The following is a 144179-nucleotide window of genomic DNA, read 5'->3' on the forward strand; positions in this document are numbered from 1 at the left end:
CTTAGTGAATCTCGAATCTCTGGCCTCCAAAGGAATCAATCTACAGCCCCTGTTTGATAGTCTCAAATGGTCATCATTGCTCCTTATTCACAAAATGGTTTACCCAGGATTGGTGAGACAATTTTATGCGAATCTGAGATTTATTGATGGAAGCCTTCACTCCTACGTGAAACGTGTGCACATTACTCTGAATTATGAGACCATTGCTTCTGCCCTTGGATACATTGATGAAGGGCCGAAGGTTTACATGAGTGATAAATGGGATCCACACGATGGGGTAACATACAAGCAAGTTCTTCATCAAATCTGTGAAAATCTGTCTAGCCTGGACGGAACTGTTCCTACTCACAAGGCTTTGGGTCCAACCAACTCCTGCTGCACCGCATCATAACTCACATTCTCACTCCTCAAAGTGGTTCTTATAACAGGGTAACCGTATCTGACTGCCTCATAATATTTGCTCTTGTTACTTCATCTTCCATTTTATTTAGTTATCTTATGATTAGACATATGTGAGAGTCTGTAAAGAGTACAAAAAAGGCTAATTTACCTTATGGAATGTTTCTCACATGCATTTTTGAGTACTTTAAGGTAGATTTAACAAATGAGGATGTAGAGAACAAGGTTTCGATGATCAAAGGAGGCGGGGCTGTTAAAAGGGGAAAGAAATCTATGGCATCTGATGATGACTTTGAGAGCTGGCCAGAATCCTCAAAGGCGACCGATTCCCTAAGAAACATTCTCACAGAATTCTCCAACATGTCTGATCTCATGGTTCAATTTCACAAGTCTGCTTACAAACTTGCATATGAAAATGAGTCGGCTTGGAAGAAATGCCAAGAAAGGATCGGTCTAATGCTTGAAAGCCTTGATGATGAAGTTGGTAGTGAAGCAGGGGTTGAGGGATCTGACTTTAATCTTTCTGATGATTAAACTTATGTTTACTGTTTGATATTGGCACCTAGGCTCAATTCGGTACTTTGTTTTGGCTTGTTTCTGTTGGAACAATAACTCTGTGATACTTTGTAGACACCTTTTATATTTTGCATATTATGCTTCCATGTTAAAACCTTCTTGTAGGTGCCCCTTTGATGACAAAAGGGGGAGAAAGTGCTGAAAATTGAAATGAAAAACAGGGATGAACATGGAACAGGGGATGAAATTTTTGTTTGAAAATTCATGATCACCCTTGTTAAAAGGATACATTTGATATTGCATTTTGATATTGCTTTTGGTTCACTATGATTACTGCTGCTGAAAATACATTTGGCATTTAGTTTGTGATGTTTTATCTTGATTACATGGATGACTGGTTAAAATGCATGTTTATATTGAATACTCTGTTTCATCTTGGATTAACATGCTTAATATTTTTGGCAGTTCCTTTAAACTATGTAAAATATAACAACTGCCATGTTTTGAACATATGTGCTTCAAAATATCTTTTTTTCCATAATTTTGCTCTGATATCCTTTCTGGAAATATATTTGAATAATCTTTGAACAACAATTTTTTGATGTGTAAAAATTTGAGCAGAAAATTAATTTATTGATAACAAATGAGTTTTGATTATCATCCAATTCTGCTCATAAATCAAGCATTTAGCATCATGTAATGAATATGCTAAACAACATTGATACTTGAAGCTTGGTTAAAATGTTACAGGTTAGTGCTTCCCTTGGTAAAAATGATATATATTAAGGGGGAGCTATGTGACAACTTGAAAGGGGGAGAAATTCAAATCTTCAAAGGGAGTACTCTATGCTCCAATTCTTAAATTTCTTTCCATTTCAATTTTAATAATGTTTTTCATCAAGGGGGAGATTGATGAGTTTGGAAAACTCCAAATTAATATTTGTGATGACTAAACATTATTAAATAATTAATTACAAAATTATTAATTTGAATTTCATTGAACATGTGTTAATCAATAATTTTGTGATGCAGTTTTCGATTGGGCCAAAAATAAAAATTCTGGTGCAAGCCCAATCAAGATTGCATTCAGCCTTGATTAATGTTTCTTTGGTTATGAGGCAGAATTGATTGTTATATTAGTTGGGCCAGAATGAGTTTTAATGCTACAAGCCCATGATTGTTTCTCATGCTTGATCCGAAAAAATTCATCAGAAAAGCAAATGTTATCATTTGCCTTATGTCCTTCATCGGATCTCATAGATAAAATATTTTTGGGCCAGTTGTGATTATTAATGTTACAAGCCCAAAATATAATTGCTTGAAGGCAAGCATGTTTGGTCCGAAACCATGAAGCAAAGAAAACAAAGCCTCATTTGTTTCCAACGGATCCAAGAATTTTACCATGCAATGGACTTCAAATTCACTCAATTATCATTAATAGCATGGAAACTATGAGAGAGAAAAGGAGTGACATGATTGATGTGCTCAAAGCTACACGCCACTCTAAGGGAAGTAAAAGCACTTTTTTCACTTGAATTAATTAACTCATTTGATTACTTTCCTTCCAAGTTTATTCTCTCTCATCTCTTTCCTTCTCTCTTTCGATCATTAACCAGGAAACCATGAAAGCAAAATGGAGCTACCAAAGTGAAGGAAGAACAAGCTACAAGACCATCACAATGATGGCAAGAAAACATAACAAAATAAAAGTATGCTGTGGCTGAGATATTCACCACTTATGGTAAGATATAGTGATGATATCTTAGCTTCTCCATACCAAAAATGGATGAAGAAGATTCGGCTAGCAAGGAAGAGATTCTTGGAGGCATGGCTTGTCTTTGATTCTGCTCAACCACCACAGGAAGTAGCTAGAGTGGCGAAGTGATGGTAGAGGCAGAGATTGGAGCAGATGAAGTCATCATCATCATGAAGCATCAAGGGCCAGAAATTCATCTTGGAGAGCAAGCCAAGGATGGAGAGTTTGGATTGATGAAGAGTGGTGACCAAGGAAGGACTAGAGGTAATTGCATGTTGGGTTTTGCATGGTTATCTCTTTTCTCTCTATGTGGCCGAACCGGTTCTGTTTCTTGAAGAAGAAGAAGTTGGCTTGGGTTTTGGCTTCAAAAGTGGAGGCATCCCTCTTCTATAAAAAGAGAGAACAGCCACTGTTTGGAGTAAGGAGAAAGTGTGAGAGTGCAAGGCACAGAGTTCTCAGAGCTACCTGAACTAACAGATTTCTCTTCTCCTTCAATGTATTCTGTTTTGTATTTTTCTGTTTAATTTTGTCATGTCTTGAGTCTCATGGAAAAAAGGCAAACAGTGAGGTTTGTATGAAAAAGCCATAGAACGGAAAAAGGCAGAGAGTGCAAAATTAAAAGAAAAAGTCATAGATGTCTTAGAGTTTCCTTTGTTCATCTATGTTGTGTTTTATGATTCTGTGGGAATCCCCTTGTAAGTTGGGTTAGCACTTTACAGTCTGTAATCAAGAAGATTATAGTGAAATTCCATCATGGTTGTGATGGAGACTGGATGTAGGCTGCACTGCACTTAGCAGCTGAACCAGGATATATCTGAGTGTAATTTTCTCTCTTCTCTACTCCAATTCTGTTTCTATTGCACATGAGCTCAAACTGAAAAATATCTCGTGCCAAGTGACGAGACAAAAAGAAAAGTCTCGTGCCAAGTGACGAGATAAAAATAAAAGTCTCGTCGCTAGGGACGAGACAAAAATCAAAAAGTCTCCTGAAGTTATCTCAAAGGCCAGCAAGTGTTACTAAGCAAAAAAGGGGGCTAAGATTCAACCCCCCTTCTCTTAGCCACTGAAACCATCATTTATAACTCCAATAATTAATTTGTTAATTTCTATAAATAACTCATTAAATATAATAAACATTCATATTACAAATGTAATAATAATATTAATAATCATAATAAATTTTACGTTACAAATATTCAAATTCCATACTATTTGAATTACTTATATAAGTTTATAATCACTATTCCTTCAAATGACATCAAATTTAGCACGAAAAATTTATTTTCGAACTACACAACATCTCAAACTTACTCAATGGAGCATCATTCTTTGGACTATATCACCAAACAAAAAAACAATTGGTTTATCAAAGTTCGCGTAGTTCATCTATGGGAAACATTAACACCCACAAATGAAAAAGAGTCTCTTTGCTTAGAAATGATTATATTAGATGAAAATGTACAAAACAAACATATTTATTATACTTTAATTATTTTGCTTTTTATACTTTTTAAATTATTTTATAATACTTTATATATAATTGTATTTTAATATTGTTAAAATTATACTTCTTTTAATATGCTATTCATTGTTCCTTCTTAACTAATTATTAACTATGATTTACTAACACTGCAGGGAACACATCTTCATATAATTGTGAAGAAAAATACGATGAACAAATTCAAGCATTTTTTATAAGAAAAAAAAGTCTATATTATAAAAAATTTGAAAATAGAAGATGCAAATGATCTGTATAGGCCAATTAAAGATACAATGAAAGTAAACTTTTTACTCACAATTATGAAAGAAATTAAAGATTCAATTTTAAACATTTTTTAAGACTATTTTAAATTTGCATCACTTGAGACATTGTCTGACAGAGTAGGTCAAAGTAAAATACTAACAGGTAATTTCATTTTATACTATTTTAATTATTCTTATTAAAAATAATTTATTCAAAAAAAATCTACACATTTTTGTTCTTTTTATTGTAGATGTCATTGGAAAACTACATCATGAGATTAAGAAGAAAGAAAACCATACAAATTCAAGACACATCTTTGGAAGAAAAACATACATGCAAAGATGGAACAAACAACATAATAGAAAGTGCATATAACTCAACAATTCATAAATAACATGCCTTCACAAGAACCTACGACAAAAAGAAGAAAACAACAAATCTAACAATAACCAATAAAGAAAAAGGAGGACGAGCGTCACATAAGAAGACTAAGTCCATCAACTAAAACAAATGCAAAAATTAAATCACCAAATAAAAATGTCACTTTGTACAACTCCAATATCCAAATCTTTTATACTACAAATTATTTTAAACAAAGCAACTTTTAAATTTAACTTTAATTTACACATATTTAATTTAATTCTACAAAATATAACCATTTTTAATATTTATTATATACTATTATTAATTTACCGTCCGCACATTGTGAAAGTCTCATTCTAGTTGAGAACAAAAAGTACAGTCCAGTGAATAAGAATGAAAAATACACCAGTGTCACTGAAACTCAACAATCATATATATCATACAGGATATGCTTCTGTAAATACACTTTAATAACCACCCTATTTTGGCTAACATGAACCTGAATATTGCTACGCTCTCCAATGACTTGTTCTCTAAGACATTACCACTGTGCTTCAATATTACCTTGGCACATGGTTCCTCAAATTAGCCCCTTCAACTGTCAGGATTTTTCCACTGTCAAACACTTCTCTTTTTCTCTTTAGCAACTGTGTCTCTGCTGTGAAAACCTGCAATCTCAGCTTTTATGGCGCGAATTTGCTCTTTAAGTTCTCTTTTCTTTTCCTCCAAAGATTCTAACTGAGCGGAGAAACACTTCTCAGCCATATCGACTTCCCTGTTTCCATTTGGCACTTCTTTTTTACCATTATCAATTCTTTCTGGGAAATGAGTATGACAAATGTCTGCTTGATTTTCATTACATCCTATGACTTCTGTATTTGATTCCGCTTGAATAAGAGAAGCCTGTTTGCTCCTTTCAAGACTAATATCTTCAGAAACTAGAGGTTCTAACAAACCATTGACTTGATCACCGGAGGTGCTTTTTTCACCCAGTTGTTCTCTGTTGTCCTTTCCAGGGGATGCTTTGATATTTGACTCCTGAGAGGAGAAAATGAGATGGTAAGTTAAAAGATTAAAAGTTACAAATGCCTAATTTGCAGGAAAAAAGGGTTAAAGTTCTAAGTATATTTTAAATTCCTTCATTGTGGATCATTTTATACTGATCCAAGGAAGATTGCCACTTTTATATACTTCTACCAAGCAAGTTGATCAGTTTGAACATCATACTAAGTAATTCAGAATATTTACCGAATTTGAATTCTCCATCTCATAGATTCTTTCAATCCCATGGCTCTCTAGTAAACATTTGTCCCGTGTGGTAACAATGACTCTTGTTCCAAGGCCAAACCAATCAGGTTTTCCAGCAACAGCTTGTAATTGCTCTGGTTTGTCAACATCATCTAGAATCAAAAGGATCCTCTTTTGTTGGAGCCTGTGCTTTATTGTTGAAATTCCTTGATCAAAACTTGTTGATTTGAGATTCTTCCTTTCGAATACATTAGAAAGAAGCATATTTTGAAGATACACTAAACCATGCTTATATGAATTTTCTCTCACATTTTCAAGAAAACATATACTTTCAAAACCGTTAGAAATCAAATGATAGATTGCATGAGCTACTGTTGTTTTGCCTGATCCACCATTTCCATGAATCCCTACCATGTGGACTCCACCATAGCCATCAGAAAATAGAAGCGATTTTACTTCTAAAACTTGAGACTCTAGTCCAGCCGGATAGTCAGCAACAGGCAAAGCAACACGTTTAATCTCCCTTGACACCACTTCAACGATCTTTCCAATAAACTCGTGTTCATATTGTTTCCTGCTCAAGACAATTATATGTGCTAAGTCATACCTATTTGGAATTTTATTTAAAAAATAAAAGAACAGTAAACAAAATATGATAAGGTACCCCTCGAAAACAAAGCCAGTAAAATTAGCTGCTTGAAACAAAGCCTGTTTCCATTTTTCGACTCTGGATAAGTCGTCCTTGAACTTCTCCTCATGTTTAGCCATCGCTTTCCCATAACTTCCTGTGTGATATCGGACGTGATCGTGATAAATATCATAGAAAACCGGCAATACGAACTGACCATCAGACTCATGGCACTCCAAGATCTTGACAAGTTCATCTAAGCAGTAAGAAGAATCAGCATAGTTCTGGGAGAACACAATGATGGCAATCCTGGAGCCTTTAATTGCCTGAATAAGTGTTCTTGATATATCATTCCCTCTGTGAAGACCTACATCATCCATGAAGGTGTGGATTTTGTTGTCCTGGAGAGCTTTGTAAAGACTGCCAGTGAAACGATAGCGAGTATCACATCCTCTGAAGTTGAGGAACACATGGTGTTGGTATTGCCTTGGATTTGAAAACGACGACGACGATTTCACCTGGGACTCTGCTCTGACTGGATAATCAGCAACAACAGGTAGCGTGTCCTCTTTAAGAAATGCCAACACCTGTTTACTAGTCCTCTCAATAAATTCGTATTCAAATTCATCCCTGCACAATGTAAGGTGTTCAATAATGATGTTAACGTCCCAATGAGTAATAGCTCAAATGGCATAATCTCCCCATACTCAATTAAGAGGTTGCGGGTTCGAGTCTCCTATCTTTGGTAAAAAAAAAAAAAAATAACGATGTTAACGTGAGGAGTAAGTTAAGGCAAGTATGAAATTGACTCATACCCTTTGTAATGCAAGCCGGATAAGTTGGCTGCGTCACGCAGAGCGGCTCTCCATATTGGGACTTCATCCTTGAACCGCTCCTCATGCACCGCCATTGCTTTCTCATAGCTACCTCTCTGATGCCGCACGTCTCCGGGATCCATGTAATAGAAAATCGGCAAAATAAACTGGCCTTTACGTCGAGAGCACTCCAATAGCTTCACAAGTTCCCTCAACAAGAAATCGGTGTCAGCATAATGCGCCGAGAACACAATGATGCCAATCCTAGAGGTTTCAATTGCCCGATCAAATGTTTCCAGGATCTTATTCCCACTAATAAGATCCTCAGCATCCATGAAGGTGCGGATTCCCTTTTCACAAAAAGCTTTGTGGAGATAGCCAGTGAAACCGTAGCGGGTTTCAGGGCCTCTGAAGTTGATGAACACATCGAATTCCCACTCCCTTAAGGAAGGAAAAGAACAAGAGTTGGAAGCTTGCTGAGTAGCCATGCGAGCTAGCTGTTTGCATCACGATTGAAAACCGTATAAGTACTTAAATAAGAAGATCATGATCAATCAGTATAATAGAAATGCTTAGTAAAATGTTAAATAAGAGTGTTTATTTGTAACTGATGAGAATTTAATGTTATGCTTTAATATCAATACCTATTTGTTTTATTTTAAAGGTAGTTCTGATTAGTCGCCATCTTTTGAAACAAATATCTGTCATAATAAATTTTTGAGATCCTTCTTTTAAATTGTAATAATTTAACTTGACTTTAAATATAAGTGATCTGTCGTCAACTCTTTTTCTCTTAGCAACTATCTCTCTAACTGTAAAATGAAATCTGAAATCTCATCTTTTACTGCACGAATTTGCTGTTCAAATTCTCCTTTCTTTTCCTCCACATAAACACAAGTCTTTCACTTCAACTTCCTCCTTCACTTTCAAAGTGATGTTGGCACTTTCTGTTCTTTCTAGAGAACGTGTATGACAAAACTCTGCTTGATTTTCATCAAACTGACATATGATTTGTGCATTTGGTTGAGCTTGAATAACCGATACTTGTTTGCTTCTATCAACATTAGTATCTTTTGAAACGGAAATGTTTGGTAACCAAAAAAAATCAGCAAAAACAGCCATAACTTGCCTTATTTAGCATTTATTAATTGTTACGACAATTAATGAATGCTAAATAAGGTAAGTTCTGACTGTTTTTTTGTCTCCCTAGCATTACCCTTCTTGCTGATATAGTGTTATTTGACTCATGCAAGGAGAAAAAAGAGATGGTAAATAATATGATTAACTTAACTCTACAAGCACTATTTACTACTAAAAGGCACTTTGTTGAAATATATTATAGATTATATCAAATGGCATATATACAGCAAATATACATATATGCTTTTCACTAATCTCTTCTCTACCGTGTAAACTAACTAGTGGTAGCTATTGTAACAATTCTTAGATTTTTAAGTATTTGTGTATTACACGCTTATGTTATTTCATGGATCACTTTTTGAAAAGGAGTGAAGGACGATGATAGATGAGGGTGCAAAATTTGTACTATTCTCACAGCTTCCGCGTTGTAAATAGCGATAGACACGTGATTGAATAGAATGATGTCATTTTTTTATTTAATTAAATAAATGATTTTGGGTTTAAGCTGCTAAATATCTAATTAACTAGAGTCAGACTCGCACAATATGCAGAGAGGTAGATTATTTATATTATATAGTATATTTTAATAAATGTTATATTAAAAATATTTTAGAGAATATATTATAAATAGATTTTTATTTTATTTCTTTTTAAAAAAGACATAGGTTATTTATATTAGAGTTATATAAAATTATATTTTTATTTTTTTTATTTTTCGATTTGCATTAATGGCTATACTTTGTCTTTTCTTGCGGTTTTTTTGTTTGTAAATAATTAAAAAAATAAATGAATGAAAATGAAAAACATATAAAAATGTTATATTAAATTTAAGAAATTTTTTATAATTGTACGAGAGATTAAGAAATGAAGAGTAGTAAGAGTCTTAATATGTATAAGTTGTAGAATTTGAATATTTGTAACTAAAATTTTTTATAATTATTATTATTATGACACTTTAATGTATATTTATTGCATTTAATTAGTACTTGATGTTTCAATTGAATAATAATAGATAAGAGTTTTTTGTTTTAATTTTTTTAAAACATTTTACTAAATAGTGATCGATTGATTTTCATCTTTTACCAAGTCATTAGAATTACTGATATGACATTATTAGTAAAGAAAAGATGGCTTAAATTCATTGTGGAGAGAGATGGTATCAGCTTTTATACAATGATTAATTAATTTTTATCTTTTACCAAGTCATTAGAATTGCTGATATAACATTATTAGTAAAAAAAAATGGCTTAAACTCGTGGAGAGAGTTAGTATCAGCTTTTATATATTATATAAATAGATGCTGTAACAACTTTACTTTACATACTACCCAGCTTGACTTGGGGTTGACTTGACTTAACTTGAATGGGGGATGCTAGGTAAAGATGCTATTTTCATCTTTACGTAAAGACGTTTTTATTTTGTGGTTGTTATTGATTTAAAAGCGTATCACTAAAAGTGTTGCTTAAAGAGAAAGTGTTACCCTTAATCGTTAACTTGGCTCTGATACCAATTTTTGGTTTGTAACCATTTCTACTATATGATACCAATTTTTTTTACTAGTCCTTGATGTATATTCTGATTTTATTTTTATAGTTTTCAATCTTGTTTTAGTTTATAATATTCTTTTTTGCATGGATTATTGTATATAAAATCTTTTATCTGTTTGTCTTTTTCTTTAATATAATTTCTCAAATTCTCAAAAACTTCTTTTATTTCTACACTTTCTGTTGTTTCTAAATACCTTCTTAATTTTTCAACTTCATTCTCCATTTTTTCTTTCAACAGCTTTAATTCTTTTAAGTCATAATATGGTTTTCCAGGCATTTATAAATTTTTTAAGTTTAATTCCAACTTATTTATATTTATTCTTATTTCTATCCTTTTTATTATAAGGTCGTCAATTTCGATCTGAAGGCTATTTAATTCCCTTTTATACTCTTTTATTTTACTTTTTAATTTTTCCGCCCTTTTTCTTTTTATTTTATTTTCTGGTTTTTCAATCTTTTTATGCTTCATTATTTATTTTAGAATTTCTGCAAACTCTATCATCGATTCATCACTATTTTCTAAAGATTCTATTAATTTTTCTAGCTCTTCAACTTCTCTTTTTAACTTGTCATAGATTATTTTTAGAGCTTCAAATGCTCTTTGATTTATTTCAGAAAACTGTAAATAATTCAAACGATTTTCTCTTTCAAAGAGCTCTTGTTTCTTGTCTTGATAAGTTACATATATTTCTTCTTTATTTATTGTCATAATTTAGTGTTTAGAGTTTCATTTAATTTTTCGACCTTTTTTGTTAATTCTTTTATTTCAGAATTTTCTTCTTTAATCTTTAACTTAGATAAACTTAATTTTAGATTCTCTTATTTGAAAATTCGATGAAACTAATTTTTCTGATGGTTCTTTTAATAATAGAACTGGGTTTTCAATAGCTTTATATTTTGGTATTTCTGTTTTTACAATTTTTTGAAATAATTCATCGACATAAATTCTTTCTCTATTTTTAAATATTATACTATGATGGCTATTTGTTAAAGCATAATTTATTGCATATGTAATTGAAAATGGTTCATCATCTTGTTCCATTAGATTCTTTCTGTGAAATTTATAAGCCAAACTTATAGATCTTCCAAGATTTTCAGTTGATAAAGGTATAGCATATCCAAGATGGGCATTGAATTTAACATTTACGTTTGCCAAGTTTCCATGAACAATTCTAATTATTTGATCTATTGGATCATCAGTAATTCTTTTGTCACAAATTGCTAAGCTTATTGGTGAATTAATTCCTTTCATATATGTAGATTTGATTAAGACTTGTATAGTACTAATATGAATCCATCCAATTTTAGATCTTTTTTGTTGATCCTTAATTTTCTCAATCTGTTTACCCAATTCTTCATCATTTATCAAAGCTATTTCAAGTTCTCCATTGGCGGATTTTATCTTTATAGGGGCTTCAAGTTGAATTTTTTCATAGTATATTATATTTTTTCTATTAAAAACTTCTTTTAAAAGATTTTGTTTATTAAAATTTTCATTTGATTTGAGATTTAATTCTGTTTTTAGAACAGCCTATTTTTCATTATCTAATAAAGCAGTTAATCTATAGTAATCAGATTCTTCTGTTAATTCTAAACTTTCTAAATAATTCATAATTGAAAGACTAGGATGAATATGTACCTTTCTGGAGGAAAACTTCCTTTATTTAGTATATTTTACATAAGGTGTTCTTATCTCCAGAGGGGAGATTGTAGATACTAACTCCAGAGGGGAGTTTAGAATTATTTTTTCCTAAGGGAATTCTTCGTCAGACTACAGAATCGCCTCGGCTGCTTCCTCCTTGCTCTCCTAGCATATGAGTACTCTTAGCCTCCTGCTTTCTATTGTCTGATGCCTCTACAATTGCCTGAGCAACCTATTTATAATAGTTGGGTTTGATGGACAATTCCCATCCTTACCCTTCTTATGACGTCAATGCTTACGTCATTGTTTGTTATCTTGCACCAGCTACATTGTTAGTGCTTTATGACCTAAGTGCTTACGTCACTATGCAATAATGTTGAGAGATGCTTCAGATGCACTGTCCTCCTCTTTTATCATGTGACTCTCAGATGCGTTGTCTTCTTCCTTCATCATGTGGGTTGATTCCGTTTCATTATTGCTTTCTTCAGATATCTCTGAGGCACATAGCTGGCACTTGTGGTCTTCTCTGTCTTTTATCAAATAGTAGAGATTCCTCTTTATCCCTTCAGGGAGCTTTTCTAAAAGTCCAGATAAGTTGTAGAATGCTGATTCAAATTCTACCAAGAGTCTCATCTCTCTTTCTTCAATTTCATTTCTTTTACTGGACACAAGCAGAGTATTTCTACTTTTATAATTAATCCTTGTGTGAGATTCCTTCGTTATTTTTTGAGTTCTTTCAAAGACCCTTGCTAATGTGCTGGCTAGCCTTCCTTCATGACTGTAGATTGTTAAATCTTGAATCTGATCAATTGGTTGAACATGATGGTTTCAGTGGCTAAGAGAAGGGGGGGTTGAATCTTAGCCCCTTTTTTGCTTCCTAACACTTGCTGGATTCAGAGGAGACTTTTATGTTTTTAGCTCGTCCCTAGCCACGAGACATTTTCATTTTGTCTCGTCACTTAGCACGAGACATTTTTGGTTTTTGCTCCTGTGCAGTAGAAAACAGAAATGGAGTAGGAGAGGAAGAAAATTACACCAAGATATATCCTGGTTCGGCTGCTAAGTGCAGTGCAGCCTACATCCAGTCTCCATCACAACAATGATAGAATTTCACTATAATCAAACAGATTACAACTTGTAAAGTGCTAACCCAACTTACAAGGGGATTCCCACAGAATCATGAAACACAACATAGATGAACAAAGGAACTCTAAGACATCTATGGCTTTTTCTTTTAATTTTGCACTCTCTGCCTTTTTCCGCTCTATGGCTTTTTCATTACAAACCTCACTGTTTGCCTTTTACCATGAGACTCAAGACATGACAAAATTAAACAGAAAAATACAAAACAGAATACATTGAAGGAGAAGAGAAAACTGTTAGCTCAGGTAGCTCTGAGAACTCTGTGCCTTGCACTCTCAAATTTTTCTCCTTGCTTCAAACAATGGCTGTCCACCCTTAATATAGAAGAGGGGAGCCTCCACTTATTGAAGCCAAAACCGAACCAACTTCTTCCTCCTTCAACAAAACCGGTTCGGCCACATAGAGAGAGAAGAGATAACCATGCAATAACCAACATGCAATTACCTCTAGTCCTTTCTTGATCATCACCCTTCATCAATCCGAGCTCTCCATCCTTGGCTTGCTCTCCAAGATGAAATTCTGGCCCTTGATGCTTCATGATGATGATGACTTCATCTGCTTCAATCTCTGCCTTCAACCATCACTTCGCCACTCTAGCTACTTCCTGTGGTGGTTGAGCAGAATCGAAGACAAGCCATGCTTCAAGAATCTCCTCCAGCTGGCCGAATCTTCTTCTTCCATTTTGAGCATGAAAGACTCAAGATAACCTCACCAAATCTAACCACATTTGGTGAATATCTTAGCCACAGCTCATTTTTATTTTAGTATGTTTTCTTGCCATCATTGTGATGGTCTTTAGGCTTGCTTTCTCTTCATCTCGGTAGCTTACTTTTGCTTCCATGGCTGCCAATATTTCCTGAGTAATGACCGAAGAGAGAAAGAGTTGTGAGAGAGAAGAAAGAGAATATGGACATTAACTAAAGTGGTTTGATACAACAAAGTAAATGTTTACTTCCCTTTACTGAGTAACGTGTAGCTTCAATAATGTCCATCAAATCAAAGTCACTCATGTTCTCTCTCATAGTTCCCATGCAATACATTGCAATTAAATGAATTTTGGAATCCATCTAATGTTTGAATCTTTGGATCCGTTGAAAGCAATTTTGCTTTCTTCCTTCTTTGGTTTCGGATCATGCATGAGGAACTCTTATAACATATGGGCTTGATTGCAACAATATTTGATCTTGGCCCATTAATAACATTTGCTTTCCTGATAAAACTTGGAGCATGCATAAAACAAATGGAAAGCATGTAACACACTTGGGCTTGGAGCAATCAAAATTATTTGGCCCAAGTAACATTAAATCAGCCACATTCATTTTTTGTTATTAAAACCAAGGCTGAGTGTAATTTTGGGCTAGCACAATAAATTTGTTTTCGGCCCAATATTAATCCTGCACAACAAAATTATTTTAATTAACACATTAACCAAGATTAGCTTAATAATTTTGCTGTTAATAATGTTTGATCATCATCAATTTAGTTTAGAGTTTTCCAAACTCATCAATCTCCCCCTTGATGACAAACATTATTAAAATTGAAATGGAAAGAAATTTAAAGATAGAGTAAAGAATACTCCCTTTGAAGATTGAATTTCTTCCCCTTTCAAATTGTCACATGGCTCCCCCTTAATATGTGCTGTTTTTATCAAGGGAAGCACTTAACCTGTAACAATTGGATCAAGCTTCAAGTAACAATGTTATTCAACATATTTTATTTTGAAATGTTGAATGCTTGATTTATGAGCAGAATGTGATGATAATCAAAACTCATTTGTTATCAATAAATTGATTATCTGCTCAAACTTACATATATCAACAGAACACAAAACAGTGTTGTTTCAGAAAATTTCCAAATATTTTTCAGTCCAGATATCAGAGCAATGTCATTCAAAATAAGGAAAATATTTTGAAACATATATTAGCACATCAATAACATGGCAGATGTTTAGATATCACAGTTTTAAAAGAACTGCCAAAAATAAATTTTCAATTCAGCAGGTTTATCAAAAATGAACCAATCAGCCAGAATCAGCCAGTTATCACAACAATATCAAACATCATAATAACCCAATGCCAAATGCAGTTCATACAGCAAGGATCATAATAGAACAAAAATCAGCCAGGCATCACAATATATCAAACATTATAATAAGCCAAATGCCTTCTTTGAACAAGGATAATCATGAATTTTCAATTTGAAAATTTCAACCCTTGTCCCCTGTTTTTCCAGCCCCTGTTTCATTCCAATTTCAATTTTGGAATTTAAATTTCCTCCCCCTTTTGGCATCAAGGGGCATAAAAGACCTGCAACAAGAGACATGAGCAATACATAATATTTATAACAAAGCAGTAATTGTTCAGAGTATCATACGGCAGGGAGTATCAAGTCATGCCTTTACAAAAAACAAAAGAAGGATTGAGCCTATTGTTGCCAATATCAAATAAAAGTAGAGGAATAGTCACTAATCATCAGAAACATTGAACTCAGAACCAGAATCATCTTCAGAATCTCCTGTTCCCATTTCATCATCAAAGGTTTGAATCATGAAACCGACCCTTTCATAGCACTTCTTCCAGGCTTTCTCATTTGCATATGCCAATTTCCGGGCAGCCTTGCTTGACTTTAGCATCAATTTGGACATATTGCGGAATTCACTGAGAGCCTCCCTGATGGATGCCGTGACCTTTGAGGGTTCAGGGTGGCTTTCCAAATCGCTTAGAGAGGGTTCGGAGGCAACAGACTGCTTGCTTTTCTTGTTCGAAACTCCTCCTCCTTTAATCTGTGACACTTTGTTCTCAACAGATTCATTAGACAAATCAACCTTAAAATATTCAAATATACATGTAAGAAACATGCCATAAGGAAGATTAGCCTTTTTTGTGCTTCTTACTGCTTCCCACATGTGTCGTGTCATAATATAAGCAAAAGAAATTGGAGTGGAAGTAATAAGAGCAAAGAGGATGATAGAGTCAGAAACTGTTACTCTATGATGAGAACCACTTTGAGGAGTGATGATATGAGTGATGATACGGTGTAACAGAGAGTTCTCTGGGCCGAGGGATTTGTGAGTTGGGATTAATCCATCAAGCCCGGACAGGTTGGCACAGATGTGTTGCATGACAGTTTGTTGAGTAACTCCCACTTGATCATCCCATTTATCAACCATATAAACCTTTGGTCCCTCATCTTCATACCCAAGATCAGCACCAATGGTTTGAGGGGTGAGGGTTATGTAAACACGCTTGACGTAAGAGTGGATTGACCCACCAATCAAACGCATGTTTGCATAAAATTCCCGGACCAGCCCAGGGTATACCAATTTCTGAATGTGAGTCAGAGGAGTCCATTTCAGAGCATCAAACAGAGACGAAAAGTTCATTCCTTTGGTGGCAAGATTTGGAAGGTTCACCAAGTAAGAGGGGCAGAGATTGCGCTGCAGAAGAACGTCTTTGTGAAATTCATAGAAGGCACATGAGTGGAAGCGAGAAGGATCAAAATGTGAATGAGTTTTGTGGAATTTGTTTTTGAACTCTAGAGATTCCAGATTGGGGGGTTCGCTTGTGTCATGCAGAGCAAAGGTTTTCTGTTTCTTGTGAGAGCTTTTTGCATGAGGGGTAGATCTTTTTGGTGGTGATGGAGGTGGAGTAGTCTGTGATTCTTCTTCATCTTCTTCAACATTTGGTTGCTTGTTCTTCCCCGTCTTGCCTCTCCCTGAGGTTTTCTGAGCAATAACCTTTCGGCGCATGGTTTCGGTTTTCTTGGAGGGAGGTGACTGAGTAGAGGATGAGGTAGAATGGAGATGGATATGTGTATGGGTTGGAGGTGATGAGAAAGGTGGGTTTTTTGGAATGGGGGTTCGGCTACTTCGCCTAACAGCGGTTTTCTTTTTCATGGTGGATGAATGATGGGTTGAATATGAAGGGGTGAGGACCGAATGAGAGGAGGACGAAAGGAGGTTAGAGGTGCAATAAATGAGGATTGGAGAGAGATGATGGGAGGTTAATGACCATAATGGCACGGTTATTATCCAAATGGGAGTTTCAAAAAGTGATAAAGAGGGAGTTTTTCCTTGAATCAAGGGATTTAGTTGGAAGGAAAAGATATGATTTGACAACATGTATCTTCCAACTAGATTTGAAAAGACAATCTAAAAGATTTTGTGATTTTATTTTTCAAGGAAGGAATAACTAACTAAACTGCCATGGTGGGGTCAGAATTTATTAGGTGGGGCCCAGGAGAATTTAAATCTGTGTTGCCTCCCCCTGAACAGAGCTCCTCCATCAAGCTTGCGTTTTTATCTCGTCCAAACAGAATCTGTCTTCACAGAGTGGTTTTGTAAAAATATCAGCAATTTGGTCTTCAGATTTTACAAATTGAATATCAATAGTTCCCTTTTGCACATGTTCTCTTATGAAATGATATTTAATTTCAATGTGCTTTGTTCTAGAGTGCAGAACAGGATTTTTTGAGATGTTTATAGCACTCATATTGTCATAAAATAAGGGTATACTATTGATTTTTAATTTGTAATCTTCTAATTGTGTTTTTAACCAAATTAGTTGAGTGCAACATGCAGATGCGGAAATGTATTCCGCTTCAGCTGTGGATAAAGCCACTGTGGCTTGTTTCTTGCTTGACCACATATTGAGTGAGCTTCCAAGGAAGCAACACATGCCGGACGTGCTTCTTCTATCCACTCTATCTCCCGCATAATCTGCATCACAAAACCCTACTGCACAAAATTCATCAGATTTAGGATACCACAAGCCATAATCACAAGTTCCCTTAATGTATCTAATGATGCGTTTAACAGCCGTAAGATGGGATTCTTTTGGGTGAGATTGAAATCTTGAACATACACCCACACTTTGAACAATATCCGGTCTAGAGGAGGTAAGGTACATGAGTGAACCTATCATTCCCCTATACCTTGTTTCATCCACATCTTGACCATCATCATCCTTTTCAAGTTTTGTGTTGGGATGCATTGGTGTACCCATTGCTTTGGAATTTTCTAGGCCAAACTTTTTGATAAGTTCTTTTTTAGTGTATTCTGTTATATTCTTTAAAAATCCTTGATCAGAAATATAATTTATACACCCTAAAAATCTTTGTAACTGTTTTCTATCTTCTATTTTATTAGGAAATAAATTTATCTTTTCTAAAACATTTGGTTGAAGTTTTATCTTTCCTTGAGTGGATAGAATTAATCCAAGAAACTCTATTTCTTGTTTTGCTATTCTTGCTTTCTTTTTGCTAAGAACTAATCATTTTTCTTTACATCTTTCTAAAACTATTAGTAATTTTTGAAGATGATCTTCTTTATCCTGTTTTGTAAAAATTAGTATATCATCAATGTATACTAAAACAAATTTATTTAATTCTTTTAGATTTTCTTCCATAAATCTTTGATAAATACCTGGGGCTTGTTTTAATCCGAATGGTAATACATTCCATTCATAGAGTAACACACTTGTTGATTCTTTTGTTGGGCAAGTAAAAGCAGTTAATTTCTTTATTTCTTCGTCTAAACGAAGTTGCCAATATCCTGATTTTGCATCAAGAGATGAAAACCAAGTTGCTCCTTTGATCTTTTCTAAAATAGAATCTTTTCTTGGAAGTTTATGAGCATCACCAATGGTTGCTTCATTCATTTTCTTATAATTAATTATCATTCTTCGTTTTTCCCTTTTAATTTCATTATTGTTTTCGACATAAAAGGCTGGAGCCGCATGAGGACTTTTACTTATTCTTATAATTCCTTTTTCTAAAAGATCTTTACATTCTAATGAGAACCCTTCTCGATCTCTTGCAGAATAAGGAATTTTATTTGGAACATTTATCTCTTTTGTAGGATCTTTTAATTTAATACTTACTAATTCTTTATTTGTATTTTTAATATCTAAAGGATTTTCAGCACAAATTTTATCTAAAAGTTCTTCTATCTTTATTTCAAGATTATTTTTTGGAATATTTATCTGAAAGTATAAATTTAAATAACATATTTCTAAAATAGAAAATATTTTAAATTTTAAGATCTTATCTATAGTAGTAGTTGGTATTTTTATACGTTTTGATTTTTGATTTATTGAAGAATCGTGTGGAGCTTTTAAAACTATATATGTTAATTCTTGAATGAATGGATGATATAGCTTTAAAAAGTTATTTCCTATGATAAAATCCATTCCAGAATCTAACATATATATAGATGGAACAATGAACCTATAATTTTGAATAAAAATTTCAGCCATCTCTGCTTTTTGGTCAATTTTATGTATTGATTTTTAGCTATTCTAACTCTTAATGGTTTCTTTAATTTTTTTCCAATCAAGTTTTATATTTGTACTAGCAAAGCATTGTGTTGCTCCAGTATCTATGAAAGCATTTATAAACTTTTCTGTTATTTTTATAGTAATAAATGTGGCATTATTACTCAGTCTCTGAGTCTGTTTCTGAGACATATTCAAAAATATAGTCTAAGTTATCATCGGATTCTTCTAATGGTTCCATGAAACAAGACTTAGCAATTTCTATTTGTTTGGTAAGATCCTTTTTATCCTTCTTTTTTGGACATTCATTTGCATAGTGTCTTTCTTCTTGGCAATACCAACACTTACAATTTTCTTTTTTATTTGGGTAATAGTCATTTTTTTGTCTTTTATTTTTATTGTTATCTCTTTTTCTAAAATACCTCTTTTTTCTTCAGTTTGGATAGTATTTTCTTTTTCTAAATTGATATTTTCTTTTTCTTTGAAAATTTTTATTAAGACCATATTTTTGAGGTATCTCTTCATTATCCTGACAGCAAATTCTAATTATATTTGCAAATCTTTTTTGAGTCACTTCTTGCATACAACGTTCTTTTATTTCCTCTCTTATTGCAGAGGTTGCTCCACCAAAATTATTTTCAATTGTCCCTCTATTTATTTCTCTTATAAATCTTCCCATTATAAATTCATTAGCAGGATATGAAAGTTTTGTTATATACATACTAAGATAATGATTTTTATCTTCTTCTTTTAATTTGTAATAATGTATTCTATATTCACATATATATGACTCCACATTACATAAATCATATATCTGAATATTAGCTAAATGATTTTTTGCTTCTTGATATTCTTTATTATAGACTTCTTGTCTATGATCTATAATATTTTTTCTAAAAAATTCTTTATATAGAATCATCATTATATGTAATATCTTATCATAAGCTGTTGTTTTTGTTGCTAATTCTTCTATTATTTGGTTTTCTATTGATGTCATATAATCTCTTATAGTTCCTTTAGTATGAAACCCTATGTAATTCCAAATATCTCTTCCAGACAATTCACTAAGTTTTGGATTAGTAAAGGCTTCTAATAAGAAGGAATTTAACCAGTTTTCAAAAAAAAAAATTTCATTCTTTTTACAGTCTAAATCGAGCATTCTTTCTCCTTCCATTTCCTGGATTTTAGGAACATATTTTGATGGTATTTTTGTATATTTTGAATCTTTATTTATAAACTCCTTTTTAAAAGCATAATTATCAAAACCTGTTTCCCATTTAAATTGAGATTGATTATCCTTAGATGTTCCAGCTTTATTTTTTACTTGTATTGGAATTGCTGGTTCTTCGTCACTTGAATAATCTAGGATGTGTTCTTTATTTTCTATGTTTTCAGAATTTACTAATTCTTCTTCTATTTGAAATTTCTGTTCCATAATATTATTTTCTTGAGCCATTTTTAATTGTTTAAAAAGCATTGTAACTTCTTCTAATTTGTCTTCAATATTCATAATTTCAATGGTGGTTTTACTTTTAAATCTGTTATGTTGATTATATTTTGAAATTTTTCTTCTTTGGGATTCTCTTTTTCCTTATTTCTTTGAAATTTTATGGATACTAATATTTCTTCAAGCATATCTACTATAGAATTTAATTGTGGGTTAAAAGTATGATAAAGATGTGGGGAATCATTTCCATGGTAACATTTTTTAGAAATTTCGTGTGAAAAATAAGTTTTTTCAGGTTTTTGAAGTCCTTCAATAAAACTTATAGTAAAATAGAGATTTTGAGAAAAATCATTTTGTATTGATTTTAAGAATTCGATGTCATTACAGTTAACATTAGTTAAAATCATTAATTTTTGATCTATTAATTTTGATAATTTAATTATTTCTTCTTTTAAATCTTCTAATTTACTTTTTTCCATTAGGTGACGCTTTTCTTTGTAAAGAATTACGATTTTAAGTGAAAAGTGTGGCTTTAGAATGTGTGGATCAAAACTTGCCACGTAGGCATCTTTATCGTAAAGTTATTTTTGGAAACTTTATGTAAGTGGTGCCCAACTTGAATATATATGTTCACTTCACCGCTAGCTAGAATCATCCTCATCAATAATATCTTCTATATAAGTGTCTTGCTCAAACTTAGCTTCATTGTAACACACATCATCACCACCTTCACCTACTTACAATCTAATTAATTACCTTAGCTTTCAATTTGCAATTGTTTGACAAAAAAAAAATTTACTTAGCTCTCACAAATTTCATCAACAATGAAGGTGAGAATTATTAGACTCTTGGCTGGTTAATATAATAAAGGTCAAGTATATTTTTTTGTCTTGAAATTTGTTAAAAATTTTAAAAATATTTTTAAATTTTATTTTGTCCCAAAATTTGTTAAAAGTTTTTGTTTCTCATTGCTTAACTTGCCAACAGGTTAAAACTGAACATTAAAAATCTGCTGAGTTATTGTAAAAAATTGAGATATTTGAATAGAAGTGGGAAAAGATTACAATAAATTTAGTAATAAGTTTACCTCGTAATTTTAAAGGTTTTGATTCAAGTTAGGTAATTGTGGATAGAATGACGAACTCAACCCACTTTCTTCCAGTGAAAACAACTTTTAGTGCAGCTCGATATACTCAATTTTATGTTGATGAGATAGTTAAATTATATGGAATCCCAGTGTCCATTATTTCAGATCGCCGACCTCAGTTCACCTCTCAATTTTGGAAATCTTTTCAGAAAGCATTAGGAACTCGTCTGGATCTTAGCACAGCTTTTCACCCTCAAACCGATGGACAATCGAAAAGGACGATTCAAACATTGGAAGAGATGTTAAGATGTTGTGTTCTAGATTTTGGTAGAAATTGGGACAGCTATCTACCTTTGATCGAGTTCTCTTATAATAATAGTTATCAAGCCAGCATTCAAGTGACACCTTTTGAGGCTCTTTATGGGAGAAGATGCAGGTCACCTATTGGGTAGTTTGAGGTTGGTGAGATTAAACTTTTGGGGCCAAATTTGGTACAAGATGCAGTTGAGAAGGTTCGCGTAATAAGAGAACGTTTATTAGCAGCTCAGAGTAGGTAGAAGGCTTATGTTGATAACAGAAGGCGTAACTTAGAGTTTTCAGTGGGTGATCAGGTATTTCTTAGAGTGTCGCCTATGAAAGGAGTGATGAGGTTTGAAAAAAGAAGCAAGCTTAGTCCTCGCTACATTGGTCCATTTGAGATATTGGACAGAATAGGTGCAGTTGCTTAATGCTTGGCATTGCCGCCTAAGTTGTCTATGATTCATCCAATCTTTCACGTATCAATGTTGCGCAAATACCTTCCTGACCCATCTCATGTGCTCGCACCACAAGCCATAGAGCTAAAGGAGGATTTATCTTTTGAAGAGGAACCAGTGGCTATAGTTGATCGCCAAGTAAAGAAACTATATTCTAAAGAAATAGCATCTGTGAAAGTTGTTTGGAAGAATTATTCGGTAGAACAAGCAACTTGGGAAGTGGAAAATGCCATGCGTGATAAATATCCGTATTTGTTTGAGTCTGAAGGTAACTATCACACTTATCACCATATGTGAGTTCGAAATTTGGAGACCGAATTTCTTAAGGGAGAGAGAATGTTATAACCGAAAAAAAAAAGGAGGGACTTAGTGAGTCACGTGACTCACCCCCCTCCCCAACCCCAGTTATTTCTTTCTTCCGAAATCCTTCATTCTCTTCTCAATTTCATTTCTTCTCTCTTCCTCTTCTCTCATTCTTTTTCATCCTTTCCATCTTCTCATCTCTTCTTCTTGCAATCACACATTATCATCATTAAACCCACTTTTTTCATTTTACTTCCTTCCCCTTCTCTACTCTATTTTATGCATTCAAATTTCATTTATCACAACTCTAAAATCATGGAGTTTCAACTTAATGAGTGAGAAAGGTATTCAAATTTTGAGTTTCGGTTATTATTAAGACTTTAAGGTAACTCTTTGACTCAATAATTAGTTATATCTCAAATTTTTATCATTCCTATACTTGTGGGTATAGCAAAATCCGAAATTAGGGTTATTAAGTTAGAAAATTTGAGACTTTTGTCAAAGTGAGTAAGATTATGTTAATTGACAATATTAGTAGCTCACAAATATCATTATTGTCATATTTTTAGAATTGTAGAGTTATTGGACATCATTTGGTAGCTCGTTAACGTGCTCAGAGTTGCTTCCGGTTCTTTGGAATCAAGTTGTGAGTGGATATTATGTCTATAATTATTTTTAAGTGTATTATTATCAATATGTAAATTGAATCATTATTTTTAGAATTTAAAAATATTTGATTATTGTGATTTTTGAATTTTTGGAATAAATATTGATTTGTGAAATTTTTAATTTTATAAAAATATACACGAGACGATATTTATATATTTTGTAAAGCATACATGTTTTTTTATTTGACTTTATTGAATTTTAATTAAATTTTAATATGAATTCTTATATATATTTGATTTACTATGGAATTTAGAAATATGTTATAAGCATTAGAGATTTTTATAAGTAATTTAGTTTGGATTTGTTTGGAAGACTCTGACTAGAAAACCGTAATTAATGGCGATTATGATGTTAACTTAAATGCATCTGCCTCAGACCTCAGCTAGCAGGGGCGTTGGTAGCCTAATGTGTAGGCCACACGTTGGATTTGTTATACCGTACGGGCACACTAGAGGAAAAGGCTACCCTTAGAGGTAGAATCGCCCTAAGTGTGTAATATTCGATTTGATTTGACTTTTGGAATGAGAATTCCTATTTCAGTTCATTCCGCTTAATTATTTATCTATTTATTTGTATAATTAATTAATATAAATTCCTCATCTTTAGAAAGAAATATAATTTTCATGGTAAAACTTGTATTGTCTCGTGTGAGTTATAGATGTAATGTTTGCTCACTGAGTTACAAAACTCACCCTATTATATTCTCATATTTTTCTGATATAGGAGTCATTTCAGGTTCCATTCCACCAGCCCCTCAGTAGATTTTAGTCATTTCGGTGAGTCCTTCTTCTTTCCAAGGGTTAAGTAATTATGTAATGGAACATTTGCTCAAAATCTAGATTATGTCAATGGTCCATATGTCACAGGCAGGATTCTTATGTGGGTTATGTTATTTTGAATCCCGAACTGTTTAGATAGTAATTATGATTTGGTTATGTAAGTCTTATAGATTTAACTATGTACTTTAGTTATCAACTTAATATATATGATGCGTATTTTGACATGTTTGGTTGTGGATATGATTGGACTATGTTGTTATTGTCTTTGGAAATGAATGTTTATTGTTGATACAGGAAGGTAATATTTATGTTAGTAAAATTCTAGGAATAGAAGAGATTCTGTCCGTTTTTCTAAAAATTTAGTCGTTTGGCTTGTTGAGGGACTTGTCCTTTGAGTGCCACTCATGGTTTGATTTGGGCCATGACAGTTATATTAACAAATAAGTTAGTAAATAATTAAATAATTAATTCTAAAATTATTTTTTATAATTATAAAAATATAACTTACATGAATATATACACATTAGAGGTGATATTTAAATTCATAATAATGATAACAAATGTTAAAGAATATTAGAATCTCACAGGGTGGTGATAGAAAAAATGAATTATAACTCAACAATATAAATCATTGCATGTTATAAGATGCTTAAAATAAGGAAATGAAAATTAAAATTACTAGGAAAGATATTTAAAAAATTAATTCATATTTAAAAAATTATTAGAAGTAGTAATTGCTAGCTTAAAAAGCTAACGTTTGAACTAATTCAAGTAGTTCTTCAATGTTATTTTATTTTATTTTAATATTTTTATATTAGTTTTATCCAATAAAAATATAATTTATTTGTACTTATTAAAATAATTGATAATATAGATATAAAAAACTTTAATTTTGGAATAAAAATTAATAAAGATATAATTATGTTATGTGCATGCAAAAAAAAAGTTACTCGCATAAAATACCTATTAAAATACAAAATAAATATTGAGAACGAAACAACATAAGTATTTATACGAAAATATATAGTGGTTGGATTTTTAATTTTTTATGTATATATAATATTTTTAATAAAAAAATATTAGGCATTGTATAAATAAAATAATTACATGTTTTAAAATTTTCATAGATTTATTACAATGTATATTTTTATGTGATTAAATTTTTATTATTTAAAAAAATAATTTTCTATTTATATTCATAATTATTTTATATATTTATTAATCACTGTTGCACAGTTCTCGCTAGTTAATAATAGTGTTGGAAAACATTTTGGCTTGTTTCATCATAAATTTCCAAATTTAAGAAAGTGTATGTTTTGCTCCTTTTGTATCCGTGTCTCTCAGAACAAACAGTTCATTGTCCAATGAAAAAAGAAATGAAAAATACACCAGTGTCACTAAAAAACTTGTATAGTACATGATATGCTTCTATAAATAGTTAAATACACTACAGTATAATTACATTACAGTACTGGTAAAACTCTTTGGTAACCACCCTATTTTGGTGAAAATGAACCTGAAAAATGCTAAGACTCTCCAAAGAATTGTTCTCCAAGTCATTACCACTATGCTTCAATATTAGCTTAGCATTCGGTTCTTCAAATCATCCCTTTCAACTGTCAAACACTTCTTTTTATCTATTAGGCTCTTGGGACTTCTTGTTTACCACTATCTATTCTTTCTGGAAAACTAGTATGACAAAGGCTGGATTTTCATTGAAACCTATGACTTCTGTATTTGATTCAGCTTGAATAACAGAAGCTTGTTTGCTCCTTCAAAGACTAATATCTTCAGAACCTAGAGGCTTTAAGGGATCATTGACTTGTTCTTGGAAAATGATTTTTTTCACCCAGTTGATCTCCGTTGTCTTTTCCATCTGATGCAGTAGAGATATTTGATTCCTGAGAAGAGAAAATGGGATGATAAGATAAAAGATTAATAATTTCAAATGTCTTGTTTGCTAAAAAGTTCAAATTCTAAGTATCTTTTAAATTTCTATATTGTGGATCCTTTATAATGATCCAATGAAAATTTCCACTCTTATATACTTCTACCAAACAACACAATTCCAAAATCAATGGAAGTCTACAAGCAGAAGTTACTTTACAATTTAAGATAATCAAGTTACTTTGATTAAAATGGTCAGTTTAAAAATCATACTTAGCAATTCAAGGGTATTTACCGAATTTGAGTTCTCCATCTCATAGATTCTTTCAATCCCATGGCTCTCTAGTAAATATTTGTCCCTTGTCGTAACAATGACTCTAGTTCCACGGCCAAACCAATCAGGTTTTCCAGCAAGAGCTTGTAATTGCTCTGGTTTGTCAACATCATCTAGAATCAAAAGGATCCTCTTTTGTTGGAGCCAGTGCTTTATTGTTGAAATTCCTTGATCAAAACTTGTTGATTTGAGATTCTTCCTTTCGAATACATTAGAAAGAAGCATATTTTGAAGATACACTAAGCCATGCTTATATGAATTTTCTCTCACATTTTCAAGAAAACATATACTTTCAAAACCGTTAGCAATCAAATTATAAATTGCATGAGCTATTGTTGTTTTGCCTGATCCACCATTTCCATGAATCCCTACCATGTGGACTCCATCATAGCCATCAGAGAATATAAGCGATTTTACTTCTGAAACTTGAGACTCTAGTCCAATTGGATAGTCAGCAACGTGTAAAGCAACTCGTTTAATCTCCCTTGACACCACTTCAACAATCTTCCCAATTAACTCGTGTTCATATTTTTTCCTGCTCAATATACAAGACAACAGTGAAATTTTATTCTTGGACTAATAAAATAACAGTGAAACAAGACATGGAAAGGTACCCATCGAAAACAAAGCCAGTAAAATTAGCTGCTCGATGCAAAGCCCGCTTCCATTTTTCGACTTTCGACAGGTCGTCCTTGAACTTCTCCTCATGTTTAGCTATTGCTGCCCCAAAACTACCTGTCTGTCGTCGGACGTCACTATGATATACATCATAGAAAACGGGCAAAATGAACTGGCCATCAGACTCTTGGCACTCTAAGATCTTGACAAGTTCATCTAAGCAGTAAGTAGAATCAGCATAGTTCTCAGAGAACACAATGATGGCAATCCTGGAGCCTTGAATTGCCTGAATAAGTGTTCTTGATATATCATTCCCTCTGTGAAGGCCTACATCATCCATGAAGGTGTGGATTTTGTTGTCGCGGAGAGCTTTGAAGAGACTGCCAGTGAAACAATAGCGAGTATCACAGCCTCTGAAGCTGAGAAACACATGGTATTGGTATTGCCTTGGGAAAGAAAACGATGACAACGCTTTCACATGAGACTCTGCTCTGACTGGATAATCAGCAACAACAGGTACGCTGTCCTCTTTAATGATCGCCAACACCTGTTTAGCGATCCTCTCAATAAATTCGTATTCAAATTCATCCCTGCACAGTATAAGAGCGCCTCGTCTTTCAATCATGCCAATGCACAAAAGGCCTGTTATATAATTGAAACTTTATGTAAAGTTGATAATCGAAAGCCGTGAGATAAAAATTTAGTCAAATCATTTAAATTATTTAACGGCTCTTAAGTATCACCTTCACGTGAAGATGACTGTTTGAGTTTTCACCTAAATTGATTCATACCCTTTGTAATGCAAGCCGGAGAAGTTGGCTGCGTCACGCAGAGCGGCTCTCCAAATTGGCGCTTTATCCTTGAACCGCTCCTCGTGCACCGCCATTGCTTTCTCATAACTACCTCTCTGATGCCGCACGTCGCCGGGATCCACCAAATAGAAAATCGGCAAAATAAACTGGCCACAGCGTTGAGAGCACTCCAAGAGCTTGACAAGTTCCCTCAACAAGAAATCGGTGTCAGCATAATGCTCCGAGAACACAATAATGGCAATCCTGGAGCTTTCAATTGCTCTAGCAAATGTTTGTTGGATTTTATTGCCACTGATAAGATCCTCAAGATCCATGAAGGTACGGATTCCCTTCTCACAAAATGCTTTGTGGAGATAGCCAGTGAAACCGTAGCGAGTTTCAGGGCCTCTGAAGCTGAGGAACACATCGAATTCCCACTCGCTGTCCCTGAAGGAAGGAAAAGAAGAAGAGTGGAAAGCTTGCGGAGTAGCCATGGAAGCTAGCTAGCTGTTAGTGTGAGAACCATGGTCGATCATACAAATATTTAAAAAAGAAGACCATGGTCGATCATTACAAGAGAAATGATTTAAAACAGAATTAAATAAGTATTTATGGAAACTACTTTCACATTTCCCATTAACCATGGGTCAATCCTCACCTCATGTCTATCAAAATTCGAAAATATTTGATAAAAAAAAAAATATTAATAAAAAAACAGACAAATAATTAATAAATATTAAATAAGATAAATTTTAACTATTTTTTTTTGTCTTTAATATTATTGGTCAAATTTAATCATCATGTCGCAATAAAAAAAACTTTACAAATCATTAATTAATGATAATGCTGCTTCTTGGAATTTCTTGGTCCAACTTACCTGGATGACGGCTGTAGAAAGAATGAGTCAATGAGATGGTTTTACAGTTTCTCAGCTACTTCACACTCATCATCAGTCCTCAGTCTCAACTTCGTGGTGTTTTCCAAGTCTCCATGCTGTATTTTTATATTCAAAAGATCAGCAGGAGTTTTGTTAAATGTACCGAGCACAACATGGTGATTTTATACGTTCTGCTCCATGATTCGCTTATTACCTCCAACTATCTGCATGGAGTTTTGTCTTTTCAGGTCATTTTGTTTTCTTAAACAATTAGCTACTATTTAATTGTTAGGTAAACTACTCAAATAAGAATAATGCTACATTTACAAGTCTTTTTGTTAATTAAGTTCAACTAAATTGGTCTAATATCAATAAAAATCATTTTTATCACTCTCATTGGTTTAATCATCCAAATTTTATTGTTTAACTTGATTGAATTTAATTCATAAAAATATTTCTCCTCAAATAATATTCAAAATTTTAAATTGCTAACAAAAATAAGCATATATATATATATATATATATATATATATATATATATATATATATATATATATATATATATATATTTAAAAAATATTTTAGAGATTAAATTTTAAAATAATTTTTTATAAATATTATTAAAAAAGAAAAATATTTTTATCTTTTAATTTTGATAATTTTATTTCAAATAAATTTCTTTTAAATGAATGGTCCAAATTTTTTTAAAAAAATAAAAAGTCTAGAAATTAATTTTTTGTTATTATTTTGATATACTTTTTAAATAATTATCTGAACAATTTTACAAAAATTCAAATCAAATATACTAAATATTTGTTAAATGCAAATGTGATTTTTTTTATTAACATCAGGGATAAAGTCCAAAAAAAGAAAAACTAACTAGAAATTATTTTGGAATGAACCGTCCCTACAGCATAAGCAAAGATCTATGCCATTTGAGCTATAACTCATTGGCAAAATTTGGAAAGATATATGATTCGAACCCGCGACCTCTTAATTGAATATGGGGAGTCTATGCCATTTGAGCTATAATTCATTTGAACTGACACAAGTGATTTGACACTTATGAAAACAATAATTTTTATTATTTTTATCATATTTTAAAATTATTCAAAATTTATTTATTATTTTTATCTTTAGATATTATTTTGTCAATAATATAAACTTTTCAATACCATAATTTACCCATAATTGTTACTATTTTATTGTAAAACCTCATGCATATACATACATTACTTAAATTTCTAATCTTTAAATTCTAACCCTAAAGCTTAGTAAGAGAAGTAAAGCTAAATTATACTAACAAATATAGTTAGTATAAAATAATCAACACCGTATTTATTTAAATATTTTAAGAGTTTAATTTTGGTCTTCTATGAACGTAAATTTTATATAATTATTCAATTAAATTAATGTATTTAACTAATTTTTTTAGTGTAAATTTGAAAATTATTAACTTCTAATGATATCATAATTTACTATTGAATGCCTATATAAAATTCTATGCATATAGAAATTAAATTCATATTTGAAATGGAAAAAAAAATAAAATCAAACATGCTAGAATATATTTCCTAGTGCCATTCTATTTGTTCTGTTTACACATAAGACTGGTATATTATAAATCTCTTATTACACCCACTCTTCATGCTTCAAAAGTAGTGATTCCAATGACTTGTTCTGCAAGCAATGACCACTCTGCTTCAATATTAGCCTGTGTTACTTTTGCCCATTCTTTCTCAGCTTTCAACCTTGGCACTTGGTTCCTCAAACCATCCCTTTCACTTCTCAGCATCTTTGCATTCTCAAATACTTCTCTCTTTCTCTTAGCAGCTATGTCACTCTCTGCTGATAAATCTGCAATCTCGGTTTTTATGGCATTGATTTGCACTTCAAGCTCCCTCTTCTTTTCCTCCAAAGATTCCAACTGATCCCGCAGAGTATCTTCGACCATCTTAACTCCCTTGTATTCTTCCTTGTTCCCTTTAAGTTCCTCTTTCACTTTCTCAGCTCTCAATAGTTCTTTGTCTGCTGATTCAAGTTTCACACTCGCAATGTTGTAATCCACACTCCATTGTGCAAAACTTGTTGAAAGCTGTGATAACAATGACTTTGTTATCAGAGAAACTCCTTCTTCTGGAGGCAAAGTGAGGAGATACTTTAGCTTATCTTTCAACAATCCAGAACGCCCAGGGTGTAACAAAAGAGAGAACTTTTTCGTGACCAAGTCTCGCAGAAACTGCAATTCTTTCTTTGTTTCTTCGCTAGGCCTTGTTATCACAGATACAATGTTGGCTTGGTTTCCATAGGGATAAGACTCAGAATCTGTCTCTGCTTCAAGGGAGGCATAAAATGCTTCCATGTTGTCCTCATTAACAGAAGATTCAACAATACTTGTGTATGCTTCTGCATTAGGCACTGATTGTTGACCATTATCGATTCTTGCTGGAAAATGAGTATGAGTATGACAAATGTCTACTTGGTTTTCATTTATATGATCAATAGCTTCTGCATTCGCTTCAACTAGGATAATTGATTTTTGTTTGCTCTTGTGGAGACCAATATTTTCAGAAACATGAGGATTTGATGAACTGTTGATTTCTTTACCAGAATTGATTTTATCTCCCACTTGTGTTTCATTGTTTATTCTTCTTGATGCAGTCATACTTGACTCCTGAAATCATGAAAAGAATAATAGTAAGAATAAAAGAATTTTCCCATATAGCAGAACTAAGAAAACTGTATTTTAATTATTTTAGGCTTACTGGGGCAATTCCATCCTTGTTAAATTTTCCTTTCTTATGATGCTTTAGCTCTTCCTCATTGATACTAACAAAGGCTTCTTGTGTTCCTCTTGAAGGATCCATAAGTATTTTGTGGGAATTGGCATCTACAAGATCAACAAAGAAAATGCAATTAGATTAGTAACAATACTTACTCCAATATCATGATATTTTTCAATGTTGTATGGATCTTATTTACCATACCTGTTTCTTTCTCATGATTTGAGATTTTGCATATTTCTGGGATTTGAAGATTGATGGAAGCTGAATGTTGCTCCTCTTCAACTTCCATGTACTGGTTGTCAGTCTCACTGTCTAGTTCCAACTCCTCATCATAATCAGACAAATCATCACCTGTTCTTTTTCCGGAATGAAGATTTCCCAAGAGCTCAGCTATATTCTTGGGAAAGAATTTAGCTAATACTGTAGGGAAAACAACATCTTGGCTTGTTTCATCATAAATATCCAAATCATCATTTATGTTATCATAGGCACTATTTGAGCCATGTAGATCAGGACTAATAAAGGAGACATCATGGATGTTCATTCTTTCCTTGTAAAGATGGATTCCACAGCCTTTAACAATTACATCTTTTGGCTCATTCATGACTGAACATGAAATCTTCACATGATTCCAGTCAGACTTTATTTGTTCCCTGATGTTGTGTCGTTCGCTTTCTGTGAGGTAAATTTGCAGATCAAACAACCATACATGATCCACTGGCCATCCTCTTTTTTCTTGAAATACTAGGAGGTCATTGATGAACAAGTGGAATTCGCACATATGATCGGTTCTCTGTTCGTCTTGGCCTCCTAACAGAAAAAATAGAGCAATGTTGGGGAACTTTCTACGAACCCAGAAATCTGCAGACCCTCCTTTGCAGCAATGGTCAAACCATTTTGGAATTTGTCTCCTTAGCACAACAATGTCTAAGTACTCAACTTCATGAAATGCCTGTTACAGGTTAACAAAATTGATCATTCTTAGCAGCTAAAACAAACATGCCAATGATAAAGTTCAAGAAAGAGAAAGGACAAAGGAGAAATATGAACCTGACTCAATATTACATCTGATGACCGCGAAGTCAATGACATGCAATTCCTTGCATTTATGTATTGTAAGTCTGGTGGAAGCACTGAAATATCTCTAAGCTGATTGCAGTTATCAACATGTAGCAGCAAGAGGCTTGAAAGATCTTCAATACAATCAGGAATTGTTGTGAAGCTATTATTTGATAGGATCAACCATTTCAATTGGAGAAAACAGCTGAGAATTAACTCAAGATCCTCATCTGATAGATCACAACTTTTGAGAGTTAGTCTACTTAACTTTGGGAGCGAATCAATTCTGTCCTTTAATAACTTCCACAAGAGTTTTGGAAGTTGAGGACATTCTTCCACATTCAGCTCTTCAATATTTTGAAACATGGTAGGATTGCTAGGTAGAACCTCAAAACTTTTGCAGGATCTCAAAATTAACTCTTCAATACTACTAAAGTTTTCAACTGAGTTTGGAAAGTCTTTTATGGCAGTCCCTCCTATATCAATATTTTTCATACTTCCCACTTTTTCCAAAACATTTGGGAAACTCTGAATGCTAGAACATTCCCTAAGGTTAAGGTATTCAAGAGATTTTGACCTCAGGCCACTCGGAAATCCCTCGAGTTTGGGACATCGTTCGGTGCTCAGTGTGACTAGTTTGTTGAGATGTCCAACAGAATCATGAATCTCAACCAAGTTTGGACAATCATTAGCAAGAATTCTTGTTAAATTTGGTGTTCCAGACACATCAGGTAATGTAGTTAGAGAGTCACAACCACTGAAGTTCATATATGTCAAATGGTCAAATTTCTGCATGATGCTCTCCCCGGTTCACAATAGCTATTGTCTTAACCTTTCTTATACATTCATAAACCAATATATCCAAACGTGATTTACATCTAAATACATTGATTTGTGAATGTACCAAAAAGGTTTAAAACAACAGTTATTGTGAACCGGATGTAGTAAATAGGAAGAAATAGTTAGTTCACAGAATATATGTATATGACATAAAGGATAGAAATAAGAATGATCATGAACATGCCTTGAATGGCTCATCCATTGTGAGAATACTATGGGGCAAGTTGAGTACAACAAGTGTCTCTGGATGAAAATCAGCTGGCAAAGAAGGTAAAGGATATTCATCCCAATCAAGCAATCTCAAATTATTTGGCAGATGATTGGGGGCTCCAGAAACTTGTGCATTCCGAACTATGAGAATCCTAAGTCTTTTCATATTCTCAAAGGTGTTGGAATTTAATGGAACCTTTTGTTTTAGGTTGGTCATGTCCAGCATTATGCCTTCAATTGCATCAGTTCCCTTTGTAATTACAAGCACCATTAATGAAATATCACATATACTGTCTAATGAGTATTTCTAGAAAAAGAAAAGAAAGTATTGCTTTGAAAGTAAATAAAGCTATGCACTTACTGTGTTTTTTGTCAGGACCTCAAGAACATCATCACAGTGCCATAGTCTTCTACGTTTCCCCGGATCGAATGGCGAATCCTTTCTAGCAATGTCTCTTCCAAGGTCTTGTATAAGATCATGCATCTTAATTGTGTTGGCATCACTAATAGTTACTAGAGATTTGTCAATAAGTACTCCAATGCCATATTCTGGAAAGAAACGTGAGGCCACTAGTGTCTTTTCCACATCCTGTCTAAAGTTTCCCTTGAAGAAACATGCAATGTCAAGGAAAATTTCCTTCTCATTATCATCCAAATTATCATAGCTTACTCTGAGCACATCTAAGATCTCTCTGCTTGGAATTCTTTCATATTTCTTCAATGCACTTTCCCATTCTTCAATTGTTTTGCCAAACAGATCAGAACCAATCACATTCAAAGCCAGTGGAAGGCCTTTGGCATATTGAACCATGCGGTTCGCAATGTTGACATAATTTTCCTTTGGTTGCTTTCTTCTAAAAGCATTTAAACTAAATAGCTCAAGAGATTCATGATCATTCAACTGTTTCATTTCATATATGTTTCCATTTTCAACCCCATGAGCAGTTAGCAAATGTTTGTCCCTTGTTGTTATGATGATCCTACTTCCGGAACCAAACCAATCATGGCTGCCAGCCAATGACCTCAGTTGTCGCAGGTTGTCGACGTCATCAAGAATCAGAAGAACCTTCTTGGTGCAAAGCCTTCTCTTTATTATGGGAATTCCTCTGTTCACATCACCCAACTTGATGTTTTCTCCAAGAAAATTATGGAGAAGAGTCTCTTGTAGTTGGACCAAACCATGTTTCACTGTATTTTCTCTCACATCAGCAAGAAAGCTTGACCCTTCAAACCTGCTAGAAATTGAGTTGTACACAGCTCTAGCAATGGTTGTTTTGCCAATTCCACCAATACCATAGATTCCAACCATTTTGATATCATTAGAATTTGGTGCTAGGAGCCTCAACACTTTTGACACTCTATAGTTTAATCCAACTGGGTGATCAGCAATGTGTAAGGAGGTAATGTTTAGTATGCTTGATATTTTCTCAGTAATCTCTTGAATAAACTTATACTCATACCTGTGACAATAATGATAAAAATCCATCTCCTTTAAAATTGAATTCATTGGGTTGCTCAGGTTTGCAAAGTGAGAAAGTTAGAGAAAACTAATCATTCTTAGTATTTAATGAGATGCACTTATGCTCAATGAAAGTTATCAATTATTTGCAAGTGATTAATTTTTAGTACTTTTTCATTTTGCAACCCTACACACTTTAGAGGGGCCAAATTAAAAAAATATATTAAGACTATCCAAAAATAAAATATTATGACTTAAAATGAGAATTTATAAGTGTACAGTGTAGGCATTCTTAAAAGACAGATGCATAAGTATCTTGCATTAATATAGAGTATGAGAAAGAACTGTATCCAAAGAGTATATATAATATAAATAGCCTAACCTGATAATTAGAGTGTAATGTAATTATTAAGACAAGATAACCAATATTTTGTTATCATCAGAATGTTGTAACAACAAGAATTACTCTAATAAATTTGGCTATCTACTTTAATTAAACATTTTGTTCTTATTGATCATATGGACAAATGATATTTCTTTAATCACGTGTAGCACTTTAATTTAAGTATACAATATTCTCTAACAAAAAATACTATTACTACATTTTAACTTGAAATTAACTTCAAGTTAGGTGTAAGGATTACTGGCTAGAGCTCATGATGATAAGCTAGGAGTCAACTTTCAAACAACATGATTATTGGTTTATTCCCTTATTTTGGTGCACTATAATATGAAGCCAACAAAGTGAAGATAATTCTCAGACTTGGTAAAGAACAAATTTAAATCTTACAATGACTTAAATTTAATATATAATCAATCAGACACACTACTGGAAAATGATGATTCAGGTTTGCAACACACAACTGGAGCAAAAATTAATCTAATTTACCAAAACTAATATCAAAATGATCATTAAAATAAACTTGAAAGAAAAGCTTATAAAGCAAGAAATGAGTATACCCATTTTTGAAACTCCATCCTGACAAATTGGCTGCTTCTTTCAATGCAATCCTCCACTTACTTACTGTCTCTTTGCCATGCCTTTCTTCATGCTTTTCCATTGACCTTCCAAAACTCTCCCTTTGATGCCTTACCACAGAAGCATCAACAAAGTAGAAAATTGGAATCACCAACTGTCCCTTCTTTTTCATGCACCCCATGATCTCAACCAACTCATCAAGACACCAACTTGAGGATGCATAGTTTTCTGAGAAAACAACCACAGCAATTCTAGACTCTTCAATTGCTTTGACTAGTGCATATGGAATCCCTTCTCCTTTCTTCAGCCTTATGTCATCTCTGAAAATGTGGATTCCCTTTCTGTCCAAGGCATCGGCAAGGTAGCCGGTGAAGTTGCGACGCGTGTCTTTCCCGTGGAAGCTCACAAAGACATCATATGTCCAACCATGGTTTGAGCAAGAAGTGGAAGAAGAATCTTGATTTGCCATAGATAGCTCCTAAAGCTATTCTTAGCAATTCCTATACATGCTTATTATTATGCTATCACAAAAAAATGTGAAAGAGTTTTAGATGAAACCATATGAAGTGCCATAAGTACCATCAAGCTAGCTAGATTAACTAATTTTTCCAGTTGACTTTGGTTACATAAATTGTTGGCACTTGGCATTATAATGGAACATATAGAAGTCAACGAAATGAGAACCCACTGTTAACATTGATATTGGTGACAAGTTGTCATATATTCATTTGGATTAATTAATTTTAGTTTTCCAAACTGACAAACTAACAATGCGAAGTATAAGTCACCATTAGATACTAACAAATAACTTTTTTTTTTCTTTTTTTTTCCTTTAATGATGATACGGTGTCTAAGCTACTAAATAATTTAACCTGTTATTATAATTATTCTATCCAAAATCTAGAAGGGAAAACCGAGGGAAAAAAATACTGGTGGAAATATTGTAAATCAATTCATAGTTTCGCTTACATAGTGAAGAATAAGTTAAAAATATGAAGGTTCTGCTTCAGGGAATAATAAAAAGTAAATGTTTAATAGATAATGCATGTTATACAATATATATAAATATGAAGGTTCTTATAAATTCCTGTTTTTCACAATCTACTAAAATTTTCTTGCAGTAGTGATCATGAGCATTCGGCAATGGTTTTTTTATTGTTTTTCTTTGTAAAAGTGTGATCACATTCCCATTGGCCACATTTTTCCTCAAATTCATCCAGTTGAAAATCCCTATACTCCTGTGTCCTGTCGAAAATCCAATCCTAGGTTTCGCACCTCTTCAAAGTTCAAAGCTCCATTAGAATGTTCGGGAATAATTATTAGAAATGCGCGCCAAATTCACTGAAGGAACAAAATTAGCACAAAATTACTAGAATAGATAAAATGGAGGAGGATTGGAGGAATATACTATTAAGTTATTTAGATACTAAACTTTTAAAATAACAAATATCCGCATGTCTAGCAACGAATATATAGTTCAGACAGTGCAAATTATTAAAAAATTGTGAATACAAATATTGTGTTCTTTACTTCTTTTAGATATATATTAATTTATGAATACATTAAAAAATGAAAACAACTAAACAAGATATAATGAAAGAAGCATATTTTAAAATGACTAGTTCATTGTAGAAGATGTTGGTAATGAGACAACTATGTAGTCGAAAAATATAAGCCACTTCAAAATACTAAGATATTAATTAAGAAAATAATAATGTCACTCCTTGTCTGATTTTTTTTATTGTATTCTGTATAAATTTATAAAAGAAATATTATCAAAATAAGAGTGATATAACGATATTATCATCTTTTTATTAATTATAATGAATAAAAAAAAAAATACTAAGATACTAAAAATTGTCTAACAATGAAATTGTAATTTATGCAAATATTTAACTGCATATTATCTAATACAATAATAAATAGCTTAAAGCTATACTTTAATGTTGTTAACAATATAAAATATTTTATTTTGAAAGTGTATTAAAAACAATGATATTGTAAAAATATAAAAGCACACGCATTAAAGAAAAAAAAAAAAAGAATACCACAAATGCATTTACCTTTCACTATGCTAGTTCCACTTTGCTGTGTTGAATCCACTGAATTAGATTCCCCAGTAACATTATTATAAGGATTGGTGAATTGGACATCCTTCATGCTATTTTTTCCTTTGAATACATGAATTCCAATTTGCATGTCAATTTCTGTCCATCCCCTTGGAGAATAGACATCAACAAAAATCTTGGCATGATTCCATTCTTTATTTCTCACAAGTGCTTCATTCACACTGTTTTCATTATTCATTTGTTTTTCATGGAGAATGAATATATGATCAGCTTCTGCCTCTTGCACAAACCAATACTTCTTGTTCTCTAGAAGCCACTTATTTACAGTATTGCCATTGATCTCCAATTTGGGGCAAAAATAGAATGCTATTTGGTGTTTACCCAATGCTCCAAGGAAAACACAAAGTGAAATGGCAGGAAACTTATTTCGAAACCAGAAAGAGACTGATGAATTTCCATTTTTACAGGGATGGAACCACTCTGGAATGCAATTCCCTGACCCTGGCACAAAACGCCATATGTTTCTACCCACCTCGCCTAATTCCTGCTGACCATAGTTTTATTAAATGTATCAATTAAAGTTAAAAGATTATGGTACCAAGAACTATTAAATCAAATATGGTTCGAATTCGTTAATAAAAATTTTCTAAAAATATTTTAAAATACGATAAAAATAATAAAAAATATATTTTTTTAAAAGTAAGAAATAACTTTTGTAAGTAAGTATATGAATCTATTTACAAATTTGATAAGGTTGCAGAGATTTTTGGATTAATTAAACTTAATATATATTATAAACACAAAATATAGATAGTATATATAGCACCTAAATAAATGTAATGTAATGTAACTAAATATAATACAAATAAATGACATTTCATTTTTAATCATGTATTTATTCTTACAAATATTTTACTAGGATTTAAAGTTTAGAAGTTTAAATACTTTTTTAACACAATAAATATTCAAAATCTGAAAAAATATCATTTTTCAATACAATATTAGTGGAGACTCACATGTAGTTGTTTTTACGTGAAGGAGTTGATAGCTGAAAATCGTTAAATGATTTAACAAGTTTGATTAAATTGTAATCTAACCATTTTCAACAGTCAATTTCAGGTAAAGATAGCTACATGTGAGTTAATGAAGAGGTATCAATTACTGAAGAGACACAAACCTCATTCAATAGCATGCTTATATATGAGGAAGGCAGGCTCAAGCAATTTGTTGCGGATAAACCTTCTGGTGGAATTCCTTTGATTATCTGAAGATTTTCACAATTATCTACAATGAGTCTCCTGAAATTGTAGTATTCTTTGGTACTTCCAGGAAGAATTGTGAGGTCTAAATCTTCTAAAGATCTACAACATGTCACGGAAAGTGTTTCCAAGTTGGGTGGAAGCCATCTAATCCTCTGAAGATTATGACACTGATCCAAATTCAATTCCTTCAAAAGAGGACACTCCATGATGCAATCAGGAAGGAATGTGAAATTAACACGGAACAAGTCTAATTCTTCCATATACATAGAAAACCAACCAAATAAGTTTGGAAATATTTCATCTGATATAGTACACTGAGATGCATGAAGTGTGCTGTTTGAAGACTCAATCCAACTCAATTTTTCTTCACCTTCATCTTGGTTAGGTGTTCGACAAAACAAGATGTGTCTCAGTTCCGGCAATAAGGTAATGTTGCTCGGTAACTGAAGCATTCCACATTCAAACATTTCCAAGTCTCGAAGCCGAGTAAGATTTTGGATGGAATTTGGCAATTCTTTTATGGGAGTATACTGCAATCTTAGCCGTGTTATCTTTTCCATCTTGTCTAATATCTCTGGAAAATTCTCAAGGCTTGAACACCATGAGAGATCAAGTTCTTCAAGAGATGGCAACAAAAGGGATGGAAAGCTTCTGAGCTTACAACAACCAAAGGCATTAAGTAATCTAAGTTTAATCAAAAACCCAACTGACTCGTCAATTTCAATCAAATTCACACAGTATGAAAATGATAATTCTACTAAATTCTCTGCAGAAAATAGATCAGGTATAGCTTTTATGGCAGTGCAATCTAACTCAAGCTTTGTTAAATTCTCCATCTTTTCTAAGATTTTTGGAAAATTCTCAAGATTTGAGCAGCTGGTGAAGTTGAGTTCTTCAATAGATGGTAACTTAAGGGGTGGGAAGCTCCTAAGCTTGCTGCAACCAAAGGCATTTAATATCTTAAGCTTCCTCAGATTTCCAACCGATTCATCAATTTCAGTCAAACTCTCACAGTTTGAGAATGATAGTTCTTCCAGATTTGGGGTAGAAGATAGACTAGGTATAGCTTTTACACATTCAGCATCATCAAAATTCAAAACTCTCATGTTCACAAACTCCTGGAAAAGTCAATTAAAAGGAATCACATGAATGTTAGTTAATAGAATGAGTCATTCAATATGGCATACTTTTAGAACTTGCCTTGAGAAAATTGAGTGACATTAAGCGATTACTGGGTAACTTGAACAGGACAAGTTCCTTTGGACAAAAATTAGCTGGTAAAGAACGTGAAGAATATCCTGGCCATTCAAATACTCTCAAACTATTGGGAAGGTGATTGGGATCTTGCGAAAAATAGACATTTCGATTTATAAGAGTTTTGAGACTTTTCATATCTTTGAAGCCTTCTCCATCCCATTCCACCACTTGTTCTTTTGAGCTGGAAAGGTCTAGAACTATCATTTCAATTTTATCATGAATGCCCTGTCAACATATATCATTCAAGTCAAGTAAAGAAATCTAGCAAGAGCCAAGATGAGAAATCAATTCAGTTACATAGATCTTACATACCTTGTGTTTAAAAAATTGAACTATAGCTTCATAGGACGACAAGAGATAGCGGTGTCCATGCTTTCCTTCTTGTTCAATTTTCCTACCCATTTCATGTATCTTGTCATGTAATCTCACCTCATTGTCTTCAATCATTATGAGAGATTTCTCCTCCAAAAGTCGAATAGCATATATTGGGCAGAAACCATGATGTGCACGAAGCATATTGTTGACCTCTGTCCTACTGAGTCCTTTAAAGCAACAAGCAATGTCAAGAAACACACTTTGCACTTCTTTCTCCAAACGATCAAAGCTTCTTTTAAGTTTATCATAGATTTCTTTGCCAAGATTTCTTTCATAATGGCCTAATGCAGATTCCCATTCATCTGCATTTATACTACCCAAATCAGAACTTATTAATTCCAAAGCCAATGGATGCTTTGCACAATAAGTCACTGCACGATTTATAACATCATCGAAATGTGGATCAGCTTTCTTCTTCAGTTTCAATTCAAACAATTTACGAGCATCTTCAAATTTTAACCCATTTAACTCATATTTTGTTTCAATCCCATGAAGTCTTAGTACTTGTTGGTCTTGCGTTGTAACTATGACTCTGCTACCAGAACCAAACCAATCTAGCCCTCCAGCAAGTTCTTTCAACTGCTTTTCTTCATCAACGTCATCAAGAATCAAAAGAACCTTCTTTTGGTGTAGCCTATGCTTTATTAGTGGAACACCTTCACTGGGGCCTATCAAACTAATATTCTTTTCTCCAACAATGTCAAAAAGAAGCTTCGCTTGTAGATGTTCCAATCCATGCTTACTTGAATTTTCTCTCACGTTTTCAAGAAAGCATGAACTGTCAAATTGGTCAGCTATATAATTAAAAACTGCTTTAGCGAGAGTTGATTTACCTATTCCCCCAATTCCATGAATTCCTACCATGCAGACTTGGTTATTATTGCATCCAGGTCCTACATCCAAAAGCTTGCATACTTCTTGCACCGGAGACTCCAATCCAACTGGATGCTTTGCAACGCAGAGAAGAGTGCGATTGACATTTTTGGAGACCACTTCAATGATCTTTTCAATGAACTCAAATTCATATTCGTTCCTATCCAATTACAAAATTAACGTTACTATCCGAGTAAAAGTTGACAAACTTTTGATAACTTCTTATAGAATGTTATTTTCATCACTTCAATCCTTGAACTGTACCATCTTTATGCCAATGAGTTATAACTCAAATGGCATAATCTCTCTATACTCATCTATGACGTCGCATTACATAACATAAAGATGGAATCCTAAATTCTGAATTATAAACCCTAACTCTAAACTCCAAACTTCTGAATATTAAATCTTAAATCCTAAAATCTAAATATTATAATAGATAGAAAGTAGCAACAAGAAAGGTTTGAGGATATAAACTTTTAATAAAACAACTAATTTTACAAAGAAAAAAAAAATATTAAGAATATGGATGAGGTGGTTACTGAAATTTGAAACTGCTGCCGGACAAGTTAGCTGCTTGCTGAAGAGCTTCTCTCCATTTCTGCACGACGTGGTGGTCATTCCTACTTTGATGCTTAGCCATTGCCTTTTCGTAATCTCCAGTCTGACCTCGAACATCAGAAGCACTTACACCGTAGAACACCGGAAAAACCAACCGTCCCTTCGCCTTGCTGTTATCCATGATGGCTGCAAGTTCAAGCAAGCAGAATGCAGAATCAGCATAACCTGGAGAGAACACAGGGATGGCGGTTTTCGAATCTTGAATTCTCTTCAGGAGCGTTGGCGCGAGCTCCTCTCCTCTCTCAAGCTCTCTGTCAGCATAGAACGTCCGGATTCCCCTCTGTTTGAGAGCGTAATAGAGATTTCCGGCGAAGTGCTTGCCGGTGTCTGGACCTCGGAAGCTGAGGAACACGTCGTAGTCCCATCCGTAGTCTGAGGATGAGGAGTGGGAGGATAGTACCAGTGATAAACGAGGATCTCCCATGTTCACTTTTCCCTCTCTTTTTCACTACTTCAAAAACCAATAGATTTGTGATAAAAATAACTATAGATTTCCAACTATATAAGCTTACATGTCTCTTTAATGGTTGGTCATTTTTTAAATTTATTCCCAAACATTTTTCAATTAGTCGTTTAAGGGTTATAAATTAATCATTTTTATCCTTTTGTTATTTTATTAATAATTAAAAAATGTTAAGAAGTCTTTTTTATCAATATTTAGCCAACAACTTAATTTTAGTATAATTTATTTAGTCTAATAATCTAACAATATACTTTATTCCATATTTTTAAACTTTGATGGCGAACCAAGGATCAAAAACAATAAATTCTAACGACTCTGTTCTCGTTAAAAATGAGTTTTTCGAGACTTTTCTCTGTTTCAAACCAAAGAAAATCTGTTATAGGAGATTGTAGGTTTTGAGATGGGTTAGAGTGGATTTGAAACTTATAAGGGAGGCGATCAATTGCAAGAGACTTTATGACCTATAAAGCTAGCATATGATACGCAAGATAGAATTGTATGGAAGTTTGACAAGGAAGACATTTTTCAATTAACTCTTTTGTGCAGCAGGTGATACAGTCAGAAATAATCCTAGATGATATCACCAGCTATAGTTTCACCAGAACTATATAGAAATGTTTGGTTCTGCCATGAGTGGAGTTATTTATTTGGTTTGCTTTGATAGGAAGAGTTAATACTAAAGAAAGATTGCATAGGCTGAAAATTATTACACACAGTGATGACATGTGCGTATTGTGTAAAAAAGACATTAACATATTTACCACTTATTTTTTGGTTGTGAGTTTACTTGACAGATATGGTGTCAATGACTATTTGACTTTGGGAGGTTGTGGTTGGTTCCGGACTCACTAAAAGAATACTTTGAGAGTTGGATATGTGTCAATAACAGAAAAGAGGAGGTAACAAGTGACTCATTTGCTTCTTTGCCATTATTTGAAATATTTGGCTAGAGAGAAACAGACAAATCTTTAATAATAAGGAAGCGGATGTAGAAGAGGTTTCCAAAAAATCTTTGACCAGCTATAGAGGGTGGAGTAATTTGGATCTCTTTGGTTGTTGATGGCTATGCCCAAGATGACACTAGGAATTATTTTTTGTTTAATTTTGTTGGATGTTAATTTTTGAAATTTGGTTCTTTTGTCGCTTCACTTTTTTTGTGTTGAGCTTGCTTGTTCAAAAAAAATTCAAATGACTCTTTAGCATTCTTCTTAATAATTTTCACAAACAATTAATGATGTGAAATGTTAATTGATAACATACATAATCTCTAGCATGTTCAATTGAATACCGACCAAATATGTTTATAAAATTTTATTAGTTTAGTCCATTTTTCCAATTACATAAACCAAAATCTTAGTATAACCTAACGATTAAATTGATAGATTCTTATAAATATATTTATTCCACGTCTAGTTGAATATGTTAAGTGTCATGTATGTTGTTAATTAATTCTATATCATTAATAATTGAAGGAACTAGAAGTAACAAAAGGACAAAAATAATTAATTTTATTGATAAAATTTTTCAGGGATAAATTTATTAAAGGAACTCAACTTTTAAAAACTAATTTGACTATTAGTCTTTAATTATTTGAAGTTATAGATAGGATATAAAATTGCATAAAAGTACTTTGCCCAGCCTGGAATTACTTGAAACTAGGATCTATTCACATTTCGAAGTCAATGGTTAGGGTTTTTGTAATACAAATTAATGCATCGTATTCAAATATTAGGTGAGGACCTGGTTCATCACTTTAATATATTTACCAAAACTAAAGCATTGTCGATGTTGACTTGATGGAACTGTAAGAGTGATGAATCTGCTTATTTTATTAACGGGCTAGCATACATCAATCTGACACCGTTGAACGAGATCTGCAGGAAATTTTATATGAAAAACTTGTTATCCGCTATAATAAGAGCTGTTCTGTTTCGGAACTTCTTGTTTTTGTAAGTGTAACCCATTATGCTTTTAATGATAGATATAATTATGACATTAGTCATTATTTAATTATGAATCTAAGTCAACTTAACCCCACAAAACATAAACATTATGTACATTTGATTAGACGCTACTCCGTTCTCTGCATCTCTCTCTTAATTTGTGCAAGAAGCTCTTTTGCTCTCTTTTAAAAACATTATATAAGCCCAATCCACAGCTAGTCACAAGAATAATCCAGTGGATTGCAATAATCCTGTATTACAAATAATATAGGCAAATTGCTATAGCTCTAGATTTGTTCAGGAGCACACATAAGTGCATTTTATGGTGCCCAAATTTTGACAACAATTACAAGTGTAGTAAAATTTAAAGTCACACTTTTTTATTATTTGATAGTACTTTCTAAGTATTGTCAAGGTTTTAAGTTTTAACATTATCATGGATTCCCTTGGTTCTGTTAACACACAAAATATATAACCATAAGCACTTGAAAAAAATTGCTGTTAATAGCTGGCCACCCTCAAATGTTACCAATCCATAAATGAGAAATGCACAATTCTACAATTTTAATCAACCTTACATCATTGTCCAATACACACTTTCTCTGTTAACCACCAAAATCTCTCAAACAAAAGAACCATACATACGGAGTACAATTATGGGACTTAATGCAACATCCATTTTAACTGAAAATCATTTAGATTCATATGTACAGAACAATGGATATTAAATGTATCATTTATGATCAGAACTTATAAATTCCAGTCTTTTTCAATATTCTGAAAATTTTCTCGCAGTCTTGACCATTCAGCTATGATTTTTGCCTGAGTCTTCTTTGCCAAAGTGTGCTCTTGTTCCCATTGTGGCACATTCTCCCTTAATTCATCCAATTCAGCTTTAATTGTCTTTCCTTGCTCAAAAATCTCTCTCTTTCTCTTACGAGAGATGCTTGCTTTGGATTGAGAATCAGACATATTAGCTTTAATGGCATTGAGTTGCTCAGTTTCTTCCAAAAACCTTTTTTTGTTACTTTCCAGATTCATTTCCAATTCATCAGCTCTCTGCAAATGAGACATTATAGAATCAATTTTCTTACTTGCTTCACTGTAGTCCCTACTCCAATGAGTCAAAGACTGTGAAGCCTCTGATATTGCTTTGCTCATTTCTGTTGATATGCTGCCATGATCTGCAGATAATTTAGAGAGGTAATCTAGGTTGGCTTTAAAGATACTGCATAATTCAGGATACAACAAAATTGAAGCATCCTGGGAGAGGAATCTTTGTACAGATCTCAATGCTTTTCTGGTTTCTTCATCACTTGGAGTAGCGGTAACCAACTTCTCATGGGAATGAGAAAGCATTGGGATGTGAGCAACATCAAGAGAAGCATAAAATGAATCCATTTCATCATCATCATCAACAATCGTTTGATTTTCATCGTTCAAATATTTATCAATTGATGAGGTTGAGGATGCAATGCAAGTGGAAACTGGATGTACTTCTTCTACTCCAGCCTTGCCCTTGCCAGAAGATTTAGTATTAGAAGATTCACCTGGAGCCTTTTCTGTAGGTGCACCAAGAGCAGAAAGGTAAAAAGACATTTGACACCTCAATAAACTCCTTTCCAATTCTTTTTTATTTAAAAATAAAAAATTGATTTTGATGCACAATATAAAACAATTTTACCTGAATAACATTTCAGTCAAAATAACTACTGCGAATAATTATCTAAAAACCTTGGCGCAATTGGACAATTATTTAAAAAATTTTATATTGTAAATGCATCAAAATTAAATTTTTTAATTTTAACTATTTAACTTTATTTTTAATTAAAAATAAGGTTTGATTACTCTGTTGGTCCTTATAGTTTCGTAAAATTTTCAATTAGGTTCCTAGTCTTTTTATTAGTCCCTACACTAAATTTTTTTTAAATAGGTCATTTTAACCCTAATTGATTTAATTATATAGGGATCCAATTAAAACAAAAAAAAATTGGTATAGGAACCCAACTAAAAGAAAAAAAAAGTGTAGGAATCCAATTAAAAAAAAATTGATGCAAGGATTCAATTAAAAAGAAAAAAAGTATAGAGACCTAATTACAAATTTCGCAAAATTATAGAGACCAAAAAAATAATTAAACCTTAAAAATAAAATACAATTAAACCATTGTTAAATAATTTATTTTCTTCTTGTACTTTGAGTTTCTAATTTCACTTATTTTATTTGTATCCCAAGGGATTAATAGGCAAATTTGGTAAATTTGCTCCTTAAAGATAAGTCATTTTCTAAATTTATTTTTGAAAAATTTTATTAATTAAGTTAATCCTTAGAAATTATAAATTAATGTTAGGAGACTATCAGAACTTATTATTTTTTGTCATTAATTAGCTATCAATTAGAATAAGATTCGCGCATTGCGCAGGCGATAAATTAATGATAGTATATAATAAATATTAAAAATGGCTATGTTTTGTAGAATTAAATTAAATATGTGTAAATTAAAATTAATTTTAAAAGGTGTTTTGTTTAAAATAATTTGTAGTACAAAAGATTTGGATGTTGGAGTTGTACAAAGTGATATTTTTATTTGGTAGTTTGATTTTTGCATTTATTTTAGTTGATAGACTTAATCTTTTTATGTGGCGCTCGTCCTCCTTTTTCTTTATTGGTTATTGTTAGAGTTGTTGCTTTCTTCTTTCCGTTCGTAGATTCTTGTGAAGACATGTTCTTTATGAATTGTTGATCGTAGATTCTTGTGAAGACATGTTCTTTATGAATTGTTGAGTTGTATGCACTTTCTATTGTGTTGTTTGTTCTATCTTTGTATTATGTTTTTCTTCCGGAGATGTGTCTTAAGTTTGTATGGTTTTCATTCTCCTTAATCTCTTAATGTGCATGTAATTTTTCAATGACATCTATAATAAAAATAACAAAAATGTGTAGAAAAATTTTTTTGAATGAGTTATTTTTAATAAGAATAATTGAAATAGTATAAAGTGAAATTACCTGTTAATATTTTTCTTTAATCCACTCTGTCAAATAATGTTTCAAGTGATGCAAATTCAAAATTGTATCGGAAAATGTTCAAAATTGAATCTTTAATTTCTTTCACAACAATTGTGAATAAAAAGTTTGCCTTTATTGTATCTTTAATTGGTCTATACAAATCATTTGCATCTTTTATTTTCAAATTTTTTTATAGTATAAATTTTTTCTTCTTGTAACAAATATTTGAATATGTTTATCATATTTCTCTTCACAATTACATGAAGAGATGTTTTCTGCAGTGTTAGTAAATCATAGTTAATAATTATTTACAAAATTTATTACATTTATTTTTTTTAAGTTATTAGAAAAGGAACAATGAATAGCATATTGAAAGAAGTATAATTTTAATGATATTAAAATATAATTATATATAAAATATTATAAAATAATATAAAAATATAAAAAGCAAAATAATTAAAGTATTTTTTCGTAAATTTAATTTAAAATACAATAAATATGTTTGTTTTGTACCTTTTCATCTAATATAATCATTTCTAAGCAAAGAGACTCTTCTTCATTTGTGGGTGTTAATGTTTTTCATAGGCGAATTTTGATAAACCAACCATGCGAACTTTGATAAACCAATTGTCTGTTTGTTTGATGATATTGTCCAAAAGAATGATGCTCCATTGAGTAAGTTTGAACTGTTGTGTAGTGCGAAAATAAATTTTTTGTGCTAAAAATTTGATGTTATTTGAAAAAATAGTGATAACAGACTTATATAAGTTATTCAAATAATATGGAATTTGAATATTTGTAATGTAAAATTTATTATGATTAATAGATTATTATGATATTTGTAATATGGATGTTTATTACATTTAATGAGTTATTTATAGAAATTGATAAATTAATTATTGGGGTTATAAATTTATTGTATTGTTTATAACGGTAAAATATAATAAATATAGAAATATGATTCTTGCCGGTTACAAATTTGATTAGACACTATTAATTTCTAATATTGTCATTGTTAACTTTGCAACCTAATTTACATATATTTCTATTACTTGTATATTTTATTTTTTTGCTGATTTGAAAATAAGAGTTGATTTGGTAAAATTTGAGTGGTTAATTGACTTAATTCTAAAGTTTTGCCAAGTAAACAATGTTGTTGACATGACATTAGTAGGAGAAGAAAGATGTCTTAAAAATAATATGGATAAACATATCCATCTACTTTTATATATTAAGAATAGATAGATAGATAAGAATATAATAGATGTTTAAAACTTAAAAGTATAAGATAAAGCATATTATTAGATTATTAGACTAAAGAAACTAGACTAAGGAATTAAGTTGATAGATAAGTGATAGCCAAAAATAATAAATTCTTATGACCCCTAATATTTCTCTTGAATTCATTGAATATGTTAGGAACAAAATTAAATGAAATTAAATGTTAAGGATATTTTAAAAATAATCACAAATGTTAAAAAACAAAAGTTATACTTTTTCTTAAAATAGGAGGGAATATTTTGGAATTTCAACACTTCCCTTTTTCTTTTCTTTTCTTAGGAAAAAAAAAGATTTGAATTCTCTAAATTTTAAATTTCTCTTTAGAAGGTAAAGTGTAATCTCTCACCATTTATTTTATAGGTGTGACCAAGAGAAAATATGAGAGAGAAACCATTTAAGGGTGAGAGATTACACTTTACTCTCTAAAGTGGAAATTCAAAATTTAGAGGATGTAAATTAAAAAAAAAAATAGTGTTCATAATTATGGCATCAGGAAAACCAGTGTTCATAATCATCTGTCTTACCGAGTTTCAGATGCTGAAATTTAGATGTCTCTGGCATCAGGATAACTATGATTTTGGCAGCAAAGAAAAAGAACCAAATTAGTGAGGAATCCAGCTGGAAAATTATGGCGAATTGCTATTTGCTAAGGGTATGTTTGGTTGGAAGGGTAAACTTTACACTCTTTAGTTAAAAGTTTACTCCAACCAAACACACAGCAGCAGCAGCAATAATTACCTGTTCCTCCTACAAAAGGAATATAGTCAAATGGATCCCATTTGAAAATATCGCTGTATGGTGAAGCTGGAAGTGAAAATCCCAGATGTCTGACTCGTTGCTCATGCACATGGTGCTTGTTTGAATCCCTCATGTGCAGTGCTTTATGATGATCTTTGTCCAAAAGTGGATGAGTGAATTGGATATCATCCATGTTACTTCTCTCTTTGATTATATGCACTCCAATCTCTATGCTGCTCCACTCCTCTGCCCTCACTTCCCTTGCATCATACCTACCAACAAATTCTGAAACAGAGACCAGCGCTTGATTCCATTCATTTTGTTTAAACTGTAAACCCGTAGTATCTTCTAAATCATAAATCCGTATATGACCAGGAGAACCCATGCAACTTCTATCATGAAATATGTGCCGCTCATTGTGATTTCCATTGATGATCAATTCCAAACGAGGGCTAATAGAACGTTCATTATTAGACTCCTTCAAAAGAAAACAGAGAGATATGGAGGGGAACTTATTACGAAACCGGAAAGAAATTGGTTGTCCACTTCTCCGTTTCTCAAACCAACTTGGAATACTTGTTCCCGGCAAAATAAATCTCTTCTGTCCAACCTCTTCATGCAGTTTCTGTTAATCACACACGGTTTAATAATCATGCCCCACCTGAATTATCATATTCAATATCACATGTAACACAATATGAGAAAAAAAGAAACAAATAAAAGATACCTTATTCAATAATATCCTTCTACTCGAACAATTTAACGATGTGGTGAAAGATGCATTTAAAGATTGTATGTTGGGTGGAATCCCTCTAATCTCTTGAAGATTCTTGCAGCCCCAAAGACGAAGAAACATCAGAAGGTGACAATTTTTTATGCATGCTGGAAGAATTCTGACATTACTGTCTGACAAATCTAAATGTTTTAAATTGGGAAACCGAGCAAGAAATATTTCGAGCAATTTATCTGACAGATTGCATAAAGACAAATCAAGATGTGTTGTGGTTGAACACGATACTGAACTCCCTTGCCCTGCACCTTCTTCTTCATTAGGTAGTAACACCGTATGGCTCCGAAGGTACAAAAACTGGAGTTCTTGCAACATGAAAATGCTACTTGGTAATATAATAGTTTCACCAAATTCCAGTTTCAAAAGCTCAAGTCGAGGAAGATTACAAATGGAATATGGCAATTTTTTTATGGGAGTATTAAACAATTCAAGATATGTCATATTTTCCATTTTTCCCAATATTTCAGGAAAACTCTCAAGACTAAGACAATCTCTAAGAAAGAGGTAGCCAAGAGAAGGTAACATAAGGGAAGGAAGACTCCGAAGCTTTGTACAACCGTTAACATTTAACTTACTAAGTTTACCCAAAAATCCAACTGACTGATCAATTCTAACTAAATTCTCACAACCTGCAAAGCGTAATTCTTTTAAATTTGGGGCACTTGAAACATCGGGTATATGTGTTATCCAATCATTCCTACTAAAATCCAAAACACTCATATCCACAAACTCCTGCAAAAATAAAAATTTAAAAGAAATGTTAAAATGGATTTAATAGCATAGAGAAAAACGTAAGAACCTATTGTGCTTGCCTTTAATAGCTTAACTAACGGCAGTGGGGTAACGCAATTGTGGGGCAACTTGAGTATGAAAAGCTTCTTTGGATGAAAATCAGCTGGTAAAGAATGTGAAGGATATCCATGCCATTCCAACACTCTTAAACTATTTGGAAGATGATCCGGACCATTGAAAAGATTGCCACTTTTAATAATAAGTGCTTTGAGGTTTCCCATCTTTTTGAAGGCCTTTCCATCCCATTCTATTACTCTAGACATGGGAGCTTCTAGAACTATGACTTCGATTTCATCGGTTCCCTTTGAACAACAAACCAGCAACCCCAAAAAAAAAAAAGATGATCAATATGCTCAAATGGAAATTATTGGAGAAGAAATTAAATTCCAAAGAAATCAAATAATATCAAAGATTAAATACTGAATAATAAAAAACCAAATCACCCACATAAGTTCACTTACAATGTTCTCTTGTAAAACTTGTATAACATCTTCACAAAGCCATAACCGACTTCGTTTACCAGGATTTTTTGGTGATTCTTGACGAACAATTTCTCTACCCATATCTTGAATCAAGTCATGTTGTGTCACACCACAACCGTGAACCTTTATTAGAGATCTTTCAGCCAACACACGAATACCAAGTTTTGGGCTAACATCATGAAGAGCATGAAGTGTATTTTCAAGATCTTCCAAACTATATTCTTTGAAGCAACAAGCAATGTCAAGAAAAAGTTTCTGATGATATTCCTCTAAAGCATCAAAACTTACTTTAAGTATCTTTTGGATGTCTTTATTAGGAATTTTTTTATACTCATCTAATGCAGATATCCATTCTTCTACACTCCTTCCATACAAATTCGAACCTATTACCTCCAGAGCCAATGGAAGGCCAGAAGCATAAGACACTACCTTATTTAAAATGTCCATATAACATGGATCAACATTTTCACATTTGAAAGCATTCCACCTAAGCAACTCAAGTGCTTCTTTTTTATCAAATTCCTTCACTTGGTATGTTTTCTCAACCATATGACTTGCCAACAAATGTTTGTCCCGAGTTGTTATGATGATTACGCTGCCAGAACCAAACCAATCGGGCCTTCCAGCAATTGCCTGCAATTGCTCAAGTTTTTCAACATCATCAAGAACCAAGAGAATCTTCTTGCTCTTGAACCTTTGCTTTATTAATGAAATTCCTTCACCTAAACTTGCTAGCTGTATATCTTTCTCTCCAAGAATTTTACAAAGAAGCCGCTCCTGGAGATATACTAAACCATGTTTAATTGAATTTTCTCTCACATTTTCGAGAAAACACAAACCTTCAAATTGGTCAGCGATAAAGTTATAAACTGCTTTAGCAAGAGTTGTTTTACCGATTCCACCAGCTCCATATATTCCTACCATCTGGGCTCCTCTATTGGATTCACGATTTAGATGCTTGTTTACTTTTAGTACTCGAGATTCCAGTCCAACAGGATAATTAGCAACATGCAAAGGAACACGACAGACCCTGTTTAAGATCTCCTTCACGATTGCCTCAATAAAAGCATGTTCATATTCACTCCTGTCCAATTAAAAAATGTCACCACAATATATTGACTAGTTCAACATGAAGGAATTCTTTCATCTAAAAAGTTTTAATAAATCAAAATATAAGATGGCAAAAAACATACTGAAGTTTGAAATCATTGCCGGACAGGTTAGCCGCTTGATGAAGAGCTTTCCTCCATTTCTGCACTTTCTCCGTGTCGTCTTTGAACCTCTCCTCATGCTTAGTGAACGCTTCTCCATAGCTTCCTTTTTGGTGTCTCACGTCACTTGGATCAACATCATAAAAGACCGGAAAGACCCACCGGCCCTTCCCCTTAACGCACTCCATGATCTTGGCAAGTTCGACTAAGCAAAAGGAAGAAGATGCATAGTTCTTGGAGAACACAACAATAGCAATTCTAGATCCTTCAATTGCCTTGAGAAGTGAGGGTGTGATCACCTCTCCTTTCCGAAGCTCTTCATCATCAAAGAAGGTGTGGATTCCCTTTCTATGTAGAGCTTGGTAGAGATTGTTAGTGAAACCGTAGCGAGTATCAGTGCCTCTAAAACTAATAAACACATCATACGTGAATGCATAGCTAAAGGAAGATGAAGAGGTGAGTGGTGGCGTTGACATGATGATACTAAAAGGCTTAATAATGATCACTCATACAAACTATGTAATGGCTAAGGGACTGGTATTTATGCCAACATCAAAACTAACATTGCCAAAATTAAAAGGAAGAAGAAAACTGTGATGGAATAGGCAACAAAGTAAAATGCTGATGACTCATCCTTTGTCATCAAGTTCTTATTCTTTTGCCATAGTAGTTGGAAGATAGGGTTGCTCTAATACAATACTAACGTCAAGCACGCCCATCTTGACTATTTTTTTAATCCTTTTCATGTTATGAGTATAAACCTTCTTGCAAAAACAAAAAACCAAGTCTTATTTTTACAACTTGCTTTACTTCACATTTTTTATTAGACACTGATCGGATATATTAGTTAAAATGCTGATGACTCATCCTTTGTCATCAAGTCCTTATTCTTTTGCCATAGTAGTTAGGAAGATAGGGTTGCTCTAATATAATACCAACGTCTTAGACAATGATGGATATATTAGTTTACTCCTCCCTTTCTATTTACCCTTTTTTAAGCATATACCTATCAGTGATGTAGAGGGATTTGGTGTACATGATTTTTTCTTAAAATACTTTTCATCATTATACAGTCTTCCTTATTATGAGCATGCAGCAACAGCAGATCAGCTTCCCAATTTATCATTGATCCAATTCCTAATTATCATTTTTTTTAATAAAGAAATGGTCATATGCAATAATCATACGGCAGGCACATAATAAAATAAACATACATTAAAATTTTATGATGTACATTAAAATAAATATACATTAAACTTTATGATATACATTAAAATTGTCATTACTTTCTTGGACAAAAGATAAATCACCAATTAGATAAAAGCTTGCAAATATTGCAACTTATAAGTATTCATTCATTTTCTTTTTATCAGAAACTTCAGCTTAGCAGCTGAGGAAAATGTTTACCAGCTACTGTGGCCTCATAAGAAACAGAACTATATATGTATGTGTTTAGAAATTTAGCAAACCTGGGCTTTAAATTTCAATCTTTGCACAATATTAATATAAAGATCCAACTTACCCTCTAAGCCTTGATGGTTATAGAAGCCTTTCCCTCAAAGAAGAGGAGGAAGAAGACATAGACGAAGAAAATAAACCACATAACCACAGTTTCCACTTGGCAGTTCTATGATTCATGGTGATTTCCTTAGTTGAAACTAATTGGTTTGATGGATCTGTCCCTTCACAATCAATTGAATTCCATGATTCTCGTGCCACTGATGGATTCCATGATCCCTGTGGCTGTGTCACTGGACCCCATGATTCCCATAGCATTGGATCCAATGAATCCAGTGGAAGCGATTCCTGTCTTGGATCCCACGGTTCGCATGACATGTAACTCCATGATTTTGGTGTCATGTTCTTGTCATTTGAGGCCTCCTATTCCATTGCATACAAAATTACCTGCCTTAAAATTCATAATCCATGCATATCATAGATATTATACAAACATGTAATTGTCTTGAGTGCAAATTCTCTCATAGATATTATAACAATGCTAATACATTCCAGAAAAAATAAGGAATGCAACGCTCATTGAACTCTAAAACATAAATCTTAAATCCTAAATTCTGAATTATAAACCTAGACTCTAATCTCTAAACTCCAAACTTCTGAGTATCAAACCTTAAATCTCAAAATTTAAATTCTAAATCATAAATTATAAATTTGAGTTATTGATATAAATAATCTAGAAAGTAGCAACAAGAAAGGTTTAAGGATATAAACTTTAAAAAAAAAAAAAAAAAAAAACACTAATTTTACAAAGAAAAAATAAATCAAGAATATGGATGAGGCGGTTACCGAAATTTGAAACTGCTGCCGGACAAGTTAGCTGCTTGCTGAAGAGCTTCTCTCCATTTCTGCACGACGTGGTGGTCATTCCTACTTTGATGCTTAGCCATTGCCTTTTCGTAATCTCCAGTCTGACGTCGAACATCAGAAGCACTTACACCGTAGAACACCGGAAAAACCAACTGTCACGACCCAAAATGAGCCATGACTGGCGCTCAGGAAAATAATCCTATAACAAGCCTAACATAGTCAAATATAAGTTCAATAAGCAAGTACAAATATTTTACAAGTTCTAAAATAAATAGTTATATACTTTAACAAAAAATTAAAATAACTAAGAATGGTTGGTCCTGCCTGTGACATATGGAGCATACACTTCTAGGAATTCGACAAAGAATAGGTACTCATTGCAAACCGTTACTCTTGAATAGAAAGTCTCACACAGTCAAATATTTGTTCCTGAAAAATATTTTTAGAAAAACGGGGTGAGTTTTGCAACTCAGTGACCAGACAATACATCTATAATCAACATGAGACTATACAAACATTATCATTAAAGTAATTTTAATTAGAAAATAATAGTTGATAATAATAAGTGAATCAATAAGGGAGTTCTCATACAGAAATCAAATCAAAAGTCCACACTTGGGCGGCTCCACCTCTTTGGGTAGCCCTTTCCTCTTGTGTGTCCTAACAGAATAACAGATCTAACGTGTGGCCTACACGTTAGGCTAGCAACACCCCTGCTAGCTGGAGTCTGAGTTAGATGCATCTAAGTTAACGTCATAACCGCCGTTAACTACGGTTTTCTAATACGAGCCTCCCAAACCAATTCAAAACATATAATTTCAAATACAACAAATATTTGATCTTTCAAATATATAAGGTATCGAATCGAATCGAATCAAATCAAATTAAATCATACTTTTTCATCAGAAATCTTTTCTCAATCATACTTTTTCAACCATGAGAGATTTCAAATATATTTCACAATTTTTAGAGTGAGTATCAACAAATACTTCAATGCTTCAAAAACAAATATTCAAATAAAATCAAACATTTTAGAATAATGCAAAACTTCATCAAAAATATATATAGTCTCATGTATAGTTTCCAAAAGTATAAACTTCATAAAAATGAGTTATTTAATTCTAATAAATCAATTATTTTAATCAATTCAAAACCGTTCAAAGCAAATATAGCTATAATTCAAAGATCATAATAGATATCAAAATAATTGTAGATGCACAATCAAACAATCATAAATGTAAAGCATACTCACAACGTAGTCCCTAGGGACCGAAGATACCAAACCCAGAGTGCCAAATTCAAGGTAAGGAGGATTGAAGTGGAATGGAACGAATGAGCGTAGAATTTGAACCGGAGTAGCGACAAGATAGAGCTGGCTATAGTTCTCGATTGTTAAAACTATAATCCGAACGCACCGACGGAACCTTTCCTCTCAACCCGAAATTGCGGCAGCCACAACCTCAGCTCCAAATCACTTTCTCAGCAACTACAACGACTCGGACTTAAGGGAAACAAGTAGCGGCAGCACCGGTGGTGGTTCCGGCAACAACAGCGCCATACCCATTGACCAGAAACCCCGACAGCGGCGGCGGCAGAAGAACGGCGACCTCAATGTGACTTTCCAGCGGCCAGAGGTGCAGTGGCTCTTGCGGCAGCAGCGAGCCACTCCAGCAACCCCTTGTGCAAGCTCTCTTCCTCCGGCAGCGACCCAGACGGTGACGACTCTCCACGGACGGCGGCGGGCCTTCGGCGGCGGTGCAGCTCCAGTGACGACGGTGCATGGCGGGACAGCGTTCCTCTCTTCCTCGAGCTCTCCCTCTCACTGGCGCTCAAGGACGACGGCGAGGGTGGCTTCAATGGCGGCGGTTGCAGCTCGCGATGACAGAGACGCTCCTCCGCAACGGCGCAGTTGGCAACGATGGGCATGAACGGCAGCAGCGACCTCCCTCTCTTCTCCGCGTCAGTGTAGGTGCGTGTGTGTGGGGATGAGCGACGGCGTGAGGATGAGCGAGGGGAGTGCGTCCATGAGAGTGTGTTTCTACGAAGAGGGTGTGGGAGGAGTGGGGGTGGGAGCTCGACGGCTAGTGAGGGACTGAGGGTTGAGAGAGTGTTTTTGTGTGATTAGGGTTAGGGAAAAAGTAAAGGAAGAGTGGCCCACAAATTTGTTTTTTTTTTTTTTTTTTTTTTTGGAGCTATTACACCAACCGTCCCTTCGCCTTGCTGTTATCCATGATGGCTGCAAGTTCAAGCAAGCAGAATGCAGAATCAGCGTAACCTGGAGATAACACTGCGATGGCGGTTTTCGAATCTTGAATTCTCTTGAGGAGCGTTGGCGTGAGCTCCTCTCCTTCCTCAAGCTCTCTGTCAGCAAAGAACGTCCGGATTCCCCTCTGTTTGAGAGCGTAATAGAGATTTCCGGCGAAGTGCTTGCCGGTGTCTAGACCTCGGAATCTGAGGAACACGTCGTAGTCCCATCCGTAGTCTGAGGATGGGGAGTGGGAGGACAATGCCAGTGATAAACGACGATCTTCCATGCTCACTTTCACAACTTCAAAGACTAAGAGAAATTTGTAAGCAAAATAACCATGGATATATGCATATATGCTTACAAGTCTCCTTTAATTATTTGATTATAGGATATAAGATTACATAAAATATTTTGCTCAGCCTGGAATCACGTGAAACTAGGATCTATTCACATTTCGAAGTCAATGGTTAGGGTTTTTTATATTACAAATTAATGCATCGTATTCAAACTTATTAGGTGAGGGACTGGTACTTCATCAGTTTAATATATTTACTTTACTGTCGATATCGACTTGATGAAACTGTAATAGCGAAAAAAAATTATTTTATTAATTGTCTAGCATCCATCAATCTGACACCTTGGAATGAGATCTGCAGAAAATTTTATATGAAAAAATATGTTATTCTCTATCATCACAACTGTTTGACTCTCCTTTAAAACATGATAAAAGACTCATGGTGATGTAGAGGATAATATATTTTTTGTTGTTGATTAATTGTAGCCTTATCCACAGCTAGTCACAAGACTAATTCAGTGGATTGCAATAATCCTGGATTACGAATAATATAAGCATATTGCTATTGCTCTAGATTTGTTCACACACACACTTATGTAATTCATTATGCAGGAGCAGGATTATTATGCTATTGACAACAAAAACATATAACCATAAGCACTTGGCCACCTTCAAATGTTAGCAAACCATAAATGAGAAATGCACAATTCTACAATCGTTTAGATTCATCATTTATGATGAGAACTCTAGTGGAGTTCTTAAAAATTCCAGTCTCTCTCAATATTTTGAAAATTCTCTCGCAGTCTTGACCATTCGGCTATAATTGTTGCCTGAGTTTTCTTTGCCAAAGTATGCTCATGTTCCCATTGTGGTAAATTCTTCTTTAACTCGTCCAACTGAGTTTTGATTGTCTTTCCTTCCTCAAAAATCTCTCTCTTTCTCTTACGAAACATGCCTGCTTCATTTTGAGAAACAGACATAGGGCTTGTTTGGGTGAGCTTCTAAGAAAAGATCTTTTTTCGAGTTATCTTTTTTTAAAAGATCTTATGGAGAAGTAAAAGTAATTTTATGTTTGGATATCTCATACAAAAAGATCTTTTTATCTATCAATTATGTTTGGGTATAACAATATAAAAGTACTTTTTTGTTTATTTATTACATGAAAAACATCTTTTTTTTAAAGAAAAAAGATCTTTTAAAAAAAGATGTAAATTATAGCTTCTCAAAAAAGATCTTTTTTTGATTTTACTAGTGCTTTTACTTTTACTACTAGAAATTTGCCAAACACGCTAAAAAATAAAAAAAGATCTTTTTTCATTGAAAAAAGATCTTTTTTGAACAAAATAATGGCGCCCAAACATGCACATAGCTTTATCAACATCAAGTTGCCCAACTTCCAAGAACCTTTTCTTGTTACTTTCCAGACTCATTTCCAGTTCATCAGCTTTCTGCAAATGACACATTATAGAATCAATTTTCACACTTGCTTCACTGTAGTCCCTACTCCAATGAGTCAAAAACCGTGAAGCTTCCGATATCACTTTGCTAGCTTCTCTTGATATTCTGCCATGATCTGCAGATAACTTGCAGAGGTGATCTAGGTTGGCTTTCAAGATACTGCACAATTCAGGATGCAGCAAAACTGAAGCATCATGCGAGATGACGTGTTGTACTGATCTCAATGCTTCTCTGGCCTCTTTATCTTTCGAAACAGTGGTGGTGACCAACTTATCACGGGAACAAGGAAGCATAGGGATGCCAGAAACATCTAGTGAAGCATAAAAGGCATTCATTTCTACATCATCATCATCACTTGTTACATTTTCATCGCCCAAATATTTGTCAGTTGGTGTTGATGAAGCAGTATAACTGGATATTGAAGGTACATCTTCTTCACTAGCCTTGCCACTTAATGACAGGGGACTTGAGCCATGAATATTTAGAGTATCCCCACGACACGAGGTACGAGAAGATTCACCTGGAGCCTCTTTTGAAGCTTCAAAGAGCAAAAAGGTAAAGCATATACATAAAATCTGGAAATGTCATTTTCAGCATTTTTGTTTTGCACATGTTCTGTTAAACAAAATTAACTCAAAGAACATATAACAATGCAGCAAATTAAGATAAATCTAGAGAGAAATATATTGACTTACATGGCATGTGGTCTTGGGTCTGAGTGGTGCATAAAGAAACACCGGTGACATAAGACCATAACGCGAGCTCTGATCTATTGGGTTTAATGTAAACTGTGGTTGTAATAGAAAAAAAATTTGAACTATAAAAGCTTCTTAAGAAACAAGTATCCAAGGAAATTAGTCAGAAAAAATTGGGGGGGGGGGGGGGGGGGGGTTGCTGAGAGTATTTAGTATTTACGTCTGCGAACGATGTAGGAACGAGGGTCCCAATTCAGATTATCAACCGGTTGCAATGAAGGCAAACTTGTTTGTTGTTGCTGCATATGGTGCTTGTGAGAATCTTTCATCTGCAGCGCTTTATGATGATCTTTGTCCAAAAGTGGAAGAGTGAATTGGATATCATCCATGCTACTTCTTTTTTCTATTATATGCACTCCAATTTCTATGCTGCCCCACTCCTCTGGCCTCAGTTCCCTCTCACCCGACTTATCTTCAACTGAAAGAGAGACCAACGCTTGATTCCATTCATTTTGTTGAAACTGTTGACCCTCATCATCTTCTAAATCATAAATCCTATTATGGCCGCAAGTAGCACGCGGGCAACTTTGATTTTGATCACTAAATATGCACCCACCATTGTCATTATCATGGGTGACCAATTTTAGATGAGGGAAAAGAGAACATTGATCATCAAATTCAAGTGCTTCCGTGAAAAGAAAACAAAGTGATATGGCAGGGAACTTATTACGGAACCAGAAAGAAACTGATTCTCCACTCCTCTGATGCTCAAACCAACTTGGTATCCTTGTTCCTGGCAAAATGAATCTCCTCTTTCTACCCTCATCATGCAATTTCTGTTGGTCATAAATAGTTCATGAGTTAGTTAATTTAGCAACAACACATAGATCATATTACCAGAATCACCATATTAATTATCGGTGAAACAAATAGATACCTTATCCGATAATGCTTCTCTACTTGAACAATTCAAGGATGTATTGTCAGTTGCATTCAAGATTTCCATGTTGGGTGGAATCCCTCTAATCTCTTGAAGATTCTTACAGCCAGTCAGATAAAGAATTCTCAAAAGGTGACAATCTTTGATACATTCTGGGAGAATTGTGAAATGACTTTCTGACAAGTTCAACTCTTGCACATTGGAAAATTGAGAGATAAATATTTGGAGGAATTTATCTGACATATTGCATGAAGACAAATCAATGCGTTTTGTGGTTGATGATGCTGACACTGAGGGCATTTGCTCCACACCACCTTCATTAGATAATAGCAAACTCTTATATCCACGAAATTTCAGCTCAAGAAGTTCTCCAAACATGAAAATGCTACTTGGCAATAGAACAGTTCCACCATCACGCAGATCGAATTCTTGAAGCCGAGTAAGGTTACAAATGGAATATGGCAATTCTCTTATGGAAGTGAAATATAGATCAAGATATGTAATCTTTTCCATTTTTCCTAATATTTCAGGAAAACTCTCAAGACTTGAACAATTCACAAGAGTGAGTTTTCTAAGAGATGGTAACATAAGGGAAGGAAGGTTCCTAAGCTTTGTACAACCTTGAAAATCCAATGATCTAAGTTTACTCAAATATCCAACTGACTCATCAACGTTAATCAAATTGCCACAACATGCAAAGTTTAATTCTTGTAAATTTGGGGCACCTGAAACATCAGGGATATGTTTTATCCAATCATTCCAACTAAAATCCAAAACACTCATCTCCACAAACTCCTGCAAAATTCAACACACATATATTAAAATGAATTTACTAACAATAGAAAAAAAAAAGCTTGTTGTGCTTGCCTTTAATACTTTAACTAGCCGGAGCAGTGTTAAGCAATTTTTGGGCAACTTGAGTATGGCAAGCTTCTTTGGATGAAAATCAACCGGTAAAGAATATGAAGGATATTCCCGCCATTCCAACAGTCTTAAACTATTTGGAAGATAATTGGGACTTCTGGAAAAATTGCCACTTAGAATAATAAGTGTTTTGAGGTTTTCCATCTTCTTGAAAGCCTCTCCATCCCATTCTATTACTTCAGACGTGGGAGCTTGCAGAATTATGAGTTCAATTTCATTGGTTCCCTTTGAAAACAACAAGCCTCAAATAAACTTATAATACCATACATGTAATATTAGGATGTCAATACTCCTAAATTAAGAATGTTTTGAATTAAAGAAACAAGCACAAATAAATAAATTATTATTATGGGGATCAAAATGAAATAGATCAGATAATCAAGATTATAATATTAATGATGAGAAAACAAACCACCCTCATAAATTTACTTACAATATTCTCTTGTAGAACTCGTATTATATCTTCAGGAAGCCATAACCGACTACGTTTACCAGGATTTTTTGGTGATTCTTGCCGAACAATTTCTCTGCCCATATCTTGAATCAAGTCATGCTGTGTCACATGGCCATCCTTATCAATATTTATTAGAGATCTTTCAGCCAATACTCGAATACCACGTGTCGGGCTAACATCATGAAGAGCATGGAGTACATTTTCAAGATCATCAAAACTATATCCTTTGAAGCAACAAGCAATGTCAAGAAAAAGTTTCTGATGATATTCCTCCAAAGCATCAAAACTTACTTTTAAGTTTCTTTTGGATATCTTTATTAGGAATTCTTTTATACTCATGTAATGCAGATATCCATTCTTCTACACTTCTTCCGTACAAATTTGACCCTATTACCACCAGAGCCAATGGAAGGCCAGAAGCATAGGACACTACTTTATTTAACATGTGCATATAACTTGGATCAACATTTTCATATTTGAAAGCATTCCACCTAAGCAACTCAAGTGCTTCTTTCTCATCAAATTTCTTCACTTGGTATGTTCTCTCCACCATATGACTTGCCAACAAATGTTTGTCCCGAGTTGTTATAATGATTATGCTGCCAGGACCAAACCAATCGGGCCTTCCAGCAATTGCCTGCAATTGCTCAAGTTCGTCAACGTCATCAAGAACCAAGAGAACCTTCTTGCTCTTCAACCTTTGCTTTATTAATGAGATTCCTTCACTTACACTTGCTAGCTTTATATCTTTCTCTCCAAGTGTTTTTGAAAGAAATAACTCTTGGAGATATGCTAAACCATGTTTATTTGAATTTTCCCTCACATTTTCAAGAAAACATAAACCATGAAATGGGTCAGCAATCAAGTTATAAACTTCTTTAGCAAGTGTGGTTTTACCTATTCCACCAACTCCATATATCCCTACCATAAGGGCTCCACTATTGGATCCACCATTCAGAAGCTTGTTTACTTCCTGTACTCGAGATTCCAGTCCAATAGGGTAATCAGCAACATGAAAAGGAGTACGACCGATCCTGTTTGAGATCTCCTTCACAATCTTCTCAATGAAAGCATGTTCATATTCCCTTCTGTCCAATAATAAATGTCACAACAAAGTGATGCTAAATGCAGCATATACAAAGGAATTCTTTCCCTCTAAAGGTTTTGATATAAAATGTTTTCATAAATCAAAATATCAGATAGTAAAAACCATACTGAAGCTTGAAATCATTGCCAGACAGGTTGGCTGCTTCATGCAGGGCTGTCCTCCATTTCTGCAATTTCTTCATGTCATCCTTGAACCTCTCCTCATGCTTAGTCAACGCAACTGCATAGCTTCCTTTTTGGTGTCGCACGTCACAAGGATCAACATCATAAAAGACCGGAAAAACCAACCGTCCATTCCCCTTAACGCACTCCATGATCTTGACAAGTTCATCTAAACAAAAGGAAGAAGATGCATAGTTCTTGGAGAACACTACAATGGCAATTCTAGATTCTTCAATTGCCTTGACAAGTGATTCTGTGATTTCCTCTCCTTTCCTTAGCTCCTCATCATCAAAGAAGGTACGGATTCCTTTTCTATCGAGAGCATTGTAGAGATTGTTAGTGAAACCATAGCGAGTATCACTGCCTCTAAAGCTGATAAACACATCATAGGTGAATGCATAACAAAAGGAAGAGGAATAAGAAGAGGTGAGTGGTAGTGTTGACAAGATGATACTAAAAGTCTCAGACCAAAAACAAGGACCTCAGTTAGCATTAGAACATAATGGCTAAGAGGGTAGTATTTATGCCAACATCAAAACCAACATTATTACCAAGTAAGTAAGTATTGCCAAAAAGTAAAAGGAAGAAGAAAACTGTGAGGGAATATAATACAAACAAAAGGGCAACAAAGTAAAATGCTGATGACTCCTATGTCATCATGTCCTTATTCTTTTGCCATAGTAAGTAGGTAGGAAGATAGGGTTGCTCTAATAAAATACTAACTTCAAGCACTCCCATCTTGACTATTCTTTTTATCTTTTTCATGTTACACAAAAACCAAAAAAGGAAGTCTTGTTTTTACAACTTGCTTTACTTCACATTTTTTATTAGGCACTGATCGGATATATTGGTTTACTGGTCCCTTTCTATTTATCCTTTTTTAAGCATATACCTATTAGTGATGTAGAGGGATTTGGTGTAAATCATTTTTTCTTAAAATACCTTTCATCAATATAATTCATAAAAGATAAAAGATATATTTTACTATTTCCAAGACTTGAACTCATAACCTTTTAGTTAGAGTCTAAGACACTTATTACCTCAAAATGAAGAAATAGGACAAAATTACTTGCTACCTCAAAATAATGTATAAATTTAAATATACATTTTATATACAGATCAAACATAAATACATTACATGGAAGACAGAAACTACTGTCATAATCAATCTGAGTTTCTTTAAAAATAAAATGGCAAGATTTAGGTCTCAACTTGCATTGAACCAAGGAAGTTTCCATACTCTGATGTGATCAAGAAGACGATGACCTGAAAATGATAATAATAAAATTGTCATTACTTTCTTCTACAAAAGATAAATCACCAATCAGATAAAAGCTTGCAAATATTGTAACTTATAAGTATTCATTCATTTTCTATCAGAAACTTCAGCTTAGCAGCTGAGGAAAACTTTTACCAGCCATTATATATGGCCTCATAAGAAATAGAACTATATATATGTATGTGTTTAGAAATTTAGCAAACCTGGCCATTAAATTTCAATCATTGAACACAATATAAATAGAAAGAGCCAACTTACCTTCTAAGCCTTGATGGTTATAGGAGCCTTTTCCTCAGAGAAGAGGAGGAAGAAAACATAGACGAAGAAAATAAACCACATAACCACAGTTTCCACTTGGCAGTTCTATGATTCAATCTCGTCATTTCAGAGTCACTATCACTCATGGTGATTTCCTTACTTGAAACTAACTGGTTTGATGGACCTGTCCCTTCACAATCAATTGAATTCCATGATTCTCGTGCCACTGATGGATTCCATGATCCCTGTGGCTGTGTCACTGGACCCCATGATTCCCATAGCATTGGATCCAATGAATCCAGTGGAAGCGATTCCTGTCTTGGATCCCACGGTTCGCATGACATGTAACTCCATGATTTTGGTGTCATGTTCTTGTCATTTGAGGCCTCCTATTCCATTGCATACAAAATTACCTGCCTTAAAATTCATAATCCATGCATATCATAGATATTATACAAACATGTAATTGTCTTGAGTGCAAATTCTCTCATGTGAATTTTTTAGCATGATTTGGTTATATGTGAATTTTTTAAATTTAACACATGTCAAACTTCACAACTCACACTTGTAAGAACAACAATATCCTGCATGGAATTGATGTTGAGCATTGTTCCTTCCCTTTTTGCTTTGTTCACATTTTTATGACCTTTCAACTTCTTATGATCGATGGGAGTTAAATTTTTTTGTACTTGCAAACCTGAGTGAAAAAACATACATAAATTTTGATTTTAAACATATAATTTTGTTTAGGTTAATAAATACATACATTTCAATTTTGAGTATATATATATTCCAGAAAAATGTAATAATGTAAGAAAAAAGTTTTAGAATAGAAAAGAATAAGAGAGATTTTGAGAAGAATTAAAGGAGAGAGATAATTTTATTAAAAAAATTTTTAAGAAGAAAATATACAATTACTAATTTTTTGTTTGTCAATTACATCTATTCTTAATATATAAAAGTAGATACATAAGTTTACCCACATTACTTTGAAGTTATTCCTCTTCTTCTATGAACGCCATGTCAGCAACATTGCTTACTTGGCAAAATATTAGAATCAACCAATCAAATCTTGCCAAATCAACTTTTTTCAAACAAAAAAAAAATACAAAACAAAACTAAAAAACACAATAAAAACCAACAACTTAACTTTTTCCAAATCAATCCTTATTTCTAAAACAACAAAAACACAAATTAACATTTACCCAAAAAAAACCCCTTACTTTTCTCATACTTCTCGAAACCCTCTTCCTCCTGGCACTTTTCCGTACCATCCCATGAGCCATTGTTTTTTCTACCTACATCCTCTTTCAGTCCCATGAGTCATTGTTTTTTCCTCAAAACAAATTGTCCATCGCGATGTCCATCTTCGGTGGAGCCACATTGCATAAATTGCAGAAATCGGGCCAAACTCCATTTCTCCTGTTGCGGTTTTCCTGCCGGAGCTCGATTCTGGATCTCAGGCCAACGTCACCATTCTTGCCATGTATTTTCCTAAAGATTTTTAAATTTGCCGTTTTCACTTCTCATTCTATTTTAATTGTGAAATCATTGCAAGGTTTATGTATTCCTCTTTTTTTAGCGAGTTCTGTCCAACAGTCACAACCAAGATTAATGTGCATTTAAAATTATTCCACAATTTACATTTATGTGTTTCTCTTTTTCAAATTGTTATTCCATAAAAGTAGGTATTGCTTCCACAATTTATTTGGAATGGATTATCATTCTTTGACCATGTCTTATTCTCTTTGTTACAGAAGAATTTGTAGTGGTAATGGAAGAGTTAATACCCAAAATTGATAGATTAAAGAGGCGGAGAGCAATCCTTTAAAAAAAAAAAAAAGAAGACAAGAAGATATGTGCCTCCAACATGGTCGAAGAGGAGTGCCAATTTAGCTTCCAGTTCAGGTTAGTACAAAAGAGTCTTATAACATATTCTGTTTTTTGTATTGATTTTTGGTACCAATAGAAAAAAAATCTTTTGTAATTGTTTACGAATCATTAAGTAGGATTTAAATAAAATATTTTGTATTATATTTAAAATTATAAAAATTGGTGAAAAAAGGATAATTTTTGGGTCAAAAATCACATGAATAGTAATTTTGTAATCCGTAAAAAAATATGAATATCCTTCAAATTTTATTGTGTTATAAGATTGTTCAATCCATTAGTTAAATCAAATTGTTGAGAAAGAAATTGAAAAGCATATTTGTATTTTTAATACTTTATGGGATAATTTTTTTAAAAAAAATTACTTCAATAATAATTTTACAATTCTTGAAGAGAAAGCTATGTCTTAGATTAAGAAGTATTACTAATTCAGCTTTCACTCTAGGTAAGTAGAAATGATTTTATAACATGCTTTATTCTAATGGTTGCTACTCATAGCTAATTAATAGGAAAAAATTCGTACAGTTTGTTGTAATTGTTTGCTATGTAGGATGAAAATGAAATCTTTTGCATCTATTTATCTATCAACCAATCACTATTTAGTAAAATGTTTTAAAAAAATTAAAACAAAAAACTCTTATCTATTATTATTCAATTGAAACATCAAGTACTAATTAAATGCAATAAACATACATTAAAAGTGTCATAATAATAACAGTTATAAAAAATTTCAGTTACAAATATTCAAATTCTACAACTTATACATATTAAGACTCTTACTACTCTTCATTTCTTAATCTCTCATACTAATTGTCAAAAATTCCTTAAATTTAATATAATATCCACAATGAGTTTAAGCTCTTTGCTAATGATGCCACATCATCAATTCTAATGACTTGGCAAAAGATGAAAATCAACCAATCACTATTTAGTAAAATATTTTAAAAAAATTAAAACAAAAAACTCTTATCTATTAACATTTAATTGAAACATCAAGTACTAATTAAATGCAATAAACATACATTAAAAGTGTCATAATAATAATAATTATAAAAAACTTTAGTTACAAATATTCAAATTCTACAACTTATACATATTAACACTCTTACTACTATTTATTTCTTAATCTCTCATACTAATTGTCAAAAATTTCTTAAATTTAATATAACATTTTTATATGTTTTTCATTCTCATTCATTTATTTTTTTAATTATTTACAAACAAAAAAATTACAAGAAAAGACAAAGTGTAGCCATTAATGTAAATCGAAAAATGAAAAAAAAATGAAAATGTAGTTTTGTATAACTCTAATATAAATAACCTATGTCTTTTTTAAAAATAAATAAATTCAAAATCTATTTATAATATGTTCTCCAAAATATTTTTAATATAATATTTATTAAAATATACTATATAGTATAAATAATCTACCTCTCCGCGGATCGCGCGGGTCTCACTCTAGTTTCTATTAAAATTAGTAGTATCAAAAAATATTTCAAATTTAATATTATCAAGAAAAAATAAAAAAAAATTATATAAGGATTAATTTGATTAATTTTTAAAATTTTATGGGTGAAAATTACTTACGTCTGAACTTTCAAGGACTATTTTGATTATAAATAACTTTTTTACATGTCAACTTGTCAAGTGACACGTGTCACGTGTCACTGATCTGACACATCAACCAATCATCTTGTGACACATGGCATCAACCCACCATGTCATCATGTGCCACGTGGCACTTAACTGACACGTCATCATCCAACTGACGGAAGGACTAACGTGACCAAGTCGTGTATTTTTCGGGGACGATTTCAATTAATTTTATCTTTTGAGGACCAAAATAAAGATCGGGGTATCTTTCAGGAACGATTTTGGCTATTAACTCTATTTATTGACTCAGAGACTGGTATTAAAATTTCAGTATCTGTCTCCAAAATTTCAGTATTTCATTACTTCTAAAAAGTGGAGCAGGAGACTGAAATTTTTTATGACAGAGACGAAAACTTTAATAACATTCCCTAAAATACGGTCGTTTCAATTAGTTAATTCTAACTTTATTTTTTATACAAATTAAATTAAAACTTCATTTTTATTTTGATTTCTATCTTCCATTTTACACTAAATACAATAATAAAACTTATTTCAATTTCTATCTCTTGGTGTCTCTTCCTCTTCTTTTAGTTTCTATCTTTCTTCCAAACGTTGCTTAGACGGGTATTTATGCCAAAATTAACACTTAAATTGCCAAGTACTGCCAAAAGGAGGTAGGAAGAAAACTACGAATGAATAAATAGACAAAAAAGCAATAAAGTAAATTGCTGACTCCTTTGTCATCAAGTCCATGATCCTTTTTCATAGTAGGTAGGAAGATAAGTTGCTCAAATAAAATATTAACTCTCAATTTTTTTTAACAATTGAGAGAATTTATTCCCAATTAATTAATGTATGTTTGAATTGATATTGGTCAAATTAGAGTTAATTTGGATAATATTGTAGAATTGATTTTGAGTAGAAATAAGTTTGTGCCAACATAATTTATGTTTGGCAACTTTTACTAAAATTAGTTATGATAAAATAAATATTATTTAGATAATATTAGTTAAAATCAATTTTAGATTAATAATTAATTAATTACTAAAAAAATATAATATTAAATTATAATATTATTTTTTTAAATATATTTAATTTTTTTATACTTCTTTTAGTATTTTTTTATATAGTATTTTTTTATAATACTCTCTATTTTAGTATATTATAATTTTTTTACTATTATAATAAAAATTAATATTTATTTATTAAATTAAAAATAATATATAAGATAACATATTTTAATACTCTTTTTAAGTACTCTTAATAATCTTATTTTTATTATTATTTTAGGTGCTAACTTTTTCCTAATTATATTTTTGTTATTATTTATAATTAATTTTTTATTTAATTTATCATTTCTAATAGAAACAATAATACATATTATAAAAAATTAGAATAATAAGTGGTGTACAAAAATTAGAATAATTGTTTTAATGCTCTCCGTATTCTTTTATTTAAAAAAAATTATAGAAAAAATCAAGAATGACTAGCAACAAACCTAAATATACGAACGCAGAAGTTATAATTTCTTGCTTCTAGTGAACGGGTTTTTGGGATGCAGAATCATTTATGCGTTCAAAGAAGAAAAGTTGCCAAACATTAAAGAACAGCGTTTAAATCACTCAAACGCACTTTTATCCTTTCAACGTGTTTACTGAACACACCCCTAGTCATTTTTTCATTTAGCCCATTTTAAGCATCCAGCAAATTTCTATTATCCCCAGATTGGAGTCTGGTTTTGAATTCTATGGAAGATGAAATTTGACAAAACATCCATACGTAATATACTATGTCCTGCTTCTGCAAAAATTGCTGTCATTAATTTTTTTTTTGAAACAAAGGAAGCTCAACACATTAAAGTGGAGCAAATAAAAGAAAGAAGAAGACACATAACCAGCTACCAACAAATAAACCAACCCCTACTATCCCCAGTACTCTCATCCTCCCCCAGGATCACCACCACTCCATTCCGTGTAGCTCATCAACGTCCTTGTGTGTATGACCTCCAGGCTTGCTCTTGCATTCTTGAAGATTCGTGCATTCCGTTCCAACCAGATGTTCCAAATCACTGCAAAGAACACTGACATCCACATCTTCTTCCCCTGTTGTCTATTATGCATTCCATGCCAACTCTCAAACATTTCTTTAACAGTTCCGGGAATCACCCACTCCCTTCCTAGTAACCTCAGCCACTTGCACCACACCTGCCATGTTACCTCACACCTAAGGAATAAATGCTCAACAGATTCTAATTCCTTGGTACACAGTACACACATACTATCCCCCAGAATGTTGACTCCTAGTTTAGTCAGCCGCTCCTTGGTGTTAACTCTACCCACTAGCACAAACCACCCAAAGAGCTCAATTCTCGGAGGGACGAAACCTTTCCAAATGGAACTTGTGAAGCTATAACTCGTTATCTCAGCTGATAATGTCTCCGCTTGTATAGCCTGGATCACAGAACTAGTAGAGAAAATACCTTTATTTTCAAACTTCCACACCACATTGTCCTCCCTACCTGATGACAACCTCACTGGCCTTAACCTCTCATGCAGTTGATTGACAAGCTCCAGCTCCCATTGGAACAGTGCCCTCCTCCATTGAAAATTCCAAATCCAATCAAGCCCATCCCAAAAACCACACTCCCCGATGACAAGTCCTTGCTGACTGGAAATAGAGTAGAGTCTCGGATGACTTCCTTTCAGAGTACCACCTTGAACCCAGTTATCTTCCCAAAATCGAGTCTGCATACCATTGCCTACTTCCATTGCCAGTCCACTTACCACTTTATCATGAATCCGCGGTTCTTTTATATTCAGCTGACATATGTCCTTCCAAGGGCCACCCTTTACTGGTAAAGGCTGAGTTGCTAACATGACATCCGGGTTCAACTTATTACACGAACACACAATCTTCTTCCACAGCGGGCAATCCTCCTTTGAAAACCTCCACCACCACTTAAACAGAAGCGCTGTGTTTCTCAGCACTGCATCACCAACCCCCAATCCCCCAACCTTTTTTGGAGCCTGAACTATCTCCCACTTTACCATAGGTATACCATAGTTCCCGTTCTCCCTGCACCACATAAAGTTCCGTTGTAAAGCAATCAGCTTGTCCGCTACCGCCTTCGGCATCTTGTATAGACTAAGGTAGTAGATGGGGAGACTATTCAGCACCGATTTGATAAGGACCAGCTTACCTGATTTATTCAAAACCTTGGCTTTCCACAAACTCAGCTTCTGTTCCACCTTATCAATGATTGGTTTCCAAGTCTTCACCAAGCGCGGATTCGCACCTAGAGAAACTCCCAAGTATCTAACCGGTAGAGAAGCTTGTTGGCATCCCAGCAGTCCACATGCCTGATCAATCCATCCTTGCTCACAGTTCACCGATATCAGATTCGATTTATCAAAGTTAATGCTCAGCCCAGACATCAACTCAAAGCACCATAACAGTCTCTTATAGTTTACAATTGTTTCAGTCTCCGGCGGGCAGAATAAAATAGTGTCATCTGCAAATTGTAGGTGTGACAGTTCAATAAGATCTCCCCCTACCAGCAGTGGAGCAATGCGGCCATTCCTCACAGCCTCCCCCAACATCCTATGCAACACATCTACAACTAATACGAATAGCAATGGAGAAAGTGGGTCCCCTTGTCTTAGTCCCCTCTCCATCTTGAATGGCTTGGAAGGTGCCCCGTTTACCAAGACTGCCATGGTGGCCGTAGTAACACACTCCTTCACCCAGCTCCTCCATTTTTGGCCGAAGCCCATTTTCTGTAGCACAATGTCAACAAAATCCCATCTCACTCTGTCATAGGCCTTCTGAAAATCCAGTTTGATAATGACTGCTGACTTTTTCCGAGTCTTCAGCCAATGAACCGTCTCGCAGGCTATGAGTGCACCATCATGAATTTTCCTTCCCTTTACAAATGCAGTCTGAGTCTCTCCAACCAGTCCCGACATCACAGATCGCATCCTGTGCACCAACACTTTCGAAATCACTTTGTACACACACCCCACCATACTAATCGGCCTAAAATCCTTCACCTCATTTGCACCTTCAAACTTTGGAGCTAGTGTCACCCATGTTACATTGACATCTTTTGGCAATTTCGCACTTTGAAAGAACCTCATTACCGCAGCAGTGAATTCCGGCCCAATGTCATCCCAGCATTTCTTTATGAAGTTCATGTTAAACCCATCACTCCCTGGGGCCTTGGAAGATTCGCAGTCCCACACAGCCTCCTTAATTTCCTCATCCGTCGGCATCACTTCTAAAGCTTCAGCCTCATCCCTATGGATACACTTTACTAACCCATCTCTGATTCCAATCCTCGGAACATATTCCTGTCGATATAAATCCTTGTAGAACCCTCTAATCGCACCTTTTATTCTCGCCTGATTCCGCACAAGTCTTCCATGTAACATCAGAGCATCAATCCTGTTATTCCGTCTTCTGGCCGAAGCAATGTTATGAAAGTATCTGGTATTCCTATCCATGTTTGCAGCATGCTTAGACCGAGACATCTGTTTCCAGTGCATTTCCTTTCTAATATACCATTTTGAACAAAAGCTCACAAGCGCCTTCCTTCTAGCCTCCGTTGTACCATCATAAACTCCATCACTGACTGAATTGTCCAGCTTGGTGAGCTCCTCCTCAAACCTCATGAGTCTCTTATCCATGTCCCGGAAGTTATCCTTGTGCCATTGCCGCAGTTGTATTGCTAGAGCCCTCAGCTTGCACGGGAACTGCGTTTCTCCGAGGCTTCGCCACTCATCCTTCACCATTCTCAGAAATCCCTCATGCGTAAACCAGGCGTCTAAACTTCTGAATGGTCTAGGGGGCCCCGTTACTCTTGTTAGTTCCATGATCACTGGGCAGTGATCAGACAATCCCCTTGGGCCACCCTTAATCCTAATATCCGGAAACACCTCAGTCCATTCAACATTAACCATCACCCTATCAATCCGACTACAGGAACGCCCCCTAAACCATGTATACTTCCTATCAATAAGAGGCAAATCTATCAACTGCATGTCTCGCACCCATTCCTTAAATTCCTCCGATGACGCCATCAAGCTAGTAGCTCCTTTACGATCCTCTACTTGTAAAATTTCATTAAAGTCTCCGAGAAAACAGAAAGGAATCTGACACAACCCCGCCACATAGCTCAGTTCCTCCCACACCCCCCTCTTTGCCTCCCTCCCATGCGCCCCGTACACCAAACAGAAAGCACATCGGAAGTTGGTCTTTGTCAAAACGCCTTCAACACACAGCCACCTCTCACCTTTATACCTTTGATCTACTTGAAACACTCCTTCATCCCAAATTAATAGCAGACCCCCCGCCATTCCTGCAGATTCCACAAACTCCCAACCAGCAGTACTAGATCCCCAAAGCCTTGCAACCTCATATTTAGTAATCACTTCTTTTTTTGTTTCAAGCAATCCCAACATGTTCAAATTATATTTATTTTTCAAAGATTTCAGCATGCTTAATTTACCGTCCCCCCTCCACCCCCTAATATTCCAACAGCTCACAATCATTTAAATAAAGATTTGCTCACCTTATTTTTATTTTTTGGTCGACTCCTTCTCGCCTTTTCCTTTTGCTTCGCCAGTTTTCTCTTAGCTGCTATTTCTTCATTTTGTGCTTGCAAAATCGCCATAATATCTTCTTCCTCATCGCATAAAACCGCTCCTGATTCCACAGCCAATGCCCAGGTTGCTTGATTCTCCTGGCGCTGCTCTTCCTGTGTCCCCTCGCCTTCTAAATGGCTAACTGTGCCCAGCCTAGCCCCTGCTTCTGCCTCCCGGGCATTGCCACAGGCAGCCACCTCCGGGACGTCCCTCACTGCGTTTTCCTGTGCTCCTGAGGTACCATCCTTCCCCATTAGGCAGCTCAATCCCGCTTGGGATCCCTCATCGTGCAAGTCGGCCTCACTTATCCCATCCTGCGCCCCTTGCTCCTGCCGGTGGACTGCCGCCCTGATTCCCGTCCCCTCCTGCGCAACCCTTCCCCCATCAAGCTCAACTCCCACCCCATCGATCGGTCCTCCGCCCCCCACCATCTCCTCTAGTTCCGGGTTCTTATCCACCGACGGATCCCCGAGTTTAAGCGGCAACCCTCTCACCTCAGGATCCTTCTCCGCTGGTGAGCACCCCAGCCCTCGCAAACCTTCCATCGGCGCCGCTTCAAACAGCTCCCGTGGATCCCTCCGAATCCTCAGGCCGCCCGACCCGTCGTGGCCTCCAATGGAAAGAAAACCATACGCCGTTTCAGTTAGGAGGCCATCCTGGCCCAGCCCAACAACAGGCTCCCTCTCAATACTCATGTCCCTTACGGTCAGCCTCCCCCCTCTGTTCTTAGTTGGTGTTGGGCCAATTGGATGCGAGCCCATACTGTTACAATACTCCAACCGTGTCCCAGCTTGGTCCCAATCCGGATGGGCAGCCCACTTTGCATGAACTCCTCCCACCCCTCCCCATACTTGCGTGACTGTATTCTCCGACTCCCCCTCATGAACTATCTCACATCCCTTCAAACCCGCTACTTCACCGTCCTTGGTACTAGCTGAATCCGGTACAACCGTATCCTTTTTTAATTTCAAAAAGGCAACGTCCACATCATTCAATAACACATCAGAGATTACTATTCTGTCCTCACCGTGCTCAGCCTCCGTAGGCCTACCAGTAACCAGTTCCGCCGCCGGGTCCCAACTACCCTTCCCCTTCTTCATGGCCGTGCCAGCGGTGCCAGAAACTTCATTCTTCGCATAGACACTTCTGCTTCTCCCCATGCTGACCGCACCGCCCTCCTGTGGTTCTACCTCCTTCACAAAGATCTCAAACACCGTCTTCCCAACAACAATTTGCATCCATTCTCGGATTACATCGAATACCCCCGTCTCAACTTGAATCCTCCCTGCTTCAAACGATGCTCCTTCCCCCGTCATTACATCACACTGGACCACGTTGCCCCACTGCCCTCCTATTCTCTTGAACGTTTCCGGCGCCCATGCATGTAAAGGAATTCCGTAGCACTCCAGCCACGCTCGTCGAGTAATACACCGTTCCGATTCCTCCCAACGCGAGATCCTATGGAATACTTGCAACAAATTATCCATCTTGAATGTAAACACTCCCTCCGCATGCTGCACAGTATCAAATATTACCAGTACTTTGCACGGCCCGATCTCCCTAACATCCACAATGTTGGGCAGATTTTTAGACACCACCGTCTTCACTGATCTGAGGTCCACTGGGTGTAACGTGTGCCCCACTAAACTCCTCGCCAACCATTCCATATTTGCTTCGACTACCGGCACATCAATTCTTTTCAAAGGTCCACTCCCCTCTGTGGCATTCTTATGGTCTCGCACTGGCTGTTCCTTCATAGCTTTGGCCGCAGCCACCCCATTCCCCTGATAAGAATCCACTGCTTCACCGCCAATGGGACTTGTTATTTCCTTCCGCACTGTGCCACCCATCTGAACCTGTCTTCGATACTTAGCTTCCCCGACGGTAATTACCTTCCCCCGTAACCTCCACTGGTTCATTTCTGCAATCGCCTTGAGAGCGCCCCCTTTTGTCGTGTACCGAACAAAGGCAAATAAATAGATCACACCACTCTTTCGTTTCCGGCCAAGATATATGTCATTAATTCTTCCCGTCCAACAAAATAAGTGATACAGCTCCCTCCTTGAGATATCAGCCGGTAGATTATCCACAAACACAGAAAATGAATCATTTTCCAAACGATGATATGCCTCCCGATTCCAAATTCTAGGATCCTTTGGTGTTAACTGTACTCCTCTCGTACTATTCCTGGAGTACTCACCTCTCACAGCCCCTTTGCTGTCATTAATTATTCTTGTCATTGTAGTCATATGCATTATATTGAATGTATTACATTCAACTGTAATTAGTTTAAAGATATTAGTATTAGCATCCAAATTTGGTGTTAAGAACCAATTGAAGGTTTAACTTTCAATTTTTTTTGGGACTTAAAAATGAAATTATCATCACATTAGATGGAGGAAAATCGGTTTTAAACGCCATGAAAGAATATTATTTGAGTTGAATAAAAAACAAGTACATTTATAAGAGAATGAAGAGAATTTGGGTATCATCTAATTTAGGGACCAGTTCTTTTTGTGGAGTCTCCATGATATGAATTATTATAGTAAAAATACTTGCTAAAGTTATCAATTAAAAAATTTTATAGAAAAGATGCAAAAATTAATTTTGAATAAAATTATTGTACATTTAGTAAAAACTTCTACCAATAGTAATTTTAAGCGTTAACCACTAAAAACGCGCTTGAATTATTTAAATATTAGACAAAAATATATTCGAATTTTATTATAGACAAAAATGTCCTCAAATAATTTAAAAATATAACAAAATTATTTAACATTAAATATGTATTTCTCAAAAATACATTAAAAATTGAATTTTGATGCGATTTTTTACAAATATGATTAGAAAAATAAGATATTATTATTCTTAAAATTTGGTAATTTTTTAAAAAAATCACAAAAAATATATACTTAACGAAAAATCACCAAAATTTATGAATAAAACATATCTCATTTTTCTAATCATGCTTGCAAAAAAGCACATCAAAATTCAATTTCTAAGGCATTTTTTGAAAATACATATTTATTATTGAACGTTTTTGTCGCGTTTTTAAATTATTTGAGAGTATTTTTGTCAATAACAAAATTCGAGCGGGCATTTAAATAATTTGGGAGCATTTTTAGTGATTAACCCTAATCTTAATATCTGGGTTAGTCAAAAACTCATAAGTAAATTATTAAAGAAGGCAGTCGAGCAACGTGCATGTCTTTATGGATTTGCATTCACATGTACAATAGATTAACGTTTCATGATGATCAGAAGCTCAGTCGAGTTCTTATAAATTCAAGTCTTTCTCAATATTCCGAACAGTTCCTCGCAGTCTTGACCATTCAGCTATGATTTTTGCCTGAGTCTTCTTTGCCAATGTGTGCTCGCATTGTGGCACGTTCTTCCTTAACTCATCCAATTCAGCTTTAATTGTCTTTCCTTCCTCAAAAATCTCTCTCTTTCTCTTACGAGACATGCCAGCTTCGTTTTGAGAAACAGACATATTAGCTTTAATGGTATTGAGTTGCTCAGTTTCTAGGCCCACAACTTCCAAGAACGTTTTCTTGTTACTTTCCAGACTGATTTCCAATTCATCAGCTCTCGACAAATGAGACATTATAGAATTAATTTTCGTACTTGCTTCACTGTAGTCCCTACTCCAATGAATCAAAAACTGTGAAGCTTCTGATATCACACTACTCATTTTCCTTGATATGCCGCCATGATCTGCAGATAACTTGGAGAGATAATCTAGGTTGGCTTTCAAGATACTGCACAATTTAGAATCCAACAAAATTATTGAAGCATCCATGGAGAGGAAATCTTGTACAGATCTCAATGCTTTCCTGGTTTCTTCATCCCTTGGAGCAGCCGTAACCAACTTATCATGAGAATGAGAAAGCATAGGGATGCCAGGAACATCAATAGAAGCATAAAATGCATCCATTTCTACGTCATCACTCATGTCATTTTCATTGCTCGAATATTTGTCATTTGATGTTGACGACGTAGTGCAAGTGGATATTGGATGTACTTCTTCTTCTCTAGTCATACCACAAGATGGTGTACTAGAAGATTCACCTGAATGGAATGAAAGGTAAAGGGACAAGTGAATGGAATGACACTAAATAACTAAGTCAAGGAGAAGTTATCAACATGCGAAGATTGCAACAAAGTTTTTCAATGTATTTTTTTTAGCTATGCTAGGTGCACATCAAAATTACTAAATCAACCACTAAAATTTTGAGTTAAATAGCGTATTTTAACTCATTTTAATAGTTGATTTTAATATATAAATATTTTTTTGGGATGCTCCCATAAAAATGTAGAAAATGCTTTTTTTTTTTAAAGATACTTTTTAATAATTAAAATTTAATAGATATAATCACTTAAATTATGTTATTTTTGTCAAAATTAGGTCAGACAAATTAATTTAATCGAAAAATAGTGAATCAAATTTTGAATCTGTCTAAATTAATATTATTTTTTATAAAAAAAATGACTACAATACCTCTATTATATAAAATGACTAAAATACTCTTATTATATATATTAATTTTGAGAATCTTAAATTCTAACTCTTTTCTTCTCTATCATTATAGGGTTAGAATTTAAAGTTTTCAATATATATATATATATATATATATATATAATATAATAGGAATATTTTAGTTGTGTTTTTATAATAGGATATTATAGTAATTTTTTTGCTAAACTAATTTATCCGATCTAATTTTAATAAAAATAATACAATTTAATTGATTATATGCAAGGTTGCGAGAACCGGACCGGTCAATAAACCGGTGAAGTCACTGGTTTAATGGTTCACTGGTTCGACCGGGGTTCAACCGGGATTCAACCGGTTTAATTAAATATTAAATAAAATTATTAAAAAATTTAAAATAATCTTAAGTATATAAATTTAATAATTTCTAACTTAATAAAATTTAATATTTCACATAATAAATTATCCATTACTTAATATTAGAGGTTCAAACATCAAACATCAAAGCTTATAACTAAACAAAAAATAAAACGTAAAAAAGAAATCAACTTCATGCAGCTTGACAATCACAGAAATCAACTGAGAAATGAGAATATTCATGAACCACCAAACAGAAGCAAAAAGTAACAATATTCTCAAAGCCACATTCTCAAAGCCACAGAAATTTTGAGATACCATTCAGTACATTATTACAAAGATTGTCAAGCTAATAGATAACAATCTAACAACTATTGGCTATTGATTACAAACACACACAGTAACAAGAAACAACTCTATAAATATTAATAAGCACACATAAACACACAGAGAAAAGAAGGATGACAAATTCCCCAGCTGTCTTCAACGCCCCAGCCTCAATTTGCTTGCAATGATCATCATTCAATCCCAAGTCACCAATAAACGCATCATAATGGAAAGCCAAAAACAGATTGAAGATTCATCAAACAGAAACCAAAATCATGTAATCCAGATAAACATGAAACAGCAACTCAAAATCATGTAATCCAAATAAACATCAAGCAGCAACCAAAATCATGTAATCCAGCATGAACAAATAGGAACAGAAACATGAACAGAAAAATCAAATTATAAACATGTTCTGAACTTCTGATGAACACAGCTAACAAAACATGAACAGATGAACACAGACTTAACAAATCATGAACAGAAAAATCAAAAAATTATAAAATCAAGCACAGAGTAGGCGACGATTAAATAGGAGCCAAGGTGGAAGGCAGAGTATTACCGGCGGCGATGGTAGAGGTGGAGAGCTCGGCGACGACAGTGGAGGTGGAGAGCTCGGCGAAGACGGTGGAGGTGGCGAGCTCGGCGACGACGATGGAGGAGAGGAGCTCCGCGACGGCGATGGAGGAGAGGAGCTCCGCGACGGCGAAGAGGGGCTGTGGGATGCGGTGGCGATGGCGGTGGGATGCGGTGGCGATGGTGGTGGCTATTAGGGTTCGTGAGAGGGTGAGAGGGTGAGAGTTGAGACTGAGATACTGAGATAGTGAGATGAGGATTGGGAATTAGCCATTAGGGATCGTGGCTTCGTGCATAGCCCTTTTCTTCTTTTTTTTTTTTTTTTCCTTCAAAACGACGCCGTTTTGAAGTTTAATATGCAAACCAATAAACCGTAAAAAAACCGAACGGTTCTCCCGGTTTACCGGTTAACCGCCGGTTCGACCGGTTTTTTCACCGGTTTTCTACCAAACGGTTTCTGACCTTACTCGGACCGATTAAGTGACCGGTTCCCGGTTTTTTCGGTTGAACCGGCCGGTCCGGTTCGGTTTTCAGAACCATGATTATATGTGTTAAATTTTAATTTTTAAAAAATATCTTTAAAAAAAGACGTTTTTGACATCTTTATCTAAGTGGCTCCCTATTTTTTTTTTCTCTCTTCGTTTAATATTCACTCAACATATGTTTTCATCTGTTGTTGATCAATATAAGAGATGACGTGGGCTGTTTATCAACATATGTTTTCATCTCTTCGTTTAATGCAAAGTGCGAGATCAATTTGATGTATCTACAATAAACATCTCTTCGTTTAATGCAAAGTGCGAGATCAATTTGGTGTATCTATAATGAACAATATATGGACGAATACTGTTACAACATGTGGTACAAATAGATATGTGGCCAAATAGTATTGTGACATGTGGTACAACCATCCACATCAGCACGTCACGTGTTATTGGTCACCACATCATCATACTATTTCACGTAGTCAAATCATGGAGTGACACGTGTTATTAACAGCACACGTCATTATACTATGTCATCACATCTTTAATGAAAAAATGGGTCAGGAACTAATATGGTCCACTTTTATCAATCTTAGGGACGTAATTAGTGTAATTATTAAAATCTTAGGTTGCGTTTGTTTACAAAGACAGGATACTAAGACACAACATCGTGTTTGGCAGAGGAAACATGGACAGAAACAATATGTCCAGAGACACTGAATTAGTGTATTTTGTTTTTCTTTTATTATTCTTAGTTAATTTTTCATAATTATATTTTTTATTGTTATATTTTTCATCTCAAATTTTTTGAATGAAAAAAATAAGAATAAATTGAATTTTCATAATTTATTCTAGTTTATCACCAAAAAGAATATAAGGACACAAAATTTTATGTCTTTGTTCATCAGAATTGTCCTGTCCTATTATTAAAAACAAACGCAGTCTTAGAGACGATTTTAGTGCTTGATGCCAATCTCAAAAAACATTTTAGGGTTTAACTCATGTCTACCTTAAGTTCGCCATTTGTCAAGGGAATTGGGGCAACAGGTTGGGACCTCGAACGATTAGCAGCGTCAGCTCGTTCACGAGTTGCAACTACTTTTTTTTTTGGACATCTTGAAAAAATTTGCAAAGACACCACCACTGTATTATAAAAGAAAAAACCTCGAAAACTACCCAAAAAAATTCAAACAAAATCTAGCAAATTCTAGATAACAAGAGAGGTGCAATACGTAAAAAGTGAAAAGGGGCAAACAGAATCCAATGTCATCACCATCAGGATTAGGAAAAACTAAAATAGTGATACTCCTACTATGTTAACTTAATAAAAAAAAATACAAAAAGCGAAAATGGAAGCACGAACCAGAATCATAGAAGAATTCCATGTGAAAGAAAGCGTCGATTTCAAAACATAAAGTTGCAAAACAAGAAGAAAATGCTAGTAAATCTGAAAGGGACCGGTACAAAAGAAGTAAAGAAGTAAAAAAGAAAGAATTTTATTTGTTTTGATAAAAACTGCTGGACGATTCACTCGATGGTAGATGTAGAAAGTTGGCCTTCTTGTTTGGAATAAAGCAAGAGAAAAAAGCGAGAGGAAAGATACAGAAAATCTGAAAATAGATTTTTTGAGAGGAAAATGCCTAGGGAAGTAAGGGTTAGAATGGAGATTACAAAATTAAAAATTAATGCGACATTGATTGATGGAGAGAAAAATTATAATTGCAATCCCATAATTCGCACATCAAAGAATAATAACTGCTAAAAGGAAACTAGAAAGTTTTTTAAAAAAATTTTGTCGCTAAAATTAAACATAAACTCAGGGTACTAAGATGAAAATGTTAAGAGATTTGAATTGGGGCACTATTATGAACAAAAATAACACCAATGATTATCATTAAAAGAAAATTCGATTCAATGTTAAGACTCAAGAATTTGTAAAACTGTCACATCATGGCATTAATAGCACATAAAAAGAGTAATAAATACCAAAGTAAAGATTACTCTGAAACAAGGGATAAAAGGAGGGGTTCAATGGGTAAAGAACATCTAAGAACATTTGAAACATTAAGAATCAGAGTATTTTGTAGGATGCTGTTGCGATCCGATTCTAGCGCTTCAAGACTTAGGATCTCCAACCCTTCCGATCTCTCAGGATCGTATCCTCGACAAAAGGTATGAACACACAGACATAGTTCTTACTGGATCTCCGTGGAGATTTCCTTGGTACGTAGTATTATGTGAATTCGGCAAGAAAAATAGAGAGACAAATTTATGAGGAATCCTAATACGAGCCGTGTGGGACAAACTGAGACTGTCATATGCTAATTGGTCCAATTACAAGAGCAACAACTAAGAGAATAAAAGAAGATTTTACAAATATGGCTAAATTATTTGTTCAGAAGATGCATCAAAAGTTAGACAAGATAATGATTAACGATTATCAAAAGTCAAACGTCTTACTATTTATAAGATGCATTGAAGACTCTCATTAGTCAAGATAAATTAAAAAGACAATCACCTTCTTAGAATTTATTTTATGTTTATTTTATTTTTGTTGTTTTGTTTGTTTTAGTCACAGTTATGATTTTGCCCTTTTTTTTTTATTATTCTAGTGAACGTATGAGTTAGGATTTTAAACTCAAGAAGTATAAAAATCCTCTAAAACCTTAACCACTTTTTTCCTTAATTTTGATTAATGAAAATTTATTTGAGTTTCTTTGAGAAACTTGGGTGTGAACAGGTGAGGTAGAGTGATTCTCTTAGCTGTTGCATCAGGAAATCAAATTGAGGTAGATAAGTCCTTTTCTTTGATTTTTCATCTTATCATGGGTTACATTCTGTATCATTTGGTATTAGATTTCAGGTATTAGATTAATTTTTATTAGTCTATGTTTACCCTTCTTGTGTTCTAAATAAATTTTAGAAAAAAAGAAAAAAAAAAATTCCAGCCACGCATAGTAAGTTTATCCTTACGTCTTGTTCTTTTTTCTTGTTGATTGGTTTTTCATCTCTTCTAAGTTATTATTGTTTTCTTTGTTCTTTTCTTTTTTTTTAATTTCTTTCTCTAATATTATTTCCTGTCCTTGTTGCTTCTGTGTTTATCATTATTCTTTTCGTCCTTCCCTTGTCATTCATTTTCTTATTAGTTTATTATCTTTCTTCTTGTTATTAGTAATTTTTTTTTCTTTTGCCAACACATTTTGAGTCCCAAAAAAAAATAAAAAAAAAAGAAAGAAGAGTAAGTACCTTGAAGTTTCTTCTTATTATTAGTATTTTTTTTTTCTTTTGCCAACATTTCTTGAGTACCAAAAAAAAAAAAGAAAGAGTATGCACTTTAAAATTTACAAAGTAGCACTTAAGCAAAGTAAAAAAACAAAAAAAAGGCATTGTGTTCTTATTTTTCTTATTAAAAAAATTTCAAAAAAATCATTAAATATGTTATGAGTAAAGGATAAATAGGTCCCTGACCTTTTTTTCGCGGATATTTTCGTCCCCGAGGAATGGAAAATACATTCATGTCCCTGACCCCTTGGAGATGTGGACATATTTACCCCTCCATTAAAGTCACTCTGTTGGGCCTAACGGAAAACGTTGATGTGGCTCCCGTGGCGCTGACCTGGCCGTTACGGGTTGACACGTGGGATGGGCTTTTGAAAAGAGGATGGATTAGTCCCCAAGAACCAAAACGTCGCCATTTTTCCCCCACCCCCAATCTATTAAATCCTTGAGCCATAATCCTTCGATTGCAGTGTGAGGGTGAAGTGGGTGAAGCGGGTGAAGGAAGAAATGGAGCATTCCGGCCCATGGCATGCGATGGAGTATCGTCAAGCTCGAGAAGAAGAGGAGATAGAGAAAGACAAGACCAGTTCGATGCGTGCTTGGGAAGGATGGAAAAGATGGCGTCTCACCAAAGTGCTTCTGTGAAGAAAATGCAGTGCTCTTCATGTCGAGGACGAGCAGCAATCCTAATAGATTGTTTCTGGGATGTCCCTTTTATAAGGTATGCAAAGCAAATATGTGTAACTCTGTTTGTATTAGGGTTTATCCCCAATTCTAGAATTTTTATGAGTTCTGAGGATTGATTTTGTGTAGGTAAGACAACCATATTGCAAATTTTTTTTTTTTTTGTGGTTGGATGAGCACATTACAAGTCTTGGTATTGGTGTTACAAGGTATCTGGGGGAGGAGCAAATTTTTTTATGGTGAAGAGCATCAGTGGAACAAAGACATGAAAAACAGGATAACGTTGTTAGAGAAGAGGATAGTAGCATTAGAGGTGAAAAAAATTCCAATAAGGTGGAGTATATGTGTAATGTTCATTGTCCTGATTGTTGCTGTTTTAAGTTGTAAGAAATGATGTAAGAAATGATCAATGGTCGAAAATGAAATGTATAAATGATTTGTATATGTGATATCATTTTTAGGCATGTATGTTACTATGTACGTATGAAATGAAAGCAGACAAAGTCACAGGAAATCAAACATTCAATCAGTGATATTATGGGTGTGAAATTAAACCTTCATCATCTGAACTGTGATATTATGGGTGTGAAATTAAACCTTCATCATCTGAACTGACACCAAAATAAAAGAAAACCAGTTTGCCAATAATGTCTACACATGTATGGCATGCTACCATTAACAAGTGCTTAGTTGACCAATAATAATGAACCAAAAAAAGAACTAACTCAAAAAAGGAAATTGTATCTGGAATTTGCCATTAACAGTTACATGGGGTCACATTTAAACCAAAAAATTCATAATGTCGTGAGTTTTCACTCATTAGATGCCTTAGATGTTGGGTCACTTGGTAGAGTTGGCAATGGAGCCTCCTGATTGTGTGCAGCAGTTTGGGTGTTACATGGAGTTGTTCTTTGGGAGAGTTCCTGAGCTGGTGCACCCTGCTGTGTGTTAGATGGTCCTTGAACCAGTGGAGCCGGCGGCTTGAAAATCTTCTGCTTTGGTCTGAATTTTGATGGTTTCGGCCGACTTGTGTTGTTTACCATGGATGGAACCTTGCCTGGAGCTTTAAATGGAGGGGTTGAAGTCGGGGCCGGTGGCCTGAATGGAGTGACTGTTGGCTCTGGTGGTGCTATGACAAGGGTGGATCTAGTAACCCTGGTTGGAACTGGTGCAACTTTTGCCTGACTTGGTCGAGCTGCACTCAGAACTTTCACGCAAGACACTAAACCGTGACAAAAAATAAAGCACATCAAGAGGGATTCAATCAATGCATATATGAAATTGATCACAAAGACAAACAGCTACATAATTACAGTGGTTGCTTGTTGCTGGGGTGTAGTGTTGCCTGGTTGGCTGCTTGAAGAATTCTGGACATATAAGTGACAAGGATTAACAGTTTAATAATAAGACAGATTAGTCCCTCAGGTATTGTTCAATAAGACAAACTGATCCTTGACGAATATGGTACTAAGACTCAGTCACGCCTAAGGTATATGCCACTAAGACAGATCAATCCCTTACAAGTTTAATGCTAATTCAGAATTATTGCAGGAGTGTATAGTCAAATCTACCTATAAATAAAGTGATATTACCTCTGGTAGAGGAGCTGGCTGGGACATAGGAAGCACAACCAGTGCTTGAGAGCTGCTTCTTGCCTTCTTCTTAGGCTTTTTTGTTTTCGGCCTCCAATTGGGGTTTGATGGAGCTCCCTTACATGTTTTATAATTGTGACTCTTTTCACCACACTTGCTGCAAGCCATAGAGAATAACTTCTTCAATTTTTCCCTTGCATCAATGGCTCAACAGGATCTTTCTGCCTATTGTGAACTTTTGGCCGGCCAATTGGTTTCTTGATGATGGGTGGGTCTGGCTGCGAGAAGTCAGTTCGGGGCCAGAATTCTGCACTGGGGACTGGTTTAATACAGTGTGCATACATCCTCTTGATTGATTCCATACACATCCAGGGGTGCACATAATCCTCTACCTTGTCACGTCTCTTCCCAATAGCAGCAAGTGCATGTATGCATGGCATGCCTGAGCTAATCAAGTAAGAAATTTCAGAGGTGACCAAATAATTAACAACATAGTGAATGAACTACAATAATTATAGTTTGTACCAGTGAGTTGCCATCGGTTGCAGGAGCAGGTGTACTTAATGAGGTCTACATCAACCTTGCTAGCTTTGCGGCTCACCTCAAACCTTTTCCTCTCGTTGTCTCCAACCCATTATGTCGTCCACTTAGTGCTAAGGTTGATTAATCTCTCCATTCAATTTTGCTGGACTGGTGCTAACTTGCCAGGGTGGTTGTCTAACACTCGCTTGTGATTCACCATCCTCCTCATCAGGTAACACCTGATTTCTTCACACATGGTGAGGATTGGCTTGCATCGGTAGTTCACAATTTTGGTATTAAACACCTCACACATGTTATTTGTGAGGTTATCAACCTTTGGCCTATGAGAGAAGTAAGCCTTTACCCATGTTTCTGGCTCAAACTTACTAAGGTATTCCCAAGCACCCTGGTTCACTGCCTTCAACCTTTCCATACATTCCTTGAATTCTGCAACTGTAGTGCATCTGGCACACTTCCATACAACCTCTCTTATGTACAAGTCCTTGAATCGGTTTATGAAATTTTTCCACATGTACATGACGCAGTTGCGTAGCTTTGCCTGTGGCATGACCTCCTTTAGGGCAGGGAGTAAACCCTGCATTGAATGGTGGCAGGAAACATTTTCATAATGGAATAGCAATGCAGTCAAGAAATATAATATCTGAAGTGTACATGACTATACCATGAGTACATCTTACCTTCTGTTGGTCCGATATGAAGTTCCAGCCGTGATTTACATCATCTCCTATGTCCTCCTGAAGATTAGTCAGGAACCACTTCCAGGCATCCTTGGTCTCAGCCCTGACTATCCCGTATGCAACAACATAATATTGGTTATTTGTGTCCTACGCAACTGCTGCTAGAAGCTAGTCTATGTAATACATTTTGAGAAAACAACCATCCAGGTGCAGCAAAGGCCTGCACCCATCTTTGAACCCTCTCTTACAAGCATCTAAGCATACGTATAATTTGTTGAACACATGGGGGCTTCTGGAATTGACATGAGCTCCAACCTTGCGGATGATCCTGGATTACTACTCAAAATCTGCTCATAATAGTCCCTCGTTCTCTTGTATTGTTCCTTCTCGTTTTCTATTATCTTATCCCTGGCCTCCACTACTGCTCTATACACCATCTTAAGATAGGGAGATAATGAAAATTTCTCTCTTAGAAATTTAGTTTCCTCCCTTGTGTTCAATCCTCTCTTAGGATGGTTGTCTTACCTACACAAAATCAATCCTCAGAACTCAGAAAAATTCTGGAATTGGGGATAAACCCTAATACAAACAGAGTTACACATATTTGCTTTGCATATCTTATAAAAGGGACATCCCAGAAATAATCTATTAGGATTGCTGCTCGTCCTCGACATGAAGAGCATTGCATTTTCTCCATAGAAGCACTTTGGTGAGATGTCATCTTTTCCATCTTTCCCGTTCTGAACCAAGCATGCACCGAACTGGTCTTGTCTTCCTCCACCTTCGCTTCTTCTCGAGCTTGACGATACTCCATCGGATGCCATGGGCCGGAATGCTCCCTTTCTTCCTTCTCCCACTTCACCCACTTCACCCTCACACTACAATCGAAGGATTATGGCTCAAGGATTTAATAGATTGGGGGTGGGGGAGAAATGACGACGTTTTGGTTCCTGGGGACTAATCCGTCCTCTTTTTAAAAGCCCATCCCACGTGTCAGCCCGTAACGGCCAGGTCAGCGCCACGGGAGCCACATCAGCATTTTTCGTCAGGCCCAACGGAGTGACTTTAACGGAGGGGTAAATATGTCCACATCTCCGAGGGGTCAGGGACATGAATGTATTTTCCATTCCTCGGAGACGAAAATGTGTCGGGAAAAAAGATCAGGGACCTATTTGTCCTTTACTCATAAGTTATTATTATTATTCTTATTCTTATTATTTTTATTTTTTTAAATTATTCTTATCTTTTTGTCTTCTGTGTCTTTGTCTTTTTTTTCATCTTTGTTTTTCTTTCCATCTTTTCCTTTTATCGTTGCGTCGGATTTTCTCTATCTTTTATTTTTTATTTGATTTCTAAAGTACAACAGTTAATGAGATTCAATAGTGGTAAAAGGTAAGAGTGGTAAGTTCAATAGAGGGTAAAAGCCAATTTTGAGAATAAACACGAGTGTCTATCCTTGAGTGAAACACGTAAGAGAGTGATTGTGAGGTCCTTTCTATAACATTTTTGTTACAGGTTCATTGTTATGGCAGCTCATTCCGAAGATACTTTAGTTGACATGGAGTTGATGCAAAGAGACATTCAACACTTAACTAATCGCTTGACTGAGTTGGAAATATGGAGGCAAGAGGTGACATAGACACTGTCCAAGAATACTAAACAAGGACCTTTCTGAAATCGGTGTCAGAATCATGTACCTTCTGATGATGACTCTGATGGGGTTAACACCTCAACATAAAAATCAAGATAGCAATACCAATGCCATCAAGATGCAAATACCACCATTCAAAGGAAAAAATGATCCTGAAGTTTATTTGGAGTGGGAACGTAAGGTAGAAAGAATTTTTGCTTGTCATAATTACTCTGAGGCAAAGAAGGTTTGTTTGGCAGCAGTTGCATTCTCTGACTATGCCTTGCTTTGGTGGGATGAACTAGTGAAGACAAGACAGCGGAATGATGATCACCCTATAAAGTCTTGGGATCTCATGAAGCGCCTCATGAAGAAAAGATTTGTGCCTTCGTACTACTACAGGGAAATGCATCAGAAGTTACATTGGCTGACTCAGGGCTCCAAGTCTGTTGTAGACTACCATAAGAAAATGGAGATGCTTATGATCACTGCCAACATAGAAGAGGACACTGAGGTTACTATGACATGATTTGTAGGTGGTTTGAATAGAGCAATTGCTGATGTGGTTGAGTTACATCATTATGTGGAGATGGAGAATTTAGTCAGTATGGCAATGAAGGTGGAGAGGCAACAACAAAGAAGAGCACCAAGAGGATTGTCTCATACTAATCCAAAGTGGGAGTCTCGTAGTGCTGACACAACAAAGCCTAAGGGTGCTGAACCTAATGCGTTCTTTGATGCTACAAAGAAGAAAGGTAATTCTAACTCTTCTTCTGCTACTTCTAGGCATCGAGATATTAAATGCTTCAAATGACATGGTATGTGTCATTACTCTAGTGATTGCCCAAACAAGAGATTGATGGTTATTAGAGGAGATGATATTGTCTCTGACTCTGATCATGGTGATGATTCTAATCATAATATTATGCCACTTTTGGAGGATTGTTCTGATGGTGATATTGAGTATGTAGTCCATGGTGAATCTCTTGTTGTTAGACATACTTTGAATTTGCAAGTGAAAGAAGATAGCCTAGAGCAATGCCAAAATCTTTTTCACACTAGATGCTTGGTGGGTGGAAAGGTATGTAGTCTGATTATTGATGGCGGGAGTTGGACTAATGTGGCTAGTACACTTATGGTGGAGAAATTTGGTTTGACATGTGTTCGACATCCTAAACCATATACGTTGCAGTGGTTGAATGATAGTGGAGAAATCAAGGTTGACAAGCAGGTGACAATTGTATTCTCTGTTGAAAAATATGTTGATGAGGCATTGTGTGATGTGGAGTCAATGCAAGCTTGTCATTTATTATTGGGGAGACCTTGGCAGTTCGACCGTCAAGCATTTCATGATGGTCACACGAATCGGTTCTCCTTTAATTTTAATGGTCGTAAGATCACTCTTGCTCCTTTATCATCTAAGGAGGTTTACCTTGACCATTTGAAGCTTCAACATGATACTAAGGGGATCATGGGATGTGAGATTACAAAAAAATTTGAGAGAAAAGAGGCTATGAGTGAAAAGAATATAGCAAAAGGTCCAAAGGTGATTGAAAAGAAAGAAAAGAGTACGTCATGAGAGTAGTGCAAATACAGAAAAAATTGAGAAAATTGAGAGCAAATTATGTTTCTTTGCACAAAAAAGAGATTTAAAGAGTGCTTTAATTAGCAAGAAAGCTTTGTTTATGGTTCGATTTAGGGATACTTTATTCTCTGACACTGACCTTAACCCAAATTTGCCAAATAGCTTTGTCTCTTTGTTGCAGGAATTCGCCGATGTCTTTCCTACTGATGTGCCACGTGGTTTGCCTCCATTACGAGGGATTGAGCACCGAATTGATTTTATTCCTGGTGCTAGCATTCCTAATAGACCAGCCTATAGGAGTAACCCTGAAGAGACAAAGGAACTTCAAAGGCAAGTTGAGGAGTTATTAGCCAAAGGTCACATCAGGGAGAGTATGAGTCCATGTGATGTACTAGTTTTGTTGGGTCCAAAGGATGGTACTTAGCGAATGTGTGTGGATTGTCGTGCAGTCAATAAGATTACGATAAAGTATCATATCCCTAGGTTAGATGACATACTTGATGAGTTATATGGTGCATGCATATTCACTAAAATTGATTTGAAAAGTGGGCGTAATCAAATTAGAATGAAACAAGAGGATGAATAGAAAACTACATTTAAAACAAAACATGGGTTATATGAGTAGTTAATAATGCCTTTTGGACTAACTAATGCACCTAGTACTTTTATGCGTCTAATGAACCATGTTTTGTGAGAATTTTTGGGTAAATTTGTTGTTGTTTATTTCGATGATATTCTCATTTATAGCACTTGTTTGAATGACCACTTGTCACATGTTTTAGCTGTTTTGGGAGTGCTTCGAAAAGAAAAATTATATGCCAATCTTAAAAAGTGTACTTTTTGTATTGATCGAGTTATATTTCTTGATTTTATTGTGATTGTGAGTGAAATTGATGTTGATGAGGAAAAGGTAAAGGCTATTTGTGAATGGCCAACTCCTAAGAATGCTTCAAAGGTAAGAAGTTTTCATGGGTTAGTTGGATTTTACAGGATATTTGTAAAAAAAATTTCTACTATTGCTGCATCTCTCACAGAGGTTATCAAAAAGGATGTTGGATTTAAATGAGAAAAGGAACAAGAAATTGTATTTCATACCCTAAAAGACTATTTGTGTTCTGCTCCTATTCTTATTTTACCTAACTTTGATAAAACATTTGAGATTGAATGTGATGCTTCTAGGATTGGTATAGGTGTTGTTTTGATGCAGGAAAAACAAGTCATTGCCTTCTTCAGTGAAAAGTTGAATTTAGCTCAGCGTAAATATTCAACATATGACAAAGAATTATATACTTTGGTTCGGGCTTTGGAGGTTTGGCAACACTATCTCTTACCTAAGGAGTTTGTGATTCACACAGATCATGAATCTTTGAAGCACTTAAAAGGACAAGGTAAGCTTGATAAAAGACATGCTAAATGGGTGAAATTTATTGAAACATTTTCATATGTGATTGCCTTTAAACAAGGTAAATAGAATGTCGAGGTATACTTTAATTACTACACTTACTTCTAAGTTGTTAGGATTTGAGTTTTTAAAGGAGTTATATGCAATTGATTCTTATTTTTTTGCTATTTATGTCTCTTATGAACATAGTGCATTTAATAAATTTTATAGACATGAAGGTTTTTTGTTTTGTGGTAAAAGAATTTATGTACCTGCTTGTTCTATAAGGGACTTACTTGTTCTTGAATCACATAATTGGGGTTTAATGGGTCATTTTGGTGTGCATAAGACATTGGATGTGTTATCTGAACATTTTTACTGGCCACGCATGCGTAGAGATGTTGAAAAATGTTGTGATAAGTGTATTGCATGTAAACAGACTAAATCTAAGTCTTTACCACATGGTTTGTATGCCCCTTTACCTGTTCTTATGTATCCGTGGGTTGGTATTTCTATGGATTTTGTTCTTAGTTTGCCTCGAACTAAAAAAGGTAGAGATAGCATTTTTGTTGTGGTAGAAAGATTTAGTAAAATGGCTCATTTTATTGCATGCCATAAAACTGATGATGCAACAAATATTGCTGATCTATTCTTTAGAGAGGTTGTGCGCTTGCATGGTGTTTCCCAAACTATTGTTTTTGATCGTGATGTAAAATTTTTGAGTCATTTTTGAAAAGTTTTATGTGGTAAATTTGGCACAAAATTATTATACTCTACTACTTGTTATCCTTAGACTGATGGTCAAACTGAAGTAGTAAATAGAACATTAAGGACCTTATTATGTACTGTTGTTGGTAAGAATTTGAAAACTTGAGAAGATTGTTTACCTTTTATCGAGTTTGCTTATAATAGAACCATTCATTCTTCTACTAGTTTTTCTCCTTTTGAACTTGTGTATGGTTTTAATCCTTTAACTGTTTTGGACTTATTACCTTTGCTTTTGAGTGATCTTGTTAGCTTGGATGCAGAAGGTAAAGCTGAAAAGGTTAAAGCTATGCACTTGAAAGCACGTGAGTTAGTTGCTTGAAAAGAAAAATAAATTGACAGCTCAACAAGTAAAAAAAGGTCGAAGACAACTTGTCTTTGAACCTGATGACTGGGTATGGGTTCATTTGAGAAAGGAGAGGTTTCCTACTCAAAAAAAAAATCCAAGTTAGCCGCTAGGAGTGATGGTCCATTTCAGGTGCTCGAAAGGATCAATAACAATGCTTACAAGATTGACCTTCCAAGCGAGTATAATGTATCAGCTACTTTTAATGTCTTTGACCTATCTCCTTTTGATTTGGATGCATATTCGAGGACGAATCTTTTTCAGGGGGGAGGGAATGATACGAGCCTTGTGGGACAAACTGAGAACTGTCATATGCTAATTGGTCCAATTACAAGAACAACAACTAAGAGAATAAAAGAAGGTTTTGCAAACATGGTTAAGTCATTTGTTCAGGAGATGCATCAAGAATTAGGTAAGACAATGATTAACGATTATCAAAAGTCAAATGTCTTACTATTTACAAGATGCATTGAAAACTCTCATTAGTCAAGATGAATTAAAAAGACATCACCTTCTTAGAATTTATTTTATGTTTATTTTATTTTTGTTATTTTGTTTGTTTTAGGCCCAGTTATGATTTGGTCTATTTTTTTTACAGTACGACTAGGTATCCTTTAAAAGTGATCTTTTAATCAGCCTTTTACTACAATTAATTTAAAAAAAAAATTGAAACAAATACATCTAAATAGATTTAGTTTCTTTTTAAAATTAAATACACATCCAAAATACAAACTAAATAAAACTGAAATTTAAAATTTAAAATTTAAAATTTTTGTTTCAGTTTTAGTATTTTTAATTATTAACAAATTATCATTTAAATACATATTCAAAAATTAAATTCAGTAAAATTGAAGATTTTAATTTTAAAATTCAAAAAATAAATCTTAAGGGTTTTAATTATTAACCCACACATCTAAAGTCCCTAAAAAAGATAATATTTTGAACTAATATGTTAGATATACTTTTATTGAATAAGATATAAAAAACTTAGCTTAATTATTCATTTTAATAATTTTGAAAACGTTAATAAAAAATAAGAAATATTAGATGTGTTTTTATCGAATAAAATATAAAAAAATAGTTTTATTTTTAACGTTTAAATTTAAATTTTAGATTTATGATTTTGGATGTGTTTCAAACATATTTTGTACATAACTCAATAATTTTAGATGTGTAATAAATGAAAAAATAACCAATTTTTACAAACATACATTTTAATAATTTTAAAAGCATTAATGTTCAAATAAGTAACGATAAAATTCAACAAATAATAAAAAAATGAAAAAATATTAGATGAGTTTTTTATCGAATAAGATATAAAAAAGTTAATTTTATATTTAACGTTTAAATTTAAATTTATGATTTATGATTTTGGATGTGTTTCAGAAATATTTTATGTATCACTTAATAATTTTAGATGTGTTACAATTGAAAATAAAAATGAATTTTTACAAATATATATTTTAATACTTTTAAAAGCATTAATATTCAAATAAGTAACGAAAAAATCTAACTATTAAAAAAAGAGAAATATTAGATGAGTTTTTATCGAATAAGATATAAAAAATTAATTTTATTTTTAATGTTTAAATTTAAATTTTAGATTTATGATTTTGGATGTGTTTCAAAAATATTTTTTGTATAACTTAATAATTTTAGATGTGTTACAATTGAAAAAAAATTAATTTTTACAAACATACATTTTAATAATTTTAAAAGCGTTAATATTCAAATAAGTAATGAAAAAATCTAACTAATAATAAAAAAATTATTGAAAACTATAAACCTTTATCAAATTTTTATTTGTTATCTTTTTTTTCTTCTGAATACCTGCAATTACTCTTTTATTTATCTTTAATTTGGTCTAATTATTTTATGTTGGTGGTCATCTCTAATCATTCTAGAGATAAAGATTAAAAAATAAAAGAAAGAAAGAAAAAAGAAAGTAAAGAAGAAGAAAAGAATATTGATGCATAGACTGATAATTCATTTATTGTTTAATTCAAATATTGATATAATCTTATTAAAATTTCATTCGACAATGATGATGAATGAGTTTTGAGTTAGCATGCAATGATGCAAGTCATTCGAAATAGGAACAAAATAGTACGACTCATCTAATAATAATAAAATGTTAAATATGAAATAGTAAATTTATCTATAGAGAAGTAATACTCTTCTATGAAAATTTTTGTGAAGAACACGAGAGAGAAGAAAAAAAGAACGTATACGTGTAAATAAATAAAAAGTTGATAAAATAACTACTTTATGAAGTAGGTAAGAATTAAGAAGTTAGAGAAATTCTAGTATTTAAAATTTAAATTAATTTTAATTACTAATATATTTAGCTACAAACTAAGAATGTGTTTTAACTAAAATTTAATTAAATAATATTATTTAAATTTAAAGGCTGAATAAAGGCTGAATTTTAAAGGACACATAACATTTTTTTTATTTTAGTGAATTTATGAGTTAGAATTTTAAACTCAAAAGATATAAAAACTTTGTAAAATTTGGTAGCCATTTTTTTTCTTAATTTTGATCAATGAAATTTTTTTTGAATTTCTTTGAGAAACTTAGATGTAAACAGGTGAATTAGAATGATTCCCTTAACTGTTACATCAGAAAATCAAATCGAGGTAAATGAGTCCAGGCAAAAAAAATAACATGAATTTTATAAAAAGATGTTGGAAAGAGCTTGGGGTGGAATTCACTAAAGCTGTGATGAGTTTCTTTGAGACAGAGAGACTACCAGCAGACTCTAATATTACTTGGGTTGCGTTGGCCCCGAAGTTTGTCGGCGCGAAGGAGATAAAGGACCTTAGACCGATCAGTATGGTTGGTTGCATTTACAAGGTCATATCAAAAGTGTTGACAAGAAGAGTGAGGAGCGTAATGCCAGGATTAGTTGGAGAATCACAAAGTGCATTTGTCAAGGGAAGGTAAATACATGATGGAGCGTTAATTGCCTGTGAAACTGTACAGTGGCTAAAAATGAAGAAGAATGCATCAGCTATCATAAATTGGACTTCCAGAAAGCCTATGATAGAGTCAAATGGAATTTTGTTGATATTGTGCTGGAAAAGATGGGGTTCGGTAGAAGATGGAGGGCATGGATTGCAGAGTGCATTAGATCAGCTTCTATATCTATAATGGTTAATGGGGTTCTATCCAAACCGTTCAAGATGGAAAGAGGGCTTCGACAAGGTGACCCGTTATCCCTTTTTCTATTCGTCCTAGTTGTAGATGTGCTGAACAGGATGATCGAGGAGGCGGTAAGAAATAGGAGAATATCTCCTCTATTAGTCGGCAGGGACAATGTAGAGCTATCTCACCTTCAGTTTGCTGATGACACTATATTGTTCTGCCCACCAGAGGAGGAGACAGTGAGAAACTACAAGAGGCTCCTGAGGTGTTTTGAGGTCATGTCGGGACTAAGTATCAACTTTGACAAGTCTAGTTTGATACCGGTAAATTGCAGTCAGGCGTGGGTGAGTCAAATGTGCAGATTATTAGGATGTCAGGCGGCAAATCTACCAGTGAAGTATTTGGAAATTAATCTAGGTGCAAACCCGAGTCTGGTGAAAACGTGGAAGCCAGTAATAGATAAGGTGGAGAAGAAACTGAGTTTGTGGAAGGCAAATGTGCTCAGTAAAGCGGGGAAGTTGGTTTTCATCGAAGCTGTGATTAATAGTCTACCTAAGTACTATTTGAGCTTGTATAAAATGCCAATTACGGTGGCCAAAAAAATAATCTCTTCGTAAAGAAGGTTCTTTTGGGGTAAGGACGACGGACGACCTGGATTGGCTTTTGTAAAATGGGAGATGATACAGGCACCGAAGAAACTAGGGAGACTGGGTGTGGGAGATGCGTTGATTCGCAATACCGCATTGTTATTTAAATGGTGGTGGAGATTCTCTAAGGAAGAATGCCCTCTATGGAAGAGGGTAGTGTGCTCATGCAATAATCTGAACCCTGGGCAGCTATTGTCTACTCAAGCTATACCAACAAAAGGAGGCCCGTGGAGAGATATTTGTCGATTGCAAATCAAGGAGCAACATGTCAGACAGAAGATGATTGACGGGTTGGCTATGAAAGTAGACGATGGTAGACTAACCAGATTTTGGGAAGATGCATGGCTACAGTCGGGAAAGCTGAAAAACTCATTTCCAAGACTCTACTTAATTTCAGATAATAAGAGATCCGTGATTGGGGAGTGTGGCTTTTGGGATGGGATAGAGTGGGTGTGGAACTTCCATTGGAAGAGGGAACTCCGACAATAGGAGACCGACAGTTTGACCCAAATGCTTGAGACCTTGCAAGTTGTGAGGCTGATAGCAGACACACAAGATAGAGTGATGTGAAAATTTGATAAAAAAATGCATTTATACTACTAACTCATTTGTGCAGGTATTGCAGGTATAGACATTGACGGATGATATCCTCAGCTATAAATTCACAAATGAAATATGGAAAGGAATTGTTCCACCGCGGGAAGAGTTATTTATTTGGTTCGTGCTGGTAGGCCGAGTTAATACAAAGGATCGCTTGAGCAGATTAGGCATCATTGAACAAAGTGATAACATATGTGTTATGTGTAGCAAGGAAATTGAAACTGTACAACATTTGTTTGTTACATGTGAGTTTGCTTGGCAGGTGTGGTGCACATGGATAAGTCATGTGGGTCTTGTTTGGAGTGTCCCAGGGTCCATAAAAGAACATTTTGAGAGTTGGAGGACGATGAATTTGAGAAAAGATGCGCGAAAAACATGGCTAGTGGGATTCTTCTCAGTAATATGGAACATCTAGTTGTGTAGAAATGAGGTCATTTTTCAGAACAAGACAGCGACAGTGGTAGAGTGTGTTGCTAAGACGTCTGGTTGCTTTAGAGAGTGGTGTGCAAAAGGTAACTCATGTTGTTGATGGCTATGCCGAAGATAACATAGGAATTGCAAAACTATTTTTATGCTTCTTGTATGCTCCACTAAATGTGTTGAGCTCATTTTACTTCGGGAAAAAAAAAATATATATATATATATATGGAGAGAGAGCAGGAACAATTACCTCGTTCGGAGCTTCTAGGGAAGTGTGGAAATAAATCGCAATAAAAATTATTGCCAAATTCTGGAAGTGATAATCCCAGCTCTCTGCCTCGTTTCTCGGGCATATTGATATGGTGATTGTGATAACCTCTCATCCCGGCCGCATTGTGATCTTCTTTCTCCAAAAGTGAATTAGTGAATTGGATATCATTCATGCTGCTTCTTTCTTTGATTATATGCACTCCAATCTCTACGTTGCCCATCTCTTCTGGTCTCAGTTGCCTCCTCATAAAATACTCATATGAATTTGAAACATAGACCACCGCTTGATTCCATTCATTCTGTTGAAACTGCTCACCCGCAATATCTTCTAAATCATAAATACTTATATGACCCGGCCTGTAATCGAAAATAGTAGGAAATCGGAGACTTTCATGCTGATTGCCATTGGTAACCAATTTCAATTGAGGGAGAATAACACCATGAGTTTCAAACTCCTCCTTGAAAAGAAAAGAGAGAGATATGGCTGGGAACTGATTACGAAACCAGAGAGAAATTGGTTGTCCACTGCTCTGATGCTCATACCAACTTGGAATACTTGTTCCTGGCAAAATAAATTTCTTCTTTCCAACCTCCTCATGCAGTTTCTGTTCAATAATCATGGCCCACCTGAATTGTCATACTGAATATCACATGTAACACAATATGGGAAAAAAATGGAAAAAAGCAGATATACCTTATTCAATAATAGTTCTCTACTCCAACAACTCAGCGATGTGCTCCCAGTTGCATCCAATTCTTCTATCTTGGGTGGAATCCCTCTAATCTCTTTAAGATTCTCGCAGTAACAAATATCAAGAATCCTCAAAAAGTGACAATTTTTTATGCATGCTGGAAGAATTGTGAAATCACAATGTGACAACTTTAACTCTTGCACATTGGGAAACCGAGCAAGAAATATTCCCAGGAAGTTATCTGACAGATTGCAATGGAACAGATCAAGACATGTTGGGGTTGAGCACGATACTGAGCTCTCTTCCTCTGTATCTTCTTCATCATTAGATAACAGCACCTCATGTCCAATAGAAAATCTCAGACTGCCCAGTTCTCTAAACTTGAAAATGCTACTTGGCAATACAACATTTTCAAAACTTTCCATACTTAATTCTTTAAGCCGAGTAAGATTACAGATGGAATATGGCAATTCCCGTATGGAAGTACGAACCATGTAAAGATATCTTATATTTTCCATTTTTCCTAATATTTCAGGAAAACTCTCAAGACTATAACATGTTGAAATAAAGAGATACCTAAGAGAGGGTAACATAAGGGAAGGAAGATTCCTAAGCTTTGTACAACATTCAACATTAAGTTTTATAAGCTTACCCAAAAATCCAACTGACTCATCAATTTTAACTAAATTCTCACAACCTTCAAAGCATAATTCTTTTAAATTTGGGGCACCTGAAACATCGGGTATATGTTTTATCCAATAATTCCAACTAAAATCCAAAACACTTAGGTCCACAAATTCCTGCAAAGTTAAAATTTAAAGGAAATGTTAAAATGGATTTAATAACATAGAGAAAAGATAAAAAATCTATTCTGCTTGCCTTTAGTAGCTTCACTAACGGCCGTGGTGTAAACCAATTGTGGGGCAACTTGAGTATCGAAAGTTTCCTTGGATGAAAATCAACTGGGAAAGAATGCGAAGGATATCTCGGCCATTCCAAAACTCTTAAACTATTCGGAAGATGATTGGGACCATTGAAAAAATTGCCACTTTTAATAATAAGTGTTTTGAGGTTTACCATCATTTTGAAGGCCTCTCCATCCCATTCTATTACTTTAGACATGGGAGCTTCCAGAATTATGAGTTCGACTTCACTGGTTCCCTTCGAACACAAAAAATAACAAAAAAATCATACATGTAATGTCAAGACATCAACATACTTAAAGGATGTTATAATGTAGAACAAGGTAAAGGAAACAAGTTTAAAGAAATAAATGGCTACTATGGGGGGAAATTCCAAAGAGATCAGTAATATCAAAGATTAAATATTGAATGATAAAAATTCAAAGTTTCAAACTGCCCACATAGATTTACTTACAGTGTTCTCTTGTAAAACTTGGATAACATCTTCAGGAAGCCATAACCTGCTACGTTTTCCAGGATCTTTAGGTGATTCTTGACGAACAATTTCTTGGCCCATATCTTGAATTAAGTCATGTTGTGTGACATAGCCATTCATATCAATATTTATTAGACATTTTTCAACCAACACACTAATGCCAAGTTTCGGGCTAACATCATGATGAGCATGGAGAATGTTTTCAACCTCTTCCAAATGATATCCTTTGAAGCAACAAGCAATGTCAAGAAAAATATTTTTATGATATTCACTCAAAGCATCAAAGCTTACTTTAAGTTTGCTTTGGATATCTTCATTAGGAATTTTTTTGTACTCCTCTAATGCAGATATCCATTCTTGTACACTTTTTCCATACAAATTTGACCCTATTACCACTAGAGCCAATGGAAGGCCAGAAGCATAGGACACTACTTTATTTGAAATGTCCACATAGCTTGGATCAACATTATCGCATTTGAAAGCATTCCACATAAACAACTCAAGTGCTTCTTTTCTATCATATTCCTTCACTTGGTATGTTCTCTCCACCATATGACTTGCCAACAAATGTTTGTCCCGAGTTGTTATGATGATTATGCTGCCAGAATCAAACCAATTGGGACTTCCAGCAATTGCCTGCAATTGCTCAAGTTTGTGTACGTCATCAAGAACCAAGAGAACCTTCTTTCTCTTGAACCTTTGCTTTATTAATGAAATTCCTTCACTTACACTTGTTAGCTGTATAGCTTTCTCTCCAAGAATTTTACAAAGAACCATCTCCTGGAGATATGCTAAATCATGTTTAATTGATTTTTCTCTAACATTTTCAAGAAAACACAAACCTTCAAATTGGTCAGCGATCAAGTTATAAACTGCTTTAGCAATAGTTGTTTTACCTATTCCACCAACTCCATATATCCCTAGCATATGGGCTCCTCTATTAGATCCACCATTTAGAAGACTGTTTACTTTTAGTACTCGAGATTCCAGTCCAACAGGGTAATCAGCAACATGCAAAGGAACACGAGCTATCCTGTTTGAGATCTCCTTCACGATCTTCTCAATAAAAGCATGTTCATATTCCCTTCTGTCCAATAAAAAAATATCACTATAAGGCTATACTAAATACAGCATATACACGACAAATTGACTAGTTCAAGATGAAGGAATTCTCTCCTCTACAAGTTTGAATATAAGATGATTTTATATATATATTAGAAAAATTGAAGAAACAAAATATAAGATAGTGAAACATACTCAAGCTTGAAATCATTGCCAGACAGGTTAGCCGCTTGATGCAGAGCTGCCCTCCATTTCTGCACTTTCTCGAGTTTCTCCATGTCATCCTTGAACCTCTCCTCATGCTTAGTCAACGCTTCTCTATAGCTTCCTTTTTGGTGTCGCACGTCACTAGGATCAACATCATAAAAGACCGGAAAGACCCACCGGCCCTTCCCCTTAATGCACTCCATGATCTTGACAAGTTCAACTAAGCAAAAGGAAGAAGATGCATAGTTCTTGGAGAACACAACAATGGCGATTCTAGATTCTTCAATTGCCTTGAGAAGTGAGGGTGTGATCCCCTCTCCTTTCCAGAGCTCCTTATCATCAAAGAAAGTGTGGATTCCCTTCCTATAGAGAGCTTGGTAGAGATTACCAGTGAAACCATAACGAGTATCAGTGCCTCTAAAGCTGATAAACACATCATAGGTGAATGCATAGCCAAAAGAAGAGGAAGGGGTGAGTGATGGAGCTGACATGATGATCGTAAAAGAGTCAATGATGCACTCAAACAAAAAAAACAAACAGCTGTAGAACAGAATAGCTAAGAGACGGGTAAATGTTTCGCGATAGTTGAGGTGCCTACTATGATAACTAGAGGTTGGATTTGTACCAAGTCATTGGTTTTGGCAACAAAGTCCCATGTTCGGTTTTCTATTTCTTAGTTGAGGTGTTGTTGGAGAGCAAAGTGGTTATGAAAAAGATGACAAGTTCTGAGCCTGCTTATAGGATCATTTTAATCATTTTCTTAAAACAAAATACAAATTGACGAAAATGACCAATTTGAATGTGGAAAAGATTTTATTTTAAAAAATTCTTAAAAAATGTTGAAACCTGAATTTTAATGCTTTTGAGAGTATGTCTTACCATTCTAATTTATTTTGTTAAATAAAATTAATTTTTGCCTTTGATCAGCATTTTGCTAGAACATCAAAAGAAAATACAAAATAAAATAGGTTTTTCTTTCTTTCCTTTTTAAAAGAAAAAATTGTCATAATATGATGATGACATATTACTTACTGGTTCACATATAGTAAGACCATCTAAACTTATCTCAATTCTTATGTATGGTCCATTTGTCCTGACAAATAACTCCATGTCAATTTTTGTGTTATAAACAGTAAATAGAAATTAAAATTATTTTTTTTTTATTAGGAGGAACTAATTTTAGTTTTTATTGTGATCTCATTTAATTAATTAATTAATTAAAATAATTGAAATTAATATAATTACTTTTTTTTATAATAATATTATTAAAATTTATAAATTTAAAATAATTCACTATTAAAAATATTAATATTTAAAAAAATTTAATAACTTCATATAGTACACAATATATAATTCGAGATTAAACCAATTTGTAAAAAAGTAACTTATCGTTTTTGTTCCCAACATTTGGGGTAAGTCTTAAAGTTGTCTTTAGTGTATAAATCGTTCTATTTAAGTCCCTAATGTTTCAAAATTGGTTCAATATTATCCTGTCTACCGTTAACAAAATTTATAGCGGGACAAAATTGAACGATTTTGAAACATTAAGAATTTAAATAGGATAAAAATATTGGGGACAAAAACAATACATAAAAAAAATTTTAATTTTATCCTTCAATAATATCAATTTTTTACATTACATAGTTATTCAATTATTTTTAAATTTTATCCTTAATCACATCATTTTTTCTAAGTGAATTTACTTTTTATTAAGAACAAAATTAAAAAATAAATTAAGTAATTTTTTGTGGTAAAAAATTTAAAATTATTGAAGAAAAGATTAAAAATTATTAAAAAGTTAAAAAAAATTTTCAATAATTTCAATCATTTTAATTTTAATAAATTTTAATATTTTCTTTAATAACTTCAATTTTTTACGATAAATAATTACTTAATTTATTTTTTAATTTTAATCTTAATAAAAAATAAATTCACTTAGAAACAAATAACATGATTAAAAATAAAATTAAAAAATAATTAAATAATTATCTACTGTAAAAATTTAATATTATTAAAAAATAAAATTAAAAATAAAATTTAATTAAATTAAACATTAAAGAATTTCGATACATTAGAGACAAAAGTTATAATTTATACTTTATTGTATATGTATCATTTTTTTTTTCTTTTCGCAAGTTTATGTACTAGTCATTCTATAAATATTTTATTGATGAGTATAATTATAAAAAAAATAAATTTATTTAGAATGAAAGTAATGTGATTAAGTGTAATTTATTTAAATGTGATTAAAAAATAATTGAATAATTATGTACGGTAAAAAAATTGATATTATTGAAGGATAAAATTAAAATTTATTTCTATGTATCGTTTTTGTCCCCGACGTTTTCATCATATTTAAGTCCTTAATGTTTCAAAATCGTCTCAATTTTGTCTCATCGTCAATTTTATTAACGGCTCTCTATCGGCAGGACAACAATGAACTAATTTTGAAACGTTAGGAACTTAAATAGAACGAATTAAATGTTAGGGACAACTTTAGGACTTACCCCAAACGTTGGGGACAAAAACGATACTTTACTCCTTGTAAAATTACACAATATAAAAAAAAGTATAGTGGAGCTCTATAGTTGACGACAAACATTGTAAAATTGTCATATGTGTTCAATTAAGTCTTCTTTTAACGGTCAATGTTGTTGTCTATTTTAAAATTGGGTATTTCTTTGAAGAAATTGATAGTGCACTGCAAAATCTTCCTATTCTAACGGAGGTAATTAATATAAATTATTAATTAAATAAAAATATAATTATTTAATATAATTAATTAAAAATACAATTTAATTATTTAATGTAATTATTATTTAAATAATTTTATTAAAATAATTAATATAAATTAAATTAAATAAAAATATAATTATTTAATATAATTATTTATTGATTATAAATTTATATCATTTTTATTTTTATAATAACTTACAAGTTATTATTGGACAATAAAAATTTCTGTTAAAAGACACTCTTCTATTTGGTATAAAATAGGAGACAGAAATTAAAACAAGAATAAACTTTTAATTTAATTTGCACAAAGAGTAAAATTGGAATTAATTAATTGAAATTAATTAATTTAAATGAGGGTATTTTAAATATAAAATATTATTAAAATTTCAGTCTTTATCTCTAAAAATTTTAGTCCTTTATATTCCTATTTTTTGGAGGTACTGAAATACTGAAATTTTATAGACAAAAACAAAAATTTTAATATCAATCTCTAAACTAACAAACATAATAATAAATATCAGTCTCTCTTAATATCTCAAAACAAATGCTATCTAATAATTAACCTCATATTTTGACCGAAGAGTTGCTTTGAGATTCTTGTAAGGAGTGAAGGACCCTCTCAAGATTTTAATTGGTTTGTTGACTTACAAATGCTGTCTTTTCTAGTCGTCTATATGGGTCTATCCCTGCTCTTACTCCATTCGTTACTAAGAAGGAAGCTACAAAAAGAGGAAAAGGATATAGTATGCAGTGAAAAATGTTACGTACCAGCAACTAAAATTTATAGATGAAAAATAAATAAAGTTAAGGGCAATTTACGCAATTAAATTGTTTGATCCTCAATATTACGTAAATACATTGTTTCGGTTTTTAATACGCAAATGTATTGTTTCTATATTTTATGTAAACCGCTACTGTCAGTAGCGGTTTACGTGTGAGTGTGTGTGTGTAAACCGCTACTGGCAGTAGCGGTTTACGTGTAAGTGTGTGTGTAAACCGCTGCTGGCAGCAGCGGTTTACGTGAGTGTGTGCGTGTGTGTAAACCGCTGCTGGCAGTAGCGGTTTACGTGTGTGTGTCTGAATGGAGCTGCCTATATAAACCATAGAGGGACCAAATTTGAAGAAGTAGAGTGTTATTCACAAATGGAGGGAGAGGATAGTTTTGTGGCTCTGGTTCACTGCTCTGGAAAAATTCAAAAGAGCAAAAGGCATGGTGTAAAATTCACAGATAGAGAACCACTTAGTGTTTTTATCCGATCTTCGAATACGTTGGCGGAGATTAAGCAAAGCATATTACGGAAGCTCGGTGTGTGTGGGACGAAGTGGGTAAAAAAATTATTTTACAAGATTCCCATTGATGTTGTCTCAACTGGTGTGAGATATGAGACCTTCGTGATCCGGTCGGATGAAGACTTGCATGTCTTGTTTCACTGCAGGCGTAGTTTTCCGGAGGTGAGGGTAACTGAGCTGTTTGCAAAGTTGGAAGATGGTGTGGATAGCTCTGGGTGCCTCTAGGATCGGCAAATGCAGCCCCAGGGCTAAGGAACCGCTGAGCCTCTCGGTACCACCAATCTAGGTAATCTGCAGATGGGCCAGGATCTGCCACTCGCTCAATGGAAATGACGGCATCAAGTCGGTTCTCCCAATGCTCATGCCATTTCCGATAGTAGTGGGGAAACCACCTATCGCCACCCCTACCGTCCTTAGCATGCAGCCAGTCTACGTTCAAAGCATCCTCGGGGATATGTTGTACTCCACCTAGCTGTGGAACAACCCTGTCAACCTGATGCCACTCGATGACCGCAAAGTATATCAAGGCAGTCACGGCTCGCCACATGCGACTGTGCTCCTCTGTAAGTATCTCTGGATGGACCACGGCAAGTACATCAAGCGCGGAGTAGGGCTCCCACAGAATCTGAAATTTAAGAACTCATCAAGGACTACAATAACAAGTATATATCTAGTCACGAATAGAGATCAAACAAAAAGTAAAACTCTTGCTGCTATAAAACTTACATCACGAGCGGTCAGTCGATCCAATGCAAGCCGATACCTAATGACCCTCTGCTCCTTTCCATCATTAGGAGGTAAGTAGGCAGACCACCTAAATTTAAGTCATATGAGACACAAAATTTAAAATATGCCCAATAAATTTGTTAAACTTAAAAAAGCATAACCCATACCTTGATGCCAGCGGGAAAGAGAAAACCTCAAATCCGGCCGGCCTAAGAGACGGAAACCGCCAGAATATCCAACTCTGAAGTAACTGGAGCGGGCCCGCAAGATTAGTCACATTTCTGTTCGCTACCCGACACATACATCGGTACAGCCACGCCAAAGCGGCTGAACCCCAGCTATACCTCCCCATGCCATCAAGGTTTGCCACAAATGGCAACCATCGTATATGAACCCGGTTCGCACTCTTGTCCCCAAATAACTGAGTCGATAACAGCATCATGATGTAGGCCCGTGCGTAGATGCGGACAGTGTCCTCGCTCGCATCTGGTGGTAGCACCCTAAACCTCTCGTGGAACCATGTAAAGTGTACTGTCATCTGCTTGACCTTATTCGGTGGGGGCCGCTCACCGAATAGGTCCTCAAACCACTCCCAAGCTGGTCGGCCACCCTCCATGTATGTCTCAAACTCACCAAGGCAACCACTCACAGCCTCCCCATCCACAGGAAGCCCTAGCTGAAATGCAACATCCTGCAATGTCACTGTGCATTCTCCGAAAGGCATGTGGAACGTATGCGTCTCAAGACGCCACCTCTCAACGAACGCACTAACGAGTGGCTCATACAACCAGAACCATTGGCTATTTAGCCTAGCCAAATGGTACAATCCAGCCCGCTCTAAATACGGGATGATCCTGTCATGCATGGGCATATTCTGTTGCCGCCTCACACTGTATATACACCTATTGGGCTGCACAGAACAACAAACGAAAACAGAGTCCAATTAAATTCACCTTAAACCATCAGCAAATTCTCCTATATAATATGTAAAAAAAATTTCCTACTCACGATAGGGAAAATAACAACACAAATAACTTACTTATTAACATCCAGAAATTTTAAAATATTGTAAAGATTTAAAATTTAAAACTTCATATCATACAAATATCCTAAACAAACTATAATAATTCACTAATGTCAACTATCCCGTTCCCTAAACTAAACCAACATTATTTAGCGGGCATAACATTCATTGAATGGAATTAAATTTCAGGTAACTAGGCATATCTATAACTAACCAAGAAAAACTAAAAACACTAAACCAAGATTAGTGAACTAACATCCTAGCATGCGAACCCTAAATTCAGGATACAACGACTAATCTATAAATTCTAATTCGTCTACCTAACCTACCGTTTTTCTGACTAAGATATGCAAAGATTAGAAAAAAAATAAATATTAACTAACCTCGTCACCAATAGAACCGGCAATATGCGCAACGCCGTTCAGTCGGTACAGGTTCCTGCCTGCCATGATAACTCGCCAGAAGTCGCCGCTGAGGAACCTCGGGCCCGCTCACAACTTGCTCTGACTTCTCTCTACAATTTCCTCTCTCTAGAAAACTCCTCAAACCTTCTAAACACATAATCCGCGGCTGCAACCACGGTTTATATAGGCAAACTATCACACGTAAACCGCTACTGGCAGTAGCGGTTTACACACACGCACGCACACACACACGTAAACCGCTACTGCCAGTAGCGGTTTACACACACGCACACACTCACGTAAACCGCTACTGCCAGTAGCGGTTTACACACACACACACACTCACACGTAAACCGCTACTGGCAGTAGCGGTTTACATAAAATATAGAAACAATGCATTTGCGTATTAAAAACCGAAACAATGTATTTGCGTAATATTGGGGATCAAACAATTTAGATGCGTAAATTGCCCTAAAGTTAAACAAAAATTTAAATAATAATAAAAATAATATAATAAAATAATAAAATTAGAATTTTTTAAAATTATATAAAAAAGTTTACAATACTCATATATTATAAAAATAACACTCATATAAAAAGATTATAATATATAAAAAAATTTACTATTTTTTCTTTTAGTTTTTACTCACTTATAAAACATGGCATTAACATATAACATAAGAAGGTTATCACGTGTACTGGAAATTTCGGTGTTCCAATTATTTTAATCGTTGATTTGAATTATAAAAAATATATATAATATATATTAATTAAGATCAACGGTTAAAACAACTGTAATACCGGTATTTCCAGATACACCGGATAACTTTTCTATAAATATAACATATAGGAAACATTTCAGACACATCAGGAGTACTGATGCTTTAATTGTTTTAACCGTTGATCTGAATTATAAAAAATATATATAATATATTAATTATAATCAACAGTTAAAATAATTGGTGCACCGTACTCTTCGGTGCACTTGAAATGTTTCCTAACATATATGAACCTGCAGCTACCTATTTATATATAGGTAGTGACGGTTTAACATAAAAAAAATCCGAGTTAAGTTTTTATAAAGTTGTACGTTTTCAACTTGGACCCAATGTCTAGAAATTGCAAGCTGTATGTATGTGTTGGCAACATGCATGCCTATTTTTTTTTGGCTCAAGTCAAAATCAAATTTATGCTTGCTTTCCTTACTTTCATAGTAGCACCGCCTATCAAATTTCAAATAGGGTGAGATTCGCGTAATGCGGGCGGTAAATATTTGATAGTATGAAATAAAAATTAAAAATTATTATGTTTTGTAGAATTAAATTAAATATGTATAAATTAAAGTTAAATTTAAAAGATATTTTATTTAAAATAATTTATAGTATAAAAAGTTTAGATGTTAAAATTGTATAAAGTGACATTTTTATTTAGTTGTTTAATTTTTTTATTTGTTTTAGTCGATGGACTTACTCTTCTTATGTGGCGTTCGTCCTCTTTTTTTTATCAATTGTTATTAGAGTTGTTGCTTTTTTCTTTCTGTGGTAGATTCTTGTGAATGCATGTTCTTAATAAACATTTGAGTTGCATGCATTTTCTATTGTGTTGTTTGTTCTTTCTATTGTGTTGTTTGTTCCATCTTAACATATATTTTTCTTTCGAAAATGTGTCTTGAATTTAGAGTATTACCTGTTTTATTTGTTGTAATGGGTGTTGAGATTCAGTGTTTTTTGTTGAAACAAATGTCTTGATAACAGTGTATTGTTGAGAACCTTTTTTGAGATAAAAACTATTTATTTTGACTTTAAATATAAGTGTGAGGTTGCACAAACTTTTAAATTAGGGTGGTGTTTCAATGTCATTATTTTTCTGGAGTATCGTTAGATTTGAAATAGTTGTGCCCAACAATTTTTTTTTTTCGCCATCAAATAGTATAAAAATTGTTGTAGCACTTTGATATATGGGATTATGAAAAGTATATAGAGTTACCTTATTGTTGGATATTGTGGTGTTTGATTACATGTGTCACAAATGTAGTTGTCTCCTTTTCATCTAATATAATCATTTCTAAGCAAAGAGACTCCTCTTCATTTGTAGGTGTTAATGTTTTTCATAGACGAACCACGCGAACTTTGATAGATCGATTGTCTGTTTGTTTGGTGATATTATCCAAAGAATGATGTTCTATTGAGTAAGTTTGAGATGTTGTGTAGTTCAGAAATAAAATTTTTGTGCTAAATTTAGTGTTATTTGAAAGAATAGTGATAAGAGTCTTGTATAAGTAGGTCAAATGTATGAAATTTGAATATTTGTAACGTAAAATTTATTATGACATTTGTAATATGGATGTTTATTACATTTAATGAGTTATTTATAGAAATTAATAAATTAATTATTAGGAGTATAAATTCATTGTATTGTTTATAACGGTAAGATATAATAAATATAGGAATATAGATTCAATGTTTTTGTGGGTTACAAATTTGGTTAGACACTACTAATTTCTAATTACAGATATTTTTTAGTTTTTTTGTATTTTTTTGCTAATTTTAAAATAATAATTGATTTAGCAAAAATTGAGTGATTGATTCAAAAATTTTGCCAAATAAATAATATTGCTGATATGGCATTAATAAGAAGAAAAAGATATCTTAAAAATAAGTTATTCATTTACTTTTATAGATCATTGTAAGCATCATTTCTTTGACTTAAAATTTTTGTACCATGGATTCTTTATTTCTATTTTTAAGTGGTAGTATCATTAGTCAATAATAAAATAATTATAAAAAGAATTCTATTTTTATTTTTAAAATATTAATAATTAGATATTAATTCTTCTAATTATTTTTTTTATATATATTTTTTTTAATTTTAAATTTAAAGTAGTGAGACATTTAATTTTCTAGGATTTTTGTCCCTCTTTTAATTACTGTTGTTATTCTCTCTTCCTCTCCCTCCGCGGTCTCTTTCGTTCGTTTATCCTCGCCGCCGCAACACACTTCAAACGACGCCGCAACCTGCTTCAGCCGCCGCCGCAACAAGCTTCTGCCACGCGCAACCTGCTTCCGCCACTGCCGCAACAAGCTTCTCCTACCGCCGCAACCTAATTTTCTATTAGGTGTCATTTTTACCCTATCTCTTGTATATGATATATTTTATTGGTAATCGCCTCTTTATGTGTTTTAATATACCTTAATTGCTTTCATACTCTTTGTTTAATTCAAATGTGTAGTTGTCCTTTAAACTTTGGATTTTGTTCTTCAAAGTCCCACTTATTTTGTTTTTCTCAATATCATACAGTAATTTTCAATTCTCTTTAAAGTCATCTTGTTATGGTTTACGAATGAATTTGTGTCAATTTTATGTGAGAAATAAAGGGTTCGACCGATTTAACATGCACATACAAGTGGTACTAAAGCTGCAAAGACAATTCTAAATTTTACTGACATTCAATGACATAATAAAGACAATTCTGAATTTTACTGGCATTCAATTATATAATAAAGAGTAAAGTATCGTTTTTGTTCCCAACGTTTGGGGTAAGTCCTAAAGTTGTTCCTAACTTTTCAATCGTCCTATTTAAGTCCCTAACGTTTCAAAACTAACTCAATGTTGTCCTGCCGTAAGGGATCCGTTAACAGAATTGACGGCGGGAGAAAATTGAGACGATTTTGAAACGTTAGGGACTTAAATAGGACGAAAACATTGGGGACAAAAATGATACATAAAAATAAATTTTAACTTTATCCTTCAATAATATCAATTTTTTACTATACATAGTATTCAATTATTTTTTAATCACATCTAAGTAAATTACACTTAATCATATTACTTTCATTTTAAATAAATTAAATTTTTTTATAATTTTACTCTTAAAAATTTTTAGTTATCATGAAATGTTTGTAGAATGACTAGTATATAAACTTGCAGAAAAGAAAAAAATAATATATATATATACAATAAAATATAAATTATACCTTTTGTCTCTAATGTACCAAAATTCTTTAAAATTATAAGAAAATAAATTTATTTAAAATAAAAGTAATGTGATTAAGTGTAATTTATTTAGATGTAATTAAAAAATAATTGAATACTATGTACAGTAAAAAATTAATATTATTGAAGGATAAAATTAAATTAAATTTTTTTTATGTATCGTTTTTGTTCCTAACGTTTTCGTCCTATTTAAGTCCCTAAAGTTTCAAAATTGTCTCAATTTTGTCCCGCCGTCAATTCTGTTAACGACTCCCTAACGGCAGGACAACATTGAGTCAATTTTGAAACGTTAGGGACTTAAATAGAACGATTGAAACGTTAAGGACAACTTTAGGACTTACCTTAAACGTTGGGGACAAAAACGATACTTTACTCTATAATAAAATTTTGAACTTGTATGTGCATGCTAGACCTGTCAAACCCTTTAATTATTTCTCACATAAAATTGACACAAGTTCATTCGTAAGCCACAACAAGATGATTTCAAAGAGAATTAAAAATTACTGTATAATATTAAAAAAAAAAAACAAATAAGCGAGATTTTAAAGAATAAAATCGAAAGCTTAAAGAACAACTGTACATTTGAATTAAACAAAGAGTATGAAAGCAATTAACGTAGATTAAAACACATAAAGGGCCAATTAACAATAAAATATATCATATATAAGAGACAGGGTGAAAACGACACCTCATAAAAAATTAGGTTGCGGTGGAAGCGAGTTGCGACGTCATCTGAAATGGATTGCGGTGGTAAGGATAAGCGAACGAGAGAGATTACGAAAGGAGAATAAGAGAGAATAACAACAGATTGAAAGAAGAGCAAAAATTCTAACAGACTAAATATCTCATTACTTTAAGTCTGAAATTTAAAGAAAAATGTGTAAAAAAAAAATTAGAGGGATTAATACTTAATTATTGATTTTTTTTAAAAATAAAAAATATTTTTTTATAATTATTTTAATATTGATTAATGATACTTTTACATAAAAATAAAAATAAAAAAATCCATGATCCAAAAATTTAAGTCAAAGAAATGATGCTTAGCATGATTAAATTGGAATTTGATAGGTGGTGTTTCTATGAAAGTAAGGAAAGCAAGCATAAATTTGATTTTGACTTGAGTCAAAAAAATAGGCATGCATGTTGCCAACACATACATACACAGCTTGCAATTTCTGGACATTGAGTCCAAGTTGAAAAAGTACAACTTTATAAAAACTTAAGATTTTTTTATGTTAAACCGTCACTACCTATATATAAATAGGTAGCCGCAGGTTCATATATGTTAATGCCATGTTTTATAAGTGAGTGAAAATTAAAAGAAAAAATAGTAAAATTTTTTATATATTATAATATTTTTATGAGTATTATTTCTATAATATATGAGTATTGTAAATTTTTTTATATAATTTAAAAAAATTATAATTTTATCATTTTATTATATTATTTTTATTATTGTTTAAATTATTGTTTAACTTTATTTATTTTTCATCTATAAATTTTAGTGGCTGATACGTAACATTTTCCAATGCATACTGTATCCTTTTCCGCTTGTTGTAGCTTTCTTATTAGTAATGAATGGATAGACCCATAGAGACGACTAGAAAAGACAGCATTTGTAAGTCAACAAACCAATTAAAAACTTGAGAGGGTCCTTCCAAGAATCTTACTAGGGAGCGTGAGAATGAAATCTAATATTTTTTTCTGGGTTCTTTCTATAATTTCATATAAAATAGGGGGTTATTTTTACAATTTTTAAAATACATACATACAATTAATTTAATTGTTAAAATTAGTTGGACACTCAATATTTGGTTAACAATTATTACTGTTGCCTTCTTCCTCTCTTTCTCTTTCGTCGCAATCGCACCTTCTTTCTCTCCTTCTCCTCTATCGCAATCGCACTGTTCCTTCCTATCTCCACCACCGAGAACCACTGAAACCTCCCCACTCAGCTAACTTCTTCCCCCCCCCCCCACTTAGAGTTAACGATTCTGTTTAGGCGGATCCAAGCACAACAACAGCTTCACCTTTGACGACGACGGTACCTGATCTGCATTGCCGGTTGTCTTCGGCAGTTGATGGCTTCGCCGTCTCCATCAACGGAAAGAAGGTACCCGTTGTATTATCACCCTTCACTTGATTTACAAATATTCCCTTTTGTTTCGTCATAGGTCGCCAATTTTCTTTGAAGGACATCCCCCAATTTTGCGTGATTCGCTAAATTACCGCATTGTGGTTGTTTCGCACAGGGTTGCCGGGGATGAAGATACCACTGGGGGCGTGCGTGTTGCCGAGGAAGTAGAAATGTGCGACGGAGCAGACCATGGAGTTGGATCGGTTGAGGGCGAAGGCTTTGCAGGGATGGAGTCGGACGAGTACGATTTACAAGAAGATGAAACAGAACACAACCATCATGCAAAGGCCGATGTCGACAATGGGGATGCGTTTGAATTGGAAGACAATTTGGACGTCGTCGGAGGAATGTCTGACAATTATGCGGATGATGACTTGTACGCTGTTGATTCCGGCGAATCAATAGGTTCGATTGATTTTTTGAAATTGAGCGAGGAGGAGGTTCTCCGCTTTAATTTCGCAGATGTTGATATTGTATTTGAGTTCTACCAGCAATATGCAAAGCACCATGGCTTCGGCACGAGACGTTCCAGAAGCGAAAAACGTGGCGAAGTAAGGATACGGCAGGAGTTCGTGTGCCACCGACAAGGGTACCGATCCCCGAAGTTCTACTCAATGCCTAATTGACAAAAGAGGCCGAGGGCCGAGACACGGTGTGGATGCCTTGCAAGGATGCTACTTCGCATGGATGACGAATCAGGACGTTGGCACGTTACGTACTTTTCAGACGCGCATAACCACCACGTTCTTGAGTTGCAATTTTCTTCCATGCTCCTAGGCCATCGGAGGATGAGCGAAGCGGACATCGAGCAGATGAACGACATGCCCAAAGGGGGCACTGGCGTCTCGCGAATCCACGGTTTTTTGGCGAGTCTAGCCGGCGGGTATCATAATGTCCCCTACACAACAAGGGACATGCATAATGTAAATGCGAAGCAACGAAGGGAGGGTGGCCTAGATGCGGAATCATGCTTAAGCTATCTCCGAGAGTGCAAGGCAAATGATCCAGCACTGTACTACAAAGAAGTTGTTGACGGGGAGGGCGTGCTACAACATTTGTTTTGGTGTGACGGCACCAGCCAAATTGATTACCAGGTATTTGGAGACGTGGTTGCATTTGATGCAACGTACAAGAAAAACATTTACCTTTCACTTCTTGTAGTATTCTCCGGTGTGAATCACCACAACCAAATGGTTGTCTTTGCCGCTGCACTCGTGGAAGACGAGAAAGAAAAGACCTATGTTTGGCTGCTTCAACAGTTGCAAACTGCAATGAAAGGGAAGGCTCCCGTGTCCATAATAACCGACGGTGATAGGAAAATGAAGTCTGCAATCGAGGAAGTTTTTCCAGAGACTCACCATCGACTCTGTGCTTGGCACCTACTCCGAAACGCCACGAGCAACATCAGAAATTCTAACTTTACCAGGATGTTTAAGGATTGCATGCTTGGCGACTACGAGGTCGGAACATTCCAGAAAAAGTGGTTTGAGATGGTGGAGAAATTTGGCGTCGCCGATAAAAAGATGGGTACAAGACATGTACGAGAGAAGGCACAGTTGGGCCACAGCACACATACGAGTAAAGTTCTTTGTCGGATTTCGCACAACCTCAAGGTGCGAGGGCTTGCACGCTGTGATATCACGGTATGTTAAGTCTCGATACAGTTACACTAATTTTTATGTCATTTACATCGATGCTTGATGTTCATGCGTGCAAAGGAAGTGGAGGCTGATTTCGAGTGTGCAAAGGGTAACCCTGTTATAACCACCAACCTGAAACAGTTGGAGCGGAGTGCAGCCGAGAACTACACTCGGGCCATATTCTATTTGTTTGTTCCCATTCTTGACAGGGCCTGTGCAATGAGGGTGGTTGATTCTGAAGACAACGGTTCGTATTTTATCCACACCGTCTCTCGATACGACACTCCGGGGAAGGATTGGCATGTTATTGCAACGTCTAAAATGAGCGAGGTCCGATGCACGTGCATGAGAATGAAATGTTTCGGAGTCTTCTGCGAACATATAATTGTGGTGCTTGTTCTTAACAATGTTCATGAGATCTCAAGGTCAGAATATTGCCGAGATGGACCAAGGATGCAAAAGTTGTGGCGGTGCAGTCGATGGGCGTGCTTTGGGATTCTGTACAACTAACGCAACACTGGTGCCTGATGGATTGGTATCGGAAAGTGTACAAAATTGCATGTCACATCACTGAAAAGTTCCAGTTTGCAAGAGACATTGCCATGCTAATGCTGAAGCACTTCGAGAACAAAGATGCAGCGGACACCAGTTTTCCACCCGAGGGGCCACGGGTGGCAGAGCCCCAGCACGGAATCCACCCAGGCGCAATACAAAGGGTAACGGTGCTAATGGTGGAAAGGAAACCCAGAGATGTCATTTGTGCCGGGAGGTGGGACACAATGGGACGACGTGTCCGGACCGCCACACAATGGAGTCATCCAGCGCAGTTGCGGATGACATGGATTCGATGGACACTAACATGGTGGGTTAATCATTTGAAAGATGATCTAGTTAACATTTATGCCTTAATAAATGGTTCTAATCATTTGGTTTTTACATTGGTATCAACTCTATGATAACCTATCTGGGGATCTGTATGCGACCGCGGAGATTCCTTCGTTCCAATGCTCCGATAGTGACACGCATGCTGGGTTTGTTAACAACGACTTCACTGGGACCAACACGTTCGGGCCAGTCATGTCTCTCGCCGATTGAGCAAAGGGGGCCTATAGTCGTCACCACCGTGTGTTGCAACAGTAGGTTGGTCGAACCTTTTCACATTTTCTGGTAGGCGGTAGCCACACACCGAATATTGTCTGCATTTCATCTTGGTATAGAACCACTGTCTGAATTACAAAGTTGATTTTGTTAGAATACATATACATGAGGATCTCTATATGTTGTCGATGTTAAAAAAAGTTTTTGCTATGTTGGCTTTCGTTGGTATGTGGCTGTGCTCTAGAATTAACTGATTTTTATCATGTATTTTCAGTAAAATCATAGTGAGGAATCAACGACTGATTCCAGAAGTGGAGGTGTGAAGTGGTATCGTGCGAATAGCTGCAAATCCACTATCAAACCTAATGTATTATATATCGTTCGTTGTCAACCCTTTTGTTGAACCGGACATAGTAGTTAAGGGCATCTTTATAACGATTCTATGTTAAGTAGATATTTTGTATGTAACGTTTATGTGGATATTTAGTATGTAACATTTAGCCCAGTTATGGCTCGACGCAGTCGCATCGCACTGGTTCTTTGGGTTCTTTTGAAATTTATGCTTGAAAATAAAAGAGATTAAAGATATAGATATGTTGACATGCAACATTGTACTTTACAAACGGAGGCTAGAAAACAACATAGATCGGGTGTACTTGGATGGGGGCGGGGGATACAGGAGTTCTCAATATATATGCATGCGGTAGTCTTGCGGCGCCAGCCGCTCGAAGACACACACATGGCCGTGTCTTAGTTGGCATGCAGTTGCTAGGATAGACTAGCCTGTTCCAAAACATCCGTTCATCCTCCCGGGATAGTGCCTATACTGAACGGTCCACGCGCCCCTCTCGTTGGTAATCGAAATTGGGCTATCCTCGTAGTCTTTCGGCAGAGGTGGGACATTCGGCTGGAAACGAAAACATATTTTTTATTATAAGTGCAATGAAATAATTGATTAGAACAATAGCACCAGAAATAATTGCCGTTAAAATTAATCATTTATAGTATAGAATTACAAATTATAGTCCAATGTAATGTAATTTGCTAAGGACATATATGTGGACTGAGATAACACTTACGAGCATACGGGATGTTACTATGCTGTCGACGATGGGCATGACAAAGAATGGATTGGTCGATCTGAACCCATCGGCTATGTGCATTCTCCTGGGTGAGGGAAAACCCCTAAACCATATTCCACCATCCAGCTTAACCCCCATCCCCTACAATGAAAACCAAATCTTCTCAACGAAAACCTTATTATTGTTTCGCATATACCGTTTGCCTTCCCCACGACTTGTAATAACTTGTGTATAGGCGCATACTCAAGTTATATCATCGATTCATCGTCCAAAAAATCTTCCATACCAATTCAAACTAAGATTTATCCATGCACAAAAACAAAAACATAATAAAAATATATTTAATATGAGGATAACCATGCGTAAATTCTTAACAAAAGTGGAGATAATGCTTCATCGGTAATATCAGATACGAGAAGCATAAACAATAAATTTGGGAAACACAAACACTAAAATAGACATTTTTATTCGAATGCAAACAACTCCAGGAATACCCGAACCTCGTAATCGGCCAGGCACTGCACACACGAGACATGGGACAAATCTTCCACATCACCCATGGTGCCTCGGGTGCAGCAACTGGTGGACCGACAAACCTCAGGCTGTCCAGGATCAAACGGCTTAACCTCCACCCACCGACCCGCGAATACCTACCTGAAGACCTCTCTGCACCTTTCGAGCGCCCCAGAATCACGTACAATTTCAAAAAATTCAAGTCCCTTTCGCATGTGCTCTTCGTCTTCCTTGCCATTAGACAGTAGCAGCATCGCACACATGTAACAGGCTTCCAGGTCGCCCTCAGTTGCAGCCATAGTCAGAGTATCCATTCCATCGATGCAGTGACCAATCCAGACGAATTCAGTCATCCCCACCCGGAGTAGGGCAGCCGGATTTCTTGCCTCCGCGCAGCGTTCTAGGGACCTGTTTTCAAGACAGCCATAGTAGTATAAAAAGGACGCAATCGGCAACTCCAACATCGACGCCTCCTTGTAAACAGCGTCGGACCTCGCTGCACCCAGAAACACCTTGGAAGTCACCTGCATGTTGAACAGATCCTTAATCGAATACGACGCAACCTTCGTTGCAATCTTGACCCATATGTCGTGAGGAAGAAGATTCAGCAGGCATTCGTACTCAACGGATACGGTCCCTTTCTCTCCGATCTTCTTGGCTGCGTTCCTTTTCTTTCTGTTCTTCATGGAACCTCCAGCCATTTGCAAGAAACTTAGGCCAGGGATTTTGGAAAATATCAAGACGAGACACGACCACCAACGATACGTTTTGTGCTCTTATTATATCCTTTTTTTGTTGTTAAAATGGTTCAGTGCCTCGTACGTTTCTTAACCGATTGTTTTGAAAAAGTTCAGATAATTAATAGGGGACGAACGAAATACTCGTTTTTTAATTTTCTAGAAATCTGAAACAAAGACAAGCTTAAGTCAATACTTACCCCTTTATTTTAATACTAATGTGCTATCGTATTCAAATAATTTGGTTTTACAACGCAATAATTTAATGTTGACTGTTCGATTTTTGGGTTATATTCATGTCAACTTAGTTGCTTACTTTAATTACTCGCTGAATAAATGTTATCTTTTCTTCTTCTTTTTTCATCGAAATAGTTTAAATTAATCTTTTATTTTCCTAAAAATAAATCACCATTATTGACACATTAGTTACAAAAAAAAGAATACCAAGCAACTTCCTACTTTATAATATATATACATGTGCCCGTTTTTGACAACCCAAACCCTACTAAGTACTAACCCTTCTTCAATTCTTCTCTACCGTAACTCCTTCTCTCCACTTTCTGTCTATCCTTCTCCCTCTCCTTATTACTGCGACCCTCCACTGCTCTCTCCGCCGTCTGCCACACCGCCACACTCATCTTCGCACACGGCTCCCACTTCGCACCCTCGGCGTAACTTCAAAAGGAAGATTCGACGTCTATCGCCTGAGAACGACCCACTCAGAGAACAACTGTCATCGCCAGAACAAAAATCGTTGCTTTAAGGGTCGTCGTAGTCTGCCATATGTCGTCCTCTTCTTCCGAAAAAATTTCGCAGGAATCCGTCACCGACCACGCCATTAGTCCCGACGACCTCGCGGAAATCTCGATTGACACTCTTATCGACATCATCCGTGTAGATGAAAAGTGCGCAGATTATGACCTCGTTGAGGCCGCACTGGTCAGGAGGGAGGAGATTTTGAAGGCTAGACTTGTAACGACCAAAGCATAACTGAGGCGTGCAAAGGTGGAGATGTTGGCCGCCAAGTTCGTGTTCGAGGCGAAGAAGGATGAACTGGAGGAAGAGGAGAATGCACGGCGACGGCTGAAAAAGGAGTTAAAAATAGCGCAGCGAAAGAATGACGTGATCCTTCGCCAATTGGATGACAAAGCAAACGAATTGATGGCAGAAATCACCAAGCGCCGTGAACGGGAACAGCTTGAGGTGCTACCGTGGCATGACCTGGAACGCAGGATCGACGTTTTGGAGGAAAAGAAAAAGTTTTTGCTCCATCGGGGTCGTCGTCCAGCGCCGCACACGGCTCACAGCTCCAAAGATCCGGAGCCAGCCGGGCAGAATGAAGACGGAGCCGAAGTTATTTGACCTGCTGCACATGCTTGATATCTTAATGTCATGTTTTCCGTTGAGGCCTGTATGATCCTTTTATTTCCTCTGTTTGTTCTGTCTCCCATTTGATCTTCTATAGTGGAACTTAAACTCGGTTAATATAATTATATCTACTTTCATCTGTTTGTTCTTAATTTCAAAAGTCATGTGACCTGTTGACACACAATTAGGGATTTATGTTACGATGGAGCCAAATATCATTTCCAAATCATGATTTCGGACCATTTCGGCAATTATTTACGTGTGCGTTATCAAAGATGTGTTTATCGATTAATCCTTCCTTGCAGATTGGTATTACCCTACAGGCAGCGCGTTTGATTGTCACGAATGTTTACGTGATCCTTCTAATTTAAAGGCACATACCGTCATTTTACACTAGATAATAAAACAAAGGAATGTAGACATAGTATCATTTTTATGATATCCTAATATTATATCAAATTATAGGAAATAAACATCTTTCAAATTAGATTGCTTGAGTGAACAAAGAATACGAAGCCATTGATTGAAACAAAATTCAAAGTACTTCTCTCTCAGGTTATAATAAAACAATTAGTGCAATTACATAATAAAAACTCCTTAAAATATGAAAGCAAATTTTGTTCTTTAAAGGACAAGTATTCAATCTTTCAACCAGTTATATTATACGAATACAATCCCGTGGTTCAATTGGAACATATATGCATGTTCATTATTCAACGTTTCTACAGATTTTATACACCATCGTCAATTATCATTGCACATATAAAAAAAATCTCGTTCCCATTTTTTACCTGACCCCTTTTGATGACTCCCTATTGACTATCCAAGTTACCAGTTTTGTATAAATTCACTGTCACGGTCTAAGTTAGTACCCAGCCCCAGAAAATAATGGACGATGGTGTAAAAGGTTGATTGATTAAACAGTCTTCTGTCCATTCAAATGTGCAAAGTTCATATCAAATCCCACTCAAGAAGAAAGCATTATTTGAACTAAGTTCTATCCAAGATATGCATTAATTGCATCGTCTGTGCCATCCACATAATTAAGATAAATTAATTGATCAAACTAACAGTTTTTTAACAAAATAAATAAATAAATAAAATACACCATCAGTATGCATAGCAAGGGGTTAATGAAGGATCAGAACAAACTGACATTTGCTAGCTACTGTATTGGCGGATTACATAAAGATAAACCCACAACGGTATAGTCGGGGGGCGGATTAACAAGAGTGATAAACAGTCATGTTCATTCAAATGCAAACATTTCAAAGAACACCATGACATCGTTGAAAATGTCCCTGAAGAACTTCCTGCAGCTCTCGACCTGCCCAGAAATACGGATAACCTAAATCATTTGAACACCCCTTTGCACTTCTTCTTCGTCTTCGTGATCACACAGTAGCAATATGGCACACAGGTAACCTGCTTCGACGCTGCCCTCAGTTGAGGCCCTAGCAAGCAGTTCCATCCCTTTGTCACGGCGGCCAAACCGGAAATACTCCATGAACCCCTACCGGAGTGTAGCATCCATGTTTCCTACTTCCACGCAGCGATCAAGGAATCTCCTTTCAGGCCCGTCGAGGTAAACTAAAAAGTGCACTAACGGTTTATACGACATCGTCGCATGCTTGTATACAGCGTCTGAACTCGCCGCACCCAGGAACACCTTACACGTCGCCTGCATGTTGAACAGATCCTCAATCGAATTCGGTGTAACTATCGTGGCAATTTAAATGCTTCGATTTTACAAAGCAATAATTTAATACTGACTGTCCTTCCCAACAAAATAATTTAATTTATTCCATTACCTTTCCAAAAATAAAAGAGGCGCATTATTATTTTATTGAATAATAAAATCTCCTTAAAAAGCCACATCAAATTCTGCTTGTTAAAGGATAGGTATTCATCCTCAACTAATCATATTGCACAAATGCAATCCCGGGTTCAATTGGAAAAAATGTGCATGTTCCTTATTCAACGTTTCTGTTAATTTTATGCACCAGAAAAGTTGGTTTTACAGAGTATTTTAATTATTATATCCTAAGGAAATTTAAATATTTAATACTGTTGTTAGATTGTTCAGCAACTAATTATATATGCAATAACTAATTTGGTGTTCCTCTTTTTTTTTTTTTTGGTCCTGGGTGTTCATCTTCTTTGTTCAGCCATGTTAGGTTTTTTTTTTTGGGTATTGTAAAGAGGATCATACCAAACCAGTGATCTAGTTTTAACAAAATAATTAATAATCCAACACTCGAGACCATCATTGGTTTCAGAAAAAAAATTATAATCTACAGGCCCATTTGGATTGAGCCAAGTCCAACCAGCAGTGTTCCAACCTGACCCGCCGGACCCGAAAAGAGTTCTGCCTCTCCTTTGTCATTCTCTAGCCCACCATCTCCACGCTGCTTGGATCCTTCCTTGTTGATCGTCTCCGGCAAAGCCATACGTCTACCCGAAACAACACTCCTTGTTATCAACGACGATTGAAACCCCTTCCGGCGATAACACTATGCAAATCGTCATCCTCCGAACCAATGAGTCGCGACAGATGCGCCATTCGGAGAGTAGGCAGCTTTGCAGTGTGATTATGCGAGGGGTGGGGTGGGGGAAACTTCCTGCAACTCCATTGATGGTCAGTGACGGAAACGTAAACATCAACGCAATTCTAGTATGCGTCAAACGACGTCAACGAGGAAACTCCTTCCTTCCCAGCCCAACTCCATCGTCTCTGATTAAACATAACGTAGAATCATCAACCGCAAATAATTTCATCTTAAAAATCGTTAACTAATTCTACATAAACCTAGATAGTTTTCAGATCTAACAAAAATAACCAACAATAAAATAAATTTGTAAAATAGCCCCTCTGACACAAGATATTCACTAACCAATCAAAGGAGGGAATAAGAAGGGTGATCTCTACCATTGGATTAAAAAAGCGAGAGAGATCCGAGAAACAACATCCAAAGACGCACCGGTTAGCCGAAGATAAGTGCTATGTGCACTGGTGTGCCAAAGTTCGGCACATGAAATCCGTTCCCATCTTACTATATGTGAACCAGCAAGTAACATGTCATCATCATATTTTGACAATTTTTTCTTTTAAAAAGGAAAAAGAAAAACTTATTTTATTTTATATTTTCTTTTGATGTTCTAGCAAAATGCTGATCAAAGGAGAGAACAACTTATCCCAAAAATTAATTTTATTAAACAAAATAAATTGGAATGGTAAGACATACTCTTAAAAACGTTAAAATTCAGGTTTCAACAATTTTTAAAATAAAATCTTTTCCGCATTTAAATTGGTCATTTTTGTCAATTCGTAATTTTTATGAAAATGATTAAAATGATAATGTTACTCCTTACATGATTCTTTTGCACTGTATTTTGTATGAATTTATAGAAAAAATTATTAAGGATAATCAGAATTGAGTACATTCCTAGCGTATTAAACACTATGAGTGTGAGAATAAAAGAAATGCAGAGAGAAAACAAAGGGAGGCAAACAAATGATGGAAAAGAGAAAATGGTGGATAGTTAAAGAGCTTTTATAGAAAACTATTTTATTTATAGAAGTTAGGAAACTATATAAATGAGTGAAATCAAAATGTATTCAATCCAAAATAAAATAAAAGGAATTCACATATCCATAACAATTATTCATTTTCTTTCTTTTTTTTTCTCTTTAGTAATTATATAGCGAGTGTATTATTGTGAGTAGTGTTCAATTTCATATTACTTTGTAGCTATTAGAAGTCAAAATTCCGCTACAGACTCAACAATTGGTATCAAGAGCCAACATTATATTATTCATTATTTGAGTGGTAAAATTCAATTTTGAATATAATGGCTTCTACTAGTAGTAATGTCAAAGTAGGCAAATATGAAATCGAGAAGTTCAATGAAAAAAATGATTTTTTCTATTGGAGGATGCAGATGAAAAATCTGCTTATATCACAAAAGTTACACAAGGCACTAGCGGAAAAAGAGAAAAAGTCGGAAGGAATGGAAGATGAGGATTGGGAAGAATTAGATCTTGAGGCACGGGCTGCAATAATCTTATGCCTTGAGAGGGATGTTGCTTTCTTGGTGAACGAAGAAGCAACTGCAGCAGGCGTCTGGTTAAAGTTAGAGAGTAACTTCATGACAAAGACTCTAACTAACAGGATCTACTTAAAATCCAAATTGTATACATGCAAGATGGAGGAAGGCACCTCAATCCGAGAATATATCAATAAGTTTGATAGGATCATATCAAACTTAAAGGATATAGATGTGAAGGTTGATGAAGAAGACCAGGCACTCATATTGTTACTTTCATTACCGAAGTCCTATGAAAATCTGGTGCAGACATTGATGCTGGTGGGTGACACTCTGACCATGGATGAGACGAGGGCATCACTTTTAGCAGATGATCTACGTAAGGTTGCTACAAGTGTAATGTCATCTTCAAATGGAAGAGAGTATAATGATCAAGCACAAGGATTGTTCACGGCTAGAGGAAGGACTAATGAAAGAGGAAAAGGTAATAAGCGTGGAAAGTCTAGGACAAAATCTAGACCTCACGCGGAGAGAACATGCTTTAAATGTGGTGAAGCTGGACATTTCAAAGCAAATTGTCCAAATAAGAAGATAACTTTCAAGAAACAGAACAACGACAACCCAAAAGAAAAGCAAGAAGCAAGCTACGTCTCAAATGATGAGGAAGATTGTTACTCTGTGACAGAACAATCTTATGAAATCTTCGATAAGTGGATTCTTGATTCAGGAGCCTCTCACCATATGTGTCCAAATAGGAAGTGGTTTACTACCTATGAAAGCATAAATGGTGGCACAGTTTTAATGGGCAATGATCATGCTTGTAAAACTGTGGGGTTGGGTACTGTAAGAATCAAGATGCATGATGGTGTCGTAAGAACCTTAAAGGATGTGAGACATATTCCAGACTTGCGAAAAAATCTGATCTTCATAGGTTTGTTGGAGAAAAATGGTTGCAAAATAGTTGCGGAAAATGGGGTACTGAAAGTTGTTCGTGGTTCTTTGGTAGTGATGAAAGGAGTTCGTCACGGTAATCTTTATTCTCTTTTGGGGACAACGGTTATAGGTGAGTTAGCAGTTGGAATCGGTGGAAGTAGAGATCAAACAGATTGCACGAGAATATGGCATATGCGGCTTGGACATATGTCAGAGAAAGGTCTATCATTGCTTTGTGGACAAGGTTTGCTGAAGAATATGAAGAAACCACAAATGGAATTTTGTGAGCATTGTGTGTATGGAAAGGCACATAAGGTGAAATTTTCTACAAGCAAGCATAAAAGCAGAGGGTTGTTAGACTACGTGCATACTGATGTTTGGAGCCCGGCTAAAGTTACTTCCAAGGGTGGTTCCAGGTATTTTGTTATTTTTGTTGATGATTATTCCAGGTATGTTTGGATTTACTTCCTCAAACATAAGAATTAGGTATTCGATACTTTTAAGCGATGGAGAGCAATGGTTGAAAATCGAACATGTAGGAAGCTGAAAACTCTACGATCTGATAATGGCACAGAGTACACGGATGAGGCTTTCAAGGAGTTCTGTGACCGAGAAGGCATTACAAGACACTGGACAGTTAGAGAAACACCACAACAGAATGGAGTCGCCGAACGACTGAATCGTACGCCACTTGAGAAGGCAAGGTGTATGCGCTCTAATTCCGGGTTAGGCAGAGAATGGTGGGCAGAATCGGTTGCTACAGCTTGCTACATAGTGAATCGATCCCCACATTCTTCTCTAGATGGAGACACACCTTATAAGGTATGGTCAGGGGAACATGCAGATTACGAGAAACTCAGAGTCTTTGGATGCACAGCCTATTATCATGTCAAAGATAATAAGCTTGATGATAGAGCTAAGAAGGCAATCTTTTTGGGGTATTCAAAAGGCGTTCAAGGCTATCGCCTTTGGAGTGTAAATGATTCTAAGTTTGTAATTAGCAGGGATGTTACCTTTGATGAATGATCTATGGTAGCTTTGTCTAAAGATGTGGTGCCAGATGATGGTGATGTTGGAAAAACTTCAAATACTCAAGTGGTGGAGATAGAGTCTAAATACCAACAAATAGACTCTAATAATGTTCAGGTGGAGCATCCTAATGCTACTCGAGATGACGCAAAGGATGAACTTGATCATGAGGAAATTCAGCGAGAAAATGCACATGCATTACAACAGCAGCAACAGGATTCTTTGGCATCTACTAGGCCAAAGAGGAATTATAAATTTGTTCAGAAGTTCGGGTCAGACAAGCCTTTGAGACATTATGGGCAGCTAAACTTGGTAGATTATGCACTCTCAGTGGAGGATGATGAGCCGGTCATCTTCAAACATGCTATCAAAGACAAAGATAGAGAGAGTTGGTTTGTCGCTATGGAGGAAGAGATGCAATCTCTTCATAAGAACAAGACATGGGATGTGGTCCCATTGCCCGTGGGAAAGACTGCAATTGGTTGTAAGTAGGTGTATAAAAGAAAAGAAGATCCTACTAAGTCAGATGGTACAAGATCCAAAGCTAGGTTAGTAGCAAAGGGATTTGCACAGAAAGAAGGTGTTGATTACAATGAGATATTTTCTCCTGTGGTGAAACACACTTTCATACGGGTGCTTTTAAGTCTTGTCGCTCATGGTAATCTTGAGTTGGAACAACTAGACGTGAAGACTGCATTTTTGCACGGTGACTTAGAGGAAGAAATCTACATGTATCAACCTGAGGGTTTTAAGGTTGAGGGTAAAGAAAGTCAGGTATGTCGCTTGAGGAAATCGCTATATAGATTAAAACAATCTCCTCGGCAATGGTATAAGCGATTTGACTCCTTTATGTTAAAACAAGGTTTTTCCAGAAGTAATTATGATTGTTGTGTATACATTCGTAAGCTTCCTGGAGGTGATTATATCTATCTTCTATTGTATGTAGATGACATGCTTATTGCCTCTAAGAGCAAGGTAGAGATAGATATGTTAAAGGTTCAACTTGGTAAAGAATTTGAAACAAAAGACTTGGGTGCTGCACGAAAAATATTAGGCATGGAAATTAAAAGAGAGAGATCAAGCCAAAAATTGTTCTTGAGCCAAAGAGGATACATTGAGCGCGTCATTGAAAGGTTTGAAATGAAAAATGCTAAATCGGTGGTAACGTCGTTGGCTCCACATTTTAGGCTCTCTGGTAAACAATCTCCCACAACAGCAGAGGATAAGGCTTACATGGAAAATGTACCTTATGCTAGTGCAGTCGGTAGCCTAATGTATGCTATGGTGTGTACACGCCCAGATATTTCACAGGCAGTCAGTGTTGTTAGCAGGTTCATGGCAAACCCGGGTAAGGCACACTGGGAAGCAGTCAAGTGGATATTAAGATACTTGAAGGGTACCATTGACAGAGATTTATGCTTTAGTGGAAAATCATGTCAAATCAGCGGTTTTGTTGATTCTGATTATGCTGGTGATCTAGATAGAAGACGTTCTATGACTGGTTATGTATATAAAATACAAGGTGCTCCAGTTAGTTGGCGATCGATGTTACAAGCTACAGTGGCACTATCTACTACAGAAGCTGAGTACATGGCAGTAGCAGAAGGGGTGAAAGAAGCATTGTGGCTAATGGGTCTTCTAGATGATTTGGGGTTGAAGCAAGATTGCGTGAATCTGAGTTGTGATAGTCAAAGTGCAATTCATTTGGCTAAAAATCAGGTTCATCATGCTCGTACCAAGCATATTGATGTAAGATATCACTTCGTGCGCGATGTTATAGAGAAAGGTAACATTTCTCTTATAAAAGTACACACAGATGAAAACCCTGCTGATATGTTGACTAAAGTAGTGTCAGGAAACAAGTTCCAATACTGTTTGGAATTGCTCAATATTACTTCATGTTAGGCATTACATGAAGAAATAGAGGAACTACGATTGGTTTGATCCTGAACAAGGGTACGTAGGCAGTCATTGTAAAATTGACGCAACCAGATATGAATACTATACTTTGATCGTCCAAAATTTGAGTAGATTTCAAATTGTGAACGAGGTGGAAAATTGTGAGAATAAAAGAAAGGCAGAGAGAAAACAAAGGGAGGCAAACAAATGATGGAAAAGAGAAAATGGTGGATAGTTAAAGAGCTTTTATAGAAAACTATTTTATTTATAGAAGTTAGGAAACTATATAAATGAGTGAAATCAAAATGTATTCAATCCAAAATAAAATAAAAGGAATTCACATATCCATAGCAATTATTCATTTTCTTTTTTTTTTTTTCTTTAGTAATTATATAGCGAGTGTATTATTGTGAGTAGTGTTCAATTTCATATTACTTTGTAGCTATTAGAAGTCAAAATTTTGCTGCAGACTCAACAACGAGCATGAGCAGATGCATACCAAAATTGATGTAGAGTATCACAGTATCACTAGTAAATATAACAAGTAAAATTATAAGCACTGTAATTTCATACATGTGAATAATAACTTATAGGTAAATAGTGCTATACAGTGAATAGAATCGTACAATAAACAATGAAATACGTATTATGATGTCAGCAACAGAATAACACCTCAATTTAACATGAAAAATCCTAAAATTGTCAAAGAAAAATCACAGGCCAAATTTCAAAAAATATTCACTAGCAAGCTTAATTCCTACATCTATTACCATGTAAAGTTAGCAAAAAACTGCAACAAAGTTTTCCATTCAAAACGGTGCATCACATCAATTAAAGTCATTTATAGATGTGCAATTTCGTCCATTGGTTTTGCTTGTTTTGTCAACACATATTTAATCGTAATTACAATATAGTGCGATCAAACTCTTTGACTAGAATTTGTAGTAAATAATGAGTATTAGAAAGTCTATCTAAAATTCAATGTATGTTCCTCAGAACACTAATTTTATATCACACACTCTACAATAGTACACTCACTACAAAAATATCTCACTAATTAAATACAAGAGACTTCACAAGTTACTTACTACTTCTCTTTTCTAAATGTTTGATGCTATGAACCATTGCTAATGCCTCTATTTATAGGGCAAGGAGCACCTCACATGTCATGAACAACCTACCCACTAAACCACCTACATCCAACTCATTCAAACTTCCCTTATGAATTCAACAATTCAAACCATCCATTGCTGAAAATGTGAAGCAAAATCAAAGCCATCTTATTATATTCACCAAAAATAAGTGACATCATTTCTCTATACTTAGTTTCCCATAAATCAGGTGGGTCTTAATCTAGTTTGAATGAACCACCGAATGAATTTCTCTTAATTCCCATCTTCTAATTCTCCCTTTCATTATCATTCTTCTTCCTTCTCAGTGACATTATATCTCCATATAGTCATCAACATTCCAGTTACATTCATTCCTTCATAATTTTTAATCACAAATTTCTATACACTTATGTACGTACTAGGATAAAAATATAATATTAAAATCTCTAGCAATGCTTATGATTTAGTTCATGTTCAAAGCAAACTGCAACCAGGCCAGTGAATGAATCAAACTAAAGTATTCAGAACAAGAGAACAAACTAAGGCTTGGCAGCAAACAATGGCGGATCTTGAAAAAAAAATTTAGGGGCCAAATATATATATATATATATATATATATAAAAGAATATTTATATTTAAATTAAATGTATTAATTTTTATTTTTTAAATTATTATAAATTTATAATTATAGAAATAAATTATTAAAAAACTAAAATTAACATAATAGCATCTAAAACTACACTAAATATATAATTTTTTTTGTCCAAATCAATTTTTTTCAAAAAATATTGAAGATCAATAAAAAAAATATAAAATGACAAACTTAAAATATAATAAGACTTTTTTTTATTTGATATTATGATACCAATCACTATATTGTGCAACATATTAAAGATAGTAGTGATATAAAAAAAATTAAAATATTAGACTTATTTTAATAAATACTTATATATATAGTTTATCTATTTTATAATTTAGTTGAAAAATAATTTTGTTTTATAAAACATTAAAATTAATAAAATAGTATGAAATCATTTATTTGTATTATTTATTATTTGATAGTTGAATTTTATTTAGTTCATTATACTTTAAAATAATAAGATTATCTTTTTATTATAAACATAAAAAATAAAAATGAACAAATGAAAATTTGTTGACCTTAAAAGTAAAAAGAAAAGAATATATATATATATATATATATACACACACAAAAAAGAGAATGTGCTTGTAGTAAGTTTTGAACCCAAGACCAAAAATTTGTGGAAAACTTACAACAAAATAATAACCAATTGAACAACTTGTACCATACAAAATAAATGGTCAAAGTTTTAGTTTTATAAAATATTTGGGGGGCCATGGCCCCTCATTGTCTTAATTAAGCTCCGCCACCGGCAGCAAAGGCTCTCTTCAACAACACCTCAACTAAGAAATAGAAAACTGAACATGGGACTTTGTTGCCAAAACCAATAACTTGGTACAAATCCACAACCTCTAGTTATCATAGTAGGCACCTCAACTATCGCGAAACATTTACAACACAATAACAAAAGTTTTTCCAATCACTAGTTATCACTCAGGCCGATCCAACAATACCCTTTATTCAGCTCCGAGTCACGTTGGTAAGAAGCCTGGATCGAACTGAGTCCAAATCTGACACTTTCTTGATGCTACAAACGTTCATGAAACCCAGGGGCTCAATATAAAGTAGAATTATCAAAAAGAAAATTAAGAAATAAGTAATTCTACTATCTGTAAAAACTCAACCATATTTGAGCTGTTTAGTGAAAGGCCAATATTTGTTTTCAATCGCTAACCTTATCAATTGGCCCTTGCTACCATTTAAAATTTTTCCGATGCAGGTCCTTCATATTTTCAGAGTTAATAAAAGAAAAGGATACTGACTCTCTAATTATAGAGCTTTAATCAACAGTAAACAGGAACAGACTCACCTGTAGATATCATCTCCACTAGGAAGCAACTTTCTGCAGATCCAGTCTGGTACCAACTTTTCAATAAAATTGAGTTGTTCTTCAACTTCGCCTGCACAGATGACAGTGATACCATTAGTAAGCTTAGCAACAGTAATCAACAAAGATTTTTTGGTACATGATAATAAATGGAACTGGAACATACTAATCTCAACAACATTCAAACTGTTCATAACTATCTTTTGCAAAAGCTCCTCTTTTGTGATTGAAGTTCCTCTGACCGAATGAAATATAGGGTGAATCACATTGACCAGGTCAAGCAACGACAATGATTTTTCATCCCTTGTATCTAAACCACCTTGAATATGGTTGGTATTCTCACGAGAGTGACCAGACCTCCCTTCTACCTGAATCAAGAAATCACACACAAAAGAAAGAATTTATTTTTCAATGTAGATTCATATAAAATAAGTTAAAGTTTAATCATGTCTTGACAAAAGAAATCTTCAAGGTGATCAAATCATAGCATAACATGTACATCAAGTGTGCCCCATAAAATTAATACCATGGATTCATGGCTAAAAACATGAAGTCAATTAAAAGAAGGGATAATGTATATACAAGGATATGGTAGTTATCAACAATCCTAAGCACAAGTCAAAACTTCAAGATCTCTTGGAATAACTGTCATAAAAAAATTGCACAGCACAACCATACTGCTTGTGAGGCATGAAAACATGGCAGATTTGACCACCAGTCGAAAAGAGAAAAGAAAGGGGGGGGGGGGGGGGAGAAGGTATTGGCAAATCCCTTTGTTGCCAGCATAGAAAGAAAAGGAAGTCTTGTTCTACCGGTAACCCTATATAAATTAAAATGATAAGATTAAACATTTTTTATGAAGTTACACATAGGACAGACATGGTTGAGATGGCATACCTGCTGGGGCAGTACATTCCAATCCTCAGCACATGCAATACTAGATTCGAGGATGCTATTGTATTTGTATGAACCTCTGCTAGGTTGTAAGTTGTCTACTTTGATGTCAAAACCATCATTTCCTTCCATGAGTGGAAAGTCAAGCACTCTTTTTGCTGGTTTGCGACATGATGCTGACTTTCGGGTATCCATGTTCTGAAGCTTGGCATCAGAAATGGGAATCAGTCTCCCAGGTGCTGATTGTGCAGGTGTCTCCGTCATCAAACTATTTGAGGAAGAGGAAACTTTGATATCAGGGCTCTCAAAACTACTATCGCAAACATCATGTGGAGGACAGACAGTATGTACTGGTGTATTAGCAATATTAGGTTGAAAGTGAGAGATAGATTCCTTCCCCTGTCCTCCAGTTTTCATATTAGTTGCACAATCAAATGGTGGTGCATATTCAATTTCTTGGTTATCCTGGCAACCAGATGCACAGGATGACAAGGAAGTTTTAGTTGATGAAAAACACTGGAGCTTTTCGGTTTGGCTAGCAACATCCTTTTGAGAAAAGTGTCGGCTAAAGGATGGACATAGATGGAACTTCCCAGGCAACAATTCAATTTGATTGGAAGTTGACGAAAATGCTTTGGAAGAATTTACAGGCAAATCTACATCAATCACGCCACATGGTCTTTGGCCAAAGGGCTCTGGCAGAACAGCCTCTGGAATATCAGCAGCCTTATCCACAATAAAACAAAAATAGAAAAAGAGATAAATACCTCAATCACAATTTCAAAATTCTTGAGCGAAACATGCAAATAACTGATCCTGGCTCAAGAATACACTAATGAAGAGGTAAGCTAAACAGAAAAAAGACATAAGTAGATACTTTCTCATTATCATCAACCCAACTTTTAACATAAGAAAACATGTTACTATACAGTGTGTATACCTGCTTGATGAAATGATAATACACAGCACATAATTCTTTGCAGGTAATCCAAACACCACAACACAATATATTACCACTAATTGACTCTTGTAGACCTAGTCAGACATAACACAATAGAAGAAGTACCCAGAAGACCCACTAGCAATTACCTTGTCATACTCTTGTAATAACGCAGTGCATTGAACAATTATCCTCGTGACAGCTAACGGTCTATAACAATTTCATATGATTGTTTGTATTGTGTAAACTACAAAGCAAAAACATAACTAACATGATAACTTAAAATTAAAAAAATTACCTCGGGATGCATATTGGAGAAATTAATAAGCCTAGAACTAAAATATTGTCGAAGAGCCCTATCAGCAGATTCATTAGATTCCTCTTCCAAAACATCAAATACCAAGGTGATCTTCATGTCTGACTTCATACACAAGCTCTTCTTATCATGAACAAGGACCGTATCTATATGTATGCCCTCAGGAAGTATATACTTCATTTGTGCAAGATGGGCATATGAGAATTTCCTGGAAATAAAATACAGAACAGTAACTTCATTTTACTTAACCCATAAAACCAAAGTTGTCAGAAGAGTAATCCCTGAAAAAAGATTGCACCCAATTGCCAAAGCGTTAACATTAGTCTCACTACAAACTGAATAACTCCAGCAGAGTCCATCAAAATCAAAAGTACGACTGTAAGAGTCATCCTAGTTGTCTATATAACGTGTTGGAAGCTACTTTATTCATGGACAACTTTGGGGATCTGATGTTATCACTAAACTAAATCAGGAAACATCTAAGAAAACAAAACAACACACCTCTGCGCCAGAATTTCAACTTGGGCACAAATATTTTGAAATGTTGGAGACTTTTTACGCAGATGCAGCAATCTAAGTGAGCAGCTCATATGGCCAAACAAATCAGCTACGGCTCTGTATCTGAAAAAAAATTTAAAAGTAATATGAAATCACAATTTGATTAAAATTAGATGGAAATTGAAAATTTTACCAAAACAATTTTTAAAAAGATAATATAATTATTTAGGGTGCACACTTTTCTGGAAGCTGAGTTTGTTGCTCTTTGGATTTGGAAGGTAAGGGCTCATTCGTCTTATTTGGTGTAGGGCACGCAATTGATTCATCGGATTCGTTGAGATTCTTCGCACACTTCAAGTCCGAAACGCTTCTCGCAGATTCCTCGCACGATTTTTGTTCCATTCTCCAACAACACCAAAGACGATGGTGCAGTAGGAAAAACTGCATGGCATGAAATAGAAGCGGAAAAAAAAAGGAATCAACGCATAAATTCAGCTAAGCATTGTCGTGGCACTGGAACAAAAACTGTGCTCTGTAAAAGAAATTTTACCTGAGCTGAGAGGGTAGCAGGATTCGATTTGGAAAGGGGAAAAAAACCCTAGCTGGGTTTCTGAGTTGACTCGGTAGCGAGTTGTGACTCGGAAAGGAGGGAAAATTTACGAACTTCAAAAATCGTGTAGTGGCTAGTGTGTTTTTCGCTTTCGTTGTGGATTGGTGCTTTCGTGAAAAGACGCGATTGCCCTCGTTTTGTTCAGCCTGTTGGCGCTTTTTTGCAGTTTTCCGTTTTGGGATTTGACCGTTGAGGGGCACTTGGAAGTTCAAAAATTGGAGCCGTGCTGTTTTCTTCGTTTCAGCTTTTTATTTTTTTTGGTCTTGGGGTTTCAGCCTTTTATTTCAGGAACCCATAACATGGTTTACTCCCGTATTATTGGGCCTTGAGCCCACTCTTGTAATAAAAAAAATTATTGTCTTCTTGGTTGATACTTGATAGAGACCTAAAATTATTATTACTAAAATAAAGTACATATAGAGATGTAAATATTCTTTTTAGGAGGTGGAGGTGGAGTCATGGATGTTGGACGGAATTGGGTCTTTGGGGGATAAAAATAGCAGGATAAAATAGGGGTGCAAATATCCCTATCCGATCCGAATATTTGGTCCAGTTCCGAACACTTTAGGGGCTAATTTGATGTAATTTCATCGGGTTTAGTGTCGGATAAGGGTCTCAAAAATAGACCTGGTCATTATTTCGGTCGGGTCCGAGTCATATCTCGGGCTACCCGAATTCGGCCTGGTAGCCCGGTCATCATACACAATTAATATTTTGTGTTATTAGTGATGGATCTATCATGGCTATTCTTATGTGGAATTTAAGTATTGTAAACCTTAATATTTTGTGTTATTAGTCATTATAAGACTATAAGTTAATGTCTTATGTTTATAATGCATAAGACTTTTAGACTAATGTATAATATTGTGTTATTTGTATTGATTTAAATATTTGGTGTTATTAGACAATATTAGTATTGATTGTGGTTATCCTTTAATTTTGAAGAATGGTTGGTTCTTGTTATATTTTTCTAAGTGAATTTTACCATGTCAAATAATAGTTGGAGTATTGGAAATTTGGATATTTTTACATGCTAGCTTACAAGTTACATGCTAGCTTACAAGAAGGTATCAACGTAATGTAATGTTAACGGCTCGGTTTTTACCCGATTTTCACCCGGTATAATTGTGACCCGAAAGTGTGTTGGTTTCATTGGGTCTAGGGTCAGATTCGGGTCTAATAAATAGACCCGATGTATATTTCGGGTCGGGTTTAGGGTCACATCAAACTCGATTTCACCCGACTCATGTGCACCCCTAGGATAAAATAGGGAAAAGAATTGAGTTAAGAGTTGACTGACAAAAAATTACAAAAAAATATGGTATACCTAGTTATTTTATTCAAATTTTGTTAATGTTTAAAAGAAAATGTGAGTATCTTAATGTCGCAATTGTATCATCAATAAGAATTAAAAAGGATTGAAAGTAACAAATAAACAAAGAAATGTGAGGTGTCGGAGGCAAAGTAAATTGTAGAAATTAAAGAGAAGATGAAGAAGAAACATAAATGTAAAATAGATGAACAAGTAAAAGTAGAAAAATTTTATTAATAAAAACTGAAAAGAAACAAATTACAAGTGTTTGAGTTCAGAGATTCCTAATTTTATTCTGTGATGCCAAGAACTGAGAGCGTTTTGGATTTTTAAGTGTTTTCTAAAAGAACTTAACTCCCTACAAAATGTGCTTAAAACTCTATTTATAGATTAACCTAATGTCAACTGATAGTTACCAAGTGAAAATTTAAATGGCATCCGTAACTGTTCCTGCACTTCTTATTCGATACCAATTCAAAAAATCAAAATAAATAATCAAACTATCAAATGACCTAATTAATTAAAATAAACATAAATATTATATATAGAAACATAACTATATAAATAATTATTTCTTTTTTATAATTTTTTATAAAAATAATATTTTTTTGTCAATACTAGTATAGTTGTTTTTAAATATCAAACCATGAAATTTTGTTTTTGATTTTAGTCTAAACACTATAAATATTATTGGACATTTTTTTTTTCCTCAACCATTGGATTTGGATCCAAAATAGGGATGTTGAACAGTCTTGGATTAAATAAGCTCTATTAGTCCACTTGGGACAAAACCATAAGGCAGATTCAGATGAACCCAAAAGGCAATGTTAATAAAAATAAAGAAATGATTGAAAATCCTAAATTATATCTTCTTAATTGTTTTTCTAATTTGTAAATAAATAAAAAAATTATCATCTTTTATGTTTTAAAAATTATAACAAAAATAAATTTTTATTAATTTAATAATTAGAAAAATGAATTAAAATTATAATCGTTACTCAAAACACAATTTCAAGGACCAAATTCATTATTAGAATGAAAAAATTCACATCCTTGAAAATAAAACAAAAAATGCGCAGGATCTCATAGTTTATCCCAAAAAAAAAAAATACTACTATTTGAAGAGACAATTATCTTATTTAAAAATTTATTTGGATTGCATTAAATATATGACTGACTTATTTAATATTTTCATAATTGTTGATCAACAAGACAAGTATATCACTTTTAAAAAATGTATCACTTTAAAAATTTTAATAATTTATTTAATCAATATAAATTATAACTTTAATTTTATAGATATTTCGATTCCAACTAATGAATATTATAATTTCAATTCAATTAATTATTAATAAATTAATATTTACAATTTGTGAAGATTATTCTAGTTATATAGAATATCGTGTAATTAAAGAGAATGGATCTTCTCCATTTTTTACCTTTAATTCTATAAGTAGGACTAAAATTAAATATGAGAGAAAAAATAATAAAAGATGAAATTTTACATTAAACACCATCCAATTTGTTTTTTCACCAAAGAGAATTCACTTCCGTAACTAAGCAAGGAGGATGCAAGCATTTGTTAGGATTTGATTAAATTAGTCTCACATTGTTTAGGATAGCAAATGAAGTTGGTGGCCTAAGCTATAAATATGAGGCTAAGTTCTCCATTTGTTTTTGCACCAGTCAAAAACACTTTAAGTTTGTATCTGATTTTTTCTTTTCCTCTATACTCTTTGATTAGAGAGTGTTGTGAGGTGTATTTAGATATTTGTTTTGAGAGAATGTGGGTGTACTAAGGTGCCGGTGTTAGAGAGAAAGAAGTCTATGTGTTGTAACAATTTTCACATAGTGATATTCTTTGGTTGTCATTTGATAACAGCTAGTTTTTTCTCCGATAATTAGAGTTTCCACGTTAAATTCTTGTATTATAATTGTGTCTATTTTATTTTTCTATTAAAAATGTTTTCTTAAAAAAAAATGGTGTCTTATTCCCAACAGCATTGTATATGGTTGAAAGTATGAAATAAAAATATCCATGCACATGTATAGGAGCGAAATGAGTCATACAGTTGACCAACCTAACACACTATGATTATTAACACCACGTGTCACCCTTCTTGACCAGTAGCTTGATCCTTGTGGCCCCCACCTTTCCAACCATATTATAGTTGTATCTCACACGTGGAACACCCAAGAGCCGACCTATAAAAATGATTTGGAAGGTTGGGAGTATGTGGGGCCAAACACTCTTACTATGAACGAACGTTACGAAGATGAACAAATTATTATGATGCAAAATTATACATACATACATAATATATATTATATTTTCCTTTTGGTTTATATATATTCTCGTCGTTTTATTAAGAATAATATCCATATCAATATCATCAATATCAACTTCAATCACGTACACGTTCATTTAAGCAAGGATATTTCATTTGCTTAGCTTCCATTGATTAATTATAATGCATATCTTATAATAAAAAGATAGATATTATTATTATATTTGACATAATTTATTGAACGAAAAATCTCATATATCATCTCTTCACGTATATTATAGTAAACTTTAAAATTTAAACGGTAATATATTACTATAGTCTATATATATGTTCCTTACATGTTTTCTTTCGTTTCTATTTCAGGTTATATATTCTCGTTTATTAATCTCTTATGTAAGACTTCACGACAGTGTCGTGGGTGTTTCGAATTATTCGTTGGAAATAAATTAGTGTACATATTTTTCTAGTTTGATATGACATTTCCTTGCCACATGGCAGTAAAACAAAGATCCTTATGTATACCAGATTTCAGGGAATTGTTCAATAATTAGTTTTTTTATGTTTTATATAATAAATAAATTCATCCTTATTATTCAACTACAGTCGGTTGACCTGAGATAATTCACTGAATTCAAAATAAAAATGGAAACGAAAGACATACGATAACAACAACAATGATAAGGACAAGTCGTAATAAATAGTTTGATATTTCGTAAAAATAAAAGATACACATTTAAATATAAAATAAAAATGTAATCTCTTTCACAATTTATAATTTCCAACAAAAAGTAATTAATTAAGTGCATAACGTTAATTTGATGAAGTTTTATATATATGTATATCAACTAATAACACAAATCTCAAATATATCTATACTACAATAATTATTATAATGAGGGACGGATCCACCTATATTTTGGTGGGGCAATTGTCCTCATTTGAATTTTAGAAAAACAAATAATAAATATATATGTATTTGTAATGTCTTCATTACAATAATAATAAAGATTATTATATTATATAAATTTAGAAAAAATATAAAAAATAATTTTTAATTAATTAATATTAATCTATTTTAGTGTTTAGGTGTATAATTTAAAATTTAAAATTAAAGATTAATAATTTTAGGTTTAGATTTTAAGATAAACAAAATAATTTTTAAAAATTGGTCATTGTTGGCTAAAAAAGATTAGTTAATTCTGTAAAAAAAATTATAACATAAATATTATAGTGCCAACTCTATAATTAAATAATGATTTAATAAAAAAAGAGAGACATTATTGTCTATAACTATATAATAAAAAATTGTGATTTGTTTGATTCTTTAATTTTTATATTTTACATAATATTTTATTTTCCTCTCACATAATTATATTGAAAAATCGAAGTTGGTCCATTTATGTTAGACTCTTTATAGAATTTTTTTAAATATTAAGGTATAATTTTTATTATATAAAAAATAATCAATAAAAATAACTTTTTATGGATATAAAATGTTTAACAAAATACTAGTATTATAATAAAATATTATGCAACATATTAAAAAATTGATTAATATATTTTAAATTTTAGATATATAAATATATTATTATTTTTGCCTCTACTACTAAAATTATCTGAATCCGTCATTGATTATAATGATGATTATGGCACTTTAAAAAATATTATTAACATATAAAAAAATATAACTTTAATCTTAATAACACTTTAATACATTATTTGTGAAAGAATTATATCTGCAAATAATTGTTGAAACTGGCCAAATAAAGGCTATAATCATACTTTAGGCCGATTATAAAATGAGACAGCCTAATCCAAATAAGGGACATGTTAAAAATTCACTTGAGTTTCACTTGAAAAATTATAGAATTTGACTTAAATATTAAAGTGTTTTTTTTTTTTGTAAGTATTTACACTTTGTGTTTTTTATTAATCAAAGTATATTTTGTCCATCCCAGTGAAATGGAACTCAACTAAAATTTGGACAAATTATACCACGGAAAGATCAATCAAGCAAGAACAATATATATATATATATATATATATTAATTCCGTTAGGTAATCAATAAAGATTTAGCCAATAACAAATTAACAAATATTTTTAAATTATATTTTATACTAATTAATTGTTATTAATGAGTAATTATTTAAATTTTATTTTTTAAAAATATAAAATTAATAATTATTAATTACAGTTATTTAAAGTTGGCTGGTTAAAAATTATTCACTTATACTTTTTCATAATTTTTTATATTTATTTTATATTTAAATTAATATTGGTCAATCTTTTATTTTTTTACTAAAAATATCTGATTCTTTAATTATTTTTTTCCTCTCTCAGCTTAAACCTAAAAACTTTGCGAGATAATAAACATGCATGCATCATATACAGTATTTTTCTTCTTCTTTGCCTTTATTATTATTGTTATTTGACACGTAATTTTGGGACTCCATAAATGTGGTTGGCTTAAGTTGCAAGCTGGCATGATGAGAAAGGAAACTAAGCATGAAGATTTTTAATTTTAAGCTAAGATCAGATCAGAGGGGTATGTATTGGCATCGAACAGTATGCATCATACACTTTTGAGTGCTAACGACAGCTAATGGAATTTTCCTGAATACCACTAACTTCTCCATTAATTACTTCTTGTAAGTTTATATCATACATACATGCATGGTTTATTTATTTATTTATTTTTTTCATGTCATTTTCCTTAGAATTAATTAATATATGATACTAAAAGTTTGTCCCACTAAAATTAAGATTGACGGTTTACGTGTGATATTATTTTTTATAAGTCACCATTCCACTCGATCTCTATCTGTCCCTCTTACATGTATATTGGTTTAACATATGACAATTAATACTACTAAATACTATATATATATACGATATTAATTTTATTATTATTATTATTGTTAATTAATCTAAATTTGATGGGAAGAAGCTAAGTGTATGTGTTGTACCCAGGAAATGAAGCATGCAGGTGTAAGGGAAGCTAGAGTAGTTATATATATATTATTGACTTATTGTTATTTAAAAACTGGTAAAAAGTTGCAAGCTGGTGCTAAATTAGTGGCAAAGTGGGAGAAGGAACAAGAATGAATGAACCACTTGTGCTTATGAGAGTTGCATGTCACATGTTTTATTTGCCAAAAAACTCACTATTAGTGGTGATGAAGACACATTATGTATGAATTGTCCACATTCATAAATATTTACTAATACTTACAAAGAAGAAATTTCAAGTGCTTTAAACCCCGTTGTTTGTTTTGTGGCTCAAGAGCTGTTTGGGATCACAATACTCCACTCAAGAAAAAAAAATAAAAATAAAATACATGTTGAAAACAAAGTGATCTATATAAAAATATTTTCATAAAAAAATATCACATATATATATATATATATATACTACAATGGAACCGAAAAATAGCGGTAGTTTTGTTGGGAAATTGCGATGATTTTAAACCGCCACAAAACGACATGCTAGCGGTTCTATAACCGTTACGGTTTAGACCGTTGTCATTTAATTTTGCGACAATTTTTACAAATCATTGACACAATCGTCACAAATTAGATAATTAATTTTGCGGCGATTACAGAACCGCCGCTATTTTAGTCAGTAAATTTAAAAAAATCTGCAACGTGGGTTTAAAAAAACTGCAAATGTGGGTTTTTTTTTTTTAAAGTGACATTTTTGAACCGCCACAATTTCACACACAAACTTAAAAAAAAATTGACTAATTATAAATGGCATTATTTGAAAAGGTTAGATTCTAATTGAAAAAACTTTTTAAAAATAATTTTTTTTCTTTGTAAATAAAAAACACTTATTTAACCGTTTTTATCTAATATTTTTACATAAAAATATATCTAATAAAGCTATTCATCTAATATAAAAAAAAAATGACTGAACAACCATCTGATCTCCTCTCAATAGAATATGTGTGTGTAACACAATATGTAGATACCTAATTAGATTAAATCGACATCTAGAATATTAACTACTTGCCAAGCTAAGAATGAGTTCGTTGAGAGGCAAAAGCACATTTGATATAGTATGATATATATGCTTTTGCATATTAAAAACACTAGATAGTAAAAAGTACCATTTCATATAATTTTTTATTTGCTTTTCCGGTCTACTTATTTTTATCATTTTCGGGTGGATGAGTTAACTTTAGCTTCCACTTGCTAACGAAATTTTCTTCAGATTGAGCATTAATATATCATCATCATATTTTGGTGAAAGTTTATTGAACATTAATTATCTTCACCCACTTGTAAGTTGACTTGGGTAGTTTATTTTAAATTTCTAATCCTTGTGAAAACAACCTCATTAGACGGCAAGCAATCCCATTTGCGGCAGTAATAATGGTAGTGTGGTCACTTGGCACTCAAATACTTAAGTAACAAATAAGAGAAATATAATGTTCTAATCATGATTTTGACACTACATTTTAGATATATTAAAACATTGTGTTAACACTTTTATTATTGTTTATATCTATATTAATAACAGTCAAATATATCATAAAGATTTTTATATATTATTTAATACTAAATATGCTTTTGCATAATAGAAACAAGTAATATAGTAAAAAGCACCAATTTATAATATAAAGGACTTATTTATATTTTGACAGTTTTTGAAAAAATATTTTTTTTTGGGTTATTTTTAAAAAAATAAATAAAAATAATTTTATATTTAAATATTTCATGCAAAATTTATTAACTATATTTAGACTTTAGATATAACAATATAAATTTATTTATTTATTTATTTATTATGTAAAAAAATGTTTTTTTAAATTTTTTTTTTTTAAAATATGTAAATTATAGCTTCTTAATTTTTTTATTTTTTCAATATTTTTATTTCTACTACTAGAATTTATTAAATTCTTTAAAAAATTGAAAAGAATAATTTTTTATTAAAAAAGAATATTTTTTAATCAACTTAATCACATCCAAATAATCACAAACACAAGCATAGTCAAATATAGCTTATAGGATATATATTATTCTTTATATCCATATTAATAACAACCATTTAAAAAGCTTTATGTTTATGATAACAAGGATAAAAATGAACTAAGACAATAAAAGGGGGAAAACTAAAACCAAAACGAAATTTTTGTAAAACTAAAATACAAATGATCTATATTTAATTATTTATACTAATAAAAATATGGACACCAAAAATACTACTAAAAATACTTAAACCTATTTATTTTTGAAAAATTTTGCTGGTAAATAGTAGAATTAAATAGAAAGTACAATATTTTTTAAATAAATTTTGATTTTAAATTGAATTGAATTGGGTCATGAACGTACACTAAATATGTTTTTGCACAATAGAAACACTAAATAGTAAAAAGTACGAATTTATAATATAAAGGGATTATTTATTTTGATGAGCTTCTGAAAAAAAAAATTTTTTTGAGTTATTTTTTTTTACAAGATTTAAAAAAAATAAAAATAATTTTATATTTAAATATCTCATATAATTTTTTTTCATTTATTAATTATGTTTGAGCATAATAACATAAAAATTAATATTTATTTATTTATTTATTATGTAAAAAATATGTAATTGTAGTTTTTTAAGAAATATATTTATTATGTTTTTTAGTATTTTTATTTTTATTACTAAAAATTTATTAAATACATAAAAAAATAATAACTTTTTTATTGAAAAAATTTTTTTTAGTCAACTTAATTAATAGTACCCAAATAAATACAAACACAAGTATAATCAAATATAGCTTATAGGATATATATTATTGTTTATATCCATATTAATAACAATCATTTAAAAGCTTTATGTTTATGATAACAAATTAACAAGGATAAAAATGAACCAAGACAATAAAAGGGGGAAAAACCAAAACAAAAT

At 34.0% G+C, this 144179-nt stretch overlaps 8 protein-coding genes and 3 pseudogenes across 14 annotated transcripts; 2 read left to right on the forward strand and 9 right to left on the reverse strand.

Moving 5' to 3' along the window:
* Positions 1–5067: 5067 nt before the first annotated feature.
* LOC107641419 (disease resistance protein RPV1) lies at positions 5068–8071 on the reverse strand. Its single transcript, XM_088486541.1, has 4 exons — positions 7470–8071; positions 6691–7284; positions 6027–6600; positions 5068–5816 (listed from the first exon to the last, which is right to left on the reverse strand). Exons 1-4 carry the CDS (start codon positions 7955–7957, stop codon positions 5397–5399), a joined length of 2076 nt encoding a protein of 691 aa, XP_088342667.1. The 5' UTR covers positions 7958–8071; the 3' UTR covers positions 5068–5396.
* A 17559-nt stretch (positions 8072–25630) lies between these two features.
* Positions 25631–28511, reverse strand: LOC107644627 (disease resistance protein RPV1). 2 transcript variants are annotated; one of them, XM_088486542.1, is made up of 4 exons: positions 27884–28511; positions 27089–27682; positions 26436–27009; positions 25631–26154 (listed from the first exon to the last, which is right to left on the reverse strand). In XM_088486542.1, exons 1-4 carry the CDS (start codon positions 28375–28377, stop codon positions 26068–26070), a joined length of 1749 nt encoding a protein of 582 aa, XP_088342668.1. In that variant the 5' UTR covers positions 28378–28511; the 3' UTR covers positions 25631–26067. The 2 variants fall into 2 exon arrangements, with proteins under 2 accessions (XP_088342668.1, XP_088342669.1); XM_088486543.1 differs by having other exon boundaries at positions 27089–27734; positions 27884–28466.
* A 1834-nt stretch (positions 28512–30345) lies between these two features.
* LOC107641420 (TMV resistance protein N-like) lies at positions 30346–36684 on the reverse strand. Its single transcript, XM_088486544.1, has 7 exons — positions 36075–36684; positions 34017–35115; positions 33630–33905; positions 32597–33394; positions 31748–32498; positions 31526–31650; positions 30346–31434 (listed from the first exon to the last, which is right to left on the reverse strand). Exons 1-7 carry the CDS (start codon positions 36560–36562, stop codon positions 30406–30408), a joined length of 4566 nt encoding a protein of 1521 aa, XP_088342670.1. The 5' UTR covers positions 36563–36684; the 3' UTR covers positions 30346–30405.
* Positions 36685–37035: 351 nt separating this feature from the next.
* Positions 37036–43023, reverse strand: LOC107641423 (TMV resistance protein N). Its single transcript, XM_088486540.1, has 6 exons — positions 42472–43023; positions 40994–42089; positions 40625–40906; positions 39340–40542; positions 38157–38706; positions 37036–37434 (listed from the first exon to the last, which is right to left on the reverse strand). Exons 1-6 carry the CDS (start codon positions 42972–42974, stop codon positions 37391–37393), a joined length of 3678 nt encoding a protein of 1225 aa, XP_088342666.1. The 5' UTR covers positions 42975–43023; the 3' UTR covers positions 37036–37390.
* Positions 43024–45457: 2434 nt separating this feature from the next.
* LOC107644632 (TMV resistance protein N) lies at positions 45458–58337 on the reverse strand. 4 transcript variants are annotated; one of them, XM_088486538.1, is made up of 10 exons: positions 56832–58337; positions 55904–56008; positions 55559–55778; positions 53237–55163; positions 52023–53127; positions 51582–51863; positions 50707–51501; positions 49980–50604; positions 49766–49810; positions 45458–46518 (listed from the first exon to the last, which is right to left on the reverse strand). In XM_088486538.1, exons 4-10 carry the CDS (start codon positions 53728–53730, stop codon positions 45707–45709), a joined length of 4158 nt encoding a protein of 1385 aa, XP_088342664.1. In that variant the 5' UTR covers positions 53731–55163; positions 55559–55778; positions 55904–56008; positions 56832–58337; the 3' UTR covers positions 45458–45706. The 4 variants fall into 4 exon arrangements, with proteins under 4 accessions (XP_088342664.1, XP_088342663.1, XP_088342662.1 ...); XM_088486537.1 differs by having other exon boundaries at positions 53237–55135; positions 55559–55789; positions 56832–58336; XM_088486536.1 differs by having other exon boundaries at positions 53237–55135; positions 56832–58335.
* Positions 58338–59206: 869 nt separating this feature from the next.
* Positions 59207–64335, reverse strand: LOC107641424 (TMV resistance protein N-like; annotated as a pseudogene). The gene is made up of 7 exons (XR_015883292.1): positions 63809–64335; positions 62573–63681; positions 62083–62364; positions 61213–62010; positions 60496–61111; positions 60276–60368; positions 59207–60118 (listed from the first exon to the last, which is right to left on the reverse strand). The product of XR_015883292.1 is annotated as a TMV resistance protein N-like (transcript).
* Positions 64336–95938: 31603 nt separating this feature from the next.
* LOC110272160 (disease resistance protein Roq1-like) lies at positions 95939–102363 on the reverse strand (annotated as a pseudogene). Its single transcript, XR_015883430.1, has 4 exons — positions 101678–102363; positions 100400–101507; positions 99025–100183; positions 95939–98935 (listed from the first exon to the last, which is right to left on the reverse strand). The product of XR_015883430.1 is annotated as a disease resistance protein Roq1-like (transcript).
* A 3341-nt stretch (positions 102364–105704) lies between these two features.
* LOC148566289 (serine/threonine-protein phosphatase 7 long form homolog) lies at positions 105705–107914 on the reverse strand. Its single transcript, XM_088487737.1, has 4 exons — positions 107849–107914; positions 106609–107351; positions 106442–106529; positions 105705–106340 (listed from the first exon to the last, which is right to left on the reverse strand). The coding sequence occupies exons 1-4, from the start codon at positions 107912–107914 to the stop codon at positions 105705–105707; spliced, it is 1533 nt and encodes a 510-aa protein (XP_088343863.1).
* A 6756-nt stretch (positions 107915–114670) lies between these two features.
* LOC148566290 (protein FAR1-RELATED SEQUENCE 5-like) lies at positions 114671–115175 on the forward strand. Its single transcript, XM_088487493.1, has 2 exons — positions 114671–115093; positions 115161–115175. The coding sequence occupies exons 1-2, from the start codon at positions 114671–114673 to the stop codon at positions 115173–115175; spliced, it is 438 nt and encodes a 145-aa protein (XP_088343619.1).
* Positions 115176–115270: 95 nt separating this feature from the next.
* LOC107641426 (protein FAR1-RELATED SEQUENCE 5-like) lies at positions 115271–116595 on the forward strand (annotated as a pseudogene).
* Positions 116596–130736: 14141 nt separating this feature from the next.
* LOC107644636 (CDT1-like protein b) lies at positions 130737–134777 on the reverse strand. The gene is made up of 8 exons (XM_016348535.3): positions 134623–134777; positions 134311–134513; positions 134076–134195; positions 133557–133782; positions 132322–133044; positions 131591–131792; positions 131407–131497; positions 130737–131124 (listed from the first exon to the last, which is right to left on the reverse strand). The coding sequence occupies exons 2-8, from the start codon at positions 134472–134474 to the stop codon at positions 131058–131060; spliced, it is 1593 nt and encodes a 530-aa protein (XP_016204021.1). The 5' UTR covers positions 134475–134513; positions 134623–134777; the 3' UTR covers positions 130737–131057.
* Between the last annotated feature and the right edge of the window lie 9402 nt (positions 134778–144179).

Source organism: Arachis ipaensis, chromosome B5, assembly GCF_059453495.1.
Source record: "Arachis ipaensis isolate K30076 ecotype BB chromosome B5, ASM5945349v1, whole genome shotgun sequence".
In the NCBI taxonomy this organism is placed as follows: domain Eukaryota; kingdom Viridiplantae; phylum Streptophyta; class Magnoliopsida; order Fabales; family Fabaceae; genus Arachis; species Arachis ipaensis.

Excerpts from the sequence above, each read along its gene's own strand:
- LOC107641419 (XM_088486541.1), bottom strand. The coding sequence starts at position 7,957 with ATGGCTACTCAGCAAGCTTCCAACTCTTGTTCTTTTCCTTCCTTAAGG. Across the intron at positions 7,285-7,469 it reads TCCGGCTTGCATTACAAAGG|GGATGAATTTGAATACGAAT; the intron begins GTATGAGTCAAT and ends TACATTGTGCAG. Across the intron at positions 5,817-6,026 it reads AGATGGAGAATTCAAATTCG|GAGTCAAATATCAAAGCATC; the intron begins GTAAATATTCTG and ends TTCTCCTCTCAG.
- LOC107644627 (XM_088486542.1), bottom strand. The coding sequence starts at position 28,377 with ATGGCTACTCCGCAAGCTTTCCACTCTTCTTCTTTTCCTTCCTTCAGG. Across the intron at positions 27,010-27,088 it reads ACTGGCTTTGTTTTCGATGG|GAAAAAATATGAACACGAGT; the intron begins GTACCTTTCCAT and ends TATATTGAGCAG. Across the intron at positions 26,155-26,435 it reads AGATGGAGAACTCAAATTCG|GAATCAAATATCTCTACTGC; the intron begins GTAAATACCCTT and ends TTCTCTTCTCAG.
- LOC107641420 (XM_088486544.1), bottom strand. The coding sequence starts at position 36,562 with ATGGCAAATCAAGATTCTTCTTCCACTTCTTGCTCAAACCATGGTTGG. Across the intron at positions 33,395-33,629 it reads CAATGGATGAGCCATTCAAG|AAATTTGACCATTTGACATA; the intron begins GCATGTTCATGA and ends AGCATCATGCAG. Across the intron at positions 31,651-31,747 it reads AAATCATGAGAAAGAAACAG|ATGCCAATTCCCACAAAATA; the intron begins GTATGGTAAATA and ends TTGATCTTGTAG.
- LOC107641423 (XM_088486540.1), bottom strand. The coding sequence starts at position 42,974 with ATGGGAGATCCTCGTTTATCACTGGTACTATCCTCCCACTCCTCATCC. Across the intron at positions 42,090-42,471 it reads GGCAGCAGTTTCAAATTTCA|GAACGAATATGAATTTGAGT; the intron begins GTAACCACCTCA and ends GTAATTGGATAG. Across the intron at positions 40,543-40,624 it reads TGTCACTCAATTTTCTCAAG|GAGTTTGTGAACATGAGAGT; the intron begins GCAAGTTCTAAA and ends TGACTTTTCCAG.
- LOC107644632 (XM_088486538.1), bottom strand. The coding sequence starts at position 53,730 with ATGTCAACGCCACCACTCACCTCTTCATCTTCCTTTAGCTATGCATTC. Across the intron at positions 50,605-50,706 it reads GAAGGATATTATTGAATAAG|AAACTGCATGAAGAGGTTGG; the intron begins GTATCTTTTATT and ends TGTGATTAACAG. Across the intron at positions 49,811-49,979 it reads TCCTTTTGTAGGAGGAACAG|TTATCCTGATGCCAGAGACA; the intron begins GTAATTATTGCT and ends CCAAAATCATAG.
- LOC148566289 (XM_088487737.1), bottom strand. The coding sequence starts at position 107,914 with ATGGCAGGCAGGAACCTGTACCGACTGAACGGCGTTGCGCATATTGCC. Across the intron at positions 107,352-107,848 it reads CCGGTTCTATTGGTGACGAG|CCCAATAGGTGTATATACAG; the intron begins GTTAGTTAATAT and ends TGTTCTGTGCAG. Across the intron at positions 106,341-106,441 it reads ATCGACTGACCGCTCGTGAT|ATTCTGTGGGAGCCCTACTC; the intron begins GTAAGTTTTATA and ends CTTAAATTTCAG.
- LOC148566290 (XM_088487493.1), top strand. The coding sequence starts at position 114,671 with ATGCTACTTCGCATGGATGACGAATCAGGACGTTGGCACGTTACGTAC.
- LOC107644636 (XM_016348535.3), bottom strand. The coding sequence starts at position 134,474 with ATGGAACAAAAATCGTGCGAGGAATCTGCGAGAAGCGTTTCGGACTTG. Across the intron at positions 131,498-131,590 it reads TTTGAATGTTGTTGAGATTA|GCGAAGTTGAAGAACAACTC; the intron begins GTATGTTCCAGT and ends TCATCTGTGCAG. Across the intron at positions 131,125-131,406 it reads AGTGGAGATGATATCTACAG|CATCAAGAAAGTGTCAGATT; the intron begins GTGAGTCTGTTC and ends GAACGTTTGTAG.